This window comes from Simochromis diagramma, unplaced genomic scaffold (assembly GCF_900408965.1).
Source record: "Simochromis diagramma unplaced genomic scaffold, fSimDia1.1 OVJJ01000367.1, whole genome shotgun sequence".
NCBI classification, from domain to species: domain Eukaryota; kingdom Metazoa; phylum Chordata; class Actinopteri; order Cichliformes; family Cichlidae; genus Simochromis; species Simochromis diagramma.
This window is the reverse complement of record NW_024387288.1, coordinates 654035-795334: the sequence shown is the minus strand read 5'-3', so window position 1 is coordinate 795334 and position 141300 is coordinate 654035. Positions and strand designations below refer to the sequence as shown.

General features: G+C 48.1%; 6 protein-coding genes across 13 annotated transcripts in view; 5 read left to right on the top strand and 1 right to left on the bottom strand.

The window, feature by feature from the left end:
- Positions 1-5903, top strand: part of actr3b (actin related protein 3B) — a 14824-nt gene extending 8921 nt beyond the window's left edge. For all 3 annotated transcript variants that reach the window (XM_040003875.1, XM_040003876.1, XM_040003874.1), the window contains 3 exons: positions 1871-1996; positions 3538-3621; positions 4274-5903. In XM_040003875.1, coding sequence (XP_039859809.1) covers positions 1871-1996; positions 3538-3621; positions 4274-4369 — 306 coding nt within the window. In that variant the 3' untranslated portion in view covers positions 4370-5903. The remainder of the gene's footprint in view (positions 1-1870; positions 1997-3537; positions 3622-4273) is intronic.
- Positions 5904-15011: 9108 nt separating this feature from the next.
- LOC120716340 lies at positions 15012-45575 on the top strand. 4 transcript variants are annotated; one of them, XM_040003850.1, is made up of 8 exons: positions 15012-15436; positions 16086-16088; positions 34171-34672; positions 36491-36766; positions 36998-37551; positions 37625-38794; positions 40270-41370; positions 43151-45575. In XM_040003850.1, exons 3-8 carry the CDS (start codon positions 34540-34542, stop codon positions 43682-43684), a joined length of 3768 nt encoding a protein of 1255 aa, XP_039859784.1. In that variant the 5' UTR covers positions 15012-15436; positions 16086-16088; positions 34171-34539; the 3' UTR covers positions 43685-45575. The 4 variants fall into 4 exon arrangements, with proteins under 4 accessions (XP_039859784.1, XP_039859783.1, XP_039859785.1 ...); XM_040003849.1 differs by lacking the exon at positions 16086-16088 and having other exon boundaries at positions 34531-34672; XM_040003851.1 differs by lacking the exons at positions 15012-15436; positions 16086-16088 and having other exon boundaries at positions 33012-34269; positions 34531-34672.
- Positions 30405-32414, bottom strand: LOC120716334 (E3 SUMO-protein ligase ZBED1-like). The gene is made up of 2 exons (XM_040003835.1): positions 31342-32414; positions 30405-31056 (listed from the first exon to the last, which is right to left on the bottom strand). Exons 1-2 carry the CDS (start codon positions 32412-32414, stop codon positions 30405-30407), a joined length of 1725 nt encoding a protein of 574 aa, XP_039859769.1.
- A 4176-nt stretch (positions 45576-49751) lies between the features above and the next one.
- Positions 49752-52386, top strand: xrcc2 (X-ray repair complementing defective repair in Chinese hamster cells 2). Its single transcript, XM_040003894.1, has 6 exons — positions 49752-50151; positions 50522-50603; positions 50691-50726; positions 50796-50945; positions 51029-51290; positions 51654-52386. Exons 1-6 carry the CDS (start codon positions 50131-50133, stop codon positions 51985-51987), a joined length of 885 nt encoding a protein of 294 aa, XP_039859828.1. The 5' UTR covers positions 49752-50130; the 3' UTR covers positions 51988-52386.
- A 578-nt stretch (positions 52387-52964) lies between these two features.
- On the top strand, positions 52965-100620 carry LOC120716333 (histone-lysine N-methyltransferase 2C-like). Its single transcript, XM_040003834.1, has 77 exons — positions 52965-53207; positions 56569-56799; positions 58119-58198; positions 59587-60142; positions 60348-60527; positions 60638-60660; positions 60741-60824; positions 60987-61096; positions 61280-61430; positions 61500-61674; positions 61781-61895; positions 61983-62146; positions 62416-66929; positions 67012-67158; positions 67331-68076; positions 68155-68256; positions 68796-68918; positions 69441-69557; positions 69654-69755; positions 69842-69946; positions 70019-70200; positions 70479-70643; positions 70734-70843; positions 72375-72434; positions 73072-73174; positions 73250-73341; positions 73892-74020; positions 74115-74225; positions 74307-74419; positions 74641-74815; positions 76096-76173; positions 76265-76300; positions 76785-76928; positions 77016-77048; positions 77381-77503; positions 78001-78318; positions 78434-78507; positions 78911-79117; positions 80666-82057; positions 82133-82393; positions 82487-82872; positions 82953-83128; positions 83212-83628; positions 83754-84106; positions 84197-84308; positions 84418-84825; positions 84921-85032; positions 85122-85188; positions 85273-85336; positions 85959-86191; positions 86335-86754; positions 87070-87177; positions 90478-91383; positions 91495-91755; positions 91837-92037; positions 92115-92276; positions 92365-92500; positions 93555-93678; positions 93766-93941; positions 94021-94133; positions 94214-94351; positions 94442-94487; positions 94560-94675; positions 94751-94849; positions 95104-95316; positions 95397-95524; positions 95725-95920; positions 96005-96214; positions 96294-96673; positions 96993-97105; positions 97223-97359; positions 97433-97560; positions 97769-97970; positions 98053-98169; positions 98356-98429; positions 99511-99619; positions 99692-100620. Exons 2-77 carry the CDS (start codon positions 56570-56572, stop codon positions 99782-99784), a joined length of 19164 nt encoding a protein of 6387 aa, XP_039859768.1. The 5' UTR covers positions 52965-53207; position 56569; the 3' UTR covers positions 99785-100620.
- A 21909-nt stretch (positions 100621-122529) lies between these two features.
- On the top strand, positions 122530-133482 carry galnt11 (UDP-N-acetyl-alpha-D-galactosamine:polypeptide N-acetylgalactosaminyltransferase 11 (GalNAc-T11)). 3 transcript variants are annotated; one of them, XM_040003867.1, is made up of 12 exons: positions 122530-123003; positions 124616-124872; positions 125360-125483; positions 125788-125954; positions 126035-126160; positions 128381-128630; positions 128707-128824; positions 128977-129129; positions 129216-129431; positions 129519-129623; positions 130092-130229; positions 130319-133482. In XM_040003867.1, the coding sequence occupies exons 2-12, from the start codon at positions 124650-124652 to the stop codon at positions 130451-130453; spliced, it is 1755 nt and encodes a 584-aa protein (XP_039859801.1). In that variant the 5' UTR covers positions 122530-123003; positions 124616-124649; the 3' UTR covers positions 130454-133482. The 3 variants fall into 3 exon arrangements, with proteins under 3 accessions (XP_039859801.1, XP_039859800.1, XP_039859799.1); XM_040003866.1 differs by having other exon boundaries at positions 122531-122944; positions 124619-124872; positions 130319-133481; XM_040003865.1 differs by having other exon boundaries at positions 122531-122944; positions 130319-133481.
- The last annotated feature ends 7818 nt before the right edge of the window (positions 133483-141300 follow it).

Genomic DNA, 141300 nt, shown 5'->3' with positions numbered 1-141300 from the left:
AAGTGAATTTCACATTAAAAGCATCAGATAAATAACCAAACTAAAAGAAAAACAAATGGAGAAGAACTTTAAACTGAAGAAGTGTATTTGTTGTGAACAGTGTTGGGACTAACGCGTTATTAAGTAACGCGTTACAGTAACTACGTTATTATTGTGGTAACGAGCACGGTAACTAGTTATTATGCCAAAACCAGGAACGCGTTACTCGTTACTGGGATTTAGATAGGCTCGTTACTCGTTACTTCATGTGGTGGCTATCGCGGAGCTTCCACAGATTCAGTAACATTAGCAAGTGGTGGAGGCCAGCAGGTGGATGAAGGAAAAGGGACGCAGAAGGAAAAGAGACCCGAGGCGGCCGCCGGTCCAAGTGTGAACTGAACTTCAGGTAAGAAGTTATGACCTGCAGTCTCTCTGGGTCAGATATGAACCAAGTTTAGGTGGAGCTATGAAGTTAATGATGTTGAACTTTATTTTGTTCATAAGTTATTAGAGTTGCCAACCGTCCCGTCTGGTATTCAGAGGAAATATTACGCGTTTCTTATTGAGGTGAAAAGGAACAGTTTGTCCCGTAATTCAGCTACAATGAAAAAAGACACAAAGCTGGAGTTATTCTGTGTCTTTACGCTGCACAGCTGCCTCTTCTTCTTTCATTCTCCCCCCTCCCTCTCCTGTTTCTACTTCAATCATGAAAACTGATCAATGATCAGCTGATCGTCTTTTCTCTCTTGTTTGTTTATCGCTCACTTTGCGCCGAAAGAGGAAACAAGCGGATGTCGCGTTAAACAACAGCAGCACGTTTAAGCTTGATCAGCTGTTGTTAGAATTTATTTAATATTAATTTCTAGTATCAGCTGATGTTTGCTGGAGCCACAGCTGTAAACCTGCTGGTCATGATATGGTTTGGTTATCTGGTGAGAGGGAAACATGAAGATGAAACCAGGAGATGTCCTTACTGGATCATCAGAGCTGTGATGGAGAAACAGGTTTACCTTTTAGGTGACATGAATGAGTTGAAGGGAAGTTATGAACTGTTTCTGAGAGACAAATAACACCAGGATCCTTTTTTAGGTAGCTGACAGCTGGTAACTGTGCAGGTGCGGATCTAGTAAAGTGTTGCCAGGGGGGCAGGTAGGGCATTAACAGGGAAAGGGGGGCACAAAGAAATACTTTTCTTTCTTATTCCCATTTAAAATGTCTCGCTTTTAAAAAATAATTATCTGAATCTTACAACAAACGATTGATAGATTGATACATATATACCATCAAAACAGTGAACATCACTGTCACAACAGTGTTTATTTTCATTCAAAGGCTTTATGATTTTTCCTATAATGGCGGCTGGTCTCTAGTCAAAATGCCCAGGACGATTTTTTTGTCCCAGTCCAGCCCTGTATGCAGCTCATCTGCAGTCTGGTGTTACCTACATCTTCCTATTCAGAAGGCAGAATTTCCGAGTTCTGAGTACAATCAAAAGCACCACGACTGCAGTTTTTGTGTTGGATGTAAAAGGCGCACATGACGCTGTGACGTAGGCTAGAATCATGGCAGCAGTCAATGACGGTCCAGGCGTGGGATTTCTCTCGTGGAAATATGCACATTATCTTTTTCTTTCTATTGGTAGGTGGCACAGTGCACTTGTGGCAAGTAAGCAACACATTAACAAGAGAATTCTGAGTAAAATCAAAGTTACTTTCCCTAGTAACTAGTTACTTTGAAAGTAACGAGTAACTTGAAGTAACTGAGTTACTTTTGAGAGAAGTAACTAGTAATGTAACTAAGTTACTATTTTAAAGTAACTTACCCAACACTGGTTGTGAATGACTGAGGCTGAGGATTTGCTGAAGCTGTGTGAGTCTTCTGTGTCCAACAGAACATCGTGCTGTCTGGAGGTTCCACCATGTTCAGAGACTTTGGCCGGCGGCTGCAGAGGGACCTGAAGAGGGTGGTGGACGCTCGGCTGAAGCTGAGCGAAGAGCTGAGCGGAGGACGGATAAAGGTGAGCCTGACCAGCAAGTGCAGGCCGATCCAGACCTTTATGACCTGAACACATCTGGAAGCAGAGGTTTTTAACGTTGGTCAGCTTCAGGTAAAGCTTTTCTTTGTTTGTGTGGAACTTTTCAGTCAAAAGGCTGAAACTGGTCCCCACTGAGCTCCTCCACAGTCCAGATCAGTGCTGGTCCCATGGTGGTCCCAGCTGGAATCACCTTCCTATTAATAGCAGAGGTGGGAATTAACAAAGTGCAAATACCTTGTACTTAAGTAGAATTTTCAGCTGAGTACTTTCTACTCCTTACATTTTCGAACAGGATCATGACGTTAGGTTTATCTGTAGTTTATACTCTGGGTTTAAAGTGGAGTGCAGGTTTCCGTATGTTTAGCATTTAGCTAGCCCTACTGAAGAGGAGCGAGCAAAACTTTTGTACTGTCAGGTAATTTGAAATGCAGCTAACAAACATCAGCAAACACACAAACTGTCTGTGTGCAGTTTATCTCACAGTGTGCTAAAGGTCCAGCTGCTTGTTTCACTGGGAGAGAAAAGACAGAGAGCTAAGTTCATTCAGAGATGGAGAAAGATAAGAAAGAATGACAGGAGAGGAAGAAGAGAGCTTAGAGTTAAAGGGAAGGGTGCTCATTTAAAGCTCACATAGAAGTCCTCATATTGTTAAACCTGCTGAGGCAGACTAACTGTGTTATTTAAAGGCTGCAGGTTAGTGCAGCATAAACAGGTGAGTTTGTACTGTGATGGCTTTAAAGTAAAGACCAGCGTGTGACTGCTGCACAGTGACTGTCTTATATAAAGATAGCATAAACTGTCAGTGTAGAGGATGAAATCAACCAGGACAACTCAGGAAACATCTGCTCACATCTGGTTGAATCCAGGTGTGTACATCCACAGAGAGCAGCAGATCAGCTGATCACAGCCTGCACACTAAGAACATCTACTGGAGCTCCCAGTAAAAATGATTGTGAGTTTGGTTTTTTTCCCCACACTGAGCCATTACAGCTGACTTTAGGTTCCCCACCTGCTGAATCCACTTCACCCTCTGACTGTGCTCGTGTTCCTGGTTAGAAACAAAGTCCTTCCCTCTACAACGCAGGCAACAGAAAAAATAACTATATTTTTATTTTCCCTCCTGCTCATCTTCTACTTACCTGATTCAAGTTGAGTACATTTATTAGAATTAAAATTATTACATTAATAAAAAATGTGGTAGAAATGTTCTTCAAGGAACTTTCTTCCTCTGAGTACGTTTCAGAGCCGTTACTTTTCACTTTTATTTGAGTAAAGAATTTGTACTTGAACTTACAGGAGTATTTTTTAACAGTAGGTTCTGTACTTGTACTTGTCTGTAGTTTTGCCACCTGTGATTAATAGTCACCAGATCCTGGTGCAGCTGATAACAGCACAGAGCAGAGTTAAGCTTTAATGTTACAGCCTTTACCTGGATGGCATTTAACTGGATCACTGGTTTGTTCCCAGTTTCTTTGTGATGTGAATCATTTATATGCAGATGACGTGTTTTTGTGTGTTGGCAGCCGAAGCCGATGGAGGTTCAGGTCGTCTCACATCACATGCAGCGTTACGCCGTCTGGTTCGGAGGCTCTATGTTGGCGTCCACGGTAACCAAAAGTTTTGTGTTCTTCTACTTTCACACAAAGCATTTCCCTAAACAACATGTGGCTGGAGGAAATGAGCCTGCTCAGTAAACTCTTTCCTGACGAGTTTATGGTTTCAGGTCTAGTGAGTTATTCTATTAATGTGTCTGGTTGTTTTGCGTTGTCCTGCGCTGTCAATGTTTTCTATCACTGTGTTTGATGGTACAGCTTTACTCTGCTATAGCTGTGTGCTATAGTTTATTCTTATTAGTGGTCTTTACCTGTGAACATAATCTCACACTTATATGACTCTGACGTTATAGTGCTAATTATTTTTATTATTTTATTGTTGTGTTGTCTATGTTCTCTATCACTGTGTATGATGGTACAGTTCTACTTTGCTATAGCTGTGTGCTATAGATTATTCCTATTAGTGGTTTTTACCTGTGAACATAATCCCACACTTATATGACTCCGATGTTTTAGTGTAAATCATTTTATTGTTTTATTGTTTTATGTAAAGCACTTTGGCATGCCCCTGGCTTTTAATGTGCTCTATAAATAAAGATTGTTGTTGTTGTTGTTGTTGAATAAAATATGCATTCAGTTTATAACTGATGGCCCGTCTGGAGAGACCAGGAACCTTTGTTGACACTGTGTGTTGTTGTGTTTGCAGCCGGAGTTTTTCCAGGTGTGTCACTCGAAGAAGGACTACGACGAGATCGGGCCGAGCATCTGTCGACACAACCCCGTGTTTGGCATCATGTCCTGATGACAGCGGCGAGCCCATCGGCCCGCTAACCTGTTAGCCTGCTAGCAACCAGCCACTCAGCCATTAGCCTGATAGTTTTTTGCCCTTCTCAGTTTTCACCTATGAGGCTGCTAACCTGTTAGTGGACTAGCTCAGCATCATCAAGCACATGGAGAACGTGAAGCACAAAGGCAGTTAGAGAGCACGACAACGTTTGCAGTGGTTTTGTTTTGATAAATTTACTCCACAGAGAAGAATTTTACCGAGAACAAGAGGAGCTGCAGGAGACCTGGTGTAGCTAGCCAACCTTCTTCCAACACGTAGCAGTGCTAATAGAGATCCTCCGAAGCTGAGGCTGTTGTCCCGACAGCAGATAGAGATAAATATGGCGCCTGCTCGCCTCTCATCCTCATTTCGGCCTCTTATCAAACACAAGCCGCCGCTCTGTGCTGAAGCTGGCGACGGTGGATTTAACAGGACAAGCCTCTGGATGTTTTCTGTCACTCGGCATTTATGTCAGCATGTTTGTGGCCCTGCTATAACGATCAGACTCACACTGAATCTCACTGACTTTTTGTCTCTAAACTAGAAAAAGCTCTAAAATCCGTCTCTTCGTCTTTCGGACAGTGTCGTAGACAGACAGAAAATAATTTTCTTTGGTGGTGATGGTCTCATTTTCTCTCTGGCAGCACAATCAGGTGTAGTTTTGAGCGCTGCAGCCTGCAGAGGGCGCCAATGGTGTCAGGACAGCGACGCAGTGTGACGTCACAATCAAAGGGGACCTGTTCTGCTTTTTCTCGTTTTCTGGTACAAGAGTAAAGTCATAGTCTCTGATGTTGAGATGAAACACCACCCATGTGTCAGATAACGAGCTCATCACCACACTGGCTTCCTAAAATTTCTGTTTGCTCCAGTCTCACAGTGATGGAGCGATGTTGGTCTGAACATCACTCTCTGGGTCTACGGTCCCAAGATCCCCCCAAAAACCACCAGACAGAATACAAAGGGAGAGTAAATCTATTCATGTTAACATATAAAGTGTATTTTGTGACTTTAGATATAAGAGACATGACTGTGGCTCAGCATGAGCATTTATTTTTGATGAAATTGGATTAGCGTGAGCCGGGAAGAGGCTCCAAATGATTCTGGGTCATGGATTTAGTTTTTAATGTGGTCAGGCTCTATATTTGTAAAATAAATAAAAATAAATAATAATAATAATAATATAAACTTTACATTAATAGATATTTATATTGACTGAGAGAGCAAGAATCAGACCGATCAAAGATCAGGTCCAAACAACCTGTAGCATGTGTTCAGGTGCAGTCATGTGATGGGCACGTCTTCCAGAAGCCATTGTTAGGTGAGACGCTCAGTTTGGAGATTTGCTTCCACAACACGTTATGCAAATGAGTGTTTCTTAAACGAGATGAAGCCTCATTTGCATATTTAAAAGTCAACCTCCAAACAGTTCATGTCTATAATTAGTCAGTTTCACAATATTATCTGTACATACTGGTTTGCAATAAACATGTATGAAGTTCTGCAGATCATATCTTTGCTTTCTCCATGTCAGTTCTTTTCTTGCACCACAAATATTGTCCTTACCTCCAGCACAGCCATCTGGCAGTGACCCTCCGACCTCTGCCATAATCCTCAGATGGACCTGGGCCTGCTCATTTAAGCCACACCCACTTCCATCAGTGTTTTCTTTTTTTATCACGAGGTTGGCTGACTGGTTCATTGTGCATGCCGATAGTGAACCTTACGTTGCTGCTTTCACTTTACTTGAATGTTCAAACTTTTGCATTTGATCCAGTGACTTGGGCTCCTCTTGGGCTGGAGTAACCTGTGAGAGCTAGTGATACTGTTCTACTGCAGATGAATCACCTGAATGAGGAGGTGCGCTCCTCTGTGTTTCATGCTCAGTTACTCTGAATCTCCTCTTCACCTCACTCTTATACCTGTTCACCCTGTGTCCCTCCTCTCTAACTCCACCCACTGTGACATCACCAGCCACCCTCTCTATCACAGTCATTACATTTTCTTCTCTTCTGTATATGCAACATAGATTCTCCAGTGTATACAGTCACTCTACAGCCCCCATCAGCCCAAATTGACACCAACAAGCAGAATCCTCGTTTAACTAAAGTAGATGTGAAAACGTTCACAATTAAACAACTCCAGTTATCAAATATTTTAAAGTCCTTGTTGACGTGCACACACACACACACACACAGTTAACTCAGACTCGGATGAGGACTGTCTTTAGACATTATGTTTTATTTTTTGTATCCGTTACATCGGTTAAACTTACACCTCGCTAAACTCTGATCTGATGTTCTTTGATCTTTAACAAAGACGAGCACTCTGTATCTGTTTGAACATAACAGGCTGGACGTTAAGGCCTTTGAATCTCTCAGGAGAAGAAAGCCGGGGGGGGGCTTCAGGCTCTCTGTCTGAGTTCTCACTAATATGACATCATGTGGCTGCTGCAGTAAAGATGTAGTAGTACATCACGATTCAGTACATCGTGCTGCTTTGAGAATTTTTTTCGTTGTTTTTAGTCAGGATTTTATCACAAACATCATAACAGACAGATGTGATGGGTTTGTCTCGAACATAAACACAGTGTGTATCATTTTAAATCCAGACAGTAATAACTAGATAACCATAATGTATCACACTGGGATTCAGGACTACAGTCAATGGACTAAACCAGAGAAGAAGAAAACAGACTTTACCATGAAGATCCTCAGTGTGGATCAGTATAATATCAGCCTGATGTCTGCAGTTTAGTGTCAGCACAACTTTCACATCATATTCATCTCAGCACAACTAAAACATGCTGACTGACGTCAGAGTTTCAAGTCCACATCCTGGACTCTCTAGAAAACCAGCTGCTTCACTCCTGAATCCAGATGATTCCAGATGATTCTGCATGGTGGATCAGACTCTGATCAAACACCACTGACTGACCTGCAGCTGAAACCATGACAGAGCCCTGCAGACTCTCAGTGTTGGACCTGTTGTGGAAAATCTTAACAATAACCTGCAACACACCCAGTGAGCATTTTTGAAATGGTTCAATAACATATTGCAATATGGAGAGAAACATCCCAGCCAGAACACTGGGATCATTTCTAAATTTTGCCACCGCCCCTACATGTTTATATACACAGACAGACAAAGACATTACAACTCTTACACGCTGGCCCCTCTCACGGGGTGGGGGGCTATACCATCAGCCCCATCTTTAAACCCCCTCCCTCACAGAGAGAATTCTGACCTTGTTTTCTGGTTGGCCGTCACCTCCCTAAGAGCAGGATGTCTGGAGATCTTCAAGTCAAGTGCAATAAAACTTGGGGCCCACTTGTGATAAGATTCCACATGCATGCATACAACTAGTGTCAGGAGTGATCTTGCCATACCAGGTTGAGAAAGTGATATTAATATTACTAAAGTGATATAAATTCAAATATGTGATTAATACATCAGAAAAGAAATCTGCCACTACAGACCTCCTCCTGACCTCGTACATACTGACCATGATGTGGCTCCATCTCTCCATCAGACCTGTTCCTCTGCACGATCTGATATCGTCGTGTTGGTGTTGTTCCCAGATCAACATAGTAAATGTTGTTCCAGGATCAACATTGCAAGTGACCAATCAGAATGTTGTGACGTCATACTTTTGCGACTTCTGGAAAAACCGCCGTAAAACAAAAAACTGTACTTAAGCTGCGAGAAACCGCCTCTGTCCGCCGATCAACAGACCCTGACCCTAACCCTAACCCTTTAATAAACGCTAAGCAGAATCGATATTGTCCTTGCAACACTGGAATTTCATAAATGCACGATGAGCTGAAGGTCCAGATCATCTCTCAGGTCTTTACTGGAGTTTTACCTCTGGTACTCAGACAGAGTTCATCAGTGTAGATAGTTCTGAGAGTCTGCCACGTCTTCTTTTGTTGTCTTCCTGCTGCTTCTTCTTTTAAAACTCAAACATTTATTGGAGCTGAACAGGTGTGTTACAAAGCCAAACCACCAGACACAGTGACAGGAAACTCATCTTTTATTTTCACGTTGATCAGAGTTACAGAAAGAAACATGAAACAGTCTGACCCTCTGCTCTCTGACATGTTTGATTTCAACAACATGAAAACAGCCAAAATCCTCATTAATCTGTTGGTTTCTGTTGGATTTTTATTCTAATCAGCTCTAAAATGTTTCCATAAAATCTAATAAACTTCTCGTTAACATCAGTGTCCAATGAAAATTCTACAAATAAAGTCATTTTCCTGATTGTTTTGTTCTCAGACTGGAAGTCAGAGATCTTGGTTTCCATCCATCCTGAAGGTTTTCACAGAGCCGACTGTTCAGGTTTGACTCAAAGCCTTGTTTCTGGAACACTTCAGTCCTGAAACCTGCTGAAACTCTGACATGTTCTGCTGTTTGAACATCTTTGTTTGTATAAAGACGCATAGAAAATCGTCTCTGTGATGTGAAAACCAAACCAAATAGACGAGCCTCGCGCTCGTGTTTCTGTAAGTGGATTGGAGGATTGAACATTGAACTGTATCAGCTGCTTCTGGGTGTTACAGATGATTCCTAATTTGCTCTCCTGTGAGTGCTGAACATCTGGCAGTGCGTCACATCAGCTGCAGCTCCCGTGAAAGGCACGGATCCACCTCGCAGAGAGCGGCGATCAGAGCCGAGCTGCCGTGGGATCCTTTTCTGCGCACCACGTCGATCACCTGTCGGGCTTTATCCGCCCTGCTCCTCACTCCGCCTAAATCCATTTCATCATCGATGATGACGCGGCGCTCCAGGAGTTTATCCAGCAGCTTCCTCAGGACGGGTTCGGACACTCTGTCGATAAACTGAGAGCGAACGGCCGCCAACTTCTCCTCTGCCGAGGAGTCGGCGGCGGTCTTTGGCAGATCGGGACCTGGAAGACCTGTGAGAGAGAGGAGGACAGATTAATGCTGAGGTCAGAGTGAGGCCGAAGACCTCCGACCACGGGAGCCTCAGAGTTCCTGAGAACATCCAACAAACACGTTTAATCCGGCAGCTCCGACTCGGGCGGCTCCTTCCATCAGCTGTTTGCTCTGAATGCACCTTAAAAGGGAGAGAGACACTCTGCACACACTTCCTGTTTGCACGTCCTGTCACAGCGTGACGCTGCTCTGACCCTGATGATGTCACCTGAATGTCAAACGCTCAAACAGGTTAAAGGAAGTGCACGCCTGCCCACAGCCTCACTGACCTGCAGGTTGACCCATGACCTTTCGCAGCTTCTTCACCAGGTCGTTCCTGTTGATCTTCTTAAAGATGCTCTCCATCACCTGCACGGCTCCGTCCATGTCATACTTCTGCACCATCAGATCCACGGCGTTGCACCGCTCCGCCTTCGACAGCTGGTTCACTTTGATGGGCTCGATGTCTCTAAACCGCTCGTTCTTCAGGTACCACTTGAAGGCCTCGAATTCCTCATCCCTTATGTCGTCCAGGATGTTGACGAGGTCCAGCTCCGTCATCTCGGCTTCCTGCTAGCATCAGAAAACACTGTGATCAGACTCTGATGCATCATGGGTAATGAATGCACGCGGGTGCAAAGCAATGACGCAGATCCAGCTTTACACTGTGAGAGCGCCGACGTGAAACACAGTCAGTGTTAGCAAACATCTCCAGTAATAAATCAGTGCACCACAAACACATGGACGACTATGACAGAGGCACAGAAAGAGGCGGGGTTTAGTTCAGGAAGGAGGCGTGACCTGGAAGTACCTGCCCTCATCAGCGCTGTCTGAATTCTCCACATGACTGTCACAGCGGGAATTGCACATGTGTTTCCAGAGCAGATCCAAGGAGACGGGAGAACGCGAGAAGAGGAGCAACGAAACGAGTCAAGTTATTGGGCTGAATCCCAGAAAACAAAAACAAAACAAGGCGAAACAAGCGATGGAACTGAACTAAAACCTAAAGTAAGAAAACTAAACAATCTATGAAAACTCTGGCAGGAGACATGAAAATGAACAGGCACATGCAAAACGTAGACGCGGATTAATCCAAACATGAACAGTTGTAAGTAAACTCTGTGACCTGACGTGATGTAAACAGATGACCCGACAAAGAACAGAGGAAACACGGAGGACTTAGATACACAGGAGAGATGTGAGGGAAGTGGAAACGCCTAGGGACACCCCCGACACCAATCAGGAGTCGGGAATGTCAGCATGCCCCGCCCTCAGCTGTTTCTTGCCACTGCAGCTCAAACTGGTTTGAACCTGATCTCAGATTAAAGATGAAGGGACCACAAACAGCTGACTGATGATGAAGTGTGAAAGAAGGAGCAAACCCTGCAGATGTTCTCACAACAGGTTTACAAAGATGGCCTCCAGCTGCTTTTAATCGACACCAGCGAGAGCAGACGTCAGGCTCGCAGGAAGGAAACCTTCTGTGGCGCTCGCCCTCAACGGCCAAGCCAGAATCTCCCAGGCGACCCTGAAGCTGACGAGGAGCTTCAGGTTGAAACGGCAGACACACTCACCTTTCAGCTCGGAGCGATGACAGAGATAGGAGCGCTTCCACTCGCTGGTGCCTGTCAGACGGGCTTCAGGGCTGCTGCTCTGCCAGTTGTGAGGCGCTGCTCAGACTGACTAATGTCAGAGGTTTGGCTTCTTCTTTCATGCTTCCTGTGTTAGTGCGACACAGGAAGAAGACATCCGCTCACCGTCAACCTCTCTCACATCTGTCTACATCAGGGAAATGCAAAACACAAAGAAAAGAATGGACCTCGTAAAGACACCAGTGTGGCCCGCTGAACATCTTTGGAAAATGCATGTGAGGACATCGATGTGTGAGTTTTGACTGTATCGCACAGCTTTTAGTTTTCCTCACAGATTTACCCCCCCCAGCACTCACATTAACTGTGATCCACACTAACACGAAGGGCGGCTTCACTGGTTCAGCCCACTGGAGGTGGAAGTGGGCTGTATGTGGGTTAGTGAGGTTTGCACACGTGTCACTGACCTGCTTACTTTTCAGGTGCAGCGAGGTCGGCCACTAAACCTGAGCGAAAGCAAACATTTGAGCTGCTGAAAGAAAAAAAACAACTTACAAATTAAAATATCTGTGTCACAGGCTGGGTCTCTGACCCAGCGCTCTGAGTTCATTTTGTATTTGTCTCATTTTAGATATGTGATTAGTTTGTGTCATTCCTATTTAGCTTTAGTTAAGGAAAGGCAGTTATTATTTATTGTTTCCTTGGTTTCTATGTTTGAGTTCTTGTATCGTTCATCACGTGTTAGGTCTGTTAAGCTTGTGTTGTCATGTCTAGTTTCAGTGTTTCCTGTTTTATTTTGAAGGAGTCGTGTGTTCTTTGTTCATTGTATTAGTTTCACTTCCCCTGTCCTGTCAATAGGTTCATGTCAGTCAGCTGTTCCTCCATGTGTTCCCACTTCCCCTAATCACCTCCTGTGTATTTAAGTCCTGTGTTTTCAGTGTGTCATTGTCAGATCGTCTGCTTTGTTTGCAAGCCAAGAAGTTGCGTCAAGTTTCCTCATGTCAAGTCCATGTTCCTGTTGTAGGTTTTTAAGTTAATTTAGCTCACCCAGTTTAGTTTATTGTTAGCCTTGCATTTTGCCTTTTGTTTACAGTTATTTTGCCAGCCTCAATAAATGGCTCGTTTTCTGTTATTCAAGTCATGTTTCACATTTTGTTTCCGTCTGCATTTGGGTCCACCCTTCACTCTACATACAGTCAGCCCTGCTGATTGTGACAATCTGAAAAGAAATAATTTCTATTTTCAGTTTCAGTTTTATTTATACAGGACTAAATCACAACAACGGTCACCTCAAGGTGCTTTATACTGTAATGTAGACCCTACAATGATACATACAGAGAAAAACCCAACAATCAAATGACCCCCTATGAGCAGCACTTTTGCGACAGTGGGAAGGAAAAACTCCCTTTTAACAGGAAGAAACCTCTGGCAGAACTTAAACAAAACAAATAAAAGCAAAACATTTGAAGGTGTTTTCAGGAACAGCAGCCTCATAGGGGCCGCTGTGAGGAAATGCCCTGACAAACACGGCGATGTTTGAAACGACTGACGCTGACAGGAAACGGTACAAAAGCTGAAACGAACCCACCAATGAACTGAAAGACTGTGAAGAGCCTTGGCCCAGCAGCCTCCACGCTGCTGCTTTCACATGTCTCTCTGAGGACTTTAGCTTCGAGTTTCGTGGATTTCACAACCTGAAACACAGTCCGTCTCTGAGTGCTCACTCAGAGACAACATCTTTCACGTGGAACAGCGGAACGCATTTCACAAACGGATTTTGTTACACGGGCATTTTGTCGTACTACAGGCAAAATATTGCCGTTAAGTGCCTTTGTAACTTGAATTTTTCATTAAATGGGGTCTTCATAAGCCGGGGTTCCACTGTACTGGTGATGGGTCGGTCGCGAACGAAATGGCTCTTAGAGCCGACTCTTTGAAGTGAATGATGTGAGCCGGATCCTTATAGAGATTGACGGACCACGTGACTTTCGCACATTGCTTTGTGGGTACCCGTGGCAACAAAATCAAAACACTGCATCAAGCGTTAGTATTTCCAGCACCGGTAATCATTAATTCTGCGGTTTTAATCCCTACTTGCATTTTATTTGCCCCAAAAACAGTTCTGTACAAAACGACGGAGAACACGGCAGGTCTGTACAAAGACAGACGTGACGCAAAGGCAAAAAAAGAGGATGAGGAAAAAATCAAAGGAGTGAAAAGGTGAGACCCACACGAGCATACAGAGTGGAGTAAGGACATTAGCATGCTGCCCAACTTTCGTCACGCACATATTTATTATTATATGGTCCTAAGTTTGAGTGCATACACTCACAAAATGTTTAGTAACTTCAGATCCCTGCAACAAGCCCAGGTCCAGTTTACTTTGGTGATTTGGACTATTCCATCTCACAGCTGTTGTTACAGGACAACGCGTCTATTTGTTGTTTCAGGTTGTAATATTACACAACATTTTCAGATGTAATAGAAATAAAATCAGTGTTTCGTAATTCATTCAATTTATTGTCTTTATTTATAACTGGCATTATTGTTTCATTCTATTATAGAATCTTACAAGAAAGAGGCAAAATTGTATTTCATTATGCTTTATTAGCTGCTTCGGTGAAAAACAAATCAACAATGAAAAAAACAAAACAAAACAATATACTGGAAAACAGTTATTCATCACTTGATTGCTTCAATACAACACTTGGGCACATATATGCGGGACTTTTCGTGGCTGTTTTGATAGCACTCTCTCTCTTAACCAATCAAATCTCGCTGTGGTAGCAGCTTTAAACTCCATATGACCCAGGTTGATAGAGGGGCCCAGTCTGGATCACATTCTTGCATTTTGTTGGCTGGTTTGCCTACAAAACACAACAAACATTAGCACGCAAAGCCACAGTGAAGAAAGCAGCATAGCAACGAATTCAATTCAAATCAATATAAGACTTATTTGTAACCTAAATCAACAATTATGTTATGATAAATGATAAATTACGTAATAACTACAACAGAAAACTGACCTTTGTGGAAATGCTTGGAGCAGACTAACATGTGAGCTGGAGTGTTCTGGGACGTTATATTTGGTCTGCAATCCAGGCCATCCGTCATGTTCATGTTCAAGCCATGAAACATGGCTTGAACAATTTCTCTTCAACGATGTAATCCGATTACAACTGATCTCTTTACCCGTCGGCTTCCCGTGGCTGTCATGCGACCGGCTATTGCAGTTAATAATACAACAGCTTCTTGCCATTATTTGTGTTTCTTTTTATCGCTGTGTGACTGTTTTCATGTGAAAGCCTGCGTGGGCTAGTACCGCTTGCCACTTGTTCCCAGAATCCTTTGTGGTTTTACCCCGGAATGACATCACATTTTCACTCTCTATTGGGAGCCGTGTTTTTTTGCGCAGAGCAGAGACGGAAGGGGCGCAAACAGAGCCTTGCGTTTGGCAACAGCAGTAGCACGCGAAAAGAGCAGGAGGGAGAGAGACAGAAAGAGAGCTGGGAGCAACAACAAGACACAACATCGTTACATTGGAAAGGTATGTTAAAGAAAATGAGTGACATCAAGAAAAGAAGCAAAATCTGGAATCATTTAAATTTTATTGACACTAAAAGGCAGAGTGTAGAGTCTGCAAGAAAAGACTATCATATAGAGCCGGCTCCACAAACAACCTGCACAGGCACCTGAGAACTGTCCACCCATCAGTGCAATGGAAAGATAAAACACAGTCAGTTGAGTGTGATATTAATATTTCTAAATGCCAATTTTTCCCTTAATTAAAGACCTGGGCTTTCATTTTTTTTCTTTGTGTTTTGCATATTTTAATCAATATTTTATTGTGTTGTGGTTTGCAGTGTCTTGTGTTGTTTCCTTTAAATTTGTTTAAAAGGAAAAATCTGAAAATTTAAATAGTTAAAAGTTGAATTGTACATAGTTGTTTTTTGGATTTTATAATTTTTTTTTACATTTTGTGAATAAATAAAAGACTATTTATATAATAAACATATATAAATAAAAACACTTTTTTTTTACATTAGTAGTTAATTTTGTGCATAATTTTATATTGCTATTGATAATTAATTAATTAATGCAACAAAACAACCTGAAGAACCGCTTGGGATCCGAAGGTCCGGGTCTTTTTTTAGTGAGAGTCGGTTCTCTAAAAAGAGTCGGAATTCCCATAATTAAAGAGCACGAAGAAGAAGTCGGTGTTTGTTTGTCCTAGTGCGCAGGCGTCATGTGAGGGTGCAGTTCCTGCTGCGGCCTTCGGGGGCGGCAGAGCGCGGCACAGCGGCGAAGAAGAAGAAGAATTAGCAGCGGCGCCAAAAGCGAGCTGCTCGGTCCCGCTCATTTCTCCGCTTCCAGCCGCTTTAAAGACCCGCAGCATGAGGCCTAGAGCGGCCCGCGGAGCTCACAGCGCCGGTGCACAGCCGCCAGCTAACAGGTCTGAGTAACGTCTAACGGCGGTTTCACGGAGGAGACGAGGCGATGTGACGTCACTGAGAATTAAGGTTTGTTTCTTTGAATGAATCTTTATTCGAACAAACAGGAGCAGCAGCTACCAAAGTAATTAGATTACCGGAAGTCTGCTCAGAAGTAAAATCAGGCCAAACAAACAGACTGAAGTTTGTTTTCTATTGTTTATTTGCGAGAGTAAAAGAGTGACGTCTTCAGCGTGTAAGGTTGGAGGTTGATCGCGTGAGGTTGTGAGCAAATCTAGTCTCGAGTTCACAACGAAACCAAACACAGTTACATGAGTTCAGAGGAGAGCTGAGGGCGCAGCCTGGGGGGTCCAGAGGTGGAGGGCGGGTCGGTGAGGAGGTTATCCACAGCTTGAACAATAAAGTTGTGCTCTGACGTATTTAAACTGTAAACGTTGTTTCTAAACTGAAGTCATCGTTAGAGTCCTGCTCTCCTTCTTTCTGATCTGAGAAAAGCGCCTTTACTTTTCTTTATATGAAGATCATCAGGTTTAAACAGCTGCGTCTCCACCAATGACTGTAGAAAACATGGACGACGCGACAGCGCTTCCTCCCATTGTGCAAATTTATTTTAAAGAACTTTATTTACAAACAACAATATAACATACAAGGCGCCATCATTAATCCGAATATGTAATATCCTGGGTTGAGCATTTTCTTTGCAAGCTCCTTTGACCAGGAAGTGAAATATACTTTTTTCTTATCGCCATAACCGCCATGGTCTCAAATTCTTTCAGGATATAATTTCTTTTAACCGGATTTGGGCAAATTTCACTTATCAAAATATTCCTGATCACTTTGTTTGTAAACCTGCTGTCACCAAATTCAACTCCAGCTATGCAGAGCTGCCTCAGTCCAGGAGAAATCTTAGAGTGCACAATATCTTCTTTTATCATTGATCTCAAAGGGACTGGGATGGCTTTCATCAGGGATTTATATCTCTTAGCAGTACATCTTACATCAAATTTCTCACAAAACGTCTCATGTTTTAATAAGACCCCATTCTCATCCATAAAATAAGATAAGATAAAACTTTATTAATCCCTCGGGTGGGTTCCTCTGGGGAAATTTGGTTTCCAAAAGCACAGCACCGACAGAAGTTACAGTTACAGAATATTATATATATATATACACACACACACACACACACACACACACACACACACACACACACACACACACACACACACACACACACACACACACACACACACACACATACACACACACACATACGTGTGTGTGTGTATGTATGTGTGTGTGTGTATGTATATATATGTATATAAATACAGAGACATATATAAATAAGATATACGAAGGGGATAAATAGAATAAATAGGAATAAAAATACAAGTGAATTGCACATTTTAAGTATGGAGTCTATTGCACCATTGACTATTTACAAAAGTATTGCACAGTGAAGTGAAGAGGCACTGCAGCTTAGTTGTTCCCCCCTCCTTTGTCCTCCTGTCTCCCCTCCCTCTCCCTTCCAGAGAGGAGTTAAACAGTCTGATGGCGTGTGGGACAAAGGAGTTTTTAAGTCTGTTAGTTCTTGTCTTGGGGAGAAGCAACCTGTCACTGAACAGACTCCTCTGGTTGTTTATGGCCGTGTGCAGAGGATGCCCAGCATTGTTCATAATGTCCAGCAGTTTTTTTTTAGTGTCCTTTTCTCTGCCACTGTCACCAGAGTGTCCAGCTTCGTGCCGACCACAGAGCTAGCCTTCCTGATCAGTTTCTCCAGCCTGGATGAGTCCTTCTTTGCCGTGCTGCTCCCCCAGCACACCACAGCATAGAAAAGGACTCCTGCGACCACTGACTGGTAAAACATCCTCAGGAGCTTCCTGCAGATGTTGAAAGACCTCAGCCTCCTGAGGAAGTACAGTCGGCTTTGGGCTTTTTTATACAGGTGCTCTGTGTTGCATGACCAGTCCAAAATGAGCTACAGCCCAAATCCCTTTAGATCTCCATTCATTCATGTACACAGATTTCCTACACAAACGGATATACCTGTTGTTCCATATAGGGGTACTGTGAGGAGTAAAGTTATGTTTATAGATTAATTTCCAGTAGAGAATGACCTGCTGATGGAAAGCTGAGAGTTTAACAGGTAACGAACTGCAATCAAAGTCACAACGTAACAAAAAGTCTATTCCACCCATTTTGCCAAAAATCACAGTGGGAATAATGTTCCAAAAGGAATTTTTGTTCCTAATGAAAGATCTTAACCATTTAAATTTTAGTACACCATTCATAACATCAAAGTCAATGGCATTAGCCCCACCCACTTCATAATTCTTAATCATATCATTTTTCTTTATATAATGACATTTGTTCCTCCATATGAACCTAAAATTAAGATTATTTATAGATTTAATTAGTTTGGGAGATATGAGCAGAGAAAAGGCTGGAGAGATTAGTCTGGACAGACTGTCCATGTTGGTTAGCAAGATTCTCCCAAACAGACTTATGTCCCTCTGCAGCCACCTGTTTAAAATCGACTTACACTTTTCTGTATTGGCACAGATATTCTTATTTTCTGTTGATGTCTTATCCTTGCAAATTACAATGCCCAGATACTTCACCTCTTTTTTTACCTGTATATTATTTATTGACTGCAGGGGACACTCATGCAGAGCTAGTATCTCACATTTATTAATATTCAGCTGTAGGCCAGAAGCTTTGGAGAAGTGGTTGATCACCTGTAAGGCTAAAGGAATCTGGTCCTCATTTTTTAAAAACAGGGTGGTATCATCTGCCAGCTGACTGATTATTATCTGTTCACCCATCACAGTTAACCCCTCAATGGGACTGTTTTTAATCAAAATAGACAACAGTTTAGCAACCACTCTATTAACCTCAAACCTTGAACATGTACCATGTTCTAGCAAAACAGAGCTGTTAATGTCGTTATATAGCATCTCTATAACACTGATAAATTCCTCTCCAAAACCAAAAGACTGCAGAGTTTTTAATATGAACGTATGTTCAACTGAGTTAAATGCTTTGTAAAAATCCAAGAACAGGATGTATCCTCTCTCTTGGATTATTTCACTGCACTCAAGGAGGTCCAAAACCAGCCTAATGTTGTTATGAATGAGTCTTCCTTTCAAAAAACCTGATTGTGTTTCACTGATAATGTTTGAAATGCCTTTCTTTAGCCTCTCGGCTCCAGCTGCAGACAGGATCTTATAGTCCGTGTATAGTAAGGTGATGGGTCTTAAATTGTCTAAAATTCTTTTATCCTTACCCGATTTAGGGATCAGGGTTATCAACCCTTGTTTCATGCTCGGCATCAGTTCTTTCTTCTCTATCGATTCCTTTAATGCATCAAATAATAAGGTTCTTAGGTCCTTCCAGAAGAATTGATAAAAATTAGTAGTGAGTCCATCTGTCCCTGGGGACTTGTTTAATGCCATTTTCATGATCACCAAATCCAGTTCCTCAATTTTAAGCTCTGAATCACACAGATCTTTGAAAGGCTTGTCAATACATGGGATGAGATTATGAATCTTATTAAAGAAACTATCAGAATCAGCTGCTGAATATTCTGAGGAGTACAATTTCTCTAGGTAAAGATCATCTAATTTAGTTTGTAACTCCATCAGTTTATTCTTCTCTTGCACGTTTAGTTTTTCTGTACTATAGCACTGAGTTATTTCACGAAGTAAATTACTTTCATATTCCCGTTTTCCCTGTTCAGTTCTTAGCAGAATTTTTATAGTGAATTCTCTGATTTTGAATTTAACAAATTCCCATTTCAAATTCAAATTTTATTTGTCACACACACACAACCATACACAGTATGACATGGGGGTGAAATGCTTGTAGCTGTACAATGCCCGACCATTAAATGACAGAAGAAAAGTTTTACAATATTTACAATTTACAGTTTACTACAAAAAATTTACAAATTAACTTAGGAATTTACAGTAAAGAATGTGCAAATAGCAGAAGAGATTATAAATTATAGGAATTATAGGATTATAGGAAATGTGTGGTGGTGCGTGTGGTGATGTGTGTGAGAGTCCAGTCTTATAGTGACGTGTTTGGGAGAGTCCAGTCCTACACCTGGTTCAGGGCCAGAATAGCCTGGGGGAAGAAGCTCCTCCTCATTCTCTCTGTTTTGGCCTTAAGGGAGCGGAAGCGCTTCCCAGACCTCAACAGTGAGAAGAGTCCATTGTTGGGATGGGAGAGGTCCATCATAATCTTCCTAGCTTTGGACTTGCACCGCTTGGTGTAGATGGACAGCAGGTCAGGGAGCTCTGATTGAATGATGCGTTCGGCCGAACGCACCACTCTTTGCAGATCTCGTCTGTCCTGCTTGGTGCTGTTCCCAAACCAGGTGCAGATATTTGCCGTCAGGACGCTCTCGATGGTGCAGGAGTAGAAGTTCTTGAGCACCTTCAGTGGCAGATGGAAGTCTCTAAGTCTTCTGAGGAAGAAGAGACTCTGACGGGCTTTCTTAACCAGGGTGTTGATGTGGCAGGACCATGACAGGTCCTGAGTGATATGGACACCCAGGTATCGGAAACTGTCCACTCTCTCCACTGGCATGCCACTGATGATGAGGGGTTTGTAATTCCTCGCCTGCTTTGTAGTGAAGTCCACGATCAGCTCCTTAGTCTTGCTGATGTTTAGGAGGAGGTTATTCTCCTGGCACCAGGTCTCCAGGTTCCTAATCTCCTCCAGGTAGGCCGTCTCAATGTTGTCGGAGATCAGGCCCACAACAGCAGTGTCGTCAGCAAACTTGACAATGGAGGTGGTGTCGGATGTGGCTACACAGTCATAAGTATACAGTGAGTACAGCAGGGGGCTTAAAACACAGCCCTGAGGCACTCCAGTGCTGAGTGAGATGGAGGGGGAGACTTGTTTTCCCACCCTCACTGATTGGGGTCTGTCTGTGAGGAAGTTGAGGATCCACTGACACAGTGATGAGCTGAGTCCTAGATCCGTCAACTTGGTGAAAAGCTTAGAGGGAATTATTGTGTTGAATGCTGAACTGTAGTCCACGAACAGCATCCTAACATAATTCCCTCTGCCAGTGTCCAGGTGACTCAGGGATGTGTGGAGCAGGTGAGATATGGCATCGTCTGTGGAACGATTAGTCCGGTAAGCAAACTGAAGTGAGTCGATGGTGGCAGGAAGTGAAGAAGTGATGTGATCTCTCATCAGTCTTTCAAAACACTTCATCACAATTGAAGTCAGTGCTACTGGATGGTAGTCATTGTGGCAAGCGGGATGTTGTTTCTTTGGAACAGGGACAATAATGGACTGTTTGAAGCACGTGGGAACCACAGCTTGGGCCAGGGAGTGGTTGAAGATCTCCGTGAACACCGGTGCTAGTTGATCAATGCAGGCTCTAAGGACCTGGCCAGGGATTGCATCTGGTCCTGCTGCCTTCCTGGTGTTCACCCTCCTGAAGGTGTTCGGCATGCTCTGTGATGATGAATGCATTTTCTTCACTGGTGCACTCCGAGCGCGCGCAGCCGTTTATTGTTTTAATTGCTGTGGCGTCGAAGCGAGCGTAAAACGTGTTCAGCTCATCAGCCAGTGAAGTGTCGGCATTCATCATTGAAGAAGCTGGTCGTTTATAGTCCGTTATAGTCCGCAGTCCTTTCCACAGGCTCCTAGAGTCGCACTGTCGTAGCTGTGACTCTAGTTTTTCCCTGTAGCTCCGCTTTGCCTTTCGGACCGCGCTGCGCACGTTGTAGGACGCAGCCTTGTATAGGTCCATATTACCGGAGACAAGCCCTTCATTGTAGGCAGCGGTGCGTGATCTCAGAGCGTCGTGGATGTTTTTATCCACCCACGGCTTCTGGTTGGGAAACGTTTGGATGATAGTTCTTTCTGCTGTGTCGTCCGCTAGTTTCCCGATAAATCCCACAACCGCTTCCGTAAACATGTTGATGTCATCAGAGCTGCGCCGAAACATGTCCCAGTCTGCGTCGTCCAGTGCGTCCTGCAGCGCGGCCACCGATTGGTCCGTCCAGCGGGCGACCTCCCTCCTGATTGGTGGTTGCTGTTTTAGCCTTTGTTTGTAAGCAGGCATGAGGAAGATGGTGGAATGGTCCGATTTTCCAAATGCCGGCAGGGGCTGAGCCTTGTAACAGTTCTTGAACGGGGTGTAGCAGTGGTCTAATGTCCTCGTGCCCCGGGTGGGGCAGTTGATGTGCTGGTGAAGGTTGTGAAATGTCCGTTTGAGATTCACTCTGTTAAAATCTCCCATAACAATGAGTGCGGCATCTTGGTGAAGTGTTTGTTGATGTGTGAGAGCCTCATGTAGCTCACATAAGGCAGTGTTTGAGTCCGCGTGAGGCGGAATGTAAACAGTGCAGGCAATGACCGCAGTGAATTCCCGAGGGAGATAGAAAGGGCGACACTTAACGATCAAAAGCTCCAGATTGGGCGAGCAAGACCGTGTGAGTGGGGAGATGTTTGTGCTGTCGCACCATCTGTTGTTCACCATCAAACATACTCCACCACCTCTTTTCTTCCCTGACTCCATTGTCCTGTCCATGCGGTAAACCGAAAAGAACCCTGTCGGCTGCACGGCGTGGTCTGGTATCGCTGGGTTCAGCCAAGTCTCGGTGAAGCAGAGGAGGTTGCAGTCCCGAATGTGTCTCTGGAACTTGATTTTGGCTCTGAGGTCATCAAGCTTGTTCTCGATGGATTGAACATTGGCTAGCAGGATACTGGGCATGGGTGCGCGGTGTGCGCGAGCCCGTAGCCTGTTCCTGATGCCGGCTCTTTTACCTCGAGGCCGTCGCTTAGGGTCGCGTCCTTTGTTCTCTCTCAGGATCTCCTTTGGCCAGGTTGGGTCCGGAGTTAAACATGGTGAAATGTTCGTGTATTGCAGACCAATAGAAACCAAAGTGTCTCTACTGTAGCGGATTTGTGTGTTTTGCATGATGCCCATGCAAGATTATCGCAGATATAGCAAAAAGTGACGAAAAACTGCAAAAAGTGGAGAAGTTGGGGCAGAGCATCCAGCACGGCAGCCGACCTCACCGGCGCCATTTTAAAGTTTAAAGTTTTAAAGTTTTAAAATTTCTGTATATTACCCACTACTGAGTCATCATTTTTTATATCTGTAATTGTATGTCTAATTTTATCACAATACTCGTCCTTATTTAAAAGGCTGGCATTAAATTTCCAAAATACCCTGCTACTATGTCTCATCCTTGTTGGTGCTTTGGAGATTTTAGATTGTGAAGTACACCTCAAAATGTCATCGCTCACTAACCAATAATCAATTCTTGACCTGCTTCCTCCATTAGGTTTAAACCATGAATAATTCTTAACTCCAGGATTCAAACTTCTCCAAATGTCTGTAAAATCATTATCACTAGAGAAGTTCTCAATAATGTTATTCTGTTGCCTCCTTCCTAAGTGAGGAGGCCATCTGTCCATCCACTCATCTGGTGTCATGTTCCAGTCTCCTCCTACTAGGATGTAATCTGTGGGGTACATAACTTTAAACTCTGAAATAACATTTGTTAGATTTTCCAATAGACTTTTATTTTGACCCTCATTATTATGTCCATAAAGATTTGTAACAATTAGAAATATACCTTCGCTCTTCAAAACTGCAGTTAACCAATGACCCTCACTATCAGCTTTATATGTTTTCCCCTGGGAACTTATTAAAACAAATCGCCACACCTCCAGATCTGTTAGATCCATGACTGAAAAGAATCTTGTCTCCCTACTGATTAGCCCAAAGGGAAACATCAGCATCCACAGAGTGAGTTTCTTGTAAAACTCACTCTGTGGTCAGAGGGCCCGGTGGCGCCAGTGTCCGGCAGCCTCGCCTCTGTCAGTGCGCCCCAGGGTGGCTGTGGCTACAATATAGCTTCATCACCAGTGTGTGAATGTGTGTGTAAATGGGTGGATGACTGGATATGTAAAGCGCTTTGGGGTCCTTAGGGACTAGTAAAGCGCTATATAAATACAGGCCATTTACCATTTTAAAAACAGACAGTGACATTTTTGCCCCTTGCAAAATAAAAAAAAGTGCCTTTCTCTTAACAATTTCCTTCAAACCCCGAACGTTTAATGAACCAAAAGAGATTTTTGAGTGAACCATAACAAGAATATGCTAAGAAAATAACTAATAATAATTGTTTTTAAAAAGAAAATGTATATATATAAATATGAGTTTAAATTGTAACACTTGTCACCAACTCAGTGACTAATAATCTTTAACTTTAAGTAGAACTCTTTTGTCCCATTAATAATATTCCACTGTATACAGTAGAGGTGGGAATCACCATATATCCCACGATACGATATTATCACGATACTTAACACACGATACGATATTATTGCAATTTTTAAAAATATTTTGCGATATTCAGATTCTGTACATAAAGGTAAACTTTATCAATATTCATTTTATCTAATATCAAAGTCTCACACTCAGTCTTTCTCTCATTTCAGTTTTATTGTTGGCAAACTGAACGGTTTGTATTACAGTCTAGTCCAACTTAACTGAATGCAACCATCTGGTACAATTATAGCTATTCTGAACTATGCAATTTATGATAACTATGCAGCCCATTCAGCAACTGAAGAATTTGAAAGTAAATTAAAACAAAATATATATTTACATTAAATAAAAAAGTTTTAAACTTAATTAAAATAAAACATGTCTTAAATTAAAATAAGTAAACTGTCATGTTTATTGCTGCCAAAAAACAAGTTAAACACATTTGGACAGTGAAGGAATGTCAGGATTCTTGCTCAGAAAAAGGATCAACATGCTCTGAAGTCAGAGTTCCAGTCCACAAAAACTTTTTTTGTAACAAAATATCGATTTCTGCTGTCCCTGTATCGATACATTATTAGCAAACAAAATATCACGATACTACACAGTATCGATTTTTCCCCCCACCCCTAGTATACAGTCTTACATAAGGTCTTTCATTCAACGTCACCGATCCTCCTTCGATGTATCCATGAGGACCCCGGAAAAAGGCCCGTTTTCTTTTATCCTGTCTTCCTTCTCTCACCCCAACCGGTCGCAGCAGATGGCCGCCCCTCCCTGAGCCTGGTTCTGCCGGAGGTTTCTTCCTGTTAAAAGGGAGTTTTTCCTTCCCACTGTCGCCAAAGTGCTTGCTCATAGGGGGTCATATGATTGTTGGGTTTTTCTCTGTATCTATGAAGCGCCTTGAGGTGACTTTTGTTGTGATTTGGCGCTATATAAATAAAATTGAATTGAGTTTCCCAGCCCGTCTGGCTTGTTCAGTTTGCGGCCACAGCCGCCTCGTCTCTTTGCAGTCCTCCCGCGGCAGTACCTCAGCGAAGTGGAACCCCAGGTTCTTACAGACAGCCGAATCTTTGGTGCGACGCCAAATCTCCTCTTTCACGTGTCTCAGAGCAAACAGAATGATGATATGTCGGACCTTATTCTCAATCTTCTTCCCAACTCTATGCACCACATCCACAGATTCTTCAAGCTTTGATATCATATCAGGTGCGATCTTGCCAAGAATTCCAATAACCAGCGATCTGACATCTTCATCTTTTTTCTCTTCTAATCCTTTAATCCGGAGGCACCACCTCATTTTGTACCTTTCTTGCTCTTTCACTCTCTCCTTGAGATCGTAGTTATCTTTGGTCAACTGCTCGTTTCGTCTCTCCAACTCTTTAACCTTTTGTTTACATTCTTTCACCTCCTCCGAGTTGAACTGAACCGCTTTGGCTAAGGTGGCTAGCATCGTACTAGCTTGCTTGCATTGCACACTCAGGTCAGCTAGCTGCTCGTCCACTCTTTTTTTTCAAGGTTTAGAATCGCTTTCAATATAGTAGCATTAGAGACTTCGTCACTTTCACTTATCTCTGCTGACTTAGCTTTCTTTTCTGCAGGCTTCTTACAAGGTGTAGATGGAACCGAATCGTTGCCCCGTTCCCTTTTGCTCATCACTGCTACGTCCATTGCTATGTAGTCATGATCCGTTCCTTCTCTGCTGTTTTCCTTTTCATCACATGGCGATGTTGTTTCTTGTTTTTTGAGGTCGAGTTTGAATTTAGCAGGTTTAACTATACTTGGGGCAGTCATTTTACTACTTTCGAGTGGAAACAATAACGAACACAAGGTAAATTCTGGGACAAGTTTAACGAGCTCCTAATTCGTGCGACTGCTCAACTCGCCATCTTGCCATTGTGCAAAAATGAAGCCAAAATATTCTGCTTGTGGAGGCTGCCATCTTGGATCTGCGCAGTAGTGACTTGAGGTGGAGCGACTGTGTCACACTTTAACCCACACACCCGCTGGACGTGACCGCAAACACGCCCCCCTACACTTTTTACGTAGCCCGGCTGCTCCATTTTTTTTGCTGATGGGTTTACCGCGACTGACGACTCGTTAAATTAAGGTAAATACAACCACGTCACTGTTATGAAAAAGACACACAGCTTATCATCTTATAGTTGTACAACATCTAAAATCACTCTGTTGTTAATTCGTTAGTTAGATTAGCCGCTAGCATACGCAATGTGCTGGAGGCTTGTTGCTGGCTAGTTAGCGATGCTACACACCTGTTACTCTAATAGTCTGTGTTATTGAAGGATTCAGCACTTCTTATGGTTTTTTTTTTTTTTTATCCATTTTTAGACAGCGATGAGATCAGCTACACACTCCACAGAGGCCCAGAGTTACTGTTAATATCAAAAATATAATGCTGTCCTTCGAGATTTTAACATAAGACTGAGTGTAATGGATCTAAAACTGTTTAAATCTCTACAGCCTGGTAACATGGAGACTTTAAAAACATCAGCAGAACGTTTCAGTAGTGTAGTCTAATTTGCTCTTTTCATTTAATAATAGAGTCCATATTATATCAACAGCTACATTCACCCTGGAGAGAAACTAGTGAGGGAGACCATCAGGACCAAGCTAGGTTTCTGGGTCCAGAGGTTTGGAGAAACTTCTTCCCTTTCTTTCATCACAGCTGTCCTGTGCCATAAGTTCTGTTGACCCACTGAAAGAGACATCATTTAAGAAACACCAGGAACACTGAAGCTCATGGCATTGATCAAGCAGGACTCATGATCTTCACCAGATGGATAAACCCAGCATTTCATCAACACTGTGATGGAGACCTTTGGTTTGAGTAATGTTATAGATACTTGGATACTCCCCAGAGGCTCCGGAATATGTGTGTGTGTATATGTGTGTATATATATATATATATATATATATATATATATATATATATATATATATATATATATATATATATGTATATGTGTGTATATGTGTATATATATATGTGTGTATATATATTGTGTGGGTAGGTAGGTAGTGCAACGATACACAAAATTCACGGTTCGGTTCGATACTTTGGTGTCACGGTTCGATATTTTTTCGATACAAAAAAAATGTTCATGCCTTTTTAATTTGTCATTTATTAAAATTATAAATATATATTTTAACTCAAAAGTACAGTTTTTAAATTTAACCCTAACCCTTTTGCGTGTTTTTTATTTTGACAGCGAATGCGCACCTGCGGACCACTTATGTGCAGCCCTGGTTATTTAGCTCGTCATATTGCAGCCACAGAAATTCTTTTGTCCATGAAACCATAAAGCTGCACTTTCTTTTTGCCTTATAGTCTGATTTGTCATAACTTCTCCGTTTTGTGGTAAGCTTTTCTTTGGCTGTCACTTCTTCACCCTGACCTGTCTTATTCGGCTCAGCAGAACTAAAATATATATCGTGCTGCTTTTACACATGCACTCACATAAGCTCAGCGATTCTCTGCGCGATCAACCTCTCACATGTTTAAGCTGCGGGAGATTTCACTTGTCATGTTTGCATAGTAAGCTAACGATTAATAAGACGATGTCAGAGGAATTGGTGCACAAATTATCATCACTCACAGATCAGTGCTGTCGCTCTCTATACACAGTTCGCACGATTGCAAAGTGAAAGCAAAAAACAAGCGCAAATTCAAACGCGATTTCAATATGTCACATATTGACAGTGGCTCACCAATGCCAATGACATAATTACCCAGCTACATTTCTGAAAGAATGCAAAAGCATTGACATATATTTTTCCTTCCTACAATAGCCCGACGGGCAGGGCAGATAGATTTTGGTAGCCCGACTGGAAAAATCGCTAGCCCCGGGACGTCGAGCTAGCGATATTGCAAGCCCTGTATCTGATTGAGGAATCACTCATCTTTGGAAAAGAGAGTTTATTACAGAGAAATGTCTCTTTCCAAAATAAAAGCTATACTATCCGCTTCTTCTGGGCTATATTCTCAGCAGCATAAGGAGAATCATGTGCTAACAGCTGTCTAAATGACTCGGCTAAAGTTAGTAGCATGCTTGTTGTTTTTGTCTTTGCACTAGGATGATGTCAGCGTAAATGTGCAGTCATATTCGTTGTGTTCCCACTAGTGCTTTCAGGTTGATCTCGTTGAAATGACCTTAACGCCACAACACGGCAAATCTCCGTTAACGAGCTACCGCCGATCGCCCCGTGCATGGGGCTAGACGGCCAACACGTTAACGAGCTAACTGCGCTAACACACTAGTTCCCACCCATGTAATTGAGCATTGCATGGCACATCCAACATACTGTTTTACTTTAGTCCATGACTCGCTTACCTTCACGGTCATACGTCACATGAAAACCAAAATAATTCCAAACGCCAGATCTGAATGTTGCAAGGAGAGCTTAACTTCTGTCTTGCTAGCTTGCCCTGCGCTCTTCCTTCTGACTATGCTGTCTGTGTTGAGCGCTCAGTGGATCTGCGCTCGACAGTGCAGCCTAGGCGGAGTAGTCGAACGCAGATTCACTGAGCGCTCAACACAGACAGCATCGTCAGAAGGAAAGTTGATAAAATAAATTACAAATGTTGTATTGTTCGATACATATGCGTACCGAACCGAAAGCACTGTATCGAACGGTTCGATATCGATACGAATAATGTATATATGTATATATGTATATATAAAATCTCGATATATCTATCGATCGGACTGGAGAAGTGTAGTCGGATGGTAACAAAGAGAGGGAAGGTAGTCAGAACTGAGGGGATTGAACTACCAGAAGGCAACATTGCAGACATAGAGGACAGTTACAAGTACCTGGGGATCCCGCAGGCGAATGGGAACCATGAAGAGGCCGCTAGAAAAGCTGCAACCACCAAGTACCTGCAGAGGGTCAGGCAAGTCCTGAGGAGTCAGCTGAATGGTAAGAACAAGATCCGGGCCATCAACACGTACGCCCTGCCCGTGATCAGGTACCCTGCTGGGGTAATAGGCTGGCCAAAGGAGGAGATAGAAGCCACTGACATAAAGACAAGAAAGCTCCTTACCATGCATGGAGGGTTTCACCCCAAGTCCAGCACCCTGAGGCTGTACGCTAAGCGGAAGGAAGGGGGCCGGGGACTGGTGAGTGTCAGCACCACAGTCCAGGATGAGACAACGAACATCCAAGAATACATTGGGAAGATGGCCCCAACTGACCGAGTGCTCAGTGAATACCTCAGGCAGCAGAAACCCAAGAAAGAGGAGGGAGACGAGGAACCATCATGGAAGGACAGGCCCCTTCACGGTATGTACCACCTGCAGATAGAGGGGGTGGCTGATATCCAGAAATCCTACCAGTGGCTGGACAAAGCTGGACTGAAAGACAGCACAGAGGCACTAATCATAGCAGCACAAGAACAAGCTCTGAGCACAAGATCCATAGAGGCTGGGATCTATCACACCAGGCAAGACCCCAGGTGCAGGCTGTGTAAAGATGCCCCAGAGACAATCCAGCACATAACAGCAGGGTGCAAGATGCTAGCAGGCAAGGCATACATGGAACGCCATAACCAAGTGGCCGGCATAGTGTACAGGAACATCTGTGCCGAGTATAACCTGGAAGTCCCGAGGTCAAAATGGGAGATGCCCCCAAGGGTGGTGGAGAATGACCGAGCTAAGATCCTGTGGGACTTCCAGATACAGACGGACAAAATGGTGGTGGCTAACCAACCGGACATAGTGGTGGTAGATAAACAGAAGAAGACGGCTGTAGTGATCGATGTAGCGGTTCCGAATGACAGCAATATCAGGAAGAAGGAACACGAGAAGCTGGAGAAATACCAAGGGCTCAGAGAAGAGCTCGAGAGGATGTGGAGGGTGAAGGTAACGGTGGTCCCAGTGCAGTGACTCCCAAGCTAGGCGAGTGGCTCCAGCAGATCCCGGGAATAACATCGGAGATCTCTGTCCAGAAGAGCGCAGTCGTGGGAACAGCTAAGATACTGCGCAGGACCCTCAAGCTCCCAGGCCTCTGGTAGAGGACCCGAGCTTGAAGGATAAACCGCCCGCAGGGGCGTGCTGGGTGTTTTTATATATATATATCTTTTTACTAGGGCTGTCAAATGATTAAAATTTTTAATCAGATTAATCACAGCCTAAAAATTAATTAATCATGATTAATCGCAACTCAAAATATGACCAAAATGTGTGCAAACATACGGACAGATAGCGGATTTTTACACACTTGTTAGTGTTATTTAATGCTAAGACCACGCTGAGTGGCCTGCGTTCACTCAGCGTGGTCTGACGTAGGCTGGGTGTTGTGCTGGAAGCGAATTAATCACAGCCTAAAAATTGATTAATCGCAACTCGAAATATATGTGTATATGTGTATATATGTGTAAAAATCGGGACAGATAGTGGTTTTTAACACACTTATTTGTTTTATTTATTATTAATTGTGAGTACAAGCAGTACAAGCAGAACAGGGCTTCAAATAATTGTGAGGGATTTTTACTGAATGTTTTCCACCCGTTTAAATCTAGCACATTGTTTTATCCATATACATCTTCAAGTTCACAGAACATAGGCCTAATTCAACAGGCAAAATAGAAAAAATCTCCAATCATCCTTTTGGGTAAGGTAGATTAGTGCAAAAAAATATGAACAACAGTGAAAAGTATTGTTTAAATCACATTCAACCATAGAACAAGCTCTAAACACACGGTCCTCTGGTCTACTCATCCTTCAGCCGGTTGCTGAGACAAACCAACTTGTCCACGTTCTCTGAGTGCAGAGCAGACCTCTTCTTGTTCACAATGTGCCCTGCTACAGAGAACAGCCTCTCACAGGGCACTGTGGAGGCAGGAGTGGCCAGGTATCTGCGAGCAAGGCGGGCCAGCTGGCTGTGGGCTCCTGCATGAGCTGCCCACCACTGTAAGGGACAGTCCTCTAAGGCAGTGCAGGGCTCTGCTCTGTAGCGCTGTATGGCTCTGTCCTGCTGTACCTCCTCCTCTGACTCAGAGTCAGAGTCCATCTGCAGCAGGCTCAGCCTCTTCTTGGCTGGACCTTCTTCTGCAGTGTGTGATCTTCTAGGAGAGTCTTCATGCAGCATGCCTGCCAGTGTGGTCCACACTGCTTCTCTGTCAGTCTTGGGCACACTGCGTAGGTCTTTAAAACGTGGGCCCAGTGCAGTTGCGATCTGGAGCCATGCATAGTTGGTATGTTCCTGGCGGGAAGCAAGGTCTTCCTTAAACTTCTCTTTAAACCTCACCACATATGCAGGGTCCTCATCAGTTACTTCCATGACACGGCGCAGGTGGCAGAAGGCTGGTAGAACTACAGAGCAGGAGACGTAGGCCTCTCCTCCCAGCAGTTCAGTCACATATCTGCAGTGGAATACACACACACACACACACACACACACACACACACACACACACACACACACACACACACACACACACACACACACACACACACACACACACACACAGAGAGAGAGATAAGACAGCAAATTAAAAAAAGCTTTTTAATACTAGGTAATATTAATAAAATATTTGATTTCATTTATTTTTTAAATAAGACATTTTCATAATAACAAAACTGATTTAAGATGTATGTTTGATACATTTAATCTAAACCTACAATTATGGTCACAATGACAGGCTCACCTGCAGGGCTCTAGAAGTGTCTCCAGTCTCTGGAGTTTGTCCCACTCTGGAGGCGTCAGGAGGACAAGTTTATGCTTTTGTTTATCCAGAGTCGCGGTTACTGCAGTTTGGTTGCGGATCAAGCGCTTCACCATCTCCAGCGTGGAGTTCCAGCGCGTAGGCACGTCCTGGGCCAACGGCTCCTGCTTGCGCCCCAGTGACACCTGCTCTGCGTTCAGCTCTGCTGTGTTTGCTGGGCTGTGCTTAAAATGGCCAACAATTTTGCGGCATTTGGCCAGCGCAGTGACAAAGCCACTGTCTGCGAGACTCACTGTGATGCATCTCTGTAGAATGTGCGCGGTACACGGCATGTGATTGAATGGCATGATGCGAGCCGCGGCGATCATATTGCGCGCACTGTCCGTGCCTACTGTTGTCACCTTCTCCTCAATTCTCCACCTGCGAGCAACAGTCTGGAACTGCTCTGCACAAGCCTCCGCAAAGTGCCGCTCTTCCGTTTTCATTATAGTCAGCGCAAAGGATGTCAGACCCCAGGCTTCAGTGATTAAATGCGCAGTAACTCCCAGGTAATTGTCATTACTCAATGATGTCCAGTGGTCTCCTGTCAGAGCCACGCATTCTGTGTGAACTAAAGCCTCTTCTTTTTTCTTTTTCTCCGTTTCATACAGTTCGTGGATTCGAATTGTTATTGTGCTTCTCGCTGGGGGCTTGTAGGACGCGTCCTGAGATGCAACCTTTAAAACATCTGCAAAGCCCTTGTCCTCCACAATGCTTAGTGGTCTACAGTCCTTTGCTATCCATTTGGCTATATTGTTGGTCAGTTTGTCCAAAGAAGACTTAGCGAGTGGCCTGCGTTCACTAAGAGTGGTCTGACGCAGGCCGGGTGAAGCTGCTGCCCCGACAAACGCGCGTTTGGCATTAAGGTGGTATTTTAAGGTCGAATTTGAACGGTGAAATTGAAACTCTTTACTACAGTGAGTGCAAATTACAACGCGTTTGTTTATTGTCCCATCTATGTTCGTCTTGTATTTAAATTCCCCATCCAGAAGACCATCTTGTTCCTGCTTCTCCATTTTCAGTGGCGCGGTAAACAAATCAAGTGGAATTATGGGAGCGACTTATCTGCGTGTTGCACTAAATAGTTAAATATTCTAACGTAATTAATTCCAAAATTTAATTATCGCAATTAACGCGTTAATTTCGACAGCTATACTTTTTACATAAATATATTATATTCAGTCCTGTAGAAAGTTATATATTTACAAATATATGATCCTCTCTGGTTACTCTGGTATGAATAACTCTACATCACTTCATGGTAAATAACACACTATCTGCAAAAAACTGTGAAAAAATTCCAGATGACAAGTTTGTAGTTCAACATACAAGTGACGACCTTTGACCTTCATCAGGTTTTATTTAATTGTGTCAGAGAAACTCAAACGCGCTCTTCATGCAGCTGAGTACATCAAGTGTTTAAAACGGAAGCTGTGCAGGTCTGAGATACAAACTGAGGTACTGTTAATGCTGATATATAGTGACACAGTTACATGAGTGATTAATCCTTTTGGTTTTTTGTCTTTAGCTTTATCAATAAAACAGCTGCAGCTTTCACTACAGCACATGTGGTACTTTAACCTTTGTATTGTTTTCATCAGTTCATTTTGCAGTTAACATGTGAACATGTTGGATGATCGGTGCTGTCGCTGGGTGGTGCTGAGGTCTGAATCTGAGGGCAGCTCCTGTAATCACAAAGACAACAGAACCATCAAACTCGAATGTAAATTTTATCCCTCAAATCTGAAATAAAGCTGATTCTTCTGTCCTCACACTCAGGATCTGAAGTTGTTCTCTTACATTTTTTCATTCTACAGTTTAATCCATACTTCCTGATTAATGAGGAGTTACTGAAGTACAAGCTTTTAAAAATGGTATTATTGTCTTTACAAATGTGGAGACTGAAAACATGCTGTTGTTTGCACATATTTAATATTCAGCTCTGCACAGGAGCTGAAGCAGGGTGTAGCCTGTTGCTTTTACAGTATAATACTTGTAATAAAAGTACAGTAACAGTAATTAGTGACTGAGCAGCCCGGAGCGTTTCTCTTGATTTCTTTAGTAAATTCATTCATCTGCACAGATTAGCTAAATGAACCCTGACAGCCGAGTGCTCATCTTAGCTAGCTAGGTCTCAGGACCGAGCTAAGGACGGTAGTTACGGATTAGCTTACAAACACGTTTAACTTACCGAAAAAGTGCAGCAGAGCCTCGGGTCCTTCTGTCGGGTAGTCCAGTTTACTGAAGAACACCTCAGGCTGTCAGGTTAAAACACTCGGTCGTGTCTTCGTAGCGTAAACGCTGGCCCTTCTCTCAGAGCCTACGCTCTATCTGCTATTCCCGAACAGAGATACGCAAGTTTCTCCGTGACTGCAGCTGCCAGTCAAAGCTGCTATGATGACGTTTCACCCCAATTTAACATCACCGTGGTAGGAATTAGAATCAAACTTATGGGAAAGGAGACTCATTGGAGACAAAGAAAGAATCTTTGGAAAAAATTATCTGAGGAGAATTAATTATGACCTATACTGCAGCCAGACACCAGGGGGCGATAGAGACGTTTTGGCTTCACTTTTGGGCTGTCGTGTCCTCCATGTTTTCTACAGTCATTGGTCTCCACAGGCTGCTCCTGCAGGAGCTCCAAGACTCCCTGTGGGTTTGGGCCCACCTTGTGGCTGCTGTCATTGGTGGACGGCTCCGGTCTCTGCAGTGATGTCACCGTGTTAGCAGGACCTCAGCTGACATGGGGACACTTCTGTGTTTCCGTCTGAGCTGAGTGAAGTCATTCCACCTTAAATCAGCTGCAGTTACAGTACTGAGCAGAGGCAGGAAGGCAGCTCGTGTCCTCCAGCTTAACCAGCACAGACTCAGGTGTGTCATCACTTCCTTGTTACCTGCACAGGTACAGCCGGCGCTTTGACAGGACACTTTTATGTGAAGGAAGAGAAACGCTGATGTAAATATTCTGATGTCATCAGCCGCAGGTCATGTCACGGTGGCTCCACCCACAGATGCTGGGTGGTGCAGTCGGCTCAAAGCTCGTTTGAACTTTCTCCTGTGGCTGATTTGGACGTCCAGCTGTGTGACACCCTGTATGATGTTGACGTTTGTCCTCTGTGGCGCCCCCTGCAGGTGTTCCAGATGATCGTTGAAGGACACAGGAGGGAGGAGAGAAGGAGGAAGGAGGTGGGCTGTCAGAGCGAGGCGGCCGAGAGGAGGGACGCCGCCGTCCAGGTGGATCTGCTGACTCAGCAGCTAAGCTGGAGACACTCAGGTGAGACTCAGGGACACGTGATTTATCACCGTGCTCTCTGAAACACGGAGCTTCAAACTCATATCCAGTCCAACGTGTCTGTAAAGCAGCACTGAAAACAAACCAGCTGCATGTGAAACACACAGTTACACGGACTCAAACACAGGAAGCCTGCCAACACACAGGCCGTTACGCTGGTCGCTATAGCGATGCACCATAGTGCAGCTGTAATAACTGTGTGACGAAGGGCTCGACCTGAGGAAGGAAGAACCTGATTCCACAGGCTAGACATTGGCCCAGGTCCCCTGTGGCACCCAGAGGCCACGCAGAGCCGGTCCACACAGAGCTGGTCCACACAGATCCATGCAGAGCCGGTCCACACAGATCCACACAGAGCTGGTCCACACAGATCCACACAGAGCTGGTCCACACAGAAGTCGCTCCGGGTGGTTTCCTCTGAGGGCTCAAGCCGGCGGACGGACTCAAGGTTCGTCTCTGTGAATGGTGGGTAAAAGGGGGCTTGCCTCGTCGCCGAGCGCCATCTTCGGGTTTAGAGCCTGTGGGCATCTCACTCACCCGGCCACAGACGTGGAGTCACGGGTGGAGTCACGGGTAGAGTCACAGTCCACGGGCTTTGTACTGAAGCCACTTCACAGGTGAGAAGATGGTGAACTTCCTGTTCCTGTCCCACACCCGCTGATTAGAAACACCTTCTGCCCCGGTAAACACACCTGAGCAGACACACTGTTTTCTTCCTCACAGATGTCTAAATTTACCCAGAATTCATTGCAGTGCTGACATTGAGACCCTTGATCGCTTCATGGCCAGGTGCTGTCTGAGTTATTAGTCGTGTCCAAATTCATGGGCTGCATCCTCCTGAGGACCCGGCCTTCACGGTCTACGTGGGCCGGGTCCTCAGAAGGTCGGTAGGCCGGAAGTAAACGGCCGTGAAATTGGACGGTCTAGCCTTCAGATTAGCGTCACTGCTGTCTCGGTGGAGTTTAATAAACTCGGCTGTCTGCTCCTTGCTATCTAAAATATAACAGGACACTGGAGTAAACTCTCGACCATCTGTTTAATCAGTTTTCTGTTTGACGTTTATTCAGCTGTGTGAAAACCAAGGAGGAACCCACCCGGGGGATTAATAAAGTTTTATCTAATCTAATCTAATAATGTTAATCTCAGCCAAACCGATTTACTCACGAACAAATAAAACACTGAAAAAAAGCCAAACAATAACATTTTAGGTTGTCTAAGTGACTTATATATTACATTTAACCCGAGCAGCGAAAGACCGAGGTGATCTGAAAATGATGTGCCGGGAGTTTGCTGTTCTCGGCGGCTTCAGTGACCCTCGAGCTCCCGGCGAGCTGTCGAGCTGGTGGGTAGCAGAAGTCTCTGAAACCGTCGAAGCACTTTTGCAAATATGCGATATCTTGATAAACCAAGCAGATATTTGAAGTTTACACAGCTACATTCTCGCCTGAAAATATGTTAAAAGTTTATTTTGTGACCCAGAGAGAGTAGTAACAGTAATATTAAAACTTAGTAGCAGCCGCCATTGCCAGAAACTGGAGTTTGGCTGGGCCGCGCTATGAATTCTGGGATATGGTGGGCCACAAAGGACACACCCGACTCATCCTTCAAATTCGGGGAAAAGCAGGACACATTTGTCGGCTGCATTCGGAGGAGTCTACGAATTTGGACAGCCTTCATCACGTCGCTGTGACGTAATCGTTCTACAAATGCATCCTCGGGAGGATGCAGCCCATGAATTTGGACACGCCCATTAACTGTTTGAAGCAGAGCGCGCTCACACGTACGCCTCTCCCCTCTCAGGTGTTTCCTGCCACTGTGGCGCCTTCCAGGTGGATGAATCAGCAGGGGGCGCTCTGCTGCAGCTCTGCAGGAGTCGGGCATCACGCTGCGGCGCCTACGGCACCGACCGCCCTGCCCTGCTACCCAGCGTACCTCTGTTCTCCGAGCACTCTGTTCTGCCTCCCCCGCCTCCTGCGGACGTCTCGGCTGCTCCTCCTGGACTCATCGCTCCCCTGAGCCCGGGGCTGGCCGAAGAGGAGGAGCAGGAAGAGGAGCAGGAGGTGCACGTACCTGAGGGTAGGTTTTGTAAGTGTCAGGTTAAATGAGATGTTTGAAGATCGAGTCCACTCAGAGCAGGAAGCCTTTAATCTGCTCATGTGTTCTTGACCTCCCAACCTTTCATCCTTCAGCCTCCTCTCACAGGAGATTGGCTCTCTGCATCAGTCAGTATCTGGGTTATTGATTAGTGATCGGTTCTTTGTATTAATCAGTATTTGAACATTAACTTCCTTTACTCTTCTCCTGCAGAGGAGCGACTCTGCTCTGAGAATGTGGCATTTAAAGAAAAGAAGAAGATGGTGGGGGGGAGGTGGCCTGATGGTGGTGAAAGACAAAAGTCATCACTGGCTGACAAATCGACCAATCACATCACAGGAAATGCGGCCGGGAAGAGGAGGAGACTAAAGATTAAGCTTCTGAAGAAGGATGAGGAGTCCCACACCAGCAAGCGAGGAGAGGAACAAACAACCGGGATCCAGGAGAGGAAGGAGAACGAGGGGCAGGAGGAGGAGGAGAGAGGAGGGGAGGAGACCATGAAAGAAAGGGGAGGAGTCAAATCTGTCATAATAAAGACTGAGGAGGGTCGGAGACCGAGGAGGATGGTTGGCCCGACAGTCAGATACCTGCTGGAGTCTGAGCAGCAGTCACATGGGCCAACAGCAGCCAATCACAGCAGAGCGAGCAGAGACGTGCGGAGGAGAAAGATGGGGAGGCCGAGGAGGGAGCAGAAGGAGCTGGATGACAGCAGCACGGTGGAGTCCTCAACAGACGGAGGAGCAGAGAGATGGTGGAAGCTCTGCCAGGTCAGTCCTTCACTTGAACGTCACATCACCTTTGTTTCTCTGACCTTTGACCTTCGACTTTACCTGTCTCCAGGTGTGTGGTCTGAACGTCACCAGCCAGGCGTCTCTGGATCTCCACCTTTCCGTCCACAGACCGGCTTCTAGCTGCGCACAAGCTGCTGCTGACCAACAGCAAGAACAAACCAATGACGCGCAGGGTGATGCAGAGGAGAGGGAGGAGCCTCAGAGGCAGAGGAGGACAGTCTGCCAACCAATCAGGTACCTACTGGAGTCGGAGGAAGCGTCACATGGTTCTGGAACAGCCAATCAGACCAATCAGGAGGCAGCTACCAAACCCACAAGAAGGAGAGGAAGATCAAAAGATGCTGTTGGGGGCGGGGCTTCAGAGGTGATTGACAGGCCTGAGACTAATGCTAAAGACACAGGTCACATGGTCACAACAGGAGGAAGAGAGGAAGGAGAGGAGGAGCCTCACAGGACAAAGAGGACGATGGTTGGCCGACCAATGAGGTACCTGCTGGAGTCAGAGGAAACAGGTGGTGTCAGAACCTCCAATCACGATGCAGAAAACAAACCCACACAGCGCAGGCGAAGACCAAAAAATGTTTTTGACTTCAGTGAGGCTGGGGGCGGGGCTTCAAAGGTGACTGACTGTTCTGATACTGAAGATAAAGAAACGGATCACATGGTCTCAACGGGAGGAAGACAGGAAGGGGAGGAGCCTCAGAGGCCCAGGAAGCTCCTCCTCACAGCACCCACCGAGGCTCCTTATTGGTCAAGAGACATAAACCGTGCGAGAACACGTCCCAGCTGGTTGGTCGACTACTGGACCCTGAACAGGAGTGGGAATGGAAGGAGGGGGACAAAGAGGAGCAGAGCGGAGGAGGACGACAAAGAAAGGGAGGCGCAACAAGTCTGTGTGGAGAAGGAGGAGGAGCCTCAAAGGCCGAGGAGGACGATGGTTGGCCCACCAATCAGGTACCTGCTGGAGTCAGAGGAGGCAACACGGGGTTCTGGAACAGCCAATCAGACCAATCAGAAGGCAGCTAACAAACACACAAGGAGGAGAGGAAGATCAAAAGACTCTGTTGGAGGCGGGGCTTCAAAGATGACTGACTGTTCTGACATTGAAGATAAAGACACAGGTCACATGGTCTCAATGGGAGGAAGACAGGAAGAGGAGGAGCTTCAGAGACCAGGAAAGACGGTCAGTCCACCAATCAGATGCCTTCTAGAGTCAGAGGTGATAACAGATATTTTACAATCATCCAATCAGGATGCAGAACACAAGCCCATGTCTTCTGACCTTTACTTGAACTTTACCTGTTACTACAGCCTCTTTTTCTACCTACTCGGATCGACTTGCCGCGGTTTTCAGGTTTCCTATTAGTTCGTAGTTCCTGGTACCAGGTGATGTTCGGCCGGCGTTCCAGGAAATTCGAGCAAATATGAAAATGTGCCCCTGATTGGCCAGTCAGTGGCTTCCCTCGATGAGTCGTGATGGCGTCTCATTCACAAAAATGAAAAGCGCCATTTTTGAAGTTGGGTAGCGACAGAAATGGCTACAAAAGCAATGCTGTGTTCCCGAGTCCGACGCCACAGACCAAGCAGCGGGTCCATCGCGCCTCGACGTCCACCTTTATTGGTGTTGCACATTAATTGCTATAACAATGACCACGTACATTAAGTACTTACCAGATTGTAGTGGAAAACCAGTCATGGCGAGTGGTTCCGAGTAGGTAACCATGGAAATTAGGGCTGGGTATCGTCACTGATTTCTAGAATCGATTCGATTTCGATTCACGAGGTCCCGAATCAATTCGATCCACAATTCGATTCGATTTGAATCGGGTAAATTTTGCCTCAGACAGTCAGAAATATTATAATTCTGATCACGTATCAGTAAATTTCCATATTTTTATATCTATAAAAAGAAAGCTGATACTTGCGGGACTTTATCAAAGGTGTGAGCATCACAGCAGAGGCCTTTGTGTCAAAGTAACTGAGGATAAAATACAGAAAAACATGAAGGCGACTTTCCTGGCCTGGATTTTAACAGATGACCTTAAAAATATTCTGCAGTAGATCCAAAAACGAAAGAAAACCATGAATCAACACATGAACATGACCTGATGCTGCTGAAGTGAAGCAGAGCAAAGTTTACAGAGGTTTGATTACAGGCACAGCTGAGAGTTTTGCAATTTGCATCATTTTAAAAAGTTTAAATTTGCTCAGTATTGAACAGCAGAAATGAGGCTTTCTTCTCAGAAGTAAGTAAAAGGACAAAAACAGCGGCCAACAGCCTGTAAACAACGGTAGACTTGTGCGTAACAAGCAAGCGAATAATGCAGAAAACAGATTTTTAGACGGGAAACTGTTCTTGAAGTACAGAGAGAGAGAGAGAGCTGTGCATGAAGTGTGATTTTTATCGTGGTAGAAGCAAAACAGCAAAAATCAGAGTGAATTCTTTGTGTTTTGTGTTTCCATCTTTGTACAGAATCCTGCTCTCGTTTAACCTGAGATTCTGGCATTTCGGGCAAAATAAATTTATCCAAGGTAGAATCGATTTTAAACGATAAATTGATAATCAAAGCCCACCCCTAATGGAAACCTCTTCTTTCCCGACCTTTAACCAGACTTTTCTGCCCCTTTTGTCTTTAGTTAGCTTTAATTAACCCAACGCTCACCTGACCTTTGTCTGACCTTTCCCCTCTGCAGGCGTCTGCCCTCCACCCGTCTGTCCACAGACCAAAGCGACCTTTCGGCTGTCACCTCTGCAACAGGAAGTTCAGCTGTGCCAGCGGGCTGTTCCTGCACCAATGCGATCAGCACCACAGCAATATAGGTGGTCTCTACAGCAACGGATGTGGGGCGGCCCTGAGCAACGCCCAAGCTCCTAAAAACAAACGGGAAAAACAGACCACCCAGGATGACAAGGAGGAGGAGCCTCAGAGGCCCAGGAAGCCCCTCCTCACAGCACCCACCAAGGCTCCTTATTGGTCAAGAGGCATAAACCGTGTGAGAACACGTCCCAGCTGGTTGGTCGACTACTGGACTCTGAACAGGAGTGGGATTGGATGGAGGGGGACAAAGAGGAGCAGAGCGGAGGAGGAAGAAAAAGAAGAAAGGGAGGTGCAACAAGTCTGTGTGGAGAAGGAGGAGGAGCCTCAAAGGCCGAGGAGGACTATGGTTGGCCCACCAATCAGGTACCTGCTGGAGTCAGAGGAGACAACATGGGGTTCTGGAACAGCCAATCAGACCAATCAGAAGGCAGCTAACAAACACACAAGGAGGAGAGGAAGATCAAAAGACTCTGTTGGAGGCGGGGCTTCAAAGATGACTGACTGTTCTGACATTGGAGATAAAGACACAGGTCACATGGTCTCAACGGGAGGAAGACAGGAAGAGGAGGAGCCTCAGAGACCAGGAAAGACGGTCAGTCCACCAATCAGATGCCTTCTAGAGTTGGAGGAAACGTCACATGATTCTGGAACAGCCAATCACATTGATCAGGAGGCAGTTACCAAGCTCACAAGAAGGAGAGAAAGATCAGATGCTGTTGGCCTCTGTGAGCCTGGGGGCGGGGCTTCAGAGATGATTGACAGGCTTGACGCTAAAGTTAAAGACATAAGTCACGTGGTTGAAAAGGGCAGAAGAAAGGGAGATGAGAAGAAGGAGGAGCCTCAGAGGCTGAGGAGGACGATGGTCGGCCCACCAATCAGGTACCTGCTGGAGTCAGAGGAGCTGTCACGGGGTCAAAGAACAACCAATCGGGACACAGAAAACAAACCCACACACAGCAGACGGAGCCCAAAAAAGGTTGGTAGCCACAGTTAACTGATCAATCAGGAGGCAGCTAACAGCACCTGCCATTAAGTTCTTAGGTCGACCATATTAAAGATTGAACCTATCTCTAATGATCGGCTATGTACCACAGGCCTTCAAGCTGGTTGTAGTTAAACCTTTACTCAAAAAGCATCTGTAGACCCAGCAGTCTTAGCTAATTATAGGCCAATCTCCAACCTTCCTTTATATCAAACATCCTTGAAAGAGTAGTTGTCAAACAGCTAACAGATCATCTTAGACTTTTAGAGACTTTCTATTGTCATTGTGCAGTTTCTTGCACAGCGAAATTGGGTAGCTGGATCACAAAGGTGCTAAAGTAAAAAGAAGAGAAACCAATATACAACGAAGGCAGAAAATAAATAAATAATTAAATCAATAGAATAAAACAAAAAACAGTGTATATGTATACATATGTGAGTGGAACTATATACATGGTGTATGTGGAGGAAACATTGAAACAGACTGGGACCAAAATAATTGCACAGAACATGGAAAGACTGAGATATTGCACATAGATGATCAACAGCAGTGTCAGGGTGGATGTGTTGGGGAAGTCTTTACATACTAGTTTGCATTAAGAGTTCTGACAGCCCACGGGAAGAAGCTGTTCTTTAGTCTGTTGGTTTTGCACCTGATGGATCTGAGCCTTTTTCCAGAGGGCAGGATGTTGAAGAGGTGGTGGTTAGGATGGAGGTGGTCCTTTATAATTGCCCTGGCTCTGGAGAGACATCTTGAGCTGGCAATTAAGTCCAGGGAGTTCTGATGACCCTCTGTAGTCTCTTCTTGTCAGCTGTTGTGCAACCAGCGTACCACACAGGGATGGCGTGCACCAGCACACTCTCGATAGTGGCACGGTAGAAGGACCTCTGCAGAGGAGTGGCTTATTTGAAGAGTTTCAGTCAGGTTTCAGAGCTCATCACAGCACAGAAACAGCTTTAGTGAAGGTTACCAATGATCTTCTTATGGCCTCTGACAGTGGACTCATCTCTGTGCTTGTCCTGCTAGACCTCAGTGCAGCGTTCGATACTGTCGACCATAATATCCTATTAGAGCGATTAGAACATGCTGTAGGTGTTACAGATACTGCGCTGCAGTGATTTGTATCATATCTATCTAATAGACTCCAGTTTGTGCATGTAAATGGAGAGTCCTCTTCACACACTGAGGTCAATTATGGAGTTCCACAGGGTTCAGTGCTAGGACCAATTCTGTTTACATTATACATGCTTCCCTTAGGCAGTATCATTAGAAGACATAGCATACATTTACACTGCTATGCAGATGACACCCAGCTCTATCTGTCCATGAAGCCAGATAACACACACCAATGAGTTAAACTGCAGGAATGTCTTAAAGACATAAAGACCTGGATGGCTGCTAACTTTCTGCTTCTTAATTCAGATAAAACTGAGGTTATTGTACTCGGCCCTGAAAAGCTTAGAAATATGGTATCTAACCAGATTCTTACTCTGGATGGCATTACCTCGGCCTCCAGTAACGCTGTGAGGAACCTTGGAGTCATTTTTGACCAGGACATGTCCTTCAACGCACATATTAAACAAATATGTAAGACTGCATTCTTCCATTTGTGCAACATCTCTAAAGTTAGAAATATCCTGTCTCAGAGTGACGCTGAAAAACTAGTTCATGCATTTATTACTTCCAGGCTGGACGACTGTAATTCATTATTATCAGGAAGTCCTAAAAACTCCCTGAAAAGCCTTCAGCTAATCGTGACCTTTCTCCTCTGCAGACGTCTGTCTTCCACAGACCGAAGCGACCGTTCGGCTGTCACATCTGCAACAGGAAGTTCAGCCGTGCCAGCAGACTGTTCCTGCATCATTGCGATCAGCACCGCAGCATCGTAGACAGTTCCCAAGGCAACAGAGTTGGGATGGCCATGAGCAGTGCTCGAGCTTCTGATGGCAAATGGAAAGAAGGAACCCAGGGTAAGAACGAGAATGGGGAGGAGCCTCAGCGGCAGCGAAGGAGGAGAGTTGGCCCACCAATCAGATACCTACTGGAGTCAGAGGAGTTGTCACATGGTCTTAGAACAGCCCATCAGAGTGCAGCAACCAAACCCACACAAAGGAGAGGAAGAATGAAGGCTGGTGGTCTCACTAAGGCTGGGGGCGGGGCTTCACAGATGATTGATAGGTTTGAGGCTACCTTTGCCACAGAGAGACAGACAGGTGTGCACAGGCAGACTTACCTGGTTCACAGAGATTTGCAGGATTGTCAGGTGACCATCTCCCCCTGCTCTGTCACAATGCAGCGCCTCCTCTGATTGGCTGATGACGTTCTTGTTAAACATGTTTGTTTTAATTTTTTCTATGAAGTCTGGTTTCAGTGATTTTTAGGTGTGTGTGTCACACTGTTTTTGAACAATAAAATGAAATAATGTCCAGCTCCTTTTTTCTGTCCTGCTGTTCATGGTTTCTAATAATGAGGTCAAAGGTCAGGCTGCACCGCCCATGGAACTGCATGATGTCAGAGAGGGGATATCCTTATATGGTCGCGTCAGGCTCTCAGTAATCTAAATCAATGTGGGCCATGACCCCCTGGTGGACGTCACAGGTACTGCAGGTGAGCCTGGCGCCATCACTGCGTAGTACAAATATCACAAATGCTACAATCAAACCGAAGTATTCGAGTGTATTTAGCAGTAGTTCCAGTCCTGACAGAGAAAGTCCTCCCTGCAGAGTCCTCCATCATCATCATCATCGTCACTGTGTGATGAGTTTAAATAAGAATCAGTTTTCAGATTATATAGCTTAAAGTGTCACCATGACGACCAATCCTCATCCTCACACTCAGGACCACTGGAGGACACCAGACTGCAGGACAGGTGTGGTGCAGGTAAACTCGGCCTCACTGAGAAAAACACAAGAACAGAGCTGTTTATCATCTAACACAGCACATAACAGGCAAGGCACGATTGTCCAATCAGCAGCCTCCCTGGTAACACCTTTGTGTTTGTGATTATAAACTAGACTGATGCTGCTGTTCAGGAGTCTCCTCCACTTTCACTGCTAGCTCGCCTCATCTGTTAGTGTCACTGACCTCTGACTGCCCGCCTCAGTAACGTGACCTCTGACCTCTTGTCTTCCTCACTAGTTCAGCCCCATTTGGCGCCTCAGTGATCACTCACATGCTGCCGTTAGCTTCACACAGGTGAAGCACACCTTCAGTTTGTGACGGGCAGCCAATTAGACAGACGCTGGCTCAAAGGGGGAGGGGCTGCACATCTTGTTAAAGTCAGAGGGCTGCAGCTCGAGTCATTCTGCTGCGCAGTGTTATAAACATTACGGTAATGCTCCAGCTGCGGTCTTTATGGGAGAAGGGTCTGGCTGCAGCCACTGGGAGCGCCATATTGGGACCTCCACAGTAACTGGAAACACGTGACCTCCACAGTAGCACTGCATGGATCATCGACTGTGGAAACCTTGCAAGTGGATCATAAAGGTTGGCACAGAGTCTTTCATGTATAAATTTGCCGTTAATAATTATATAATTTTAGAAATCATCTAGTTTGCTTACACTGATTACGTTGGCACTTTGTTAGCATTACAACAATGGTCAGACCTCCGAGGTATCTAAACTTTAGTAAGACTGTGCACTTTTGACACTTCCGGTTAGCATTTAGTGGTCAGTTTCAAACGTATTTGATTTTTGCTTGTTATTGAACTACTTTTCACTATCTGTAACATCAATGCACATTGTTCCATTTACTGCATATTGCACTTTGTTCACGTCTTTCATTCCACCTGCATCAACGCTGTAAAGTTTGTCACAAAGAGATTTATACATTTATAAATACTGCTATTCTCTATTCCATTCTGTTCTGCTTTTTTATTGCCCAGATTTTTGTTAGCGTTTGTTAAATTGTCTGTTATATGTCAATAGATACGTATGTCACAAATAAAAGTGTCTGGTAAATTATGTTTTTGTAAAGAATTTTCTCCCCAAATCTCTAACATGCTAACTGTAACGTGTTATTTCTGCTAAAACCTGAACTTAAAGGTGTATATGGTGTTTATCTGTTTCTCTCTGTTTTAGATGCACATATCAAATTGGAATTCTGCCTCCAAGCCAGAATTGCAGGAGTGCACCACGTGTTGGCTGTTTCACTCTGTGCCCCACTCTCAGCCCTGCTGTCAGGGCAAAGATTGAGCAGCGAATACAGTGGGGCAAAAAAGTATTTAGTCAGCCACCGATTGTGCAAGTTCCCCCACTTAAAATGATGACAGAGGTCAGTAATTTGCACCAGAGGTACACTTCAACTGTGAGAGACAGAATGTGAAAAAAAAATCCATGAATTCACATGGTAGGATTTGTAAAGAATTTATTCGTAAATCAGGGTGGAAAATAAGTATTTGGTCACCTCAAACAAGGAAAATCTCTGGCTCTCACAGACCTGTAACGTCTTCTGTAAGAAGCTTTTCTGTCCCCCACTCATTACCTGTATGAATGGCACCTGTTTGAACTCATCATCTGTATAAAAGACACCTGTCCACAGCCTCAAACAGTCAGACTCCAAACTCTGCCATGGCCAAGACCAAAGAGCTTTCGAAGGACACCAGGAAAAGTATTGTAGACCTGCACCAGACTGGGAAGAGTGAATCTACAATAGGCAAGCAGCTTGGTGTGAAAAAACCAACTGTGGGAGCAATCATCAGAAAATGGAAGACATACAAGACCACTGATAATCTCCCTCGATCTGGGGCTCCACGCAAGATCTCATCCCGTGGGGTCAAAATGATCATGAGAACGGTGAGCAAAGATCCCAGAACCACACGGGGGGACCTGGTGAATGACCTGCAGAGAGCTGGGACCAAAGTAACAAAGGTCACCATCAGTAACACACTACAACGGCAGGGAATCAAATCCCGCAGTGCCAGACGTGTTCCGCTGCTGAAGCCAGTGCATGTCCAGGCCCGTCTGAAGTTTGCCAGAGAGCACATGGATGATACAGCAGAGGATTGGGAGAATGTCATGTGGTCAGATGAAACCAAAGTAGAACTTTTTGGTATAAACTCAACTCGTCGTGTTTGGAGGAAGAAGAATACTGAGTTGCATCCCAAGAACACCATACCTACTGTGAAACATGGGGGTGGAAACATCATGCTATGGGGCTGTTTTTCTGCCAAGGGGACAGGACGACTGATCCGTGTTAAGGACAGAATGAATGGGGCCATGTATCGTGAGATTTTGAGCCAAAACCTCCTTCCATCAGTGAGAACTTTGAAGATGAAACGAGGCTGGGTCTTCCAACATGACAATGATCCAAAACACACCGCCCGGGCAACAAAGGAGTGGCTCCGTAAGAAGCATTTGAAAGTCCTGGAGTGGCCTAGCCAGTCTCCAGACCTCAACCCCATAGAAAATCTGTGGCGGGAGTTGAAAGTCCGTGTTGCTCGGCGACAGCCCCAAAACATCACTGCTCTCGAGAAGATCTGCATGGAGGAATGGGCCAAAATACCAGTTACTGTGTGTGCAAACCTGGTAAAGACCTATAGTAAACGTTTGACCTCTGTTATTGCCAACAAAGGTACAAATGGAGTGTATTTTGTTATTGACCAAAACTTATGCCACCCTGATTACGAATATTCACAAATCCTACCATGTGATCATGGATTTTTTTTTTCACATCTGATACTCTCACAGTTGAAGTACTTGGTGCAAATTCTGACCTCGTCATATTTAGGTGGGGACTACATGCTGACTAATCTTTTTCCCCACGAAATGGACCCATAAAAATGCTTGCCTTCAAAGGTATGTTGTATGAGTTAAAGTTAAATGCACTTCTTTTCAGCACCTCTGCAGTGTCTTTGTTGACTTAAAAGCTGCTTTTCACATTGTACAGTTCAGTGCATTCATCAGCTAGAAAAAAGTGTTTTCATTAAATATTTTTTCCTGTTCACCACATTTCCTGACAGCTCTTGTGATCCACAACATTTTGCTTTCATTATTGAGGATGGCTTGGGTATTTTTGTTCATATGTACAATCTGATTGTTAGATAAACTGATTGCATTCTGTACAACTGCATTTAAATTACATATTGTTGTTTTTCTTTTTTTTTCTCTCTTACAGACTGAATGATATGCCGGTGCACTTTCACTGCCCTGTCTGCAACATGACAGTCATACAGCGTGGGGATATGGCAAGGCAATTATTGTCATGTCAGCATTCAGGACTGCTCCCCACTAAACTCTCTGTGGAGCCCCGCCTCCCTCCCGCTGCACTCTCCGTGGAGCCCCGCCCCTCTCCCGCTGCACTCTCCGTGGAGCCCCGCCCCTCTCCCGCTGCACTCTCCGTGGAGCCCCGCCCCTCTCCCGCTGCACTCTCCGTGGAGCCCCGCCCCTCTCCCACTCAGATCTCCGTGGAGCCCCGCCCCTCTCCCGCTGCACTCTCCGTGGAGCCCCGCCCCTCTCCCGCTGCACTCTCCGTGGAGCCCCGCCCCTCTCCCACTCAACTCTCTGTGGAGCCCCGCCTCCCTCCCGCTGCACTCTCCGTGGAGCCCCGCCTCCCTCTCGATGTCTCGTCTCCAGCATCTAAACCATTTTCCGAGTCTTCAGTAGAACCTTCATGTGCTCCTCCCTCTGTGCTAAATGAAACTGCGGCTTGTGGAAAGTCCATGAAAATGAAACGCCCTCACTCTGGTCTTACTCTTCTTACAAAAAAACTTCAAGGCTCACATGATGAGGAGGCATTCAAACAGGTCAACAGATGTTTGCCTGGCCTGTCATCTGCAGTGTTTGTGTAGAGGGACTTCCTCCTCTTTGTTGCAGAGGACATGGAGCTCTTTTTAAAAGCATGTGCTGACGAGCAGAGACTACAGGTCAATGCGATGTTTGACACTTGATGGACAGATGAAGGCACTGGCTGTTTGTTTGTGGTTTTTATGTGCTGTTTGTTTTTCAGTGTACAGAATTCCAGTTAAGCTTATTATAAAATGTTCACTTGTTTCCATACTTATAGTAAAAATTTTAGTGTAAATGTAACAGCATTGTTTATACTTGTAACTTCAAAGTAAAAAGGTTACAGTTGCTATTAACATTTATGTATTATCCTGTAACCAATAATATTTTTATACATTTTACGTATTAACCCTCTGGGCTCTGTGCTGACTACTACACTGCAGTGGACCAAAAGAATGACACAGGTTTGATCTTAAGGGTCTAATAGTTGTGTGTTGTGCATGACATTGCAACGCAAACATGTATTTGCAAGACAGACTGGAATAAATTATGACGCATCAAATATTACACAGGCTGCAGTGAATTTTTGTTGATACAGACTGTTGAGCTCTGAGTTTCCCAGTCAAACTTAGCTTTGAAGCACCTGCTAAAAACACTTTTACTCTTGTAGAGTAAAATATGGTTATAGTAAAAAAAATCAAAGCTGCAGCACATACAGCAACAAAAACTGTTAGTAAATGTCTCCTGGAGTTTATGCAGGTGCAGAAAGTGCTGCGGCTCTAAGTCAACCTAACAGCTTCTAGATCACTTATTTTTCTGGAAAGATGGTAAGAAGGGCATCACTGCTCATCTCTACAATCTCCCAGATCTTGGAATACAAGCCTTTGTCCCATGAAAATCACTTCACAGTAGTAGGAGACCTCTAAAACCTACAAATGAAGAGTGATCCTGGAAGAAAAAGGGCCCACACTATACTGACCTCAACAATTGCGAGACAGCTTTGTCCCCGATGCTTATATGAAAAAAAAAACAAAACGAAGATTTATGAAACCATTAGGACTTTATTACTGTTTTATCTGAAAAGTTACTGGTAATATATGACCTAACTGGCATTTAAAGTGTAAAAAAAGGAATGTAGATAAAATTTTGGTTTTTTGATGAAAAGGACTGGAGCTAATTTAAAGAGTCAAGTCGGTAAAAGTAGATCAATGTTTTAATAAATATACATTTTACAGCATTTTGTAAAAAAAAACACACAAAAGTTGCCATTTTTGGCAACGAACAAGGTGAGAGAGTTTTATAGTTTTTGCTCTCCTTGAACAAAAATAATAGTGCAAAATAATGTTGATGTTAATCAATTAAATGTCCCAGACTCCACTATTAATAATATAGTGGTCCCTCGTTTATCGCAGGAGTTACGTTCTAAAAATAACCCGCGGTAGGTGAAATCCGCGAAGTTATGTTTACAAAAACTGTGGTATTTTGTAAATATAATAAACGCGAATTCAGCTGTGTAATTGTGTAATTTTATTAGCAGTGTCCTCCTGAAATGCGCCAACAACATTGAGAGTAACATCCTCCTCTCTGCCCCTTAATGCTCTCTGGGCGCTATGGTAACGCGTAAATAATCCTTTCAAAATAAGACACAACTACAACACGGGAAGAGACCCAGGGAAACCGAGGAAAACCCTGAAAATCATACATTTCACACCCGAGGCTCAACTCTCGCGTTGACAAAACATAACACATGGACACTTTTGGCCACAAACGAGCTGAAGGGATGGTGATTTTTTTAAAATAAACCCAGAGTGTTAAAACACTTAGAACAAAATGTATTTATCAGCAGCATCAATAGTAACAAAAACACAATTTAGTTTTCGCTGTCAAAGTCGATTTAACTGAAGTTACGTGTTTCCGGCTACTGTGGATATCACGTGTTTCCGGTTGCTGTGGCGGTCGCAATATGGCGGAAACCGGAAGTCAGTTCAAAACAGCCGCGGCGGGTCCCGAAGGAGAAGGAGCTCTGCTGAGATGAGCGAGAGCGGCGCTCAGGTGAGAAACCGAAGCCCGTGTTTGCCTGTGTGTCACGTGACCGCGCTGTTAGCGAGATGAGAGCGCTGTTAGCACCGCGTGACGGTAATTGTCAGAGGGTGTGTGTCTGCTTTCAAGCGACGTAGGAAGAAAACAGACAGTTACCTGTTCGAGTTTGGTACAGGTGTGTTGCTGTGACCTTCGCTGAGCAGAGCTCTGCACAGCTGGAGATGCTGCCGGAAACTCAAAACACGTGTTTAGTTTGTAGTGTGGTACAGTCTACGTGCTGCAGCATGTGTAATGATCTGTACAGTGTATATCCTGGAGCAGTGTGTAATATGGCAGAGTGTATATCCTGGAGCAGAGTGTAACGGTGTGTGCGTCTTGTCAGCTGTTAGCTCGTCTGGAGGCACGGCGCTGCCTTAAGGATATTGAGCCTCGTCTGTTTCCGGAAGACGGAGGACCCGACCAAGGTGACTGGCCACGCCCACCCACTCACAGCTGACACATGCTGTCAGTCAGGTGACTGTCTCACTGTATGTGTTGTTTCTTGCTCTCAGGTGCGGTGGTGGAGCTGTTTGGACTGGAGGGCACAGGTGAGTTCACGATGCAGGAAGTGCCTCCACCTTTAACCTGGATGTAAACTGTGTGTGTGTGTTGCTCAGGTAAGACTGAGCTGCTGTATCACCTGCTGTGCCGCTGCGTGCTGCCGGAGGCAGCTGGGGGTCTGGAGGTGGATGTGGTGTTTGTGGACACCGACTACAGCCTAGACATGTTACACCTGGTCAGCATCCTGGACAGCAAACTGAGCGCAGGTATATGCACACGCACGCATGCACACACACACACACAAACAAACAGGAAGTTACACACTAACCCTTTCTCTCCGGGTCCTTAGCGCTGTTGGCCGGAGCAGACGAGGCGGCGCTGCGCTCATGTCTGTCCCGCCTCCTGTTTGTTCACTGCTACTCCTCCTCACAGCTCCTCCTCACCCTCCACTTCCTGGAGACCACCTTGTCATCACGGCCCGCCCTGGCGCTCATCCTCATAGACAGCATTTCCGCGTTTTATTGGGTGGATCGCTGCGAGGGTGGGGCCAGCTACACCAAACAGGAGGAGAAGCTCAGCAGGTGTGCGGAGCTGCTGGGACGCCTGCTCAGGTGGGTGGAGTTAGACTGATTCAGGCTGCTCGCAGGTCATGCGTTACAGTGCGCTGCGTGACATCACCACCACTCTGAAGGCTTCCGCTGAGCTCTGATATGATCACAGTCATGTGCGCAGCTTTTTTCTTTCAGGTACAAACACATGCGCAGAGTGCCCCCTGGTGGTCATACTGCAGTGTCAGCACCGTAGGTCAGGGTGTTGGCTGGTCAATCGCTCACGCTCTGACGAGTGTTTGTGTAAAATGTTGGTTTGTTCGTGTTTTGCTGGGTCAAATACCGAGCCTGAGTGGAGCCTGTGGTGGTTCTGTTCTGGACTCTGGCTCACTAATTTTCTGATTTTTGGCTCCTCCTACTCCACAGGGATTACAGAATTACTGTCTTCGCCACCTGTCACGCCATCAGGAGGCCCGGCGTCCCCTCCTCCTCCTCAGACTCCGAGCGGTCGTACCTCTGCCGCTCCTGGCAGAGGCTGGTGACCCACCGGCTGCTGTGCTCCAGGCAGGAGCCAGGAAACAACATGGCTGCCGAAGGAGGACGCGACCAGGAGCAGAGGAGACAGCAGATCTTCACCGTCCACTGCACCACCTTCTCTTCCAGGGTCAAGGTCCCCTGGAGCAGCTCCTTCTGTGTGACGGAGGCAGGAGTGGAGTTCCTGTCGGCGTCGGAGGAGAACAAATGTGCTGCACGTCAGTAACTCAGACTCTGGTCCAATCATGGATCAGGGAGATGTCCGTCATCTGGCTGAGGGACCAATCACATTTGAGCCCTCGCCACGGACACGCCCCTCACAGCACAGACTATTTACTTCATCTGCGTGTTTTTCTGTGTGATGTGATTCTGTGCTCTGACTGCTGCTCGGCCCACAGTGGAAACAGGAGCAGACTGTAATGAGCTGCACAGGTGGGACTGTACAGGGAAAATGGAGGGGGTGGGGTCAGGATGAGGTCATTGTTAGGGGCCAAAGGGTCAGCATTAGTGTTTGTGTTCAATAAACTGGACATGTATGTTGTGACCTGTGTGTTTGTTTCCACTCAGACCCATCAGCAGATTGTAAATTAATTAATAATAACTGAGGTGGGTGTGGCGTCAGCTCCAGGTGCTGCAGGTATACTGGTACTGTGGGCGGAGCTTATTCTCTCCTGTCTGACGTACATAATACATGAAACAACGATCATAACCATCAGTGTTATCCAAGACAGACACGCCCACCACGTCAGCATCCCTGTGATGAGGGTGATGACGTCACTGTCACGGACAGTTTGGCTCTTTTAAACTTTAGTGGCTAATAACCGGAACCTCTTACTGCAGGCGTGGCGCTCTCGGGTCGACACTAACCTGACCCTTGACCCCGACCCTCTGCTCCGTGCTCGGGCACGTGCCTGGCGCGGTCCGGATCCTCGCGCTCCGCTCCGGGACTTCTAGGTCTGCTGACAGAGCCGCTTCACCAGAGCAGTCCTCCAACTGATCCCTCCGCGGGGTCAGACACACTTTTTACACAACACAAACAAATATTCCCGGTGCCCGCGTGGAGGCTTGCACACCGGCACTTTTCACAGGCCGATCCTCGGTACACGCCGCCCGTGTCTGGGTCTGACGGGAGCGTGCGGCCCGGCGAGGCGGGACGTGTTTTGCGGGACCTACTTCCTCTGCTGGCACTGACAGGCGGTGGTTCGGTTGCTCCCAAACATGGCCTCCGTGACGGAGCGACCGCTTCAACTTTAATTTTTCGCCAGTTTTCGGAGTAAAAACCGCGCTTTTCCCTCCGTGCTCCGCCGGGAATGTTCCGCCGGAGACCCGGCCGTGCCAGGCGTGTCAAACGGAGGCTGAGGTTGGCAGAAGTTCGCTGCTGGCTTTGAAGTCGTCGCTCTAAGTTGGCTGAAAGCTGGAGAGGAAAAAGAGAATTGCATCGAATCAGTAAGGACGCTTCTTCCCTATTCTCTCGACACTCCCGCGGCTCGCTAAACGTCCCGCTTCCTGCCGCCGATCCCGACCCGCCACTAGCTCGCCGCGGACCGGGCTGCTAACAGCTAGCCTGCACGCTAACGCTAACAGAGAAGTGATCAGTCAACTGGGCGGTCCGAGCGAGCTAACGGCTAAGCGCTAGCCGCTCCGGGCCGGAGGAAAGCCTTTAAACAGCGAGTTAGAACCACCGAACGGCTCCCGGTACCCTCACCGAGGCCGCACCGAGCGTGTGGGGCTGTGAGCGGGCTCACAGGCGGCAATACCGGGCTCCACGGCCGCTGTGACAGGCGAGCTTATTAGCATGCTAACCAGCAGGTTACCCACACACAGCCACCCAGCGAGGCTCACCTGAAACCTTAACCTCACCAGACACAACACTGAGCTCTCACCTGGTGTCCAGCGGCACACCTGGGCAGGTACACGCACAGCAGCTAGAAAAGTGAAAAACACACCAAAATATGCACTAGGTCCGTTTAATCAGCACACTGTAAACACTGTGCACCTGTGCAGGTGAGTACTCTGACCAGCTGACACCAGAGAGCTGCACCTCATCGGTCCCGGGGTAAACAGCTGGATTACATTAAGCTGGCACACAGAGCAGAGGGATAATACCTACACAGGCAACAGCAGCGCTCACCTGTACCTGTTCCATCCGAGATTCAACCCTAATCTGGTTCCAATAATCCCACAGGTGCTGATCGAGTCAATCAGATCATCTGCTGGTTAGTTTTCACTGATTGATTGATCCGTTTGTCTGTAAACAGTCAGAATATGGAGACAGGCGTAGTTTACAGCCTAAGGTGGAGGTGCACTGCAGCTGTTGGTGGCGTGGATCGAAGATGAGACCAGCATCCACAAACACCAGATATTCTCCTTAAACTTCAAACATGCCACATGTCTCTTGCGCTTGATGGTGAATTCACCTGGACATAGATGGTTGCCCGCCCACACAGCTAATCAGCCAGTGGGATTAAAGATGAGCTCGTGTTTTTGTTTACTTCCTGTGCCTGAACTAAACGGCGCCGTAAAGCCATGTTTCCATGCCGTGTTTGCTGCAGCTCCTCCACAGCTGCTTTTCTGCCATGTTTGCCGAGCTGAAGGGACCCCGCCGCCCGTCGGACAGGAAGCGTGGACGTTAGAGGTTAATCGTGTTTTAATGTCAGCTGTGATTTTGTGGAGATGATCACTGTGTTTGTTCCTCAGCAGAAGCTCAGATGCACTCGCTGTTTAGTTCAGCTCAAGCCAGCTGGGCTCTTCCCACCCCTGATTGGACGTTTGGAGGGCATGTGATCACAGGTCATTGAGCGGAACAGAAGCTCACAGAAATGAAGGTTCAAACTTTTCAGTGAGCACCTGTGCGGCTGTTGGCTTTGAGTCTCTGCAGCTTGCATGCGGCAACGCTAACCGAGGCTGATTTGTCTCCGTGAGGGGGCAGGACCCTGAGGATCAGTAACCTGGGTTCCGGTTGCTGATTGGTTGGTTGTGATGAGGCTGGTCTGGGCCTGCCGTCCTCTGCATGTCCCCGTTTGTCCTTCCAGGTTTAATAAAGTTCAGGTGACCACGGTAAATAATCCAAATTAGGTCAGTGAGTAAAATAATCCCGGTTATGGTTTGCGCCATCGTTGAGCCGCAGCGGCGTCAGACTGAAACCAGGTCTGGTTAGTGGGGTTTCCTGCAATGAGACAGGGTGGTGCTGGCCTCCACCCAACAGCGGCACAGCTGAGTGTACCTCCTCAGAATAAAAACATTTTTAATGATCGTTGAGTAAAAACAACAAAATGTCCCACGGGAGCGTCTCAGATGGCAGCACCTGTCTCAGGGTCCTTTACCAACGCAGGATGCTGTGACACTGATCAACAGGCAGACAGGGTCAAAGGTCGCTCAGCTTCATGTTGCACGAGTGGCTGGATGAGCTGCTGTGAGGTGGCGGCGGCTTCGTTCTGGTCCAGGCGGGTGCATCAGTTTTTGTTTCTGTTCACGCTCAGAGAGACACAACGTAGTCGCACCTCTGGCAGCTCACAGGAAGTGGTTTATAGGGGACCGTGTGGCGCCTGGCAGAGGTTCAGCGCGGCCGGTGTCACTGAGGAAGCTTTTCTTGTCAGTAACAGTCGCCCCTCGGCCCGCCTTTTGGGCGCTTTAACCTCACCTGCTGCTTCAAACACCACTTACACCTGCCGTTCTGACTTTAGGGTGAGCTGAGCGGCGCTACGTGGGCCGCTTACACCCGTGTGTGATGATGGCGCCATAGCTGTTAATGGGCAGAGAAACAGACGGGAGAGTGTGGCGGCGAGGGCGTGTGGCGGCGAGGGTGTGTGGCGGCGGCCGTGTGAATCACAAGCTCGAGGTTTAAACTGAGCGTGTCTGCGTGTGGAGGGTTTGCAGTCATGTGACCATCAGCGCTGCAGGGTTAGCTTACCGAGGCCCAGACACCGGTCGCTATGGAAACGCTATGGAAAACTCTGTGTTCCTGATTGGTTCTTGAGAACTTCCTTATGACAGGTTGTGGGAGGGTCTGTAGCTCGCTGTGCACCGTGCTGGTATTGGTTAGCTCCTCCCATCGTTGTTCACGTCCTCCTCGTTCTGTAGGAGGCTCTGCGAACAGTCTGACCTTTGACCTCTGAGGTGTGTTAATGCAGCACACCTGAGCGTCACTCACTGTTGCTATGCAGTCACCTGATCCTCAAGTTTGGTCGCGCAGCGTTTAGGAGCTGCTGAATCGTCCTCGTGGCGTCTGTACTTCACCTGAGCTCAGAGGACGCACAGCGCGCCCTCTCTGTGTGACCTCACACACCGAGCTGCTGCTCTTCCTGGGGGAGTCCCTGCAGGTGTCCAACATCTGGCTGTGTGTGACCTTTGTGTGTCTGTGCGTTGTCGTGCCTGGAAGCTTTGAGTCCTTTACATCAGCTTTGTAAACTTTGAGGTGTGACTTGTTCTCGTGTGAGATAGCAGGTCAGGTGTGGAGCGTTCACGTGAGGAAACTTGTTTTATGCATCAGCTGCGCTCCTGTGTGAACACACTGTACCACACACAGGTGACACACCTGGTGGCTGTGCGGCTGTCCTGAGTTTATAGCGTCTGTGTTCCGCAGTTCACCGCCCAAACACCAGGGGGCGGTACAGTTTCTCTTCTCTTGTTTATTTGTTCTCTTCCAGCTTCCTGTCGCAAAAGTAACAGTAGAAGAGGAAGAAGGTGGCGGGCTGCAGTCAGGTTTCAGAGGGTTTGTGGGCGTGGCTTATGTGTAGTGTGGGTTTAAAGGGGAAGCATAAATCCCAGCTCCACCCTGTTCCTCACCTCTCTCTCTTTCTTTACCCAGAATGCCATCTGAGGCTCAGCCTCAGGAGCCTCGGGACAGAGGGCCACCCCCTCCCGTCACTCGGGCCGGCCGCAGCGCTCAGCTGGCCAAAGCCACTGCTTCTAGCCCCGCCCCTGAGAGGCGGCCCCGTGGGCGACCGCGGAAAGATGGGAGCAGCGGGCGCTCTGGACCTGCTGCCCCGCCTCCTCCTCCACCACCTCCTCCCCCTCCGCCCCCCAAATCAAGAAAGAAGTAAGTGTGTGTGTGATGTGAGTGTGTGTGCTCAGGTGTGCTCACCTGTTCCTGCAGCAGGTTGATCCGTGGTGCCTCCTCCAGCTGAACAACGTGGCTGCAGGTTAGCAGCTGCATGTTTGGTATTTCTGCATAAATGAAGCAGGTGAGTCAGAGGGGAGCATCCTGGAGTCAGAGCAGGGTCAGCACTGATGTTTTAGAGCTTCACGTTCCTGATCCAACGTGGTGCAGACCACCGCAGGCCACAATCGACACCTGTAAGAAGGCCGAGCAGCTCGGCAACAGCTCTGTGTGGTCCCACGAGGCTAACGCCACCTGCAGCACGGCGATGATGTAAAAGCACGACATTAACTGTGTTTAGAAACCACCGCGCTCCATTTTCACTTCAGAGTAACTGAGTAACAGCCTCCTTATTTTAGGACAGAGAAGCACATCTGAGGTCTGGAGTTTGAGTCAGAGGGTCAGAAATGTGTGGAAGCTAGCAGCGAGATCGCCTGAGGTGGACCCAGAATCATCGGCTCCAGCAGGGCGAGCCTGGACCTGATCCACACTCAGTGCAGGGGAAGTGATGCTGGAGGTCCTGAAACTTTGTTTGTTTGCTGCTTAGATTCAGTCTGTGGAGGGAAGAGTCCTCACAGAGACAAATATACAGGTGTGTGTGTGTTGGAGAGGAAGTAGTTGAGTTGCATGCTGGGTAACGAGGGAGTCTGACAGGGGGCACGTGCTGGCTCCTGGTTTTACCTCCTGCCACACACACAGATCTGTTGTGATGTCATCATGTTTACCTGATTCAGGTGTTTCCTGATGCTCATTAGCCAACTGCTTAGAACGACCCTCACCGCCACAGGCTGATCGGGCCTCTGCGGTTAAAGCAGTCGTGAGTCTCAGCTGTGACCTGCTGGGCTACACGTGCGTTTCATCAGGACCTTCAGGCAGCTGTCTGAGGAGCCAACGCCGTCCTTGTTTCTGTGGGCGGAGTCAAACAGCTGTGAGAAAGCAGCGTCGGGTGCCAACTGTTGTTTTCCTGATTTCATTGACATTTTCTTTATTTTTTTATTTTTTTTAATTTTGTGATGCTCATTTCAGTCGGGTGATGATGTAACGCAGCAGCTGATCTCCTCCTGCTGTAACACACAAGTCAGGCATGGCGCTCACATCGAAGGGATCCAGATGTGCTGCAATGGCTTCAATGGGGACACAGCTGGAGGAGGATCCAGAGGGTTAATGCTGTTCCTTCACTGTGTTAACCTCTAACTGCTGTGTGTGTGTGTGTGTGTGTGTGCGTGTGTGTGTGTGTGTGCACGCACGTACGCACGCAGGGGGCGGAGCCGAGGACGAGCTCAGGTAGAGGATGAAGAGAGCATGGATGCCACAGAGAAGAAGCCCCTCCAGAAGACAGGTGTGTAGAACCAGCTGGATGTCTGTGTTTGAGGCTACGAGGTCTGAGTGTTGGAGGCTACATCAACACGTACACGGCTATTTCTGAAAACTGAGATTCTCCGTTTTTAAAAGAATCCTGTCCACATGTAACCGCCAAAAACGCAGTCAAATGTTGTCAAGAACATGCCAAATCCTAGCCGTGTACAAATGTTGGCCGATCAGAAGTCTCGAAGCCTGGGAGGGAAAGAGGAAACGGGTTTCAAGGACTTCTGGAAAGTTTTTGTTTTTCTCGAAAGGCAGCTAATTTTGTTTCAAATGTGAATATCCAAAAACAGTAGGGGTGGGGGAAAAAATCGATACTGTGTAGTATCGTGATATTTTGTTTGCTAATAATGTATCGATACAGGGACAGCAGAAATCGATATTTTGTTACAAAAAAAGTTTTTGTGGACTGGAACTCTGACTTCAGAGCATGTTGATCCTTTTTCTGAGCAAGAATCCTGACGCTGTCCAAATGTGTTTAACTGTTTTTTTGGCAGCAATAAACATGACAGTTTACTTATTTTAATTTAAGACATGTTTTATTTTAATTAAGTTTAAAACTTTTTTATTTAATGTAAAATTATATTTTGTTTTAATTTACTTTCAAATCCTTCAGTTGCTGAAGGGGCTGCATAGTTATCATATTGCATAGTTCAGAATAGCTATAATTGTACCAGATGGTTGCATTCAGTTAAGTTGGACTAGACTGTAATACAAACCGTTCAGTTTGTCAACAATAAAACTGAAATGAGAGAAAGACTGAGTGCGAGACTTTGATATTAGATAAAATGAATATTGATAAAGTTTACCTTTATGTACAGAATCTGAATATCGCAAAATATTTTAAAAAATTGCAATAATATCGTATCGTGGGATGTATGGTGATTCCCACCTCTGTCTGTGTTGGGTGGAGGAGTTCACTCTGACGCCTCTGTGTTTGTGTGAGTGTGTAAAAACTGCAGACAGTCAGATTAACAGCAGCGTTTTGTTTCTATCCACCGTTGTAGAAATTCGTCTCATGTAAACAATAACGTGGCGCACTGCATGACGTCAAAAAAGATGCAAACATTTGACGTTGCGTAAGTAATCTCTGTTTTCCTCGTCCACATGTAAACACAAAAACAGAGTTTTTAAAAAGTTTTCAGTGATCGAAAACGTCGTGTACGTGCAGACGTAGCCTGAACCTCACCTGCTCAGGTACGCCCACACGAGGGCATCTACACCTCCACCAGTGCTGTTCACCCGCTCTGACGTAAAACATGGTGTCATGCTGGAGATTAAGAACGTGTGATGGTGCCTATGTTACCCACAATGCACCTCTTGTGTCCTGCATATGTTTGTGACTGTGTGTGTGCGTGTCCACAGAGGTGAAGGCTCAGACCACACGGCGGCAGCGCTCCACCTCCAGGAGAAAATCCAAAACAAGCTCTGAACCTGCCCAGGACGAGCCCAGTCCAGATCCTGATCCTGACCCGGATCCAGGACCGGTGCCCCCCGACCCTGAGCTGGCTCCCAGTGCTGAGGAGGAGGAGGGGGAGGTGGAGGACAGACTCCACTCAGAGGCTCCGCCCCTAGCCTCTAGCCCTCTTCTCCCCCCCTCCAGCCCTCCATCCCAATCCCATCATCTTGATCCTGTTCCTGTTCCTGATCCTGATCCTGATCCTGTGGAGGAAGACCGGCCCAGTCCGAGTCACAGCCCCACCCCTACGGATGTGGACTGCAGCCTGGTTCCCATAGAAGTAGAGGAGGACGGGGCCGGCCCCGTGGAGCAGAGTCCGGCCGTCAGTCCCCGCTCCAGTCCTCCAGTGTCCCCCTGTCTGCGGTTGGAGGACGAGGACTCGCTGTCCCCGCTGTTCCAGCGGTCTCTGTCGGAGGACTCCGGGGGCTCGCCCACCCCCAGCCTGGGACACACCAAAAAAAGGTGAGTGCTTGTGGACCGCCCTGCACACCCACAACGGCACTCAGCAGGCAAACCGGGGAGGCTTTTGTTTTGAAAGTCTCCAGATTTAATGTCTCCAGTCAGATCTGACGTGGCTTTGTGATGAACCTGATTGAAGCAGATAAATGTCTGTGTCATCTGTCAGGTGACGCCTCACCTCCTGAACGCATCGTTTTTTTCTCCCCAGGCTGAAGCAGTGTGCCTTCTGTTACCACGGCGACGAGCCTCCTCTGGGCCAGGGCCGGCTGGTGGTGTTCGGCCCGACGCCCGGCTACATCCCGCTCCACATCCTCAATCGCCGCGCCTCCTCCGACCGAGACAACGACTGCCACGACCACTGCTACCGCGGCAGCCAAGCCCCGGCCACGTAAGTGACATCACTTCCTCTTTCCCCTCTCCTTCCAGAGACACCACAGTCACGAGCTAACCATAGACCTGTGTGTGTGTGTGTGTGTGTGTGTGTGTGCGCGCGCGCAGGTGCTGCAGTCCAGAACAGTGTGGTGAGTACTCCCCGTTCACTGAAACAGTTCCTGATCGCTGTTGTTGATGTTTGACTGTTCACTGTGTGCTGCTGTTTCAGAGTCTTCCTCAGAGTTCCTTAAGCAGCTTGGACCCATCGGCCTTCCTCATGACATCAACGTCCAATCACTGTTTGACCCCACAGGTACCTCCTCCTCCTCTTCCGCCTCCTGTTCTCTGTGTGTGTGTGTGTGTGTGTGTGTGTGTGTGTGTGTGTGTGTGTGTGTGTGTGTGTGTGTGTGTGTGTGTGTGTGTGTGTGTGTGTGTGTGTGTGTGTGTTAAACCTCCTGTGTGTGTGCGTGTACAGGTCAGTGCTGTGCTCACCTGCAGTGTGCCACTTGGTCAGAGGGGGTGTGTCGAGGCGAGGGACAATCACTGCTCTACGTGGACAAAGCCATCGACACAGGAAGCACACAGGTGGGTTTTCACGGCGTCTGGTCAGTAGCCCCTCCTCCTTGTGTAGCTCAGGTAGATGAATACTGTGCATCAGCTGAAGCGCTCAGTTCCTCGGTCTGTGAGCCAGACTGAAATAAAATAGGAGAATACAAAGGTTTACCCACAGCTTCCTCCCTAAACCCCATCTATCTCTCACCTGTCCAGGTGTGCGCGTTCTGCCGGCAGCTCGGAGCTTCGCTGCGTTGTCAGGAGATGGACTGTGGGCGGTGCTACCACTTCCCCTGCGCTGCTGCTGCCGGAGCCCACCTGGACTGGAACCAGAGGCGCACACTGTGTACAAGGCACGCACACGCAGGTAAGAGGCGCCGACTGAAGCGGGTGTGAGGTTGTGATGTCATAATGTGACGTGATCATGTCTCCTCAGGGTCCTCGCCACCCTGTGCTCTGTGCTCTGGCGGCGGTGAGCTTGGCAGCCTGTTAATGTGCTGTTGTTGTGGTAACCGTTACCATGGCAGCTGCGTGGACCCCTCTGTGGCCCCCTCCCCTTTCTGCCGGGCCGGCTGGCAGTGTCCTCAGTGTCGCGTGTGTCAGAGCTGCAGGTAACACACATGCAGAGTTATTGACTGGGGTGAGCAGGTATTTGAAGATGGAGTAAAGAGGGCGTGTCCTCAGTGTGAACCTCCACCTGTGCTCTCTGTGTGTCAGGCTGCAAGGCGATGAAGCTGCGTTATTGGTGTGTCAGCGCTGCGATAAAGCCTACCACACACACTGTCTCACACCACCTCTGGATCACACGCCGAGCACCGGCTGGAGCTGCAAGGTGAGATAAACACACACGTACGCACACTGCTGTGTGTTGAACTTTGGATGACCCTCACAAACCCCTCCCACCCCTCATCTTCTCCAGAACTGCAGAGTCTGCTGCCGCTGTGGTGTCAGGTCATCAGGCCAGTGGGCCAATCACCTGTTTCTGTGCGAGTCGTGTGACCCAGCATTGCCCTGCCTTCTCTGTGGCCACACCCCCGACCTCTACACACCACAGGAGTGCGTGACCTGTGTCTGCTGCTATAGGTACACAAGCACCATCTGTTTCACTGAGGCTGCTTCACAATAAAATCCCTGAACTGAAGAGAACCAACATGGCTTTTATTGTGAAAGAGGAATCCAGTGGTTCTCATATATGAACTTCAGTTACTTTTGTGCCCTCACTGCACGGCCTCTGTGGGCCTCTGTGGCGGGCTGTCCCAAAGGTTTAAAACCACTGGTGGTAGCTTTTATTAAAATATGCTTTTATTTTGACAGTGATGAAGAGAAAACAACAAAACTATTTTGTTTTGCAGGTTTGTCCATGCAGACTGCATCATCCAGGCCGGGGAGGGCAAGGTGGGGTCCGAAGTGTACATCTGCTCCACGTGCAGACCTCAACAGGAGGAGCCAAACCCACACAGTCCCACATTGGCATCAGCTGCCGCCCTTAGCCCCTCACAGACTCTACCCAGTAGCATTCCACAGCCATCGGTCTCAACGTGCACAGAGGCTCCACCGGCCAGTCCTGTTGGTCAACTCGTCCCTGAGCCGCCGCCACAGAGAACAACAAAGTCCCTCAGTGCACCATCACCACCAAGTCTTACGTCATCTCACACCGACTCCCAGGAGCTCCTGAATAATCCACTGTCAGTTCTTCCTCAGTCTACAGGGCTCCAACAGAGTTCTACAACATCTCACCCTGAAGCCAGTGAACCCCAACAGAGTCCTCTATCGTCTCATTCTGAGGGTATGGAGACACAACAGAGTTCTCTGCCAGTTCTCCCTGAGTCCACAGAGCTCCAAGGAAGTTCTGTATCATCTCAGCCTGAAGCCACGCTTCAACAGAGTCGTCCACCAATTCTCCCAAAGTCCACAGAACTCCAAGAAAGTCTTTTATGTCACCCGGTTTCTGCCAAACTCCTAGAAACTCCCAAAGTTCTCCCACAAAGTGGATGGAGCATGGAATTGGAACAAAGCCCTTCACAATGTCAAACTGATCCCACAGAGCTCCAACAAAGTCCTCCACCATCTCACCCGTATCCTGTGGCAGTCCAGCAAAGTTCCTCACTAGCTCTTACAGAGCTCCCTCCTACTGCTGAACTCCTTCTGAAGAGTTCTTTACCATCTAGCCCTGTTCTCAAGGACCTCCAGCAAAGTCCTGCATCATCTCCCATGGAGCTCCAACAAAGTTCCTCGCCTACTCCTGTAGAACACCAACAATTTTCTGCACCGTCTCCCAAAGAACTCCCAGACAGTCCTACACCATCTCACCCTCTTTCCACAGAGCTGCAGCAAAGCCCTCCACCATCTCCCAAAGAGCTCCCATCTCAACTTGTTTCCATGGAGCTTCAACCAAATTCCTTACAAATGCTCAAAGAGTTCCAAGATCCTGCACCATCATGGCCTGATTCCACAGAGCTCCGGCAAAGCCCTGCACCATCTCCCACAGAGCTCCAGCAAAATCCTCCACCATCTCCCACAGAGCTCCAACAAAATCCTCCACCATCTCCCACAGAGCTCCAGCAAAATCCTCCACCATCTCCCAAAGAACTCCAGCAAAATCCTCCACCATCTCCCACAGAGCTCCAGCAAAATCCTCCACCATCTCCCACAGAGCTCCAGCAAAATCCTCCACCATCTCCCACAGAGCTCCAACAAAATCCTCCACCATCTCCCACAGAGCTCCAGCAAAATCCTCCACCATCTCCCACAGAGCTCCAGCAAAATCCTCCACCATCTCCCACAGAGCTCCAGCAAAATCCTCCACCATCTCCCACAGAGCTCCAGCAAAATCCTCCACCATCTCCCACAGAGCTCCCACCTCAGCCTATTTCCACGGAGCTTCAACCAAAATCCTTACAAACGCTTGAACTCCGAAGTCCTGCACCATCTGAAAATGCAGAGCTTCAACAAGGTCATCCATCATCTCCCATAGAACAAAGTTCCTCATCACCTTCAGCAGAGCTCCAGCACATTCTTGTGCTGTCTCACACTGATTCCACAGAGCTCCCACAGAATGCACCATTTCCCAAAGAACTCCTGTCAAGTCCTGCACAATCTCACACTGAACCCCCACAAAGTCCTCAACCATCTGTCACGGAGCTCCCACAGAGTGCTGTAATTTCCCATCCTGATCCCATGGAGCCCCAACAAAACGTTGTACCTTTGACTGCACCTTCTGTCATAGAACTCGAGCCACCTCCCTCTTGTCACACAGCATCCCATCGTAATCAAGAAGAGCTCCATCCTGATGTGGCAGAGTTTAGAATAAGCTCCTCACCGTCTTGCCCTGATCTTGCAGAGGCCCATGAAAGTTACTCAGCATCCCACTTGGATTCCACAGATGACCAGAAAAGCTGGACCCCATTCCACCTTCAGCAGAGTCCTGCACAGTCTCACTCTAATCTGGCAGAACTTGAGGAAAGTACTGAGCAGAATTCCACAGAGGATCAGTTCATGGACACAGAATCTCAGCAGAGTCCAGTACAGGGTGGTGCCACGGCTTGTACCCTTGCACATTTTCTACACAGCCCTTCACCTCACAGTCCTATCAAATCAGGGCTGACTCCTCCCAGGGTGGAGCTGGGGACAGAGGAGGCTCGGCGCAGCCTTCCACCAGACAGTCCTGCACAGGACAATGCTATGCAGCTCAGTGGATCACATAGTCCCAGCCTCACAGCCTCACAGCCTCAGCACAGTGCTCTACAAACGGACTGTAGTCCTGTGCAAGCTGGCATGAGGAACCCCTCACAGGACACTGAATCTACACTGGACCAGGAGAGCCCTGGATTGAGCAGCCCTACTCTGCAGTATGGGGCTGCACAGGACACGTCTACACTGGACCAGGACCTCTCATCGGCAGCAAGATACGCCTCAGCTCCATGTAGCCCATCGTCACCACCACTCAGACCTAAACGGTGCAGTCTGTCCCAACCTGCCAGCCCTGCTCAGGCTCTCCGGTCTTCACAGCTTAGCTTACATACTTTAGAACTTGCTGCACATTCAACACTCACACAGGAGTCCACCCATGCCACACAACCAGACTCCTTGAAACAATGCCCTTCTAGCCCTGATGGCCAAACACTGGAAAATAACCCTCCTCCCCTTAACCCCACCTCTAGCCTGGCCACAGTGCCCCCTGAAAGTAGCACGCTCAGTCCCGATCATTCCAGTCCCCCTCATGTCCTAGATTTCCAGACACCAGAAAGCCTTTTTCACATTAGCACTTCAGCCAAACACAGTAGCCTAGCTTGCTCACCTTGTGCCGGTGAAATGGAGGAAGCTCCTCCCCCAGCTAGCCTAATTCATCAGAATCTTCACAACACCCCATCGCTCTGCATGGAAGTTGTTGAAGGAGCTAGCCCCACACATAACCAGGCCAGCTCAGCTTGTGCCAGCCCCACTCGTGCTTACCAGATGCCTACAAGCCCAACCATGTGTCTTGAAGGCCACCCTAGCCCTGTGCCAGGGGAGAGTAGCCCATCAGCAGCGCTGGCTGAACCCATCCACCTTGCCTCCTGTCAGGATGAGGAGATGGAGGTAGCTACCATCCAGCCAAGTGATGGTGTTCAGTCAGAACCTAGTCCCAGTCAACCAGACAGTCCTCAGCCTGACCCTGCTTACTCAGAAGCCACCGGTGGCATTGTTTTGTCAGGTCATGAGCATGCTCAGGAGACAGAAAGTCCCCCTGGTCAGTCAAGTCGGCCACATATCCAGATTTCCTTCAGTACTTCACACCTGGCTGCAGTACAGCCGTCAAGCCCTCCACCAGCTTCTGGTAGTTCAAGTCCTCCACACTGTACACTGAGTGATACCGGCCCAGAGAGGAGTCCTGTTCGTGCTGAAACATATCCCTGTTCTGCTAGTGTAGCTGATGTTCACACCAGTCATAGCACAGTTAGTCCTGCTGGTCAGGCTAGTCCTGCTCATGTAGTAGTAGCTCACTCAGGCCCAGTGCAGACACAAACTTCCTCATTAGCTAGCACAACTCATAGCAGCCCTGCACATGCTGCTTTTGCTGGTGTTAGCCCACCTCACAGTCCAGCTCCTGACACTGAAAGTAGTACTGGCCTTACTGAGGCATCACTGAGCCCCACTAGTCCTGATGTGGACACAGTTGCTCTTTCCAGTGGGGCTCAGCCTGATATGGGTGCTGATAAACCTGCAGACTGTATCAGACAAACAAGTCCTGCTGCCTCTGTACCCGACGACTCAGCTGCTGTTAGCCCCAGCCAGATTAGTCAGAACCAAGTCAGCCAGTCCCCAGCTGGTGCTGCAGTGGTCCCCAAAGAAAACCACCAGTGCACTGCCTCACCAAGCCCCCTCATCCCCACTGATGCTACTTACACTCAGGCCAGTCTGAGTCCTGCTAGCCCTGTCCATGCTAGTCCCACTCAGGATAACACTGCGATGCCTAGCTCAACCTCTCCCAATGAGGCACCTCCTAGTCCCACATGCCCCGCCCCCTCACAGATTAGCCCTTCTCAAACAGTCTCTTTTGACACTCTGCAGGTTCAGCGTAGTCCCTTACACAGCCCAGGTCAAAGTTCTACAGGTGTTCATATGGATCCAGGTTTTAAACAGATCACCACAAGTCCAGGCTCCGTGAGTCCTGTGCAGGCAGAGCCTGGTCCCGGTCCCCTGAGTCCTGTGCAGGCAGAGCCTGGTGTCAGACCTGCTTCTGCCAGCCCGTTCCACTGTGAAGCCAGTCCTGCTTGTGATTCAGTTAACCCTGCTCCCTCAATAACCAGCCCAAGTCCTTGTCCTGCTAGTCCCGTGAAGCCAGAACAAGGTCCTGGACCTGAAGGGATGTCTGATGGCACCATGGGTAAGTATGAGGGCGAGTGACTCAAAGTTCCCGATTAACACACGATCTGTTCTGAGGTTATCTGCTCTTTTTGTTCACCCAGACACACTGAGCACAGAGGAGCAGCAGGAGGAGCAGCCTGAACACACATCACAGGAGAGCCTAGCAGAGGAGCAGCCTGTGGAGAGGAGCGAGGGAGGAGAGGAACAAAACCAGAAGGTTCTGCCCAGTAGCTCCAGCGGTCTTAAAGGTTTGCTTTGCAAACACGGAAACGTAACCAATCCAAACTCTTAAATGTTGACATTTTTCCGTGACTTCCCTTTTCCCCAGGCTTGCTCCGCCCACTCCATCGTTGTGACTGTAACCAGGAAGATCCTGAACCTGCATCAGTATCTAATGTGTCCATGTTTGTGTCTCTCCAGGAGTCCAGGAGACTCAGTGCCCCGCCTCCCCCGTACCCACGCAGCAACCTGTGTCCTTCCCTTTGCCCTCATCACCTCCATCTGTGGGAGCTGGCTCCCTGGAGGCCTCCCCCCACCGTCACTCCCAGCCCACCGTTGTAGAGGGCCTCCCACAGGAGGAAAAGCTTCCCAGTGACTTTGGGCGTACGGTGGGGCTGAAGGACCAATCGCCTCTTTGTCACATGACATCAGAGTGTGATGGGGGTCAGTCACAGATCCTATATGAACCTGTTGCTTTGGTAACAGAACCCACTGAAGGTGAGCACCAATCACAAGCTGAGCCTTCACAGGAGGAGGAGGAGGATCTTTCTGAAACAGTTCAGCCGTCAGACGGTCAGCCAATCACTGAGGAGCACTCAGACATGGAGGAGGAGCCAGTGAGCCCCGTGCTGGACTTGGACCCCTCTTTAGACAGAGAGGTGATGGAGCTGATGACATCATCGCCTCCCCCGTCCCTCCTGCACCTGTCCTCGCCATCCTCATCGCCGCTGCTGCGCAGAGGGAAGGGTCGCACCCTGAGGCCTCCTCCCTGCTCCCCCCGGCTGTCTGATGACCTCTCCATCCGCCTCAGACAGTCTCCCTTCTCCACTGAGGCCTCCCCAGAGACCTCCCCTGCAAGAGTGCCCATCACGCCGCCGCCGCTCACCCCACCTTTGCCTTCTCTCAGGACTTCCCCCCTAGCTAGAGAGTCTCCACCTCTCTCTAAGGTAAGCGGCAGCCTCCTCCTCTTCTTCGCTCACTCTTGCTCCTCTTCACTTCTCCTTTTGTTCTGTGTGCAACCTCAGGCTCCTCCCACCACCGTGCTCTCCCTCACCCCAAAAATCGGCATGGGGAAGCCTGCCATCTCTAAGAGGAAGTTCTCTCCTGGCAGAGCCCGGGTGAAACAGGTTGGTGACCTTTGACGTGTGTGTGTGTGTCCTTTACATATCGATTGTTAAAAAGAAAAAGCTGGAGGTGAAATTCCACAAACCTCTTGTCTCTAACAAGCTCCTCCTCCTGAGTGACACATTATAGTCAAGTTCTGTAGCCAGTCAGACGACACAGGAGCGCTCTCAACGCTGCTGCTTTTTATTCCTGCCTCCATCAGCTCGCACCTCCACGGGCGTGATGAGAAGCAGGTTACCATCAGTGTGCTTCATCTTCATCCTCATCCTCACCTGTCGGCCCGGCAGGGCATGCCTGACACGCGCCCTCACACAGACGTGCACACATTCACACACGTGTCATTGATCGCGGCGTGTTTGTTCTGTGCACATCGAGGTTGTTCGATCGGCGCGTTGGCTGCCGTCAATACCCAGTGTGTGTGGTTGCCATAGTAACATTGTGTCGTCATGAGTTCTTTTTTCATTTTGTGGCCGTTACATTTATGTTACTGCATTTTGTCCCCACCTCCCCCTCTCTTCTCCTCCTCCTCCCTCTCATTCAGGGCACGTGTTGGAGTAGTCGCAGGGCGGTCAGCCCCCTCTCGTCCTCCCAGGATTCCACGGGGGAGGGAGGGTGGGACCCTAAGCCCCGCCTGCAGGACTCCCCGCTCTGGAGCATGAGAGTGGTAAAAAAGTGCACCCTAACTGTCACCGGCTGTGACTAACAGCAGCTTACTAACGCTGTCTCTGCTGTGGGTGTGGGAAACGAGCGCACGCTGTGCTGCCTGTGTGCGTGAGAGAATGTGTGCTTCCACCCTGCTGGGCTGCAAAGGTCTCCAATCAAACGCGCCTGCGGGTCTGATCGTTCTGTCATGTTTGTTTTCCGTGACGTCCTCAGGAAGTGAATCCTCAGAAGGACGCCATGGCGGCTGCAGCTGCTTTTAACGCACGATTGTGTCGCTTTTTCCCGCCATTTTAATGTGGCCGTACTGTGCGAGTGGCGGCACCTTTAGCAGCGGGTGTAAATACAAGAGACTAACACAGAGGCTATACTGTCGCCAGCGTGACTAGATTGAGTGTGGGGTGTTCGGGGACTAGTGGAGCTGATTCCTGATTCCTTGGAAGTTCTGAAATTGATCTTACCAGTGACATCATGGATTTCCTCCTAATTCTCCTCCTTCCTCCCCCCGCCTGTCTCCTCTCCTCAGGGTCGTGGTTCCGGGTTCCCGGGCAGGAGGAGGTCCAGAGGAGGCGGCATCGGAGGAAGAGGGGGGAGAGGAAGAAGCCGACTGAAGACTCAGGACAGCGTGACTGTGTCACCGGGAGTAAGAGCACACCTGCACACTGATTTGTCCATGATAGATGATCACAGATTACTGATTACGTGTGTGTGTGTGTGTGTGTGTGTGTGCGTGCGTCAGGCTGCGTATGTGGAGGCGTTCACAGCAAAGGAGGACGAGGAGAACTCGATGCACAACACCGTGGTGATGTTCTCCACGTCGGACCACTTCACCCTCAGACAGGTGTGCTCACCTGTGTGTGACATCACGTGTGTAAGCAGTGATCATGTGACATGCAGCAGTTAACCCGTGTGTGTGTGTGCGTGCAGGACATGTGTGTGGTTTGTGGCAGTTTCGGGCAGGGCGCTGAAGGTCGGCTGTTGGCGTGCTCTCAGTGTGGACAGTGTTACCATCCTTACTGCGTCAACGTAAAGGTCGGTACTGGCCTACCTGTAATCTGATTACTTCCTGCCCCCTGGCTCACTGTTTGAGTGTGCTGTCTGCAGATCACTCGGGTGATTCTGACCAAAGGGTGGCGCTGTTTGGAGTGCACGGTGTGCGAAGCATGCGGTGAGGCCAGCGACCCTGGGCGACTGTTGCTATGTGATGACTGCGATATCAGTTACCATACCTACTGCCTGGACCCGCCCCTCCTCACGGTGCCTAAAGGAGCCTGGAAGTGCAAATGGTGGGTCTACCTGTCGCTCACCTGTGTGTGCGAGGAGGCGTCTGTCAGATCATCTGATCAGCCCTCCCTCATGACTAAACGTGTCTCCTCATGTGAGTGAGACGACATCACCATAGCAACCAAGAAACACATTGGCTGAGAGCGTTTCCTCATGTTTGATGTCACATGACAGGACACGAGGTTCCACCAACCCTCAGCCAGTCAGAGCTCAGACTCTAATCACATGACGCATAACACGAAAGGTAAGAGCTGACGGGTGCTGGTTGCTCTCTCCTCAGGTGTGTGTGGTGTGTGCAGTGTGGCTCCGCCTCCCCCGGGCTGCGCTGCGAGTGGCAGAGTAACTACAACCTGTGCGGGCCGTGCTGCAGCCTAAGCCACTGTCCCGTCTGCCAGCGAGCGTACCTGCAGGACGACCTCATCCTGCAGTGTCAGCAGTGCGACAGGTAACACCTGCTCAGGTGTGGGGTCTCGGCGGGTTCGTCGGTGAGGCCCGGGGTCACCATCGGTTAATGTGTGTGTGTGTGTGCACGCAGGTGGGTCCACGCTATGTGTCAGGGTCTGACCACTGAGGAGGACGTGGAGGCCGCTGCTGACGAAGGATTTGACTGTTCACTGTGCAGGACGCACGGACGCAGCCCCTACGGTGAACACACACGCGCACACACATACATACAGTGGTTTGCAAAAGTATTCGGCCCCCTTGAACTTTCCCACATTTTGTCACATTACAGCCACAAACATGAATCAGTTTTATTGGAATTTCAGGTGAAAGACCAACACAAAGTGGTGCACACGTGAGAAGTGGAACGAAAATCAGACATGATTCCAAACATGTTTTACAAATAAATAACTGCAAAGTGGGGTGTGCGTAATTATTCAGCCCTGAGTCAATACTTTGTAGAACCAGCTTTTGCTGCAGTTCCAGCTGCCAGTCTTTTAGGGTCTGTCTCTACCAGCTTTGCACAGAGACTGAAATCTTCTTCTTTGAAACAGCTCCAGCTCAGTCAGATTAGATGGACAGCGTTTGTGAACAGCAGTTTTCAGATCTTGCCACAGATTCTCGATTGGATTTAGATCTGGACTTTGACTGGGGGCACAAAGACATACTTTTCTTTCTTATTCTCATTTAAAATGTCGAGCTTTTACTAAATATTTATCTGAACAACCAAAGTTTTAATCTGATGTAAAATGTATAGAAGTCCATTACTGTATAAAAAACTGTTTTATTGATAAAACCGATACACTATATACTATATCGGATTCATATCAGTAGGGCTGCACGATTTTGCATAAAATGAGAATCACGATTTTTTTTGGCTTAGAATTGAGATCACGATTCTCTCACGATTTTCTTTTCCAGTATAAATATTTATTGCACTTATTAACTGCACATCAACTTCGTAACAGTTGAGACTGAACATAAAAACAATAAATAAACATAAAAACAACAAATGTCTCGTTTTGTTGTTGCCGCAAAATGTTGTACTGCTTGAAATTCCGTCTCCACCGTTGCTCGACGCTGCGTGTATAGAGCAGGTAGTGCAACAATAGAAAAATAGTTGCGGGACGGCACTGTGTAGCGTTTGTCTAGGGTGTTGATCATTCTCCTAAATCCCTCGTTTTGCACAGTGTTGATGGGAGCCATATCTTTGGTCAGGTGATAAGTGATAGCCTCCGTAATGTCTTTGTGCCTGCGGGAGTTCGACGTGTATAGGGAAGCGCTGTATAAGGTTCCCGTTATTGATGTTTGGGTGGTTGACCGGGACGGATTTTCTCCTGTCACTTTCTCGTCATCCCTGACGTGCTCTCCGTTGTTTTTCCTGCTAATTTTAGCATCACACGGCACAGCTTGTGTATCACGTGGTATAAGGCTCCGCCCTTGTCATTTGTTGAGCAGGAAGAGTGAGCGCTTGTTTTCATGCAGAGTACGTCCCGGATCAAAATGCGGTACAATCGTCGTCTTTTTTAAATCGTTGTCATTTGGAAATGAGATCGCACATAAGTATGAATCGAGATCGTAATTTTCTAACGATTAATCGTGCAGCCCTACATATCAGTATCAGCAGATATCCAAATGTATGATATTGGTATCGGACATAAAAAAGTGGTATCGTGCCATCTCTAACACACACACTTGTTGTGAAGCTTGAGGCTAACGTGTGTGTCTGTTTCAGGGAGGACGGAGTCGTTGGCGCCCTTCATGGCTCAGATCGTCTCCAGGATCAGGGAACCCGGTCAGTGCCCCACTCTGTGGTAGTCAAGCAACGGCCCGTGGTCCTAATCCAAGCCCCCCCACGCCTCCACTGGAGGCTCAGATTGTCCCCTGATAAGAAATGACCACTGAGGTGGATCCAGGGTCGCGTCTGATGGTCTCCTGTCTGTGCAGATATTCACTCTGTAGACACTAGGGGGCGATCCAAACAGCCTCCCTCATGGGAGCTTTCTTCTTGTGTCAAACATATGGCTTGGGGGCTAGAAGCGGCCCTCCTAGGGTCGAGTCCGGCCCTGTGGATGGCAGTAAAGCTCACGTATGAACCTTTCATTGATGTTAGTGTCTCAGCTCTGAGGGAACCTGATGTGATGATGTCAGTTTTTGGTTTGTTTCATGTCTCCAAACATCCAAACCATTGATTTTTCTCCCATCTGAAACAAACTGAAGCAGCTTAAAATGCAGCTCATCACACATGAGTGAAGTGGATCACACTGGGGGTCCTGGGATGGGCAAACAACGTGAGGAGGTCATGAAAGTTTGGTGTTTTCTGATCAAAGCGGTCGGACGGCGGTCGTTCGTGCTCCTGGAGAACGTTTCCGTCTGAGCGCTTTGATCCAAGCAAAGCTGTTTGATGAAGAGAAAATCGTGTCTGTTTGCAGACTCAAAGACGTACACTCAGGACGGGGTCTGCCTGACCGAGTCGGGCCTGTCTCACCTGCAGTCTCTGGTCGAACCTCTGACGTCGCCGCGCAGGTGGCGCAGGTAAGGCCGCCGCCCTCTCGTGCTGCGCCGTCAGGTCGATGTGGGCGGGCGTGACGCTCTGCTTCCTGTCTGCAGGTGTAAACCCAAACTGAAGCTGAGGATCATCAACCAGAACAGCGTGTCCGTCCTGCAGACCCCAGCGGACGCCGAGCTGGACCACGGCAGAGGTCAGTTGCGCTCGCCGTTACGCTCGCTCAGGTGTGGAGTTTCTCACCTGAACGTGTGACCTGCAGGCTGAAGTGTGTTTTAGCCACGAGCAAGTTCGTGTTGTGCTCGAGGTCACGCCGAGTTCGCTGGACCACTGACCTTTGATCCAGCTGAGCTGCCTTCAGGTTCATGTTTCTTCTCTGACGTTACAGCATCAGATCAAAGGAGGTCATTCAGTCTTTGCAGAGGCTCTTATTTTGAAAGTGATTCTGTCTGACTTCCTGTTCTCATTGTTAATAGACTGTGTTATTGGTCGGGTGGTTTAAAGTCACATGATGCTAAAGCTTCCTGTCAGCAGGTGTACTGACGCTCTTCAGAGTCTGCATATGTAACCAAGGTTACCTTGTTTGTTTAGATTTAGGATTGTGGGCGGAGTCGTCGTGTTCTGTGACCTCGTGAATAAACGTGCTCGCCGTGGTTGTGAATATGACATCGTTTCAGCGTTAGCACCGCCATCATGAACTCTATTTAAACGGGCTGAAAACGACGCTAACTATGTTTTCACTGCAGCTCCGCTCGACTGCGAGATGAAATCTGACTCCAGCCCCGAACGAGATCACGTCCAAGACGATGACATCACCAAGGAGCCCGATGTCGCTGACGGCAACAAGAAGAGGAAACGGAAACCCTACAGGCCAGGTGAAGAGGGGGCGGGGCCTGGGATAGGTCAGAGCAGGGTTCTGTGCGGACATGTCTCCATGCCAACCAGTCTGTGTGTTTGTATGTGTCTCAGGTATCGGCGGGTTCATGGTGCGTCAGCGTGGCGCCAAGGCGGGGGTGGGTCCAAACCGCATCAAGCTGTGCAGGAAGGATTCAACGGAGATGCTGCCGGGCCGGGATGAAGGTGAGACTCCTCTCGCCTGTGGACACGCCCACCTTTCACCCACTGCTGATGTCACAAACAAACTCTGTGTTTTGATTGCAGACGTTGCCATGGAAATGGCGCCCACAATCACTGACCAGACATCAGAGAAGTCGAAGAAGAGGTACAGGAAGAAGAAAACGAAGCTGGAGGAGACCTTTCCCTCTTACCTGCAGGTAACACTCACTCTCTCTCTCACTCACTCACTCACTCACGCTCTCACTCACTCACGCTCTCACTCACTCACGCTCTCTCTCTCTCGCTCTCTCTCTCGCTCTCTCTCTCACTCACTCACTCACTCACTCACTCACTCACTCACTCACACTCTCTCTCTCACTCGCTCTCACACACAATGAGAATCCCTGCACTCTGATTGGCTGATCCCTCTTCTCTCCAGGAGGCATTTTTTGGTCGAGATCTTCTCGATCGAAGCCGACAGGTGGACAGGGGGGCGGGGCCAGAAGCAGCAGCCAGTAGCCAACCAAGACCAGCAACAAGTAACCTGAAAGGCCCAACTCCTGGATTTCAGGCCCCTCCCCTCTCTGGCGCCAGCAGGAAGGCGGCAGCGCTGCGTGAGTTACTGCTTTGTTTATGTTTTTATCAGCATTTCATCCTCACTCATCATTGGCTGAGGAGCTTGGTAGAGGATGATGCCACTTCCTGTTGACGGACAGAAAGTGTCATGACCTTTACTCGTATGGGCTCAAAATGTGGTCATAAATATTTTGTACTTGTAAATCAGGATTTGTATGTGTAAAAAGAATTTGTGTGTGGACTTAGCCAAAAAAAAAACCCTGCAAGTTACAACTACAAATTTTGACCCTATTTTTCTTCCTTTCATCTGATTGGTGAATGCCATGTCAATCGCAAATGTAACAATCCAATCAGAGAACAGATGGGTTTGGCTGTCGGAGGGCGCTTTTTTTGAACTGCAGGTCTTTGAAGGGAATAAATGCCCTTTTACATGCCAGCCCAGCGTTTTCCTTCATCACCACGAAGGAAAACAGTCTGTGGTCGTCTGAGTTTGGTGATTTTTTTGTGTCACAGGACTACGTGTTTAATACAGGGACTTCCACAGCCTTTTCAACAGCGCTGCGGACGCATGGGGGGCAGTGTTTTGGAAATGACAGTCTTCATTACAAAGCTTTCTTCGTTATGAATTAGCATACATGTTTTTATTGAACATTTGAAGAACCAGCAAAAAAAAACCCACAAACTCTTGTAGTTCACATAAAGTCAGAGATAGAAACGACAAGGAGCAGGTGCATCTAGTACAGGTAGAGCTGCTGCAAAAACCCACAGAGCTCAGCAGCCAGCAACAAATTCTGGATCCTTTGCTTTTAGTTAGCAGTTAGCATTAGCAGCACATCCTGCGTCCGATGTGAAAGGACTTTTATGCTGCGCAATGTGACTCACAGCAATGGTCCCGGGTCAGCCCTGACGTTGTGTTAAACTAATCCTAAAGTAATAATGGTGTTTCTAACCACTGATATGCCACAACTTTATCCTTTCAACAGCTGCTGAAAGTAAGGGGACCTAGCTGCTATCGGATATTCATATAGAGATTACCCTTCAAGGACCTGCAGTTCAAAAAAGCGCCCCTCCGACAGCCAAACCCATCTGTTCTCTGATTGGATTGTTTAATTTGTGATTGACATGACATTCACCAATCAGCTTAAAGGAAGAAAAATAGGGTCAAAATTCGTACTTGTAACTTGCAGGGTTTTTTTGGGCTAAGTCCACGCACAAATCTTTTTTACACATACAAAATATTTATGACCACATTTTGAGCCCATATACTCGGGCTTCTGAATTGTGAGTGAATCGTGTTTGTGTGTGTGTGACCATCCAGCCGGGTCGGATGGCGGTCTCGTGGATCTGTCCGACGTCCTGAACACCGACCCTCACATCCTCGCCACCGGAGACACAGGTACTCCCATCAGCCCCTTCACCCTCTGCCCACTCAGGGACCACACCAACGAAGAAGAGCTCACACCATAACTGTGTGTATTTGTTTCCAGGTCAGTTCCAGGTGGAGCGCTCCCCGTCTCCATTTGGTAAGACTCCCCAGGAAGACCTCCTCTTTCTCCTCCTCCTCCTCCTCAGTCTCACTTTGGTTCAGTTTTCTTTTTCTGGACGGCCAAAATAAATTTAATAAACTACAAAATAAAACGGCTGCAGTTCCTTTGACGTCCAGCAGAGGCAGCAGTCAGTCAGGACCCGTACAAACTGTGTCTGGAGATGAATTCCTTGTTCTCTTGTTAGGGGCGTGGCCTCTTTGACTTGACAGGTGGTTGTAGCTGTCTGCTAGCTTTACCTGAACTCAACCTGTGGACCACGTTTGTGCTGCTGGAGCCTTCTGAAACTTCTTCCTCTTCTGCTCCTGTTTGTTCTCCTCCTCCTGTCCTGTGATATAACGGCCTGAATCATCATCTTCTTCTCCTGCAGAGATCAGACTCATTCTTCTTCTGCTGCTTCCTGCTGACCTCCAGTCTGTCCGTGCATCTGTCTCTCTTATTTAACCCCCTTCCCCTCTCTCAGCAGGTCTGGACATCAGCTCTGTGGCACATGACGCCTCTTTGACTTCTGAGCCAACGGGAAGCAGTGGGCGTGTCCAGAGGGCAATGCAGGAAGAGCCTCTGGACGCCATCTTGAGTCCTGAGCTTGATAAGATGGTCACTGATGGTGAGTTGAAGAGGGTCTGAGAAGCAGGAAACAGGAAGTGCTCACAGATTCTAGAGCAGCTGATTGACAAGTGTTCTTCTGTTTCAGGTGCCATCCTTAGCAAGCTCTACAAGATCCCAGGTAAGACCGAGCACCTGTGTGGGCGTCAGCGCCATAAGTCAGCCAAGGGTTTATTAATCTAACTAAGATGATTGACCAATCAGAAACAGGGACAGGTCAGCTGACAGCAGAGAGACTGAAAAGGGAAGTTGGCACTTGGCTTCAAACGTATTCGTTATTAAATGTTGAGCAGCTGCTTCTGCACAGACAGCATCACATGGATACAAGTGACGCTGCCATGACCTCGTTAGTCCCGTTGATGAGTCGGTGCTCGTCACCATCACGCTGTCATTGAAAGCTCATGTCACGTCATCCATGCTGACCGATGCTGGTGTGTGTGTGTGTGTGTGCAGAGCTGGAGGGAAAGGACGTGGAGGAGGTGTTCACTGCTGTCCTCAGTCCAGACAGCAGCAACAGCCAATCAGAGCAGAGTCAGCACACACATGCGGCTGCTGGGAGCAAGACGCACAACACAGGTACAGACACGCACAACACAGGTACAGACACGCACAACACAGGTACAGACACGCACAACACAGGTACAGACACGCACAACACAGGTACAGACACGCACAACACAGGTACAGACACACGCACACAGACACGCGCAGGTACACAGTGACCTCTGTCTGAAGGCGTTGGTGATATTTCAGAATAATAAAAACTACAAACATGTGAGCCGTGTTACGTGGCGATGTCACTAACGTCATGTAACCAAAGGTTAGCTGAATTTAACTGTTTCAGTTTCCTCGTTATGCTGACATTTGTCTGCTCGATGTTTGAGTGAGATACAAACTCATGACGCCGCTTTGCTTCGACCGTCCACCATTTTTCCCAAACATTTCTTCGACCTGCAGCTGTCTCGCCATCATTTTTGTTGATAAGTATGAACCTAAAAACAGTTTGAGGGTTCGACTGAGCTCTGTTTGAACCTTCCAATCACCTCTGATCACCTGTATTGATCACCTCTCAGGTGCCGTGCCGTTTCCTCGCCTCCCACTGATGAACGGCTTCTCACCAGCTGCTCCTCCTATGATGCCCGGTGTCCAGGGTCCAGTCAGCTTTAGGGTCCTCCCTACCGAAAACCCCGCCCCCATCCAGGGCCCCACCTCTGCATTAGTTCCAGCCAATCAGCAGGCTCCGGCTGGTGAGGGCGAGCAGGATGCGCTGTCAACGGCTCAGAGGAGCACGCTGAAGTGGGAGAAGGAGGAGAGTCTGGGAGAGATGGCCACCGTCGCTCCGGTGCTCTACTGTAACACCAACTTCCCCCAGCTTAAGCAGCAGTACCCAGGTACGTACACACACACACACACACACACACACACACACACACACACACACACACACACACACACACAGAGTGTGTTCAGTGTGTTGACAGAGCTAACAGCTGTTTCCTGTATCAGACTGGCCCACCAGAGTGAAGCAGATCACCAAGCTGTGGAGAAAGGCCAGCGCTCAGGACAGAGCCCCCTACGTGGTGAGTTCCTCCTCCTCCTCCTCACTGTGTGGAGGACTCTGAGAGCTGAGGAAACGTTATAAAAGCGTATAGGAGCCTGTTGATAGGACCTTCGTCCTGTCAACAGGCTCTTGTGTCCTTTTGAGTGGTTTCCAGAGTGTTGATCAAAGGTTTCCATTTGAAGCAGCAGGGTCATCTTCCAGCTCCGGACCCTTCAAGGACTCAGACAACTGCTGTCTGAGTGCGATCAGTGTCCACACTGTCAGTGTCCTTGTTCTGTAACAGTGTGGACACTGATTACAGTGGATCTGATCCCAGTGCTGTAAAGATTAAGAACTTTGAGCCACGTGCCTGCTCATCAACCATGATGGCGTTCGTTTAGCGTCCTCGCCGTCTCTGACCACGTGCTGTTTTCCCTCTGCAGCAAAAAGCTCGGGACAATCGAGCGGCTCAACGCATCAACAAAGTGCAGCTGTCCAATGACCCGCTCAAACGCCACCCGCCCTCACAGCAGCAGCTGTCCGCGCCGCTGGGACCCTTTGACACTGTTTCCATGGAGATAGAGATGCAGTTCAAGGACCCGCTGAGGCCCAAGGAGTCGGAGCAGGAGCAGGAGTGGAAGTTCAGACAGGTGAGCAGAGCCCAAGAGCGCCACACGTCCAGGTGTCCGTTATGGTGACGTAGCAGCAGAGCGAGAAACCAACAACCAGACTCTAGTCAGAAAACACCTGATTTAACAGAAACACACTTTAGTGATGCAAACAGCAGCGCAATGCATGATGGGACACAGAGCGCTGCCTGCTGGTTGTAGACACACTTTGAGGGTGCTCTTTAAAATTAGTCACGCAAATGTTTCTGCACAACAAGTCAAAGGCAGCGCTCCCGGGTCAGCAGGCTGCACGCCACCGCTTCAACCTCGAGACCGTCGCGCAGACTAAATCGCCATAGAAACAATCCGTACTCACTCCAAGGCTGGCGCTGGTTTCCAGCTCTCAGTAGTAACCATGGTAACCAGAGGGCAGCACGCCGTGGGGTGTATTTGTGATAAAGATGATGCTGTGATGTGCATGCCCGCTGAGCCGCCCTCCCTCACACTAACGTCTCTGATGTCATTGAAAAGGGAGGGGTTAAAGACAGAGGGGAAGCCGATAAGAAGAGGCAGGAAATCCCCCCCCAAAGCAAAAAATCTCCAACAGATACAGATTGTCCCTGCCAGGCATCCGTAGCAGCTCCGGTAAGACCTCAAGGCCAACCTGTCGGAGGCAGACTTCCTGGATCCACGAGCCTCTGAAACCCTCTGACCTCACCTCTTCACTCTGGAGCTCCATGAACCGTCAGGAACTTGTCAATCGGCCTTTAAACGAGCCAATGGGGCGTCAGTCAGAGCCATCATCAAACCTCAACAGTTTAAATAAAGAGTGACGGAGCGCAAGGCCCGGAGCTGAGCGAGGGTTTCAGAGCCGTGGAGCCGGCCTCAGCCTCGTCCTCCTCTCTGGGCCAAAGGACGGCTTAAATTTGAAGGAGGGAGGGAGGAAGAGGAGGGGTTAGCTCTGATCTGACACAACGTCACAAGTCTGTGCTGGCCCAGAGCTGGAGGCCGCGGCCCAAGTCTGCCTGCGAGCTGACTGCTTTTATTCTGAAGGGGTGCTGAGAATGGCTCCGGAAACTTCTGCTCTGCCTCCTCCAGACTCCTCCTTACAGCACCTCCACACAAACACATTCTGTCCGGTGTCCTCCATCCATGCATGTGAGGGAGGAGAGCTCAGGTCCAGACCTGCTCCACACTTACTCTATTAAAGTCTGTTTCCACGCACAGCTTCTTTTTCACTCGGCTTTATGGTTAAAATCACGTTTAAGGGTTGGAGGAGTTATGGGGACGTGACTCCTGGGATTTTATTCTGAAAGTCAGAACAAACTGGAGCCTCAAAAACGTCCAGCAGAGGCAGCAGTGAGTCGGTCCCCATACACTCCCATGTTAGTCAGACATGTTTACAGCTTTGTCTCTGTAGGGTTTCCCCTTTGTAACACCTGGTGCTATACCTCAGTCGTTCAGCGTAGCTGTGTCTGTCGGACCTCAGTGTTTCTGTGTTGACGTGTTTGAGCTCCACCTGTTGCCCTCACGCCTGTCGCTCTGTGTCCGCCTGTCTCCTCGCCCGTCCCTTCTGTTTTTCTCTCTCAGCAAATGCGTCAGAAGAGCAAGCAGCTCGCCAAGATGGAGGCCACCCAGAAGCTGGAGCAGGTGAAGAATGAGCAGCGGCAGCAGCAGCAGCTCCTGGCCAGCCAGCGCCTCTCAGGCCCCCAGTCGCCTGAATCTGGCAGCCTCAGCCCCGTGCCCACCGGAGGAAGCGCCTCCCCTCACCCGGGTCTCAGGGAGGGTCAGCCCAGGCAGCACCTCCTGCAGGGAAGTTCTGGACCAGCGGACGACATCTTCCTCCGGCCTCAAGCACCGCCCCCTTCTGGCTTTTCCTCACTCCCTCAATCCCCACATCCCTCCTCTCCCCTCCACCAGCCAGCATCTTCCCCCCAGATGTTCTCTCCCCCCTCCTCCCGCCCTTCCTCACCCTGGGACCCCTACAGTAAGGTTATAGGCACTCCTCGGCCCTCCTCTTCCCAGTCTGGAGGCCCCGCAGCCTCCCAGCAGCAGCATCACAGCTCCCTTAGCACCTCCCCAGCCCATGATGTCGTAGGCTCTCCTGCTCCATCCCCCGACTCCAAAACACCTGACGTCTTCAGAAGCCTCGGGCCACAACCAGGTAACCCCACCCCCGACCCTTCAGTCAGACATGCCGGCATCCGAGTGGCCGAAGCCTACCAGAAGATGAACATGCGAGTCCCTGCGCCCGAGTCATGCAGTCGTCAACTGCTCCAGGGTGGTGTGTTTAAGGCCCCCATGCCCCCTCAGCAAGAGGCATTTGGTGGTGGAGTAGGAGGAGGGAGGAAGGACCTGTCAAGGCTCACAGACCCAAGTTTTGCCCCCCCTCCTTCACAGGAGGCCCCCTTCCCCTCCAGCCCACTGTCAGGTCTGGGCTCCCCCCACCGTAGTCCCTACGCCCAAGCGCCCGGCACGCCCAGACCAGATTACACTCAGCAGATGTCCGACCCCTTCACCCAGCAGTCACCTATGACCTCCCGGCCGTCTCCGGATCCCTACACCAACCCTCAGACCCCTGGCACGCCGCGTCCCCACTCCGACCCCACATACCTCACCACACCGCCTGCGCTGAGACCAGACCAGTACAACCAGCAATCCATGAGCCGCCGTCCGTCCCCCTCTCACCCAACCCTCGATCCCTACGCCTCCAACCCGGGCACACCCCATCCAGCTGTCATCGACCGCTTCCCCCGATCACCAGGGAGTCAGCGGGCCGGCGACCCCTACGCACAGCCCACAGGTACACCGCGACCCTCGCCGGATCCCTACGCCCAGCAGCCCTCTACACCACGACCCCAGAAGGCCCACGAGCCATTCAGCCAAACCCCAGTCGAGAGCTTAGCTCCTCAGCCTGCAGCTTCCGCTTCATCCCCTCTGGCTCCAGGAGACCCAGGGACCTTCACCCCAACGCCCCACCAGGTAACACCACAGCCCACGGCCTCTATTCTCTGCCACAGAGTAGCGTCTTCTTCTACTCATCTTTTCTCTGGTCAGTTACAGCAGTCACCAGGAAGACAACAACAGGACTCATTTCCCAGAACCCCCAGCAGCCACACCCCAAAGCACCCTGGGATATCAGAAGAGAGCTTCTCTGCTTTGGCCAGTCACACTCCGGGTCACGATCCGTTTGAGCAGGGTCACATGACACCAGGCCGATCGCAAACCGACAAGACGGCAACCACTGAAATGTCTGCTTTAGACGGGTCGATGAGCGTGCTGCCTCAGCTTGGTGACTCAGGGGAGAAGCTGAGACAGGTGAGAGGTGTTGTGAGTCCACGTTTGTCTGGTCGAGTGTTGCTGGTTCTCGTGTGTTTAGCGAGTTCATTTGTCCTCCTGTTTTCTCTGCAGCGTCAACGGCTTCGGGAGCTCATCCTGAGACAGCAGCAGCAGAAGAGCACGTTACGTCAGGAGAAGGGTCTGCAGGAACCGGCTCCTGGACTTGCTGCACCCCCGGCTGCTCCAACAGGATCCTCCCCTGGTTCTGGCACACCTCTTCACAACTGGTCGCAGGACGACTCCTCCAGCTCCACCTCCACCGCTTCCCCTGTCCAGACAGACCCATTTGGGCGCCCTCCGCCCCCGTATCCTGGCACGATACGGCCTGCCGGGGCTCCAGCCCTGAGGTTCCCTGGAGGGTTCCCAGGAGAACAGCAGAGGGGTTTCGCGCCCACCGAGGCTTCTTTCCCCAGACAGAGCCTCCCCAGAGAGCTGGGTGTCCAAGGACCAGGATCGAGGTGAGAGGAGCAGAAGAGTCCTGGTTGAGATCTGATGGTTTTTTTGTGTGTTTGTGACTTACACTCGCTGCCCTCTACAGGTTTGGAGCTCCAGCTGGCCTCCATGACACTTTCCTGCGTGCACCCCTAGGATCAACGCCTGCCTCTGGGCTCGGTGCTGTGGAGGTTCGTGTTCAGATGAGGAGGCCAGTGCCTGGGGACTTCACCGCCATCCGTCCCCACGGGACTCCAAACGCTCACCCGCACATGATGCAAGGTCAGCACAGCTCCTCCAACTGGCCGATCAGTCAAAAATGTTGAAAATGAACTTGATTGATAAAAAAGTCTCTTTCCCCTCAGGTGTGCCCCAGCCCTTCCTCCCTCGCTCTCTCCCCATCCAGCAGCACAGCATCATGGGACAGCCCTACATTGAGCTTCGACATCGCGCTCCAGAGAACCGCCTGAGGCTGCCCTTCTCTCTTCCTTCAGACCCCCACCCACCTGCCATCAGACCTGGTCCTGGGGCCAGGATGGGTGAGACGCTGATGGCTCAGCAGATGATGATGGCAGGCGCTGTGGAGCAGCTGAACCAGCAGGATCCTCAGCAGCAGCACCTTGGCCACACGGCGGCTCTGACTCAGACCGGCGAGCCGGCACTCTCGGGAGCCGATGGAATCGAGGAGCACCTGGAAGGGGAGGACTCGGCTGTGAAGGACCTGGAGGATGTAGAAGTGAAGGATCTGGTTGACCTGAACCTGAACCTCGACCCTGAAGATGGTATGAGCGATTGAGTCCGGGTCCATCTTATTTCACCTTGGCTAAATCTTGAAATTATACCTGTTCTGAAGCAAGTTATCGATCCTTCTTCAGCTTGACTGACTCGTCCTCTAACTCTGTTTCAGGTAAAGAAGACCTGGACCTGGGTCCCAATGACCTCCACCTCGATGACTTCCTGCTGTCGGGGAAGTTTGACCTGATCGCCTATGCCGACCCTGAGCTCAACCTGGAGGACAAGAAGGACATGTTCAACGAGGAGCTGGATCTGGGCGAGCCAGCGGAGGAGAAGGAGAGCGGAGAGAGGAAGGATGGAGTTTGTGGTTCTAGAAAGACCGACAGCAGCTCCCACCTGGTCGGACAGATCAAACAGGAAGTGAGGGACGACAGCAAGACAGGGGCAGCTCGACCTGGGGTCCTCGCCACCAGCAAACCCCCGGGAGCTCTAGGACTTGAGGTTTCCTCTGTCCATCACATCAAGGTGGGACATTTTCAATTTATCAATAATAAATATTAATCAATAATTAGTTCAATAAGGAGAACATAATAAATAACCCACCACTGCCTCCAGGAGAAGCTGGAGGACTCCGGTTCTGTTTCAGGGGCTTTGTCATCCATCAAGCCCCAGGAGCAGGTGCCATCCATGGGCATGGTATCCAGAGTTCAGCCCCCTGTGACCACAGGTAAACAAACACAAGCCTGACCTGCCCCCCTCGTGTTATCGACCAATCGTTGGTCTAATCAGCAGATTTGAAATGGAAGAACTGTTTCTGATTGCTCTCCCTCTCCCAGGACAACAGCCTGTCTTCCAGCAGCAGCAGAGGCCTTTTGGGCCCCCCTCATCCTCGCCTCAACTCACCCCCCACCCTCAGGCTGTCTCAGTGTCTCCTCACACCAGTCTGCCTCCTCAGGCCCCCCAAGGCCCGCCTCACCCACTGCCTCTCCAGCCTCCTCACCTCCTCCTTACCACTCAGACCGAACCTCCACATATGGGGACCTCCACGCAGAGCCAGACCCAGGGTACCTTTGCTCAGACCCAGGTCCAGAACCAGAACAAACAAAGGCCTCTGCTTCTGGAGGAGCAGCCGCTTCTTTTGCAGGACCTCCTGGACCAAGAGCGGCAGGAGCAGCAGCAACAGAAACAGATGCAGGCCCTGATCAGACAGCGCTCCACCACAGACTCTGCGTTCCTTGGTGTGGGTAAGTCCAGAATCCTGAAACTCCCCCTGAAGCACCATTGGACTGTCTTTCTCATGAAGCCCCTGCTGAACTCTTGTTCTTGTTTTGTCCTGCAGACTTTGATTCCATTACAGACCCCATCATGAAGGCAAAGATGGTGGCTTTGAAAGGCATAAACAAAGTGATGTCTCAGGGAAACCTGGGTCTGAATCCCGTGGTCATCAACAGGTATGACCTTCTGACCTCTGACCTCAGTGTTCTCTGTGAACGTTCCCTCTCTCAACTTCATTTGAAGTCTTTGTCTGTGTGCGCGTCAGGTTCCAGCAGCCTCCAGCAGCCCCAGGTCCCGAGGTCCCTCCTCAGCCTCCACACCTGGTATTACAGGTATGTTGAAGGACTCGGACACAGTAACTGACCACACAGGACAGAGCATTTCTCTAACATGTCTGCGGTCTTTCTCTGTGTCAGGAGGGGAAGGTGACCCCTCAGCTGGTGCAACCCAACCCCCCGAGCTTTGGCCCCGGGTTCAGCAGTGAGTATCAGAAACCAATCAGAGCAGCTTCAACAGGTTATTGTACATTCAGAGCAGTGGTTCTAACACAAAGCCCGGGGAGAGCTTTATACGGTCACAGAATCTGACAGAGACCAACTGGTTTCGGTTTGTTGCATTAAAAATGACTGGAGTGACTGTGTGTTTTACCTGGGTGGCTGCAGCTCAGTAGAGAGAGCAGTGTCTAACCCCGAGTTGTTCTTGAACGTTAGAAACGTGTGCTTGTAGGATCGATGAATGAGGCAAGTTGTATAAAGTGCTTTGAGTGCTCAGAGTAGAAATGTGGTAATTCAGTTTAAATGACCTATAATAACCTTCATATCCACACTTTCTAATCTCTAATTCAAACACAACCAACACGATGAAGAGGATCAGGCACAGAGGAGAAAGACCAGGCGCTCATTGATGAGCTCTGATCAGTTTACGCCTGCGTGTAAACGTTTAAAGTTCAGTTCTTCCTGGAGCCTGTGCAGACAGCAGAAACAGCAGCATGCGCTCAAAGTTTCTCTTTGATCGCATGCTGCTGTTTCTTCTCAGCCACATATGAGCGAAGTCAGATTCCTTCTTCTCCTCATCACTGAATTCCGACTCCTTCTTTTCCCAGATGAGCCCAAGCGGCCGCAGTACGAGGACTGGCTCGGAGAGACGCAGCAGCTCCTGCAGATGCAGCAGCGCCTCCTGGAGGATCAGATCGCTGCCCACCGCAAGACCAAGAAGGCTCTGTCAGCCAAACAGAGAACGGCCAAGAAGGCGGGCCGTGTCTTCGCAGAGGAGGACGCCGCCCAGCTACGCTACATCAGCGAGCAGCAGGGAGTGGTCCAGAAGCAGCTAGAGCAGGTAACGGAGCTGATCCCAGTGCAGAATAAATCCAGATTATCAGACTGAACTGAAGGTAGAGGCCGGCCGGGGGCAGCCAGTGAGGCAGTGAAATCTGTAAGGGGCCGGTGTATCCACAGTGAGTGCTTCTTGTCTGTGTCCAGATCCGGAAGCAGCAGAAGGACCACGCCGAGCTCATCGAGGACTACCGGACCAAACATCCTCAGAGGGGTCTGCAGCAGCAACCGGCACCCCCCCTCCCTCAGAAGCTGCTCTCACAGCCCATCGTGCCCCTGCAACCCCACCCGGGCGGCCCCGCACCGGCCCGTCTCCCAAATGTGCCTCCCGGTTGGACTCCAGGGGGTGGGGCTCCAGGGGTGATGGGGCAGAGGATGCCGCCTCATCAACCCCCTCAACTCCCCGCCGCCCTACCCAACAGCCCGCAAGTACCCCCACACACCCAGGCGCCCTCTGCCATAGTGCCGGGCCTCGCAGCTCAGACGGCAGGCTTTACTGCCGCCTCCCGAGGCCCCACCGGAGGTCCCAATGGAGCCACAGTGGATGGAGCTGGCCCTGCCCCTCAGGTAACAAACATGGCTGCTGTACCCCACTGTGATCTAGACCTGATCCAGAACCAGACTCGCATCATAAATCAGATGGGGAGGGGGGATTATCTCCATATGTTTGAGCCCTCATACCTCCATCAGCACAGGAGACCCCACAGGAAGTTCAGTCTAATGCCGGTCCACATCTGGATTTGTCAGTCCATCTTTTATGTATCTCTGAACATCTGTATTAGAAAAGCCAATGAGGGGGGGACCCTGCAGTAACAATGCTTCATGTGAGCTTAGGCTGCTCCTGGGCGCTGGCTAACCCCTCTGACTCCGCCTCCTCCACAGGTCAAGTTTGACGACAACAACCCGTTCAGCGAGGGTTTCCAGGAGAGGGAGAGGAGGGAGAGGCTGAGGGAGCAGCAGGAGAGGCAGCGGGTTCAGCTCATGCAGGAGGTAAAACATCACGGAGGAGGAGGAGCAGAGCAAGCTGGGTCAGGCCTCAGTCAGCAGAGCTCCTCCTCATAGAGCGCGTCCCCTCTGACTCCACAAGTTTCTGTTTACCCACAACATGAAGACGTTCATGCTCTCACAGCTGGAGCACGCCCTGGTTAGGAACCAGGAAGAGTTAAATGTAAAGAGGAGTGAGGCGGAGCGCAGTGTGTTTCCTCAAACACACTCAGAGCATTAGACTGGAGTCGGTGTTAAAGAGAGTAAACCAGTTTAAGCAGATGGGTTTAGACTCTAATAAGGGAAGAGAACCAGTATCGCTGAGTTCAGGAAGAGGTGAATCCCAAAGTCGGGGAGCAGAGCAGCTGAAAGCTCTGTTCCTCTTAGTGGTGAGACGGGAACAATGAGCTGAAGACCTCGGTGAATGAGAGGGAGTAAATGTGGAGTAAATCACACAAGCAGGGAGGGACCAGGTTGTGGATACACGTCAAAGTGAAGGAGACTCGAGCATCTACAGGCAGTGCAGCTGATGAAGAAGAGGGTGATGCGCTCTCTGGAGGCTGTGCGAGTTATGATCGCGAGAAATCAGAAATACAGTATCTGAGAAGTGACGAGGATAGGAGCAGCATGTGGGGCGAGGAAAGGAGGAAGTGCTGTCGAGGAGGACACCCAGACTGTTACCCTGAGGGGGGGTGGAGGTGTTGTCGGTATTAATGGAAGACCTGTAACCTGTGCTGACAAGCTTCAGTTTTACAGGGAGTGCAGAATTATTAGGCAAGTTGTATTTTTGAGGAATAATTTTATTATTGAACAACAACCATGTTCTCAACGAACCCAAAAAACTCATTAATATCAAAGCTGAATGTTTTTGGAAGTAGTTTGTAGTTTGTTTTTAGTTTTAGCTATTTTAGGGGGATATTTGTGTGTGCAGGTGACTATTACTGTGCATAATTATTAGGCAACTTAACAAAAAACAAATATATACCCATTTCAATTATTTATTTTTACCAGTGAAACCAATATAACATCTCCACATTCACAAATATACATTTCTGACATTCAAAAACAAAACAAAAACAAATCAGCGACCAATATAGCCACCTTTCTTTGCAAGGACACTCAAAAGCCTGCCATCCATGGATTCTGTCAGTGTTTTGATCTGTTCACCATCAACATTGCGTGCAGCAGCAACCACAGCCTCCCAGACACTGTTCAGAGAGGTGTACTGTTTTCCCTCCTTGTAAATCTCACATTTGATGATGGACCACAGGTTCTCAATGGGGTTCAGATCAGGTGAACAAGGAGGCCATGTCATTAGTTTTTCTTCTTTTATACCCTTTCTTGTCAGCCACGCTGTGGAGTACTTGGACGCGTGTGATGGAGCATTGTCCCTGCATGAAAATCATGTTTTTCTTGAAGGATGCAGACTTCTTCCTGTACCACTGCTTGAAGAAGGTGTCTTCCAGAAACTGGCAGTAGGACTGGGAGTTGAGCTTGACTCCATCCTCAACCCGAAAAGGCCCCACAAGCTCATCTTTGATGATACCAGCCCAAACCAGTACTCCACCTCCACCTTGCTGGCGTCTGAGTGGGACTGGAGCTCTCTGCCCTTTACCAATCCAGCCACGGGCCCATCCATCTGGCCCATCAAGACTCACTCTCATTTCATCAATCCATAAAACCTTAGAAAAACCAGTCTTGAGATATTTCTTGGCCCAGTCTTGACGTTTCAGCTTGTGTGTCTTGTTCAGTGGTGGTCGTCTTTCAGCCTTTCTTACCTTGGCCATGTCTCTGAGTATTGCACACCTTGTGCTTTTGGGCACTCCAGTGATGTTGCAGCTCTGAAATATGGCCAAACTGGTGGCAAGTGGCATCTTGGCAGCTGCATGCTTGACTTTTCTCAGTTCATGGGCAGTTATTTGGCGCCTTGGTTTTTCCACATGCTTCTTGCGACCCTGTTGACTATTTTGAATGAAACACTTGATTGTTTGATGATCACGCTTCAGAAGCTTTGCAATTTTGAGACTGCTGCATCCCTCTGCAAGATATCTCACTATTTTTGACTTTTCTGAGCCTGTCAAGTCCTTCTTTTGACCCATTTTGCCAAAGGAAAGGAAGTTGCCTAATAATTATGCACACCTGATATAGGGTGTTGATGTCATTAGACCACACCCCTTCTCATTACAGAGATGCACATCACCTAATATGCTTAATTGGTAGTAGGCTTTCGAGCCTATACAGCTTGGAGTAAGACAACATGCATGAAGAGGATGATGTGGACAAAATACTCATTTGCCTAATAATTCTGCACTCCCTGTAGTACTGCTGAGTGTGAGACACTGGAGGAGAGCCATGATTTAATCTCACTGAGGCAGGAAGAGAGGGTATGGGTGGAAGGGTGAGACTGGGTTTGGAAGGAACATAGAGCTGAGTGTCAGCTGTGTAGCAGTGAAAGCTAATATTAATGTGGAAGCACTTCAGTGATGAATTACAGAGGCCCCAACACTGAACCCTGGGGAACACCGGCAGAAACAGGAAATGAACTTGAAGAGTGAGCTTTAAATTGAATATGAGAGATGTGAGGTGAACCAGGCAGGGAGGGCAGTCTTTCCAGAGGATGGTGTGGGAAATCAACGGCTCAGCTCGAGAAGGAGGAGGATGGCGAGGAAACTGGAGTCAGCTGCCATCAGGACGTTGGTCGTTTTGAATAGTCGTTCCCTGTGAAGTGGATGGAAAGCAGACTGGAGTTGTTCATAGAGATTATTGTTGTTACTGAGACGTGTGTGAAGCCGAGAGGAGACAATTTTCTCAAGAGTTTAAGAAACAAAGAGGAGATCGGATATCTAAATGAATTTATTTGTACCAGGCTTTTTAAGAATGGGAGTAAAGGAGGCAGGTTTCAGTGATGAAGGAACAAGTCCAGTACTGAGGGAAGACTGAGTAATAGTGATGATAATGGGGGCCAATGAGGTATGACGGCTTTTAACGAGGACAGTGGGAAGAGCGTGGAGCTGACAGACAGATTGAATCATTATTGGTACATCCGATCCTTGGAGGAGAGTCAAACTTGAAGATGGTTGAATGGTAGACAAGGAGGGAGCAAGGAGCTCCAGCAGAGGTGTCAATATTAGAAATGTGGGTTACGGTAAGAAGGAGTCTGGAGGCCTGGTTACATCCACGAGAACAGATTAGACCACATGAGTATGTCATTGTTGTGTGTATGAATAAAGTGTGGTTGTCAGGGGTTAAAGGTCAGAGGTGTCTGCAGCCTCCTCCTGCTCATGAATCCTGTTGATGTGCTTCCAGGTGGAGCGTCACCGCGTCCTGCAGCAGAGACTGGAGCTGGAGCAGCAGAGCCTCTTGGGGGCCTCCGTGCCTCCTGCCGCAACTCCGTCGGGTCCTCAGGTGGGACCGACAGCGGGTCCTGCCCCTGGAGGGGACGGTTTGTCTCAGATGCCCTTTTTCAGCTCCGAGCTACCCCAGGACTTCCTCCAGACCTCCAGACCTCGACCTCAGCACCACAGCCAGATGGCAGCGACCTTTCCCCTGCAGGCGGGCCTCCGCCAAGGCTTCACGGCGAGGCCTCTACTCCCTGGAGCGCCCCCTGTTCCAACAGGTAAACCCTCCATGAACGTGGCTCCTTCCAGCCTCCAGACCAGGCCGAGGCTGCCTGGCCTCACAGGACCCTCAGCCCCAGGGCAGGCACACCCAGCTGGGATAGGAGCAGCAGGAATGCCCTCCTCCCATCCGACAGGGCAGGGACATCTATTCGGACACGACTCCTCCTCTTCCTCTCCCTCCACTCCTCTGGCCACTTCCTTCCCCTGCTCCTCTGGTGGCCCCGCCTCCCTCATCCAGCTGTATTCTGACATCATCCCGGACAATAAACCGAATAAGAAGAGGAGTAGGAAGAAAGACGGGGAGGAAGCCACAGGAGGAGGAGGGGCCAGGACGCCACTGTCTTCGCAATCGGATGACCTCACTGCCCCTCCCACCCCTGCTGTCTCTGACACTGCGTGCTCCACACCCACCTTTGGCAGCATGGACCAATCAGAGCTGTCTTTCCCTCAGAGCTCCTCCCTCTCTGGTCTGGCCCCATCATCAGAGCTGGAGAGGCAGCTGTCCATCATCTCTGCAGCCCAGCAGAGAGCCTCCGGGCTGGGCTCAGAGTGCCAGAGAGGGCCCCTGTCTGCAGCTCTGCTGAAGGTCAAGGTGCGCTTGTTTTCACACTTCATCCCACTTGTGCTGCAGTGGTACTGTAGTGATGCTGTGATAGTGGATGAACTATGGTATTGTGTGTCACTTTCCTGGGTCTCTCTGCAGGAGGAGCGTGAGGAGGCCGCGGCCTGTGGAGCCAGGGTGGTGAAGATGGAGGAGGGCCGGGCAGAGCCGTTCTCCCCCACGTCTCCTCATCAGGCAGGCGATGCAGGTAAGGAGCTGCTCAGACACCTGCTAAGGGACAAGACCTCCCCTGCCAACACGCCATCGCCCATCACCCAAGCTCCGCCTATCGCCCGGCGACAACTGTCCAGCGATGGCTGTCGATCTGAAGAGGAAGATGCACCTGGTTCCCATGGCAACATGGTGAGGAGGTGGCCAGGGCAGACAAATGGAATGTCATGTGACCTTTTAGTTAAAAAAGCTGATCATGTGCTCCACCTCCAGGTGGCGAGGGACGGTCCTGCCTCAGAGCTGCTGGACGCCTTCGGCAGGAAGAAGACGCAACGCTGCAAGAGACCCGCCCGGCCCGACAAAGACCGAGCTCCTCCAAAGTACAAAAGGAAGAAGAAGGAGGAGGAGGAGAAGGCACTCCAATCCTGCTCCACCTCTTCCTCCTCTGACCCGGTGGTGACACACCTCAGACAGGTAGAGCCCCGCCTCCTCCTGTTTACTGAGCAGGAAGCAGATGTCTGAAAGTTTAAACCTCTCCCCTCCATCAACAGCTGGCAGTGCTGCCCCTCATGGAGCCGGTCCTGGGGGTGGATCTCAGTCTGTTCCCCCCCTACGGCAGTTCCTCTCTGGGCCGAGACTCCAGGCTGAGCGGCTCCTTCGGCAACGCCTGCCTGGATGGAGTCACCGACTACTACTCCCAGCTCATATACAAGGTACCGCTGCATGGGTACTGAGGTAATACTTTAGTAATGGTGTAGTACTGCTGTTTAATTTTACATCACTTCCTGTCTGCTCCTCCAGCAGAACAACCTCAGTAACCCCCCCACTCCTCCGGCCTCCCTGCCACCAACGCCGCCTCCTGTTGCCAGGCAGAAACTGGTGAACGGTTTCGCCACGACAGAGGAGCTGACCAGGAAGGAGGTCGGCGAGCAGGATGGTGAGAGGCTTATTTGACCCTCTTCTTTGTCTGACAGGCACAGGTTAGCCTGTGCAGCTGTGGCAGTGTGGCCGTAAGTAGGGATGGGTATCGTTTAGGTTTTATCCGATACCGGTGCCAAATTGGTACTTTTGAAACGGTGCCGGTGCTCAAACGGTGCTCAAACCGGTGCTTAAAAAATGGAGAACACAAAATTGGTCCAAAAACCTCTCATGTTCAGCTGTTTCCCTCTTTTTCTTTGGTCATTTTAGCCTTTTTGGCCAGGGTGAAGGGAGTATCTGCCATCAAACAAGAAGACAGCCGCATGTAGCTATGATGATGTTTGCTAGTTCACCTTACATGCATTAATGTAATAACGTGGTTAGCCTACTCAACGTAAATTACACACGAACAACATTAAGCTACTCACGCAGAGAAGAACGGCTGCTGCTGCATCATCATCCGTCATCATTTCTGCTACACTGGCAGGGCTAGGGGCCAGGACTCTCCTCTTCGGGCTTTTGGGGGATGTTGCTAACTCCGGGTCAGATAACAGGCACCACACCCGCAGTAGATGTGCTCGGTGTGAGGTCTCGCAGCAAGCTATCAAATACGGTGCATTTCTCGGCTTTTAAAAATAACGCTATGTGTCGCCAGGTGTTTCATCGGATTCGAGGTGTTACCTCCTTTGACAGTATCACAGTATCAGCTTAAAGCACTTGTTGCTGCTGAGTTTGCATATTTTGCTGTGAAGTACAGCCAGACTTTTGACCGCTTCGCCTTGGGCATTTTTAATCTATAGCTCTGCTCTAAAAGAACGTACGTACCAGGACCCGCCTACTATCCTCGGAAACGTAAAATGATTGGCTAGAAGTGTATCACAGCTCAGGAAAAAAAAGCACCGAAATAAAGCACCGAAATGTGCGCTGCTTTTCGGTCTGGTTACTACCGTTTATGTCAGAACCGGTGCCATCTTGGCACCGGACACCGGTACCCATCCCTAGCCGTAAGTATGTGGACACCTGACAGCTGCACGAGAGCAACAGCTGATCTCTTCCTCCTGTTTCTACCTCAGTGAAAGGTGTGTCTGCTCTGAAGCTGAAAGGGGAGGAGCTTCTCAGTTTAAACCATCCCTCTAAGACAGTAGATGTGCCTGCCTCCCTCCCAACCCCACCCCACAACAACCAGGAGGAGCTCAGGTTAGCCCCGCCCCTCAGATGTGAAGCCAAATGCCTCGTCGCCGTCTTGAGTTGCGCTGACTCTTCTTCGTGATTTCTCATCCTCAGGGTCCAGGACTCGTCAGAGCAAGATGACCCCGACAGCTACGTTCCATCGTCGTCCCCGGAGAGCGTGGTGGACATAGAGGTCAGCCGGTACCCCGACCTGTCCTTCATCAAGCTGGAGCCTCCCTCACCCTGCCCGTCGCCTACACTACCCATGATCCCCTGTGCTTGGGGGAAAGGTGAGTCAGCCACAGCGTGACTGGAAGATGTCTCCTGACTGTTCTGACTGATGCTCACCTGTTGCCCACCTGTGTGCAGGCTCTGCAGTCAAACAGGAAGTGAAGACTGAGACCAACCATCAGGGACTTCCTTCCTGCTCGAACACAGACCTGGTTACCATAGCAATAACACTGAACCCCACTGCAACCCAGGTAAACATCTCTTGCTATTAATGTTGATGTATCAGTAGCTCCTCCCCCTGGTCGTCATCGCTGTGACCCTCTGTTTCCAGAACGTTCCAGGAGTGATGGCGGCGGTGGCGGAGCTGCTGCGGGTCCCCGTCCCTGTGAACTACCAGCTGAGCAGAGCGTCCGGTCCCGAGCAGAGCTCTCTGGCCCTGCTGGCGAGCGTGCAGGTGCCGCTGACGCAGGTGAGATCGCTGCACCCCGCAGCATTGTTTCATCGCTGTCGGCGCTGAGCGTCTCTCCAGGTGACTGACAGCTGTTTGATGTGTTCACAGGGTTCATCCGCCACAAAACAGAGAGCGGCCGCCACAGGAAACACAGGTCTGCACACACACTCGCACACTCACGCACGCACACACCTGTGCGTCTGTTCATATCTAACCGTGTCTACAGGTGTCAGAATGGACTTCAGCCAGCAGGGCGGCGCTGCCACCACCAGGCCTCAGTGCTGCAGCTACTGCAAGGTGTTGCTGGGAAACGGAGTCCGCATAGTCAGGGAGCTCAAACAGGTGAGACGCCTCAGAGGAGACGGTCAGAGTGACCTCACAGTGGACAGGAAGTCACCCTCTGTGTGTGTGTTACAGGAGGGTCAGTCCGGACCCGGCTCCAGCTTGCTCTTCTGCAGTCCCCACTGCTCCACCCTCTACACCAACGACTTCCAGAGCAGGTCTGCAGGCACCAAGGTGAGGCCCCGCCCACACCGCAGGTGTCACAGCCTTCATTTGGCTGATGTGTTTGGCGCTGAGATTAGGCACAGACAATGGTTTAGTTACAATCATAGTGGTAGCTGTTACGATTGGCTGCTGTGGGGGGTGGGTGTGTGTTTTGTTGTTTTCTTCTTCTTGGTTGGTTGTTCCCCTGGTGCAGTTTAGTCTGGGGTCAGGAGTTCAGGTAGATTTCCCACAATGCACCGCTTTAACGCCTGTCCCGCTGTCAGTCTGCAGTCCCTGTCCTGCTCTCCGGCTCCGAGTGCCCCCCTCCCACCAGGGTGCAGCACCAGTACACCAACAACATGTCCTCCATTGCCGTCCACGCCCTCCCCCGTGCTCCCTCCTCGCCTCCCCCGACATCCTCCTCCTCCCCACCTCTCTTCTTCCCATCTGCCTCTGCCATCACCATGGAGACCAGGCCTCGCATGGACAGCCTCAAGGTGGGCGTGGTTACCTGTGAACTAACATTGTACTGAGTCAGGTCATTGATTTGAAGACTGACTATTTGACCGGCTTACAGGTGAAGGTAAAGTTGAAGCCCCGCCCCCGAGCAGTCCCAGGTGAGGAGGACTCGCCGTCATCGTGCCATGGAAAGAGGATGAAGAGTTCCCGCTGGCGACGCTGGAGTGTTAACATCACACTGAGCAGGTATGTTAGGGACCTCATTTGAACCTCACCTACTAGTTTTCGGCACCTGTGGGGGAAGGGGCGGAGCCTCTGCTCCAGCAATGACCACTGTGTTTGAGGATAACAGCCTGTGCGAGTGCACGTGGCACCACGACGCCCTCAGCTGCGCGTCATCAGACCTGGATGTTCTGTCATCAGTAATCTTTCTCTTTTTCACGCAGGGGTACTTGCATCTCTAATGAGGCGGTTGCCTTGCCAACACAGGATGAAGTGGATGAGCTGTTGAAGAACCTGGGGGCGTGTCTTCGTCCAGAACCATTACCCAGAGACCAGCGCAGGTGCTGCTTCTGTCACCAGCAGGGCGATGGCCAGACAGACGGACCGGCCAGGCTCCTGAACCTGGACTTGGATCTGTGGGTGAGTGCGCCGCTCTCTGCTCGGAGTCTCCGGTGGCGGCGCGGTGCGGCCCATTCACCTGTCGTCCATGTGTTTGTGTCCCAGGTGCACCTTAACTGCGCCCTGTGGTCCAGCGAGGTGTACGAGACTCAGGCGGGTGCGCTCATCAACGTGGAGCTGGCTTTGAGGCGAGGACTGACGCTGCGCTGCGCTCACTGCCAGCAGACCGGCGCCACGAGCGGCTGCAACCGCCTCCGCTGCACCAACACCTACCACTTCACTTGTGCCTCGCAGGCCCAGTGCACCTTCTTCAAGGTAAGCGCAAGGCCGAGTTACACCTGAGCTCACGCCCACCGCGCACTCCTCCTCACCCTGCACCTCTTCTGTCCTCCAGGATAAGACCATGCTCTGCCACCTCCATAAACCCAGGATGGTTCCTCTCAGCGGGGACAGGTCCTGCGGCGGCTCACCCTCCTCCACTCCCGGCTCTGCCCCTGACCCGGCGGCTGTGACGGCCTCTGACCCGTACGACTCAGAGCTGCGATGCTTCGCGGTGTTCCGCCGGGTGTTTGTGCAGCGGGACGAGGCGCGCCAGATCGCAGCCGTGGTGCAGCGCGGCGAGCGGCAGCACACCTTCAGGGTCGGCAGCTTGCTGTTCCGCGCCATCGGCAGGCTCCTCCCACAGCAGATGAGAACCTTCCACAACGAGACGGCCATCTTCCCCGTCGGTTACCATGCTAACCGTATCTACTGGAGCATGCGCCACAGCAACAGGTAAGAGCAGCAGCATGCAAATTATCAATCAGAATCAATGTGCGGTTGCCACGCCCACCGCTGTGCTACATCACACTGCCCACTTTTCTCTGGTTGAAGACAAAGTTTAGATCTGCAGGAAGATGTTTATGTTAGGAGCTCTTACTGTGAAAGGTTGCAACAGGAAGAAGGCCGTCTGACACGGAGTAGTGATGGAGGTGTCGGATTACCAACCACAGTGTGAGAGGGTGTTTACCTCCCTCTGCAGTGATTGGTCTGATCACAGGTAGACGTCAGCAGTGATTGGTCGGTCTGATGGCTCTCTGCTCGTGCTCCGCAGACGCTGTAAGTACATGTGCTACATCGAGGAGGAGGAGGGGCAGCCGCTGTTCAAAGTGAAGGTGGTGGAGAAAGGACACGATGACCTCATTCTGACCGGACCCACACCCAAAGGTAACCATCACCTGTGTGTCTGCACCGACTGTCATCAGAAGCACTGCTGCTCCTCAGGAGCACAGCGATGAACCAAACTGTGCGTGTGTGTGTGTGTGCGTGTGTGTGTGCGTGCAGCTGTGTGGGATCAGATCCTGGATCCCGTCTCCCAGATGAGGACCTCCAGCGGGACTCTGAAGCTGTTCCCAGTTTACCTGAAAGGAGAAGATCTGTTTGGTCTGACCACGTCTGCGGTGACCCGAATCATAGAGTCTGTACGTCCAGCACACACACACACACACACCTTCAAACAGGGACCCAGACTCACCTGTTCTCTGTGTGTTTCAGTTACCTGGCGTGGAGGCCTGTGAGCGTTACACCTTTCGTTACGGCAGGAACCCCCTCATGGAGTGGCCTCTGGCCTTCAACCCGTCAGGCTCCGCCCGTTCCGAACCCAAAGCCTGTCAGGCCAAAAGGTACGTGCTCTGAAGCAATGATGTCACTTTCTGTCAAGCTGCTGATGGAAGTGGCGGGCGGGTGGGGGTGGGTGGGGCAAAGTGTAGCTGCTCTGCGTTGTGTTGTGACATCGTCAGTGTGGCTGGGACAGAGATCTGCTCAGGCCTCCGTCACAGGTTTCTGTAGAGCGCACCCACAGCTGCCTGACGCCCTCCTCTCCCCCCTCAGACCCTACCTGCTGGCCAGCATCGCCCCCAGGTGTCAGGGCTCGGTGGGCTCCATCGTGGGCCTCGTCCCCGGCGTCATCGCTCTGTCTCCGGGCGAGTCCGTGGCCGGCGCTCACCAGGGACGCCACTCCAAGTCCTCGCAGTACCGCCGCATGAAGGCTGAGTGGAAGAGCAATGTGTACCTGGCACGCTCCCGCATCCAGGTGGGTCACCTGCAGCACAGCCCGAACACTTGACCGCCAACGCAGGACAGGAAGCTGACTGTGTTTGTGTGTGTGCTCGCAGGGTCTCGGACTGTACGCTGCCAGAGACATCGAGAAGTGCACCATGGTCATCGAATACATCGGCACCATCATCAGGAGTGAAGTAGCCAATCGCAAGGAGAGGCTGTACGAATCACAGGTAACACACAGGTCTGCGACTTCTGATGTTCAGATCAGAGTCAGTGAAAGCTGTCATCTGATTGGTTCGTTCACATGTCACACAAACACAAACAGTCAGTGACATCTGTGTGAAGGGGGTGGGGCCTGCACGTCTCGCGTCCACAGAGGGTCATGTCTTTCACTCGTGTTGTGTGTCTGTGTGCAGAATCGCGGCGTGTACATGTTCCGGATCGACAACGACTACGTGATCGACGCCACCATCACCGGGGGACCCGCCAGGTGAGTCCAGCTCAGACCGGTTCAGTGCTGATCTCAGACCTGCACGCACCTGACCCAATGAGCCCTTCCTGTACAGATGCTCAGGTGAGCGCCCCCTGCTGTTTCAGCAAGGAGGTGATCAAACAGTCCTGATGATCAGATGTAGTAAAAGGCTATCGTAAAGAGGTGTGTGTGTGTGTGTGTGTGTGTGTGTCCACCTGGGGTCTCTGCCCAGTTGGACTTGAAACACCTCTCCTTGGCCGCCTCAGGTGTTCTGGTGTTTAAAGATGTGGGTGAGCAGCAGCTCAGTCACCTGTCGTGCTCAGACACTCCTCAGAGGAAACTTTCCTTTCATCTGGTGCTCACAGGTGAGGGCGGGGCTGTGGAAGGGTCGCAGCTCCGCCCTCCCTCTGAGTGCTCATCGTGTTGGGAAAACACACCTGAAAGTGTCCTCGCTCCAGGACACAAACCGCTGAGGCGTGACGTGATGACATCACAGCTCAGCTCCAGTGTTTTTACTGCCCCTCTGAATTTAACTGATTCATGTTTGCAGTGGAAATCACACGTGATGTAAGAAAGTCACGTGTGATGAGCCGCTCGGGAATAAACCAAACGTTAACATGTTATCTAGGTGACGTGTATACCTCGTGTGTTATTGTGCCGGAAGTCAGGCGTTCTCACTGGCTCTAGTGACCCTTGACCTCTCGGTCAGCTGACAGCTGGTGGGGTAATGGACGTCTCTGAAAGAGCAGAGCACTTCTTACAGATGTGATGTCCTGATAAGTCGAGCAGATATTTGAAATTTACTCATCAACATTCATTAAAACTTTATTTATGTCACGGTCCCAAATTTTTATCCGCTCTCCTCCGACATCCCCACGTTTGAGTTTCAGACTAAATGCATTCTGGGATATTTGGCTGCACCAAGTTCAGGTGTGTTCGGGCTCTGCATTGATAAATATCTGAACCAGCCGAGTTCTGATAAACGCAGAGAGCTCAAAGTGAAAACCTGATGAAGGATCCCAGCAGGGTGCAGGAATTTTTAATAGTGTTGATTGGTCTGTTGACCTGTGAAAGACCCGCCTCTGTGTGCGATTGGCAGGTACATCAACCACTCATGTGCTCCCAACTGTATCACTGAGGTGGTGACGGTGGAGAAGGAGAACAAGATCATCATCAGCTCCTGCAGACGCATCCAGAGAGGAGAAGAGGTAAGGCCCGCCCTCCATCAGTCAGCATCTCAGAGCGTGTGTGGTTACTGATTACTGCCCCTCCCCCTCCAGCTGTGCTACGACTACAAGTTCGACCTGGAGGACGATCAGCATAAGATCCCGTGTCACTGCGGAGCCGTCAACTGCCGCAAATGGATGAACTGAACACACACACACAGGCAGCTCGCTCTCTGTCGATCGCCTCCCCTGTGGGCGGAGCTTAACTTCATATCAACACAGTGATAATAATGAAAGTGATTGCTTTGATAACAGAAGTAATGATAATAATATTGATGATGGGGATAACAGGTCAGGGTGGGGGTTATATATGCGCATGGGTGTGGTCAGAAGCTTGTTTCTGAGGGCGTAGCTGTGTTGGAGAGTGGGCGGGGCTTAAAGAGGCTGGTCCTCTGTGTATATTGTGTGTAAAAATGAGCAGAGGTGTAAATTTGAGATCAGAGAATGTGTTGTCTTTAACTTGCACTAAAACACAAAAACAAGAAAAATAGAGACTTTATTCCCCGGCCCCGCCCACCCCACTCCGGCCCCGCCCACCTCCATTTGTTAATTTCCTGTAAAATAAGAGTTTTTTTTGTATTTATTACTGAATGAAGCTATTTTCTAAACCTGCGGTGCGTTCGAGGTCCGGCATGGCGGTGTGTAAATACGTGTACCATAGATGAGAGAATTGCACACAGAGTTTAAGAAGCCCTCCACCATCCTCACCACCGCCGATCAGCTGCAGCGTTTCAAGTACAGTTTGTGTTGCTGACCCGGCACCGCATCCCGATTGGACGGACTGTGAAGCGAGTCGGGTAGGCGTCACCGCGTCACCGAGTCCCGCTGCCGTGTACATAGGAGACTGCTGATGTGTACAGACGACACGAAGCCTTTTTTATTATTACTGGACGTAACCGTGACGATGAAGATGTTTGTTTTTGGGAAATATGGTGACTCTGATTTAGAATCATTTACAGAAAAATAAAATATTTTACATGTTGCTCTCGCCTCATTCTGTTCTGTGTGCATAGCAACAGTCACATGACCTTCTCAGTGTTTCAGTGTATTTGCTGTGTGAGCTGTCGTTGGGACTTAATGTGTTTCGTAACGACTGGCTCTGTTTCCTGTGATGCCTGGTTGTGTAAGCGGGCTTCATGCCCTCCTGTGATGAAAGCTGGAGTTGTGTTTGTACAGACCGAGTGGGGGTGGGTGGGTGCGTGCAGCAGTGTGGAAACATGAAAGGCGTCAGAGAAGTGAAGAACAAGACGTGACAGCGCCGCCTTTAGAGCCATGAAGTTTCAGCAGAAATCGGCACCTCTGGTTCTGTAAGATTCTCTTGTCACATCAGCGCCATATTTCCTGTTTCCTCACTTCCTGTGGGTCAACAGCTGGTTTACTGTTGCCTGGGTGGATCCGGGGGCATTTCATGGTCGGTGAGGGTGAGCAGGAGCTCTGAGGTTGTGGGCTGAAGCTGGAGTCAGAGAAACAAACAGGTTTGATGATCAAATACAGCTCAGACATAGTCACCTGAGAGCGCTCATGTCTCCAAGACACACACTTCCTCTTATGTAGTCATGTGACTCCTGTAAATGGACAGGGGAGGAGCACAGATCCAGCAGCTGATGACCAAGATGAGGAAATCAGGATGTTCTTCTCTCTGAGACGGAGGCGGGTTTATCCCACCAGCACGCTGCACATCGCCTGCTCCTGACCAGGTGAGCTGTTCAGAATCCGTTACCATGGTGCTTTTGGATAGTTGTATTTTGAACATGTAAATATAACTCAAAAGTAAAAGTGTTGCATGAATCTCTGTATGTGTACAGCATTTATGTGAAGGCTACGCCTCACTGACACATTAACCTCACACCCTTCAGGATACAACAAGTCATAAAACCTGTGGGCTCCACCCACTGGTCAGGTTAATAACGTGTACTGATAAAGACTCCGCCCCTCTAAAAGCAGATAACAGCTGAATAGACCTGAAGTCTCTGCAGCCACAGATGGAGCCATTTGAAGTCTCAGAAACTAAAGGAAGGAGCTTCAGTGCTTCCTTTATTGCCTCCTTTAGCAGAGGAGACACTGAAGTGTCCTTTACAGGAGGACATGTTCATTAATGCTATGTTTTCCATCCAGTGCAGTGACCTGTTGATGTGAGTGAATCAGCATCAAAGCTCTCTAAAGATGCCGAGCTTTGTCAAAGTGACTTCTGTGTGTGTGCTGCACGCCTCAGGATGTTAGAGACAAACGTCAGTCACAGGAAGTCTGAATAAAGGAGAAGTTACTCTGGATCAGCAGCAGAGACGCACACGTCACTTCCCCTCTGAGGTTCTTCTTTATCTGACACACTGATGTGTGAACGATGTAACAGCCTGTGTCTGCAGTCCGCTTTCAGGCTGCTGGAGAGCAGATGAACGCCTTAGACTGCAGAATACTTTGGGGTACAGAGGAGTTCATGGTCCTCTCAGTGACTGCAAATCATTTTCAATTCAGTTCTTTTATAAAGCCTGAAATAACAAGAACAACAGTCGCCTCAATGTGCTTTATATTGTAAGGCCGACTCTACAATAATAAATTCAGAGAGAAACCCAACAATCATATGGCCCCTATGAGCAAGCACTTTGGCGACAGTGGGAAGGAAAAACTCCCTTTTAACAGGAAGAAACCTCCAGCAGAACCAGGCTCAGGGAGGGGCGGGGCCATCTGCTGTGATTGGTTGGGGTGAGAGAAGGAAGACAGGATAAAGACATGCTGTGGAAGAGAGACAGAGATTAATAACAGATATGATTCAGTGCAGAGAGGTCTGTTAACACATAGTGAGTGAGAAAGGTGACTGGAAAGGAAAAACTCAATGCATCATGGGAATCCCCCGGCAGCCTACATCTATTTTAGCATAACTAAGGGAGGATTCAGGGTCACCTGGTCCAGCCCTAACTATATGCTTTAGCAAAAAGGAAAGTTTGAAGCCTAATCTTGAAAGTAGAGATAGTGTCTGTCTCCTGAATCCAAACTGGAAGCTGGTTCCACAGAAGAGGGGCCTGAAAACTGAAGGCTCTGCCTCCCATTCTACTTTTAAATACTCTAGGAACAACAAGTAGGCCTGCAGAGCGAGAGCGAAGTGCTCTAATAGGGTGATATGGTACTACAAGGTCATTAAGATAAGATGGGGCCTGATTATTTAAGACCTTGTATGTGAGGAGCAGGATTTTGAATTCTGGATTTTAACAGGAAGCCAAAACAGGAGAAATATGCTCTCTCTTTCTAGTCCCTGTCAGGACTCTTGCTGCAGCATTTTGGATTAGCTGAAGGCTTTTCAGGGAGTTTTTAGGACTTCCTGATAATAATGAATTACAGTAGTCCAGCCTGGAAGTAATAAATGCATGAACTAGTTTTTCAGCGTCACTCTGAGACAGGATATTTCTAACTTTAGAGATGTTGCGCAAATGGAAGAAGGCAGTCTTACATATTTGTTTAATATGTGCATTGAAGGACATGTCCTGGTCAAACATGACTCCAAGGTTCCTCACAGCGTTACTGGAGGCCAAGGTAATGCCATCCAGAGTAAGAATCTGGTTAGATACCATATTTCTAAGCTTTTCAGGGCCGAGTACAATAACCTCAGTTTGATCTGAATTAAGAAGCAGAAAGTTAGCGGCCATCCAGGTCTTTATGTCTTTAAGACATTCCTGCAGTTTAACTCATTGGTGTGTGTTATCTGGCTTCATGGACAGATAGAGCTGGGTGTCATCTGCATAGCAGTGTAAATGTATGCTATGTCTTCTAATGATGCTGCCTAAGGGAAGCATGTATAATGTAAACAGAATTGGTCCTAGCACTGAACCCTGTGGAACACCATAGTTGACAAATTGGAGTCTATTAGATAGATATGATACAAACCACTGCAGTGCGGTACCTGTAATACCTACAGCATGTTCTAATCGCTCTAATAGGATATTATGGTCGACAGTATCTGTTGGGTCTGTGTTTCCACAAACCCCGCTAATTCTAGAGACTTATTCATCATGAAGAAAACAAGACAGTCGATCGATCAATTATTTGCGCAAGGGAGGCCTAGTCTGTGTCCACCACGAAAATGACCCCCAGATCTGACCTCCTCCTGCTACCTTTTATTGAGAGACAGTTCACACAAAACACGTCAGAACAAAGCCACGCCCCCTTGGTTCTAAGACAAAGCATTTTATGTATATGTGTGAACTTCTGTAAGAGTGTGTGTGTGTGTGTGTGTGTGTGTGTTAGACCTCCTGCTGACCAAAGGGTCGTAAACGCAGGAAGCCTACATCAAAAGAAGCAAATCTTCCAGATAGGATGTATCTGCAGTAAAACATTACAGCCCCCCACCAGAACCTCGAGAATCTGGGGGGAAGGACAGTAGAGTTTCATCAGTTAAAACACTGTACAAATGGTAAACATAAAAATGACAAACATCTAACAATTCAACTCTAACAGTATCGAACGCTGCACTGAGGTCTAGCAGGACAAGCACAGAGATGAGTCCACTGTCAGAGGCCATAAGAAGATCATTTGTAACCTTCACTAAAGCTGTTTCTGTGCTGTGATGAGCTCTGAAACCTGACTGAAACTCTTCAAATAAACCTCTGCAGATGATCTGTTAGCTGTTTGACAACTACTCTTTCAAGGATGTTTGATATGAAAGGAAGGTTGGAGATTGGCCTATAATTAGCTAAGACTGCTGGGTCTAGAGATGCTTTTTGAGTAAAGGTTTAACTACAGCCAGCTTGAAGGCCTGTGGTACATAGCCGATCATTAGAGATAGGTTGATCATATTTAAGATTGAAGAATTAATTAATGGCAGGACTTCTTTGAGCAGTTTTGTGGGAATGGGGTCTAAAAGACAGGTTGATGGTTTGGAGGAAGTAATTGTTGAAGTTAACTCAGAAAGATCAATTGGAGAAAAAGAGTCTAAATGAATATCAATGGTACTGAAAGTAGCTGTAGATGATATTACATTTATTGGATGATTATTGGTAATCACTGGTAAGGGCTTTCTTATAAAGCAGCAAACTATTTCTCCAGCCTAAGTGATGATCTCACGTCATTTCCTCTCCAGCTTATGAGTCATCTGCTTTAAGCTATGTGCTTGAGAATTATACCACAGAGTCAGCTACTTCTGGTTTGAGACCTTAGTTTTCACCAGACCTACAGTATCCAGAGTCGTACGTAGTGAATAGGTAAAGTTATTAACAGGATAATCGACCTCTGTTGGGGTAGCGTTCAGATAGCTGCTCTGCTCTGTGTTGGTACAGGGCATTGGAGATGATAACAGTGGGTGGATTATATTCTTAAACTTAGTTACAGCACTTTCAGAAAGACATCTACTGTGATAAAGTCTACTCTCCACCGCTGTGTAATCAATTATTGTAAATGTAAATGTTATCAGGAAATGATCAGACAGGAGAGGGTTTTCAGGAAACACTGTTAAATGTTCAGTTTCTATGCCATATGTTAAAACAAGATCTAGAGTGTGATTAAAGTGGTGGGTGGGTTCTTTTACAGTTTGAGAGAAACCAATTGAGTCTAATAACAGATTAAATGCCATGTTTGACCTCAGGTGGGTGTGTTGCCGAGTGGGGAAAAACAGCCCCCAGCTGCTTGGGGTCTGCCGGGGAACAGCTAGCGGGGCCTACGCTATCTTCGGCTGCACCAGCTCCAGGGGCCTGGCTAGCTACGGGTGTATCAATCAGTAATCCTGGCCTCCAGAGCTGCAAATATGCTACATTTGTTACAAGTATCACTACTGCTAAAGGAGGCCGAGGAGTAACTAAACAAATGACACAATGAGCAGGAAAGTGTAGGAGTAAGTAAGTAAGGTTTATTTATAAAGCACTTTTCGTAGACAGGCATTCACAAAGCGCTGAGGTTAAAATAAAGAAAACATTAAGTAATAAAATAGATAATATAAACAGTGTAAATTCAAAACAATTCAAAAGTGTTGATTAACGGAAGGCCTGTTTAAATAATAAAGTTTTTAACTGCTTTTTAAAGGATTCCACAGAGTCAACCAAACTTAATTGTGGTGGTAGACTGTTCCAAAGCCTTGGTGCCAGAGACTGAAAGGCTCTGTCCCCTTTCGTCTTCAGTCGTGTACGGGGAACAACCAACAAACTCTGAGCCTGTGAGCGAAGACAACGAGCAGCACTGTATTTTATAAGAAGCTTGGATAAATAATCTGGGGCCTGGCCATTTAGTGCTCTGTATGTTAAAATAAGAATTTTAAAACAAATTCTAAAATCTATTGGGAGCCAATGTAAAGAATATAAAATGGGAGTAATGTGAGCACGCTTGCTAGAACGAGTTATTAATAAATCATTATAGACCCTTAATTCTCCGATAAGCCAGGGCCAAGCCAGCTCCGATCAGCAAGAACCCTGTTATCATGGTTCCGAATAGGTAGATATCTTCAGCGTCCTCAATCGACAGTCCCACCAGGCACACGACCCTCCATTTCTGCCACCCGTCCATCGTGTATCCAGCAGGGAAAGTCCCTCCAGGGCACTCGGGTTCTCCTGAGCCCAGACTTCTCGTTAAAGGGTGTCAATAGCATTCAGAGACCAGTTGATCAAATCCGTAATTCTCTTTAGGTTTTAGACACAGACTGTGAGAGAATGTTCCAGGGAAAGTAATACAAAAAAGACACGAGACTAGACAAGGACATAAGCAGGGAAGATAAGGAAAAGGAGAAAAAGTGCGTCCGCCTCCTCTGAGAGCCAAAGAAAGAAAAAAATGTTGATGATACCATCAACAGTATTGTTTCTCCCCCAACCCAGCACGCTGTGTTACTTTCTAATGAAGATTGTAATACTTTTCTCAATCACTTTGTAAATACAGTGATGAATCTGAGATCCAAAATCTCCTCAAGGGGCTCCCCTTATGAAGATGCCCCTCGGTGTCATGGGTCATTTAATTCCTTTTCTCCAATCACACTTAATGACTTAATTACAGTGATAGGTAAAATGAAATCCTCATCATGCTCTTCAGATATATTGCCTCCCTCTGTCCTGTCTGGGACTCTCACCATCATTGGTCCCACATTGTTATCCATCATCAACAGTTCACTGAGGCAAGGTTGTGTTCCATCTTACTTTAAACATGCTGAGGTAACTCCTCTATTGAAAAAACAGAATCTAGATCCTAGCTCTACTAGTAATTACCGGCCTATTTCAAAATTGCCATTTTTAAGCAAATTACTGGAAAAAAATTGTAGAAAGTCAGTTCAGGTCCTTACTATGCAGATTAAGGTTGTTGACCCTTTTCAGTCTGGCTTTCAAAAGCAGCACTCCACTGAGACCGCTCTCTTAAGACAGCGGAAACCGCCTGTTCAAATCCCCACAAGGCTGCCCGCTGGGATTGGAACGACAGGTGCGACTTCTCAGAAAGGGCTCACTGAAGGCAGCATGGTTAAGAGTTTGGAGGCGCTTACGACTGCAGTGAATGCTCAGAATAACACCTTTGAGCGTATGTATGTTGGATTACATCAGGAAAGAATCAACTCACAACAACATCTCTAGGCGGAAGCTGGATTACATCGCGGATCAGTTGGCTGCAGTTGTGAGGTCTCAGAATCTGCTATGTGAGCAAAAAGAGTGACAAGACCACAGAATCGACGGCTAATAATATCACGGAGAAACTCGCAGCTATTAACGGGAGACTGAGAGACCAGTGTCGGAGTGTTAAAAACAGCTTGAAATTCTCATGAGTTGTTTGCAAAAGAAAAATTACCATCATAATGCGGATACCCCTTCAGCACCAGCTGTGGGCTCAAGGCTGGAGCTGAACAAAAACACCCTTATAACGACTGTGTTGAGTCTGTTCCTTCCCATTCCCTGCAAGGCCACCTGGGTTGGCTGGAAGACTGTTTACTTAGCCTGGCAGGGCGAAGGACACTGTCTCAGCTGAACTATGGACACGCACACACATACATATACTGATACTGATAAGCACTCACTGATGCATCACCCTCCCTACCCCGGATCCAACGCCACCTCCAACGCTTACCTCCCCTCTGATGTGGACATCGGGTCAGCTGGAGGCGCAGTCAAAGATTGCAGCGGTCCCAGATCAGATGTACACACTGGAACTCTTTCCCATGTTGCTGTCTGTGTTTATTGTCGATATCTGTGCATTCATGTATTATCCTTTTGTGTTACACATTTCGATGTTTTTTTCCTCGCTACCTAGCCTGACCTGTCTCCCCAATGTGATGTTTGTATTGTATGTACGGTTGGCAAGGTCTGTCATCTCGGTTGTGGGCAAAAGACTTGCAAGTGACAAATAAAGGCTATCTCAACATCTCATCTCATCAAACAGAATTCTTGGGTTATTTTTATGATGATTTATAAGATTATTGAAATAAGAGGATCTAGCCTATTTCATGGATTCGTTATATAAGTGAAGAAGATCTATGAAGTGCTAGTGATAGACAACCAGGCCGGTGGACTTCCAGAGATGCTCTGCTTTTTGTCAGGAGCGTCGAAGACCACGAGACTGATTATTTAACCAGGGTTTGCGGGAACTAATAGAGCAATGCCTACTTTTAAAAGGAGCAACCTGATTGAGAATAGCAAGACAGTGTTCATTAAAAGAGTTAGTATGGTGCTCAACATCGTCAAAAGAAGTCTTGGGATCAAAAAGGGAAGAAAATTTAGAAATAACAGAGCCATCAATAAAGCGCCTGCACCTAATAAAACCTTGGGGAAGAGACACATTAAAAGAGACTGACTTATGGTTGCTAAAAACAACGTCATTTAAATTCAAGTGGTCAAGGGAAATGCCATAAATGAAGACCAAGTCCAGAGTGTGCCCAGCAGTGTGAGGCGGCCAGATACATGCTGAACAAAATTAAGAGTCCATGATGCTCAGGAACCTCTTAGTGGTACTATTTGATGAGTCTTCTGCATGAATGTTGAAGTCTCTAACAATGATAACCTTTCCCAGTTTATTAGTGGAAGTTAAAAAATTTCTTGTAAGTCTGCCAGAAAAGATGCAGCAGACCCAGGTGGACGATAAATTAAGATACTGTCCATGGACTGATCACTTGCAATTTTTATCATGATCATCTCAAAAGAATTCTAACAGCTTGAAGAGATCATCTGGCATAAAAATGTCTTTTTAAAAATTACAGCTGTTCCACCTCCTCGTGAAGGGACAGGTGAATAGGCCATGCTGCTAGCGAGTTGGCTACGAGCTAAACTAAGCAAGCGAAACAGTAGAGACACAGTGAGTGAGTACTTCGGCTATAAATTAGGGAGTGAGTACACAGAGAGTGTGCTTCGGATTGAGCACATGAAGATTATACTATGAAAACAGAAGGTATCTGAAGCGAACACCAAGTGACAGCACCACCAAGAGCTTGGTGGGACTGACTGACAGCTGATGAAGAGTCTCTGGAAACACTCATTTATCTCCTCTGCTCTTCTTTCTCTCTTGCAGGTGGGGGTATCCATAGACTGGCTCACTGAGAGAAGATGAGCTGTGTCCTGGTGATCCAGAGAGGTTGAAACAGCAGCAGCTTGTGTTTAGAGCCGTTATAGTGATGTGTCCTGACATGGACCCTGTCTCTCACCACTGCTCCAGCTCCAAACACTGAACTAGTGAAGCAGAAGAAAAGTTCAGAATAAAAATGTAAATAAACATTATTCTTAAATTTAACATGAATCAAGTTGTGATCATTTTAAATCTGATGTCACGAGTGTACCTGTGGAAACGGAACCCCTGTGGAAAGCCAAAACATCGTCTCTGATGGGGTCCACATGCTTTGGCTCTCGGAGGAGGCGGACGCACTTTTTCTCCTCTCCCTTATCTTCCCTGCTTATGTCCTTGTCTAGTCTCGTGGTTTTTTTGTATTACTTTCCCTGGAACACTCTCTCACAGTCTGTTTCTAAAACCTAAAGAGAATTATGGATTTGATCAACTGGTCTCTGGATGCTATTGACACCCTTTTCTCTTTTTCTTTTTACCTTTTATTGTTTATTTTATTTTCACTTGCTGAATACGGGACAGACTTGACTGGGGGAAAGAAGGGGAGAAAGAACGAGGGAAAGAAAAATAGCTGACAAGAGGGACGGGGGAGAAGGGCAAAAAAACAAAAACCAACAGAATGAGCAGAGAAAAAAAAATGCATATATCAACAGTGTTGTGGAGTAACGGAATACATGTACCGCCGTTACGTATTTAAAATACACAATATGAGTAACTGTATTCCGTTACAGTTACCGTTTAAAAAGGTGGTATTCAGAATACAGTTACTTTGTTGAAATAAATGGATTACACTGCGGTACTTTCCTGTTTCATTTTGTCGCGGGTCAGGACTGTTTGGGTTTTGTTTGACAGCTACGTTCTGTTGTTCCAGGCGGCAGCGTTACGGTTGCCATGGTTACAGGGCGACGCTCTCTCTCTCTCTCTGCGACTGTGTGTTTCCTGGGTGAGAGAGCGCCTTTTCGTTGTTGTTGTGCTAAGCTAACAGGCAGAATGCTACAAGCATAGCTCTAAAGAATGTAGCATCATGGACAGTGTAGTCCGTGCTGCAGGGAGAATAGACTGCCATACACGTTATGGGTCTGTGAGCGTGAGGAGGGAGAAAAAGGGGAGTGGAAAGGTACGAGTTGTCATCGAGGAAAAACGGGAGCTGGAAGCATGTAAATATAATAATAACCACTTCAGCCAAGAAGAGAGCCTGACGAGCCCAGTTGTAAGTAAGCTATTAAGACTCGACTGTACACCGTGTTCGTGTTTTCCTCCGAAAACAATAAGTTCCGTTGGAGCAGCCTTTCAACGCCTCTCTCTGTCTCTCGCAAGAAAAGTTGACCCACACAACAAAGTAAAGCTATTTTTCGGCTACGAGCCGACAGGGACCCCGCCGTATTAGTCAGAGGTCCCTTTACTACAGTTCGGAGTCGCAGACCTTCAGTAATAGTAATAAATCACACAGCATTAGTATATTCACGTTGTTGTAAAAAGCATGATAATATATTAAGTAATCCAAAGTATTCAGAATACGTTACTGTCATTGAGTAACGTAACGGAATACGTTACAGAATATATTTTGGGGCATGTATTCTGTATTCTGTAATGGAATACATTTTAAAAGTAACCTTCCCAACACTGTATATCGATCACCTGGATCACCTGTTGAGAAAGAAAAAAAACAAGCAGAAGAGAACAAGAGTAATAGAATAAATAACATCACAATGATATATGGGAATCTGACAGTAAATACTAAATATTAAACATTATTGTGCAGCACATAAGATCAACAGAACACAGTGTGCTTTGAGGCAGGAGCCAAAAAGGGTGTAGTTTGTGGGTGTGATCATCCGTGTGTACACCTGTGAGCATGGACGCGCTTGTTTTTTTTTTTTAAAAGGTTCCTTCATGTAATGATCTGCTAGAGGGTGTGGGGGGGGGCACTGCCCCGTCCTCCAGGGCATGAAGCAGGTATGGAGGAGATCAAGACTCCAGACATCCAGAGGCCCCCAGAACACAAGAGACCAAGGAAGACCAACAGAGGGGCAGCCGCGCCACTGTCCCAGAAAGAGCTGAGGAGAGTCCCAGATGAGGGCTCACTCAGCAGCTGCGGAGCAGAAGCCAGGGGGGTTGCAGTGACGCGCCCGTGAGCTCTGCCGGCAGCCAGCTGTGCCTGAGTGACCGAGCCCCAGGCCGAGAGGCTGGGGGCACCCCACCTCCGAAGTGGCCCGAGCGAGCCCCAGGCTCCAGGCCCCGATAAGCGGCCGCCAAGGAGTGAGCCGGTGTGTACCTGGACACCCATCCCCAGACACAAAGAACCACCAACGCACCGATGTCTGAGGGAGTCCGCCACTGGCAGGGGAAGTGGTGGTGGGGGGAGATAGGCCTCCAAACCTTGGAGGGCCTGAGATGTCCCCAGAGAGGTGGCGTCTGATACCCAACCTGACATATAGACACAGACATACAGGCACACACAGATACAAACATCCATTCCCACCCTCATGTTCTCATATGCAATTACTCAACACTCACCCAACGTGGAGACAGACATAAAGAGATGCTGTACACACGATCACACTCCCCAAGCGTACTCTAAGAACCGGGTCTAGGTACCCTTGCCCCTGGAGGGGGAAGCTGCACCCAGACCCAAGTGGTGTTACCCTTTTCCCTGGGGTGAAGAGAAGCAGACCGCCCCGACTCCACAGCAGCAGGGAGGCCCCACACTCCAGACCCCAGTCGGACGGCCAACTCCTCCTCCTAGCCCCCCCGCTCCAGCAGGCCGCAGAGAACGGGGGTGAGAGAAGACTCCAAACCTCCCTCCACCCACTCATTGTAGTGTTGATGCATGTGTGTTCTAAGGTGCATTTAAAACCCAGGAGGGCATGGAGCTACCTGCCAGAGAGCAGCAGGTAAGCGCATAGTCCCTCCTGATAGCCCTCAATGTCTACGTGTATTTAAAATTGAGAGGTGGGCAACAACGCCAGGGGTGAGGTGTACACCCTGATGGTCTTTTGGGTTCCGTGTAGCGTGCCCACCCCCAAGGTCCTATATGTATGTGTAATGAGAGTGTGAGTAATGTGAATGTCTAAGTTGTGGGATAAAATTGAGGCAGAGGCAGCCAGAAGGGGACGGGGGGGTAGCCTCCTCTGCACCCTGGTGACACACCCCTACTCCAAGGCCCTGCATGTGTGGGTGGTTGTGGTGGAGCGGGAAGAGGGAGGCAGCTGGAGATGGGGAGGGAAGGAAGGGAGGGGCAAGTGACCCCTCCCTGGGGCCAGCTCCCCCGCTGACCCCAGTAGGCACCCCCATACTCCGCGACCCACCAGGGAAAGGGGGCCCAGGCCCATCCAGACCGGGGCCCAGTGCAGCAGCGCCGCCCGGCCCCACAGAGCCCGGAACAGTCCACCCAAGTCTGCGCTTTGACAGATAGCACTTTATCAATAAAAAAGTGTAGGAAGTTTTCACTAATTTCCTGAGAGGACTCGACACCAACAGTCTGTGGAGCATGAAGGACCATGTCAATAGTCTTAAATAAGACATGAGGCTTATGACAATTTGCCTGAATAATAGCAGCAAAATGTTTCCTCTTAGCATCTTTTACAGTTTTCTGGTAAGAATTCCAGTAATCTTGTAACATTTGGTATGACACCTGAAGTTGATCCTTCTTCCATTTACGTTCAGCTCTCCTACACTTTCTTCTGGCAGCACAGGTGTCTTCATTCAGCCGGGGTTCAGATTTGGCTTTTACTTGCCTAAGCTTAAAGGGGGCCACTGAATCTAAAGCAGTTTGGCAGACAGAGTAAAACCACGTACTCAGCTCTTCTGTATCATTGCATATGAAATCAGGAAGGCCGCCGTTCTGATTAAAAACAATAGAGAACTGTCCAGCAGAGGAAGGGTTAAAAATACGACAGCACCTAGCAGCAACAGGAGGAAGATTAACTTTAGTGGAAGGAAAACCTCAAACAGGACAGGCCTATGGTCTGACCATACAACATCACAAACCTCTAAGTTAGAGACAGGTAAATTGTGAGTTAAAACAAGATCCAACGTGTGCCCATATTTTTGTGTAGGCACAGACACAGGTTGCACAAGATCAAAAGAGTCAATAAGATTTAAAAAGTCCTTTGCCATATGCCATGATCATATTTTGGCATAATTTCAGCCAACAGATCAGAAAAGTCATTTAAGACGTCCTTATTGTATTTGCGGAGTCTGTAAACCACAGCACAGAGCACTGTGTGAGAGCGACCTAGCTCAAACATACTCAGTTCAAAGCTACTAGGTGAGGTTGATAATGGCAGTGGTTTATATTTATACTGCTTCTTAAAAACAACCGCTAGTCCTCCTCTGCCTGATATTCGAGGAGAGTTTAAAAAGCAGCAGTCATCAGGTAAGAGATCTGTGAAAACGCTGGACTCACTGGCCCTCAACCATGTCTCAGTTATACAGAGGAAATCCAGTCCTTGGGTCATAAATAAATCCCTTAAAATAAAAGTTTTATTACTCAGCGATCTAGTGTTCACCAATCCAAACCTGGTGGAGGTCAGCGTGTTTGTGGCTGACAGTGAGACCCGACGCAGCGGCCGCAAGTTCTGTAGGTTCGCACCGCGCCGACGAAGATGAGGGAAAATCTTTCGCAGCTGGGACATCTGATCCGAGCCAACAACGGGCACCAGCCAGGCATCGATGGGCTCCAGAGAGCACCGATAAAAGGCATGACAAGGTACAGATCCACGTTCGTTCCAAGGAGCCGGGGAAGAGCACACGAAGTATGCCTTAAGTTTCACGAGTAGACCGCTATGTTTGCCCCGGCGTCTGAAACGCTTTCGCCGTGAAGCTGGGGCCCGGGTCCGACAAAGGTTAGCTGGTATCCCAGACAGGAATGGAGGTAACGCCTTATGTCCATTATAAGTTGAATTGGTAAGATCACTGGCAACTAGTCAGAGGTCCAACAGTTTTTGGCTGGTTTGCCAGAATCTCTTCGAGGCAGTCCAAAAGTCTTTTTCCATGGCCTCTCCAAACTCCTCCCACACCCGAGTTTTTGCTTCAGCCACTGCCCGAGCCGCATTCCGCTTGACCTGTCGGTACCTGTCAGCTGCCTCTGAAGTCCCACAGGCTAACCAAGCCCGATAAGACTCCTTCTTCAGCCTGGTGGCTCCCTTCACCTCTGGTGTCCACCATTTGGTTCGGGGATTACCACCACATTAGGCACCAACCACCTCGCAGCCGCAGCTCAATGCAGTAGCTTGGAACATGGAGATGCTGAACATGGTCCCCAGTCTCCCTCGGAATGCCGTTGAAGCTCTGCTGGAGGTGCGCATTGAAAATCTCGTGGACTGGGGCCTCTGCTAGACGTTCCCAGCACACCCTCACTACGCGTTTAGGTGCAACCTAGCAACCATGATACTAGCTCAGTGTTCCAACATTCGAAAGAAGGGACTGCTATCACAGCTAGAGATTGACGAGGTACAACATAAATGCTACGGCAAGGAGGAGTCAGGGCGCTAGGTCAGGGGGGAGATATCATCACCCCCACTCGAGATTGGTACATAGCCCCAAGTGCGATAGGAGAAGGATCGTTGAGTGCGAGAGGAACTGACCTGAAAAATAGGATCATGGCCAAGCTTGAAACCTGGATCCCTGGTTACCAAGATTACGTGAAGTACCCTCAGAAGGTCTGCTAGATGATGTTAATGCAGCACTATGGACGATACCTACAACCACGATTACCGACACTAACAAGCTGATCTACAATACGGCAGCAGTGATCAGTGAGATGCTTGGCTACAAGTTGAACAGCCACAAGGGGCAGTACCCTCCATGGAGAAGGAGGCTAGAGGGCAAGATCAAAGTAGCACGGAGGGAGGTTAGCCAACTGTTGCAGAAAGGCGCGGCAAAGAAGGTGCATAAGAAATTATGCACCTTCTTTGCCGCACCTTTCTTCTTTCGAATACAGCAAACTGTCCATATGCCTTGGAAACTGCCAAACAAAGACTCACAGCCTTGGCCAGCCGCTTGAGGAGGTACACCAGAGAGATAGAAGGCAGGAGAATAAACCAGCTGTTCTCCACAGAACCAGCAAAGGTGTACTCTCAGTGGCAAGGGAACAATAAGAGAATGGCACCACAAAGGCTAGAGACGGAGCAATACTGGAGGAGCATATGGGAGAAGGACGCAACCCATAATGGCAATGCTCAGTGGCTAGTGGATCTGAGGGCAGACTATAGCGACCTCCCTGAACAGGGTCCAGTAACCATCACAGTGGCAGATATCCAAGAAAGGGTCTCCAGTATGAAGAGTTGGACAGCACCAGGGCCCGACATGGTTCACGCCTACTGGCTGAAGAAGCTGACTGCGCTCCAAGAGCATCTGGCAGCACAAATGAACCAGCTGCTAGTTAACGAGAGACACCCGGAATGGCTAACCGAAGGTCGAACGGTCCTGATCCCCAAGGACCCCAAGAAGAGACCGGTCCCATCCAACTACCGACCAATAACCTGCCTCAGTACTACATGGAAGCTCCTGTCAGGCATCATATCGGCTAAGATGAACAGGCACATGAGTCAATACATGAGTGGGGCACAGAAAGGGATTGGCAAGAATACCAGAGGCGCAAAACACCAGCTACTGGTAGACAGAACAGTCAGCCGAGACTGCAAGACCGGACTGACCAACCTGTGCACTGCCTGGATTGATTACAAGAAGGCCTATGACTCAGTGCCCCACAGCTGGATACTGGAATGCTTAGAATTGTACAAGATCAACAGGACCCTAAGAGCCTTCATCAGGAACTCAATGGGGATGTGGCGTACAACACTAGAGGCCAACTCCAAGCCCATAGCACAAGTCACCATCAAGTGCGGGATCTACCGAGGAGATGCTCTGTCCCCACTGCTGTTCTGCATAGGCCTGAACCCCCTCAGTGAGATCATTAACAAGACTGGCTACGGATACCGACTATGGAACGGAGCAGTTGTCAGCTACCTCCTGTACATGGATGACATCAAGCTGTATGCCAAGAGTGAACGAGACATCAATTCACTAATCCACACTACCAGGCTATACAGCAATGACATTGGAATGTCGTTCGGACTGGAGAAGTGTAGTCGAATGGTAACAAAGAGAGGGAAGGTAGTCAGAACTGAGGGGATTGAACTACCATAAGGCAACATTGCAGACATAGAGGACAGTTACAAGTACCTGGGGATCCCGCAGGCGAATGGGAACCATGAAGAGGCCGCTAGAAAGGCTGCAACCACAAAGTACCTGCAGAGGGTCAGGCAAGTCCTGAGGAGCCAGCTGAATGGTAAGAACAAGATCCGGGCCATCAACACGTACGCCCTGCCCGTGATCAGGTACCCTGCTGGTGTAATAGGCTGGCCAATAAAGGAGATAGAAGCCACTGCCATAAAGACAAGAAAGCTCCTTACCATGCATGGAGGGTTTCACCCCAAGTCCAGCACCCTGAGGCTGTACGCTAAGCGGAAGGAAGGGGGCCGGGGACTGGTGAGTGTCAGCACCACAGTCCAGGATGAGACAACGAACATCCAAGAATACATTGGGAAGATGGCCCCAACTGACCGAGTGCTCAGTGAATACCTCAGGCAGCAGAAACCCAAGAAAGAGGAGGGAGACGAGGAACCATCATGGAAGGACAGGGCCCTGCACGGTATGTACCACCTTCAGATAGAGGAGGTGGCTGATATCCAGAAATCCTAACAGTGGCTGGACAAAGCTGGACTGAAAGACAGCACAGAGGCACTAATCATGGCAGCACAAGAACAAGCTCTGAGTACAAGATCCATAGAGGCTGCGGTCTATCACACCAGGCAAGACCCCAGGTGCAGGCTGTGTAAAGATGCCCCAGAGACAATCCAGCACATAACAGCAGGGTGCAAGATGCTAGCAGGCAAGGCATACATGGAACGCCATAACCAAGTGGCCGGCATAGTCTACAGGAACATCTGTGCCGAGTATAACCTGGAAGTCCCAAGGTCAAAATGGGAGATGCCCCCAAGGGTGGTGGAGAATGACCGAGCTAAGATCCTGTGGGACTTCCAGATACAGACGGACAAAATGGTGGTGGCTAACCAACCGGACATAGTGGTGGTAGACAAACAGAAGAAGACAGCCGTAGTGATCTATGTAGCGGTTCCGAATGACAACAATATCAGGAAGAAGGAACACGAGAAGCTGGAGAAATACCAAGGGCTCAGAGAAGAGCTCGAGAGGATGTGGAGGGTGAAGGTAACGGTGGTCCCCGTGGTAATCGGAGCACTAGGTGCGGTGACTCCCAAGCTAGGCAAGTGGCTCCAGCAGATCCCGGGAATAACATCGGAGATCTCTGTCCAGAAGAGCGCAGTCCTGGGAACAGCTAAGCTACTGCGCAGGACCCTCAAGCTCCCAGGCCTCTGGTAGAGGACCCGAGCTTGAAGGATAAACCGCCCGCAGGGGCGAGCTGGGTGTTTTTATATATATATATATATATATATATATATATATACACATACATACAGTGGGGCAAAAAAGTATTTAGTCAGCCACCGATTGTGCAAGTTCCCCCACCTAAAATGATGACAGAGGTCAGTAATTTGCACCAGAGGTACACTTCAACTGTGAGAGACAGAATGTGAAAAAAAAATCCATGAATTCACATGGTAGGATTTGTAAAATGCTTCTTACGGAGCCACTCCTTTGTTGCCCGGGTGGTATGTTTTGGATCATTGTCATGTTGGAAGACCCAGCCTTGTTTCATCTTCAAAGTTCTCACTGATGGAAGGAGGTTTTGGCTCAAAATCTCACGATACATAGCCCCATTCATTCTGTCCTTAACACGGATCAGTCGTCCTGTTCCCTTGGCAGAAAAACAGCCCCATAGCATGATGTTTCCACCCCTATGCTTCACAGTAGGTATGGTGTTCTTGGGATGCAACTCAGTATTCTTCTTCCTCCAAACACGACGAGTTGAGTTTATACCAAAAAGTTCTACTTTGGTTTCATCTGACCACATGACATTCTCCCAATCCTCTGCTGTATCATCCATGTGCTCTCTGGCAAACTTCAGACGGGCCTGGACATGCACTGGCTTCAGCAGCGGAACACGTCTGGCACTGCGGGATTTGATTCCCTGCCGTTGTAGTGTGTTACTGATGGTGACCTTTGTTACTTTGGTCCCAGCTCTCTGCAGGTCATACACCAGGTCCCCCCGTGTGGTTCTGGGATCTTTGCTCACCGTTCTCATGATCATTTTGACCCCACGGGATGAGATCTTGCGTGGAGCCCCAGATCGAGGGAGATTATCAGTGGTCTTGTATGTCTTCCATTTTCTGATGATTGCTCCCACAGTTGATTTTTTCACACCAAGCTGCTTGCCTATTGTAGATTCACTCTTCCCAGTCTGGTGCAGGTCTACAATACTTTTCCTGGTGTCCTTTGAAAGCTCTTTGGTCTTGGCCATGGCAGAGTTTGGAGTCTGACTGTTTGAGGCTGTGGACAGGTGTCTTTTATACAGATGATGAGTTCAAACAGGTGCCATTCATACAGGTAACGAGTGGGGGACAGAAAAGCGTCTTACAGAAGACGTTACAGGTCTGTGAGAGCCAGAGATTTTCCATGTTTGAGGTGACCAAATACTTATTTTCCACCCTAATTTACGAATAAATTCTTTACAAATCCTATCCATGTGAATTCATGGATTTTTTTTTCACATTCTGTCTCTCACAGTTGAAGTGTACCTCTGGTGCAAATTACTGACCTCTGTCATCATTTTAAGTGGGGGAACTTGCACAATCGGTGGCTGACTAAATACTTTTTTGCCCCACTGTATATATAAAAACACAAAAAAACACCCAGCATGCCCCTGCGGGCGGTAATGATCTCCTACTAATGGCTGACAACGGACGCCCCTCAGTCTTAGTGCTTTTGGATCTATCATCGGCATTTGACATGGTTGACCATAATATCTTATTAGCGAGACTTGAGCACACTGTAGGCATCAAGGGCGCTGCCCTGGATTGGTTTAAATCCTATCTCTCCAATCGGCTCTCTACGGTACATCTGGCTACATCCTCTTCCTCGGCTGTACCTGTTTGCTGTGGTGTCCCCCAGGGATCTGTGCTGGGCCCTACCCTTTTCTCATTATACTTGCTTCCTTTAAGTGCCATCTTTGAGAAATACCATATTGCTTATCACTATTATGCAGATGATATCCAGCTCTATTTTGAGCTAAACGACGATCTTGCTCTGTCTCTGAATAGCCTCCGAGAATGCATGTCTGAGGCCAAGAAGTGGTTGTTGTCGAATTCTCTTATCCTTAATGAGAAGAAAACCGAGATTATGATTTTTGGTAGTAACGCCCTTCGTGCCAAACTCCGGGATGCCTTTGGTTTTCTTAGTTGTTCTCTCTCTGATACTGTCAGGAATCTGGGTGTCTTATTTGATAGCTCCTTTTCACTTGACAAACAAGTGTCTGCTGTTGTCAGATCTAGTTTTTACCAGCTTTGTCTTATCTCTAAGGCTAGGCGCTATATCCCGCATAAAGATCTCGGAAAGCTCATCCACGCCTTTGTAACGTCGAGGCTAGACTATTGTAATTCACTTTATTGTGGTCTCCACTCTTCCCTTTTACAGAGATTACAGACAGTTCAGAATGCTGCAGCTCGCATTCTAACTAAAACCAGCAAGTTTGCCCACATTACTCCTGTCCTTGCCGATCTGCACTGGTTGCCTGTCAAATATCGTATTCAATTTAAAATTTTGTTGTTTACTTTTAAAATTACTAACAACACTGCACCCAGCTACCTTAAGGACCTTTTAAACCCTTATGCTCCTGCTAGGGCTTTAAGGTCATCGTCACAGTTACTGCTGGCTCAGCCCAGATCTCGACTTAAGACTAGAGGTGATCGATCGTTTGCTCTTGTCGCACCTGTGCTGTGGAACAATCTCCCGATTGGCATCCGGGCATCTGATTCTATTCATTCTTTTAAATCTCAGCTTAAAACATATCTTTTTAAACTTGCCTTCTCCTCCTTTTAACTGCTGGTTTGTTTGTTTGTTTGTTTGGTTGGTTGCTGTTACCTATTGACCTCTTGTATTATTCCCTCTTATCTTTCTATTGGTGTCTTTTATTATGGTGGTACAGCTTTTATCTTGCTATTACCATGTGCTGTAGTCATTCTTATTGGTAGCTTTTATCTATGAACATAACTCGTTATTCTTATTTATCCGTTATCAATGTTTGAACCTTTTATTGTTTTATGTAAAGCACTTTGGTATGCCCAAGGCTTTTAAATATGCTCTATAAATAAAGATTGTTGTTGTTGTTGTTGTTTATCCTTCAAGCTCGGGTCCTCTACCAGCCAACATACTGTTTTACTTTAGTCCATGACGCGCTTACCTTCAGGGTCATACGTCACATGAAAACCAAAATAGTTCCAAACGCCAGATCTGAATGAGGGTGGGGGAGGTTCAATTTGCCATGTTGCAAGGAGAGCTTAGCTTCTGTCTCGCTAGCTTGCCCTGCGCTCAGTGAATCTGCGTTCAACTACTCCGCCTAGGCTGCACTGTCGAGCGCAGATCCACTGAGCGCTCAACATAGACAGCATCGTCAGAAGGAAAGTTGATAAAATAAATGAAAAATTTTGTATTGTTCAATACATATGCGTACAGAACCGAAAGCACTGTATCGAACGGTTCAATATCGATACGAGTATCGTTGCACCCCTAATATATATACATATATATGTATGTAAAGGCTTTACAACCAAGTTAATGCTGAAAGTACAAACATCACTAATGTCACACAACTTTGCCGACATGTGGCCAACGGCAATGTTTTAATGTTCTTCGTTATTAAACATTCGCACATAAATAAGTGACATCATATTCAGGACTTACTTTTGACAGTTCACTCTTCGGCCACTCCCTTCTGCCTTATTTTGCGGCAAAATTATCCACACCCACCGCCGCGCTATGAATTGTGGGATATATGGGACCACGAAGTGTGCACCGAACCACGCTTGATATTTGGGGAAATCGACAGTGCATTTGGAGTACACTTTGGATTGGGACAGCCGTCGTCGCGTGACGGTAATGTAATCACACTTAAAATGCGTACTTCAAGCGTGCAGACCCTGAATTGGGACACAACCTCCGGGATCCACTGCTGCACATCATCTGTGAGGCTTTGCACCCCTGATGATCCACCAGGACAAACTCAGCAGTGTGTGAGGAAGAGGAGGAGGAAGAGCCAGTAGCAGCTGACAGATGGAGAGAATAGACAGACTGTTCCCTGTTTGTGAAGGACTGCTAGCAAAGTTTAAATCAGTCCTGAATCAGTCTTATTAGGTAATGTTCAAATAATTTTATCATCCTAGTGTTTTCAGTGTGGGAGAAAGTACTCAGGGCCTTCAAGTTACACACTATGAAAGGCAGCAACAAGTTTAATGTTCAGGAACCTAAAGTATGTATCTGCAGCAGAATGGAGCTAAAAATAAATGTTGGTTTCAGTTCTATGAAGCTTTGAGTATTTTGGATCAGTAGCACTGCTGTGTTTGTTGCATCATATTGCTGTAATTGTTTATATGCTTTATATATTCTGAGCTAAGTTGATCTATAGTGTTACATCATATTCTATAAGGATGTTATGTGTTTGTAGACTTTCTGCCCAGTTTGACCCATTTAGCAGAAGTCAGCCTGTTTAAGGCTCTGATATCTATTCTGTGTGACTTACAGCAGTTATGACATGGTCGGATTTTCTCACCCAATAAAGGAATATTTCATATATCAGTCTACTCTTCATTCTATCAGACACAGTTATCACAGCTCGTACATTTGCTTTTTACACATATTTGTAAGCATTGAGCCAATTTTAGTAATGCCAACATATTAAACGAACAATATTTGTCTCTCATATATAATACATCTGTATATACACTGTCAAAGATACTTGTCTTTGAGTGAAGATTTAAGGTGATAGGAAATATAAATAACTGCAACTTGAATCTTTACTGAAGCTCAGTATTTGACACAGAGTTCAAGTTCACTGCTGTAATAACTAATAATGATAAATACTAACTATAATATTGGCCATATTATATTTACATTACCAAAGTGAGATGACTTTAGTCTCATGAACAACATTAGCTAACTAGCTAATCCTAAAATGACTGTTCAGTACAGAAATGAAGCCCAACAATCATGTTTTTACAGTCCTGTGGTCTCAGCCTCAGAAGCTTATCAAATCACACAAAGCTCATATAAAAACAAACAAATGGACAAAAGATTGTGAACGCGATGGAGGCTAGACCATCCCATCTCGCATGCCTTAGCGGTCTTTGAGTACGCGGCCCTTGTGGACCGTTAAGGCCGCGTACTTTAAGGCTGCAGACCCTGAATTGGGATACAGCCTGTTTTACTTTGAAAGCGTTCACAGCCTTTTCTTTGGCAGCGGTGTGTCTTATGGTGAAGGAGCAGAGCGGAAGTCACGTGTCTCTGTTTTCTCTGCGGCTCACTTTAGCCTCAGCGGCTAACTGACCAGCCGGCTGACCGTCGGCCAGAGTGCCGCCGAGCAAGCAGCTCAGTGTGCCGGTGAGTGTACCGCGTGGGACTCCGTGTAAAATCCACGGAGAGAACTTCAGGATCACAGCGAGCTGCTAACGCTACTCTCAGCCTCCGTGCTCGGCTAGCGGGGCCAAGAGAGCGGCTTCCATTATCGGACACTGTGCTGCTGTGGCTCGCGTTGGGAGCCGCTGCACCTCCTGCTGCTGAAGCCCAGAGAGCCGCACGGACAGATGGAGCCTCTGTGAAGCAGTAGGATGACTACAGGTGAGCTCGGGTCAGTTGCTTCTCACTGTGCGCGCGTGTGTGCGCACAGTCTCTAACAGGTGAGCTGAAGCCGAACTTTCGGTGTGGAGGAGTGTGTGTTTGAGCCCCTTAAATCTGAGGATTTCTGAATGTACCCTGGTCGGAGCTGCTCTTCTATCTGTGTCAGTCACGAGTTCAGGTGAATGATTGAGCTGCCGACACAGGACACCTGTCCTCAGGTGTGCTGACGCCAGCAGCAGTTCCAGGTTACTCATTGAAAATAGATTAACCCTGTGATCAGTCGACCTGAGAGCTGATTGGAGGTTCAGGCTTTGACCTCTGACCCCCAGTGTTGGGCAAGTTACTTTGAAAAAGTAATTAATTATAGTTACTAGTTACGTCTTCAAAAAGGTAACTGAGGTAGTAACTGAGTTACAAGATTCTAAAAGTAATTAATTACTTGAAAAGTAACTATTGCGTTACTTAAATTTTTATTTTATTATTTTTTGTAACCTCTGGGATCCAGGGTATAATTGGACATTTTAACTACTTTTGATGTTTCCTCTACATTTCACCTTTAAAAACTTGTTACTTTGCCTCGTTTGGAATCATCCTTTTCAGCACAGCCTCACGTGTCTGACTTTAGTCATGTTTTCATTCTGACAGACTGTATTAACACAATTGATCTAAAATCAGACAGAAAACATAAAGTCAGAGTAGAAAAAGTGATATTTTTTCTGTAACAACCACAAACATGTTTAATGAATCATATTTCATAACTTTAAATGCAAATATAAATTGTCAATTTTAAAATCATATGCACAAGTTATTTGCAGCCATTTACCTTTATTTTTTTTTTTATAACCATTTCAAACTTTTTACAGAACAATCAGTTGTTCTGCATTCAATAAGATGCCACACAAATTATGTGAGTTACATTACAATGTGACTGCTGTGATTAAAGCATCTTTCTTTCAGCTTAACGAGTGAACCGTCAGCTCGTTCAAACACACGTTAAAGTCCGTTTGGCTCGACACCACCGAACAGAGGCAGCAATATAACACAGCTAACATTAACAGTGCAGTGAATCCTGCTTGTGCCGTGATATTCAGGACTGCAAACCGAGCAGCATCACTGACTTTCAGCTTGTTGTGTTTGTGGATATATGACTGACTTTAATTATCCACAAAATCATCACATTCTCTGTGAGATTAAGGTCGACTATTGAACGGCGTATATTTTAAAGGCTTTAAAACCAAGTTAGTACAAACGTCACTAATGTCACATAACTCTGCTGACACGTGGCCAACAGTCATGTTTTAATGATCTTCATTATTAAACATTTGCACATAAATAAGTGACATAATATTCAGTACTTATTTTTAAAAGTTTGCTCTTCGGCCGCCCGGCTTCAGCCATCTGCTGTTTTTTTCCGAACAAAATGTCCACACCCACCGCCGCGCTATGAATTGTGGGATACGTGGTACCACGAAGTGTACACCAGGCCACACTTCTAATTTGGGCAAGTGAAGGGTGCATTTGTCGACCGCATTTGGAGTACACTGTGTATTGGGACACCCGTCGTCGCATCGCCGTGACGTAGTCGTTCTCCACGTGCACACTACGAAGCGTGCGGTCGCTGGATTGGGACACAGTCTGTGACTGATGAACTCTCTCTCTGTCTCACTACAGCAGTGTAATGTAAGGCCATGCTTGCTCGCCCGCCATGACCACTGTCACGCTGCGGTACTTCTGTTATGGCTGCCTCGTCACCTCGGCCACCTGGTCCTTCCTGCTCTTCCTGTATTTTTCCATGGGGGCGGAGCCTGACCGTGGCAGGACTCCCATGAGGCACCTCGGGCAGCCAATCGCTGGAGGTGTGGCCGATCGTAGAGGGGGGCGTCGGCCTCTGCTGCCAAGTAATGGAGTGGAGCTTTCACCAGAGATGGGTGAGTGCCCGTGATGCGTTCAGGTACTGCTGGGAGAGCGGCAGTGATGGGTGGAGTAAGGGGTGGGGCCTGAGAGCTTGTCAGTGATGACCTGTTTTCAGAGTCTTTGTAAACCAGAGGTCTGTCAGACTAAATGAATGATAACTGGCAAATGGGGGCAGGGCCAAGTCTCTGATGTCACGATTAACACCTCAGTGTATTCAAGGTTCTTTATTTGTCACATGCATAGTTATACAAGTATAACACACAGTGAAATGTAACCTGACACGCTCCTCGACATGTGCAACAATGGGGGGTAGAGGAAGAACATTATATATATACACATTAGGTGAATGTGCAGCAGTAGCAGCAAGCAGGTGAATTCTGTACATTGAGTTAAATAAGAATAGACAATATAAACATATTTAAAATTAAAGGAGTGTGTGTGTGTGTGTGTGTGTGTGTGTGTGAGATGATGTGATGTGTCAGCCTCTGTGTCCGTCTGCAGGGATGATCTTCAACGAGGCGGATCAAGAGGTTCGGGACAGCGGCTACCACCGTCACGCCTTCAACGTCCTCATCTCCAACAGGCTGGGCTTCCACCGCCAGTTGCCCGACACCAGAGACACCCAGTAAGAAGCTGATACTGGGCACACTGGGGCCTTTGTGTCTCTGTCTTCCAGTAAATCTGAGTTAACTTTGTGGTTTCTGTAGAGTGAGCTCGTTTAGGTGTAACGACCATAAAAACGTGAAGCGCCCCGTAGCAGCGTGCAGGTGTCGGCGGTGACCCGGCGGTTGTTCTGAGGTCTGTGGCGTCACTGTCCGGATCACCTGAAGCCGACTGTAGTCACGTGTACCTGCAACTTGCTGTGGCGTCGCGCGATGCGTCGACGTGTAGGCGAGCCCTGTTGTTTACCCATGATGCCTCTCTCTCAGGTGTCGGGAGAAGTCCTATTCTGTGGCTCTACCTTCTGCCAGCGTCGTAATCTGTTTCTTCAACGAGGCGCTCTCCGCCCTGCTCAGGACCGTGCACAGCGTGCTGGACCGCACGCCGGCCTACCTGCTGCACGAGATCATCCTGGTGGACGACCACAGCGAGCTGGGTAATGGCGAGCCAGTTGGTGCAATTCGATTGGTGCGGGGCTCGGCCCGTGGCTCATGGCGGATTTTTGTTTGTGTGCAGAGGAGCTGAAGGACGAGCTGGACCGCTACGTCAGGGCGGAGTTTCAGGGAAAAGTCCATCTAGTGAGGAACCAGAGGAGGGAAGGACTCATCAGAGGACGCATGATTGGAGCCTCACACGCTACAGGTGCCTCCTCGTCACCTACTTTCCTTGCTCTGTTCTTGTTTCCTGGAGGACGAAGAACCCTCCTTTGCCTCGTTAGGCCTCTCTCTCTTCCTCCAATAACCGTATGAAAGCCAGAGTCTGGTGTTGTATGTGTACAGGGAGTGCAGAATTATTAGGCAAGTTGTATTTTTGAGGAATAATTTTATTATTGAACAACAACCATGTTCTCAATGAACCCAAAAAACTCATTAATATCAAAGCTGAATGTTTTTGGAAGTAGTTTTTAGTTTGTTTTTAGTTTTAGCTATTTTAGGGGGATATCTGTGTGTGCAGGTGACTATTACTGTGCATAATTATTAGGAAACTTAACAAAAAACAAATGTATACCCATTTCAATTATTTATTTTTACCAGTGAAACCAATATAACATCTCCACATTCACAAATATACATTTCTGACATTCAAAAACAAAACAAAAACAAATCAGCGACCAATATAGCCACCTTTCTTTGCAAGGACACTCAAAAGCCTGCCATCCATGGATTCTGTCAGTGTTTTGATCTGTTCACCATCAACATTGCGTGCAGCAGCAACCACAGCCTCCCAGACACTGTTCAGAGAGGTGTACTGTTTTCCCTCCTTGTAAATCTCACATTTGATGATGGACCACAGGTTCTCAATGGGGTTCAGATCAGGTGAACAAGGAGGCCATGTCATTAGTTTTTCTTCTTTTATACCCTTTCTTGCCAGCCACGCTGTGGAGTACTTGGACGCGTGTGATGGAGCATTGTCCTGCATGAAAATCATGTTTTTCTTGAAGGATGCAGACTTCTTCCTGTACCACTGCTTGAAGAAGGTGTCTTCCAGAAACTGGCAGTAGGACTGGGAGTTGAGCTTGACTCCATCCTCAACCCGAAAAGGCCCCACAAGCTCATCTTTGATGATACCAGCCCAAACCAGTACTCCACCTCCACCTTGCTGGCGTCTAGAGTCGGACTGGAGCTCTCTGCCCTTTACCAATCCAGCCACGGGCCCATCCATCTGGCCCATCAAGACTCACTCTCATTTCATCAGGTCCATAAAACCTTAGAAAAACCTGTCTTGAGATATTTCTTGGCCCAGTCTTGACGTTTCAGCTTGTGTGTCTTGTTCAGTGGTGGTCGTCTTTCAGCCTTTCTTACCTTGGCCATGTCTCTGAGTATTGCACACCTTGTGCTTTTGGGCACTCCAGTGATGTTGCAGCTCTGAAATATGGCCAAACTGGTGGCAAGTGGCATCTTGGCAGCTGCACGCTTGACTTTTCTCAGTTCATGGGCAGTTATTTGGCGCCTTGGTTTTTCCACATGCTTCTTGCGACCCTGTTGACTATTTTGAATGAAACGCTTGATTGTTCGATGATCACGCTTCAGAAGCTTTGCAATTTTGAGACTGCTGCATCCCTCTGCAAGATATCTCACTACTTTTGACTTTTCTGAGCCTGTCAAGTCCTTCTTTTGACCCATTTTGCCAAAGGAAAGGACGTTGCCTAATAATTATGCACACCTGATATAGGGTGTTGATGTCATTAGACCACACCCCTTCTCATTACAGAGATGCACATCACCTAATATGCTTAATTGGTAGTAGGCTTTCGAGCCTATACAGCTTGGAGTAAGACAACATGCATGAAGAGGATGATGTGGACAAAATACTCATTTGCCTAATAATTCTGCATTCCCTGTATGTGCACAGGTCTGTGCAAAAGTCTTGAGCCTCCCCTCATATTTTTAAATGAGAAAAATGTACAGCGATTTATTGAAACGTGTAAACGTGCGTGTAAATCAGTCAGAATCAACGTCTGCACATACACGTGTAAAACCAGTGTTTGGGGGCGGAGCGTCATCCTTCTGAGCAGCTCTGTGTCATCTCTGGACCCTCAGGAATAGTTCGCCGAGCTTCCTGAAGGATGCTCCGGAATAAGGAAAAGCAGCCAAAGATGAGAAAGAGCTCCAGAAAGCCAGAGATCTGTTGCTCAAGAGCACTTCAAAAATACAGGAAAACTATAAGGAAATGACAGGCGGCTCAAGACCTTTGCACAGCTCTGTAACCATGTGGACAGAAGTATTTGGTCTCACCTATTAAGCTTTGAATTCAGTGTTCAGTGTTTTTAGGAGCCTTCACAAGCCTCTGAGGGGGCGGGGCCTTCTGATCAGATCAGGTTAGGTCAGATCACAGTCTGATTCACCTTGTGTGCGCGTCCAGGTGAGGTGCTCGTGTTCCTGGACAGCCACTGTGAGGTGAACCAGGCATGGCTGCAGCCGCTGCTGGCGCCCATCCAGAAGGACCGCCGCACTGTCGTCTGCCCCGTCATCGACATCATCTCCGCCGACACGCTCGCCTACTCGCCCTCCCCCATCGTCAGGGGCGGCTTCAACTGGGGGCTGCACTTCAAGTGGGACCCCGTGCCCCCCTCCGAGCTCAGCGGGCCTGAGGGAGCTTCCGGACCCATCAGGTGATGTTTTAACAGCCTCGAGGTACAGTTTTGGTCTGACCTCTAACTCCTCCCCCCTTGCTCTGCTCCCCCTCAGGTCCCCCACCATGGCAGGCGGGCTGTTCGCTATGAACAGGAAGTACTTTAACGAGCTCGGCCAATACGACGCCGGCATGGACATCTGGGGGGGAGAGAACCTGGAAATCTCCTTCAGGGTGAGACTCTGTTTTACTGACGGTCAGTGAAGGGGTCATTAAAGGAGCAGTCACACATTTCTCTCAGTTAGCAGTTAGCTTAGCGCATAGAGAGGAAGTGGTGGGAAGAGGGGAGAGCAGCTGCTGCTACACCTTCTCGCTGTCTCGCTCAGATCTGGATGTGCGGCGGTCAGCTCTTCATCATCCCGTGCTCCAGGGTTGGCCATATCTTCAGGAAACGGCGGCCCTATGGCTCGCCGGGCGGCCAAGACACCATGGCCCATAATTCCCTGCGGCTGGCGCACGTGTGGATGGACGGGTACAAGGTAAACACACACACACACAAACACGTGCGCACTCTCTGGATGCCAGCACGGTGGCCTCATTTCCTGTGCCTCTCTCATCCAATCAGGAGCAGTATCTCTCTTTGCGTCCAGAGCTGCGCAACCGGAGTTACGGCGACATCGGCGAGCGCGTGGCGTTGAGGAAGCGGCTGCAGTGCCACTCGTTCAGCTGGTACCTGGACACGGTCTACCCTGAGATGCAGACCGCCGCCAACGGCAACAAGCAGCAGCCGCTGTTCATCAACAAGGGCCTGAAGCGGCCCAAAGTCCTGCAGCGAGGACGGGTACCTTAACTCACCACACGTTCGTGTCTGCCCCCTGTCACATGAACTACCTTCATGTTTCCGTCCTCTGTGTCCGCCATCTTCCAGCTACGGAACCTCGCCATCGGACGCTGTCTGGTAGCCCAGGGCCGGGCCAGTCAGAAGGGCGGCGCCGTCGTTCTGCGACCGTGTGACCCCCGAGACCCCGAGCAGGTGAGCCGATCACATGACCACACGCAACATCGGTTTACCGAATCACCACAGAGATTTGTGATTCCTGGTGGCGGCACGGGCGGAGCTAAAGTACACGTTTACACAAACGTAAAATATAGATGTAACCATGGTAACATCTTCACAGCAGACGTGAGAGTAAAGGCTCGCAGTCATTGGCTAACGACCTATGATTGACGAGTCATTAGCCAATGAAAAGCCTCTGTGACTCCAATGATGTTTCAAAGCCCAGAGGTCAGCTGAAGGGTGTTTCTCACACACCTCTATCCAATCAGGCTTCGAGTCTTTGCTGGGCTCCGCCCCTGAAGATGCGGCCTGTCCCGACCTGCACGTCACGGCTTCATAAACGAGTCAGCGACTTCGCTGACCGCACGTTTTTAATAAACACAATTGTTTATCACAGTAAGAGCGTCTGTCTTCACCGTGACCTTTAACCCTTTACGTGTGCAGGACTGGGCGTATGACGAGGAGGGTCAGCTGATCCTGGCAGGTCTGCTGTGTCTGGACGTGTCAGAGGTCAGGACCTTTGACCCCCCGAGGCTGATGAAGTGTCACGGCTCGGGGGGGTCGCAGCAGTGGAGCCTGGGGGTGAGAAACACAGTCCTCACAGTGTGGGTGGGGTTTACTGTCATCAGGAGGAGGAGTCAGTGTCACGTGTCCTTCTGTGTTTCCTGTAGAAGTCCAACCGGATCTACCAGGTCTCCGTCGGTCAGTGTCTTGCAGCTGTCTCCCAGCCAATAAGACAGAAAGGTTACGTCTCCATGGCGATATGCGATGGCTCGCAGACACAGCAGTGGCAGCTGGAGGCCTGAGGAGGACGCCGCGGTGCCGTGGACGGAATGATCTCCGATTCTCACCTGCTCATTTAATGTTTCGTGTTTTTCATTTTAAGTTTGATGTTTCAGTCGCAGAAGAACTTCTCCATGCCGGACGCCATGCCCAGGCACGCCTGGAACTTCTTCAAGGTCCTTTTAAGGACCTGGAAAGTCCTGGAGTCTGGCGACTGATTTAATCTGATCAGTGATCTGATGTTTACTTGGTCTGCCTTCATCATGTGACCTCTGAGGCATCTCCGTCCTCAGAGAAGCACTGCAGGCTTTTCTGTAGGGTTTTTATCCTGTTCACACAGGAAGTGCTTCTAAAGCAGCGACAGCACTTCCCGTCCTCCTCAGGTCAAAGGTTGCTGTAAGTCCAAACGTTTTGCTTCAGAGGGCCGTTAGCTGCAGAGAGCTGGAATAAAACCGAACACTCACTCACTGAAGGACTCGGAGCGTCGCCACTGCTCTCGTGTCTCCCCGTGGAACCCTGATGATGCTGACCCGCCGCTCATGCACCAGAACCATATCTGCAGTTATTTCTAATGAGGAGCTTCCTCAATGAAGTTGGTGCGAGCATGCACGTGAGATCAGTTCTGATGCCACCGATGATAGGAAGGAAGGCGGAGCTTACTTACCGTCAGGGTAATCCACAGTGGGTGCGCACTTTCTCCCTCTCCCTTATTTTTCCTGCTTGGCTTCTCATGTCTTTTGTATAGTCTCGCTTATTCTCTAACCCTAAGAGAGTCTCCCAGACTTGTTCTCTAAAAACCTAAAGAATTATGGATTTGATCAACTGGTCCCTGAATGCAATTGACACCCTCAACGAGAAGCCTGGGTTCGGGAGAGCCCGTGACAAGACATTGAAGACACCTTTTTGGAACCATGATAACAGGGTTCTTGCTGATCGGCCCTGGCTCGGCCCTGGCTCGGCCCTGGCTCGGCCCTGGCTCGGCCCTGGCTCGGCCCTGGCTTATTGAAGGATAAAGAAAGCGGAAACGGCTGTTCAAATCCCCACAAGGCTGCCTGCTTTGTTGATTGGCTTCTCAGAATGGGCTCATCAGGTGCAGCACGAATGACATCTTGGAGAAGTTTGGGCTGCTGTGAGTACTGAGACCGACTGACAACATCTCGGAGAGGCTCACGGCTGTCGTAAACACTCATGCCCTATAAGCAAAATGGATAACATCTCGGCATGGATGGATAACATCGTGGAGAGGCTCACGGCTCCAGACTTGTGACCAGTGACGGACATTAGACAACTGTAAAATTGGAAGCAGTTTGTTCGCACTAACCAAAACAGCTACCATCTTCATTTCATGTGGCGCCAGTTGGATGCTCAAGGCAAAAGCTGACGGGAATAACAATTCTCCCTTAGATAACAAGACTGTGTTATGACTTTCTCCCTCCTCATTTAAGGCCACCCGCGTCGACCGAAGACTGTTGACTTTTGCCTAATCGGGTGAAGGGACACTTTCTCTTGGTTGAACACGGAACACACACATACGCATGTACACTGACACAGTCCTACACTCACCCCCTCCAAACGCCTTCCAAGCTCATGTCTTCTATGTTGTGAGATGTGATGATTCATGTGCTGAGGTGTTTTTTTTTTTTTTTTTTTTTTTCTGTTCTCAAACTGATCTCCCTGTTGGAGGTCAGTCTAGGGGAGTTATTTTTGTCTCCTTGTCTTTCCTCATGTTGTGCATTTTCCATTGTTATACCTCTCTGACCTGTCTTCCCCATGTGATGTTTGTATAATGTATGTATGGTCAGAAGGGTAAGATGGCGCTGGCAATGGTCGGCAGCCTTAACAACAAATTTCCCACGTGTGGGACTAATAAAGGTATCTTAAATGACTGTAAATGATCCTGAAAAAGTCTTGTGCTCATCTGGACGTCTTCAGTGGGACGTCAGTCTCAGCTGACTGCAGCTCTCCGACCTTTAACCTTAAACACTGGCCCGTGTGTCGGTTTACAGTAAATGTGCCCATAGTCTATGAAGGCTAACCTCCGTGCGTCTGTGCCCAAAATCACCGTCGTGCAGCTCTAACAGTGCGAGTCATCAAAGGGAAACTCACGGAGAAGTCAAACTTAGCTGGAGGATTGTAGGGTCCTCGTCCCCCACAGTGATACACGGCGAGGAGACCGCTGCTGTGAAATATTACAGGTGTCGTTTGAATCCGAGCAGCTCGCAGGAAAATATCCAAAGGCGGGGTTTACAAAAAAATATGAGCATCATAACTTTTAAGTTTCAGAACAGAAACCGCACCATCCTCCTCTCCAAGGCTTTCATGTGTGATAATAATAATAATACGTTTTATTTGAGGATGCCTTTCAAAAGCCCATGGTCACCTTACAAATACAGGCCGTTTACCATTTTACAAAGAACAAAATTAATAAAAGGAGCAATAGTCATAAAATGCATAAAATAAGTTAAAATTGCGAAACAGAACTTGACAACAGATTAAAATCAGCACTAAAGCGAATAAGCCAGTTTGAACAGATGTGTTTTGAGCTGTGACTTAAATGTGGGAAGAGAGTCTATATTTCTTATAGAGAGTTCCAGAGCCGAGGTGCAGAGCGACTGAAGGCTCTGTGTCCCATAGTGATGAGATGAGCGGAAGGAACAGTAAGATGAATAGCAGATGAGGATTTGAGAGGGCGGGAGACAGTAGTGATATGGAGCAGGTCACACAAATAGGAAGGAGCAGATTTATGGATACACTTATACGTGAGAAGTAAGATTTTAAAGTTTATCCTGGCCTTTATAGGCAACCAGCGAAGCTGCTGAAGAACTGTTGTAATATGAGCTCTTGACGGAGTGCAAGTTATGACCCGAGCTGCAGAGTTTTGAAGAAGTTGGAGTTTATGAAGGAACTTTTTAGGGAGACCAAATAGGAGGGAACTGTAGTAATCAATAAGGGGCGTAATAAGACTATGGACAAGGACGGCAGCAGCATTGGGAGGAAGGAAGTGATGGAGTCGGTTAATATTACCAGTGTTGGGGAGTAACGGAATACATATACCGCCGTTACGTATTTAAAATACAAAATATGAGTAACTGTATTCCGTTACAGTTACCGTTTAAAAAGGTGGTATTCAGAATACAGTTACTTTGTTGAAATAAATGGATTACACTGCGGTACTTTCCTGTTTCATTTTGTCGCGGGTCAGGACTGTTTGGGTTTTGTTTGACAGCTACGTTCTGTTGTTCCAGGCGGCAGCGTTACGGTTGCCATGGTTACAGGGCGACGCTCTCTCTCTCTCTCTGCGACTGTGTGTTTCCTGGGTGAGAGAGCGCCTTTTCGTTGTTGTTGTGCTAAGCTAACAGGCAGAATGCTACAAGCATAGCTCTAAAGAATGTAGCATCATGGGCAGTGTAGTCCGTGTTGCAGGGAGAATGGACTGCCATACACGTTATGGGTCTGTGAGCGCGAGGAGGGAGAAAAAGGGGAGTGGAAAGGTATGAGTTGTCATCGAGGAAAAACGGGAGCTGGAAGCATGTAAATATAATAATAACCACTGCAGCCAAGAAGAGAGCCTGACGAGCCCAGTTGTAAGTAAGCTATTAAGACTCGACTGTACACCGTGTTCGTGTTTTCCTCCGAAAACAATAAGTTCCGTTGGAGCAGTCTTTCAACGCCTCTCTCTGTCTCTCGCAAGAAAAGTTGACCCACACAACAAAGTAAAGCTATTTTTCGGCTACGAGCCGACAGGGACCCCGCCGTATTAGTCAGAGGTCCCTTTACTACAGTTCAGAGTCGCGGACCTTCAGTAATAGTAATAAATCACACAGCAATAGTACATTCACGTTGTTGTAAAAAGCATGATAATATATTAAGTAATCCAAAGTATTCAGAATACGTTACTGTCATTGAGTAACGTAACGGAATACGTTACAGAATACATTTTGGGGCATGTATTCTGTATTCTGTAATGGAATACATTTTAAAAGTAACCTTCCCAACACTGAATATTACGTAAGTGGAAGTATGCAGACCGTGTTATGTAATTAATGTGAGACTGGAATGAAAGAGTACTGTCAAGTATGACACCCAAACTTTTAACCTGAGGGGAGGGGAAAACAAGATAGAGACTTGAAGAGTGTGATTTAAATTGGATAAACTGAGTGCCGTCTGAGAGATATGAGGTGAACCAGGCAAGGGGGGTGTGAATAATGCCAATGGATGCTAACCGGTTCAGAAGAATATTGTGAGAAATGGTATCAAACGCCGCACTAAGATCAAGAAGGATGAAGATGGATAGGAGACCAGAATCAGCTGCCATCAGAAGGTCATTGGTAATCCTTAACAAAACAGTTTCTGTGCTATGATTGGGGCGGAAACCAGATTGAAATTGTTCATAGAGGTTATGGTTACTTTTTCAAGAATTTTTGAAATAACCCCTCATCCCACTCCTTTCCAGACTCAAGGCAAAATTTCCGCATCATAGATTTCAATGTCTGATGAAACCGCTCGAGCGCACCTTGCGACTCCGGATGATAGGCGCTAGATTTCTGATGTTTAATGCCAAGTGATTGCAAAACTTGAGCAAAAATCTTAAACATGAAATTAGAGCCTTGGTCGGTTTGGACAGCTTTTGGTAACCCGAAAGTAGAAAAGAAGTTCACCAACGCCTTAACAACTGGTTTAACCTTAAGGGTGCGCAATGGAATTGCCTCGGGAAAATGTGTAGCAACGCACATCAAAGTCAAGAGGTACTGGTGGCCCGATTTTGTTTTAAGAAGTGGACCAACGCAGTTGATGAGTATGTGTTCAAAAGGTTCCCCTAAAACTGGAATAGGGTGTAATGGAGTGGGTGGAATGACTTGGTTAGGCTTACCGCTAAACTGACAGGTGTGACAAGAACGACAATACTTAGCAATATCATTCTTCAATCCTGGCCAAAAAGAAATGACGCAGAATGCGGTGGTAGGGTTTTCTAATATCTAAATGTCCAGAAAAGCTGTCATGGGCAAGACTAAGAACTTTGTGTCGGTATTGTTGAGGCACCAGAACCTGCTGAAACACATTCCAGCCCAGATCACCAGCTGTAGGTGGATACCAGGTACGCATCAACACATCCTCAACACTATAAACACGAGGATACTGGTCACTAGAGTTGGCAGCTGAAAAACAACCCACAAGACTCGGGTCACTGTGTTGTGCCAAAACAAAATCCTTTTTGTTAACTCCCAAAGGCAGTTGAGATGTCACTGATGGGCTAATAGACAGCATCGCCTCAGAGTCGCCCGTCAGCGGGTCACAGGTTTTAGATCCAGACTCCTGCTCACCACCAGTGCAGAGAAAAGAATCAGACAAATCAACATCACCATACTTGCGCTTGTGCGCGCGAGTTACAGCGCAGGCAGGAAAAACAGAGGGGGAGCGCTCAGCGGCAGGGTCAGATAACAAAGTATCAGGCATAGGATTCTCAACCACTCTCGGGATAGAAAACACTTTCCCGTTCACTAAGTCATTCCCCAGAATCATCGCAACTCCGGGCACTGGCAACTGATCGCGCTCTCCAACCGGTACCGAACCCGAAACGAGCGGCGATTGAAGAAACACATTGTGTAGTGGTACTCGCAGCGCATCCATTTTTACTCCCCAGACAAGAGCATCCGAACCACAAAAAGAGTCATCAGAAAAGGGTAGAATACCCCTCAAAATGAGTGTCTGCGCGGCTCCAGTGTCACGCAAAATCGTGATCGGCACCCGATCCTCCTCTTTTCCATTCAAAGAAACAAACCCTTCCGACACAAAGGGAGAGTAGCTGTCATCGAGGCTTTCATTCCCGACTTCATTGCTAGGTGAAGTGGAAGCAGACATAGAACGAACGAAACCCACACTTTTCGGCTTCCTTACCGTGTGAGCCTGCTCCCTGCGCTGTAGTGATGGGCAAACAGCGACGAGGTGCCCAATTTCATGACAATAAAAACATTTGCGATCTGACACAGGAATAGCAGCAGAACGCGTCTGTCGCTTAGGAGAAACCCTATAACTTTTGGCATGATGAGTTGCGGAAGTGTACTCATGGTGCGCCGTCGAAAGTGCTGCACGATGAGTTAACACAAATTCATCGCCCAGGACAGCGGCTTTAGACAATAACCCCACCTTCTGTTCATTAAGGTACACCACAATATTTTCAGGGAGACATGTCTTAAACTCCTCCAGCAGGATCAACTCTTTAAGCTGAGGAAAGTTCTCTGCTTTACTGGCAGCCACCATTTGTATAATAAGACAGCCTTCTCACGCGCAAACTCCACAAACGTTTGACTGTCGGACTTGCTACAGGCACGAAACTTTTGCCGATACGCCTCCGGGACTAATTCATAAGCCCGCAAAATAGTGGATTTGACAATCTCATAATCCAGACTGTCAGCAATGGAAAGACTCGCACAAACCTCCTGTGCTCTTCCTACTAATTTGCATTGCAACAACAGACATCCTTTGGCCATTTTAAAGTGGTTGCAATGCGCTCAAAAGCAGTGGAATCAACTCATCAACAAATAGGAATCAACCTCTCCCTCCCTAAAAGGAGGTACCAAAACAATCTGCTTGCTAGCGTTAAACTGGTCTACGATGGAAGTGTCGGGGAGTGTACTTACAGGGACGGGAACAGCGTCTTTTGCTCGAGAATGATCCAGCTCCATAGCCCGTATGCGGAGATGCATGAGCTCGACTTCCTTAGCCTTAGCCTCCAGCTCCACCTCCTTCAAGTGAAGGGCAAGCTTGAGATCTTCCGTCACCAAACCCGCCGCAACCTGGCCAGTCGGGTCAAATTTAGGAGATTGAACGGCGACAGGAGCTTCCACCCCCGACGTCATCCGCCCTTTGGTAGGTTTCGGGACGGCCCCAGCAGCTTCCGCCCCCACTGCCGTCTCCAAACTCCCAGACCCACTCGGCGAAGTTTTCTGCCTCCCAAACACTCCCCTGTCCACCACTTTCTCTATCAAACATTGTTTAATTTCCGCCTTCTTAGAATGCAACGGAACATTCACATTGGAAGACATACAAGACCACTGATAATCTCCCACGATCTGGGGCTCCACGCAAGATCTCATCCCGTGGGGTCAAAATGATCATGAGAACAGTGAGCAAAGATCCCAGAACCACACGGGGGGACCTGGTGAATGACCTGCAGAGAGCTGGGACCAAAGTAACAAAGGTCACCATCAGTAACACACTACAACGGCAGGGAATCAAATCCCGCGGTGCCAGACGTGTTCCGCTGCTGAAGCCAGTGCATGTCCAGGCCCGTCTGAAGTTTGCCAGAGAGCACATGGATGATACAGCAGAGGATTGGGAGAATGTCATGTGGTCAGATGAAACCAAAGTAGAACTTTTTGGTATAAACTCAACTCGTCGTGTTTGGAGGACGAAGAATACTGAGTTGCATCCCAAGAACACCATACCTACTGTGAAGCATGGGGGTGGAAATATCATGCTATGGGGCTGTTTTTCTGCCAAGGGGACAGGACGACTGATCCGTGTTAAGGACAGAATGAATGGGGCCATGTATCGTGAGATTTTGAGCCAAAACCTCCTTCCATCAGTGAGAACTTTGAAGATGAAACGAGGCTGGGTCTTCCAACATGACAATGATCCAAAACACACAGCCCGGGCAACAAAGGAGTGGCTCCGTAAGAAGCATCTGAAAGTCCTGGAGTGGCCTAGCCAGTCTCCAGACCTCAACCCCATAGAAAATCTGTGGCGGGAGTTGAAAGTCCGTGTTGCTCAGCGACAGCCCCAAAACATCACTGCTCTCGAGAAGATCTGCATGGAGGAATGGGCCAAAATACCAGCTACTGTGTGTGCAAACCTGGTAAAGACCTATAGTAAACGTTTGACCTCTGTTATTGCCAACAAAGGTTATGTTACAAAGTATTGAGTTGTATTTTTGTTATTGACCAAATACTTATTTTCCACCCTGATTTACGAATAAATTCTTTACAAATCCTACCATGTGGATTCATGGATTTCTTTTTCACATTCTGTCTCTCACAGTTGAAGTGTACCTCTGGTGCAAATTACTGACCTCTGTCATCATTTTAGGTGGGGGAACTTGCACAATCGGTGGCTGACTAAATACTTTTTTTGCCCCACTGTATATAGTGTACTGTAGCGGAGATGACAATAAAGTTTACTTTGACTTCAGCAGCGAGCAGGCGCACCGAGGGCTCTTGCACTCACTTTATAGAATTTCAAAAAACCATCGGTGCAAATTATAAGTCTGTATCATGATGTCTGTTGTTTTCGTGTTTGTTGGTTTGTTTTTATTTTGTTTTATTTTGTGAGTTGGTTATTAGATGCTGCTTCAGCCAGAGAATCCCCTGTCGCCCCGCCCTCTCCTCCCTGTGCCGCAAGCAGCAGGCGCACCTCGAAAATGGAGGGCGCCCTTACTCCCAGCAAATGGGCGATAGAAAACCGATCGGTGCCTATGCCATCCCCAAAATGCCCTGGCATGACGTCGGGGCAGCATGAGTACGAGCAAATTTTTTTTTGCTGATTCCCGTGATGCCGCCCTGGGCTACCGCCCATGTTGCCCATATCAAAAACCGCTACTGCTTGAACCTGAAGCCCTTTCCAGGTGTCCTTTTAGATGTTTGCAGGTATCCTGTGTTTTGTATTACTTTCAGTGCATCCTGGTCCCTCTTGTGCTGATTCCTGAAGATTCTGGAGATTTTCGAGTAAATTCCAGGAAAATATAATAAATGATGATCCAAGGATCTACAGCAGGGTTCAGTTTGGTCCTTGAGAAGCTTTCAATTCAAGATTCAAGATTCTTTATTTGTCACGTGCATGGTTATACAGGTAACACGCAGTGAAATGTGACCTGATACGCTCTACGAATGTGCAAAGAAAAAACGAGAGAGAGAGACAGAACTTTATATACAGTGAATGAGTATATACAAGGAGGACAATAAATATAAAATAAAATAAAACAATCTGGAAATTTACAGTTTGTTTACAGTGAGGCCAGAAGGATTCATATGTGAGCTTTTGGGTTCTTCAGTAGTTTGCATGAGTCGCTGAGGGTATGGAACCACACCTGTACACTGTTATGGGTTCTTGAGGAGATTCAAGGAAACCTGATGAAATTATCAGCCGTAAAGTGTTGTTGGTTTGTTATTCAACTGTAGACCTTTAAAGAAGGAGCTTCCAACAGGGCTGCGCTCCTTGAAGAACATCCCGGTGTTCCAGGAATGCTTCAGCAGTTTCCTATTGTCCTTTAGCCGGATCCAGGAGTCAAAGCACTGCAGAGTGGATCAGCTGAGCAGGGAAAACAGAGTGTGTGTGTGAGTGTTTGTGTGTGTATGTTTGTGTGTGAGTATTGATGAGAAAAGAAAGCAAATTATTTGGGGGCTGAAATGCTGGAAACCCTCAATCACACACACACAAACACGCATACGCACACAAACACACACACACAGACACATACACAAACACGCATACACACACACACACACACACACACACACACACACACAAACACGCACACACACACGCGCACACACACAGACACATACACACACACGCACACACAAACACGCACACACACGCACACAGACACATACACACACAGGGCTATCTGTCGATCACACACTGTTTGGCCACAGAGTAGGAGATCGATAAAGTTTCTCTAAATTTCTAAATTGAGATCTATGAGGTTGATTCAATGGAAGCGTCCAATCAGACGGCTGCTGGCCAGACTGTGTGATGGCACATCAGCCTGCAACGGTTAGTTTTTGTTCCACTGTGAGGACCAACAGGAAGATGCACTGTTTAAATAAAGCCTCCAGTGGACATTAGAGGAACTGCAGGTTTGGTGATTCAGCGTTGGATTCGTCCCTCAACCCCGAAGAGGAGGCTTCGATTTATGGTTTAGGGAAGGCAGTAAGACACTGAGGGTGCTCACAGAGACACAAATACAAGTATGTGTGTGTATGACGCTCCTTTGTTTTTTTCAGAAATATTGATAATAAAGAGCAATGTAGTGCTTCACAGAAACATGAGCTTTGTGATCAGTTTAATCGGCTGGCGTGGAGCTCGGAGGACATCAGTACTGGAGCTCAGACCACCCCGTGAGGAAGCTAACAGGTGTAGCTGGTAGACAAACACCTGCACAGGTGGTGTTTCCAGAGTTAGTTTTAGTCACAGGTTCTCACAAAGTCGAAAGGATCTCAGAAAGTTCTGATGAAACTTTTCCACATAAAAAAACGCAGCTCTGAGTGATCAGCCTTTATTAGTTGAAGCTGCAGAGCAGCGTTGGCATTTCTGATCCGTGTTCTCACAAACACCTGATGAGGTTCTCGCTCGTTCTCCAGCACCTGGTGGAACAGAGATTTTTCTCAGTGATGGAGAGACCTGCAGGACTACCTGAAGCTGCTCGGGTTGGTCTCTGGAAGCATGGGAGGCTCCACTGAAACCAGTCCAATGAATGAAAATGGTGACAAGTTTAATTCCTCAGGATATGAACACAAGTGTATGTGAGGTCCCCAGAAGAGCAGTAAGCACGTTTCTGTGTGTGTGTGTGTGTGAGGTAATCAGCTGTAAGTGGAGCGCGTTTGTGGACAGAGACGATCAGCCGCCTGGACCAATCAATACTACAATCAATACAGGGCATGGATGGAGCGATCTAACAGATCATTACCCGTGTGTGTGTGTGTGTGTGTGTGTGTGTGTGACTGTCAGATGAACTCTGAACTTCTTGTGAGATGTTTAAAAAGATGATGGTGAAGTTATGGGTTCAAACTCTGGTCACACACACACACACACACACACACACACACACACACACACAGGTGTGCTGCTGTATAATCTGAGCTTTGCTGATTTT

What these genes read in the sequence shown, in the direction of transcription:
- LOC120716340 (XM_040003849.1), top strand. Translation starts at nt 34,540, where the DNA reads ATGATCGTTGAAGGACACAGGAGGGAGGAGAGAAGGAGGAAGGAGGTG. An exon ending in GGAGGTGCACGTACCTGAGG is followed by an intron (nt 36,767 to 36,997) that starts GTAGGTTTTGTA and finishes CTTCTCCTGCAG; the next exon opens with AGGAGCGACTCTGCTCTGAG. An exon ending in GATGCCTTCTAGAGTCAGAG is followed by an intron (nt 38,795 to 40,269) that starts GTGATAACAGAT and finishes TCCCCTCTGCAG; the next exon opens with GCGTCTGCCCTCCACCCGTC.
- xrcc2 (XM_040003894.1), top strand. Translation starts at nt 50,131, where the DNA reads ATGAGCGAGAGCGGCGCTCAG. An exon ending in AGACGGAGGACCCGACCAAG is followed by an intron (nt 50,604 to 50,690) that starts GTGACTGGCCAC and finishes TCTTGCTCTCAG; the next exon opens with GTGCGGTGGTGGAGCTGTTT. An exon ending in GGACAGCAAACTGAGCGCAG is followed by an intron (nt 50,946 to 51,028) that starts GTATATGCACAC and finishes CCGGGTCCTTAG; the next exon opens with CGCTGTTGGCCGGAGCAGAC.
- LOC120716333 (XM_040003834.1), top strand. Translation starts at nt 56,570, where the DNA reads ATGCCATCTGAGGCTCAGCCTCAGGAGCCTCGGGACAGAGGGCCACCC. An exon ending in CCTCGCCACCGGAGACACAG is followed by an intron (nt 76,174 to 76,264) that starts GTACTCCCATCA and finishes ATTTGTTTCCAG; the next exon opens with GTCAGTTCCAGGTGGAGCGC. An exon ending in GCAGGTCTGCAGGCACCAAG is followed by an intron (nt 94,850 to 95,103) that starts GTGAGGCCCCGC and finishes TCCCGCTGTCAG; the next exon opens with TCTGCAGTCCCTGTCCTGCT.
- galnt11 (XM_040003867.1), top strand. Translation starts at nt 124,650, where the DNA reads ATGACCACTGTCACGCTGCGGTACTTCTGTTATGGCTGCCTCGTCACC. An exon ending in TGGAGCCTCACACGCTACAG is followed by an intron (nt 126,161 to 128,380) that starts GTGCCTCCTCGT and finishes GTGCGCGTCCAG; the next exon opens with GTGAGGTGCTCGTGTTCCTG. An exon ending in TGTGGATGGACGGGTACAAG is followed by an intron (nt 129,130 to 129,215) that starts GTAAACACACAC and finishes TCATCCAATCAG; the next exon opens with GAGCAGTATCTCTCTTTGCG.
- LOC120716334 (XM_040003835.1), bottom strand. Translation starts at nt 32,414, where the DNA reads ATGGAGAAGCAGGAACAAGATGGTCTTCTGGATGGGGAATTTAAATAC. An exon ending in ACACTTCTAGAGCCCTGCAG is followed by an intron (nt 31,057 to 31,341) that starts GTGAGCCTGTCA and finishes ATTCCACTGCAG; the next exon opens with ATATGTGACTGAACTGCTGG.